This window comes from Leucoraja erinacea, chromosome 27, assembly GCF_028641065.1.
Source record: "Leucoraja erinacea ecotype New England chromosome 27, Leri_hhj_1, whole genome shotgun sequence".
NCBI classification, from domain to species: Eukaryota; Metazoa; Chordata; class Chondrichthyes; order Rajiformes; family Rajidae; genus Leucoraja; species Leucoraja erinaceus.
Window position 1 is genome coordinate 126984 of NC_073403.1, and position 144179 is coordinate 271162.

Here is a 144179-nt window from a genome sequence, read left to right on the forward strand (position 1 = left end):
CGAGTTAGTTAGCTCTTTAAGTTCTAATTCAGATACAAATGGAGGTTAATGTCCACTTCAATTTCACAAACTAGATATAAAATAAACTCTATTATCATTGCTTCATAAAACAAGGGATAATTACATTTTGTTCTGCATGTCCCATAACAGAGCCTTTCATCCACAGTAGGTGGATCAGAGGACAGAGGTTTAAGGTGAGAGGGGAAAGATTCGATAGGAACCTGAGGGGCAACATTTTCACACAGAGGGTGGTTGGTATATGGAATGAGATGCCGTAGGAGGTAGTTGAGGCAGGTACTAAAACAGTATTTAAAAGACTCTTGGTCAGGTACATAGATAGAAAAGACTTGGGAGGAATTGGGACCAAATTGAGCAAATAGAACCAACTTACATGTGGCAACTTGATCAGCATGGACGAGTGGGCCTGTTTCCTTGGTGGATGAAGCTATGACTCAGTGGGCATTTTTCTCTCTGAGATTGAGGGTAGTATAGGAGGTTGCATGGTTCAAATCATAAATTTCAAAAACTTTTCCTGTACTTTATCAAAATGTTTAAATCACACCAGTGGAGATTCTCACCTCTGTAACCACTGTGTGTATTAAAGTCACTGCAGTTCATTAATGAGATTTGATTTAGAAAGTCAGCTGCAGAAATGGGCATTTCTGGAATTGGCTGGGAAATCAAGCCCCAAGATGGCTGAAAGGATGCCCAAAAACTCTGGAAACAATTGATATGGATTAGACAACCCAGCCGTTTGTCACAGAAGCCTGATGCGCAGGATCTAAAATTGAGGCAGGCTTTAATTGTGATGGTATTGATAGAGAGAGACAATTTGCATTGTTCATCTTTGTGCAGAATCTAAAAAATTGTGTGAAGCCTTTTAGGAGAATTTAGGAAACATACATCCAAACAGGTAATGATAGCTTGGAAGTCTCTCCCACAAATAATGTTCATTTTACATTTGGAATTGCTATCTGTTAATGTACATGAAAAGATAGGGTTGGGTCGTGAATCTGCAATCTCCTAAATTTAGGATTTATGGTGACTATTAGTTATGACCTCTAATTTTTGATTTCCTCACCATAGAAACATAGAAAATAGGAGCAGGAGGCCATTCGGTCCTTCGAGCCACCACTGCCACTTATTGTGATGATCATGGCTTATCGTCCCCAATCAATGATCCGTGCCTGCCTTCTCCCCATGTCCCTTGATTCCACTAGCCCCTAGAGCTCTATCTAACTCTCTTTTAAATCCACCCAGTGATTTGGCCTCCACTGCTCTCTGTGACAGGGAATTCCACAAATTCACAACTCTCTGGGTGAAAATGTTTCTCACCTCAGTCTTAAATTGCCTCCCCTTTATTCTAAGACTGTGGCCCCTGGTTCTAGCCTCGCCCAACATTGGGAACATTTTTCTTGCATCTAGCTTGTCCAGTCCTTTTATAATTTTATATGTTTCTATAAGATCCCCCTCATTCTTCTAAACTCCAGTGAATACAAGCATAGTCTTCTCAATCTATCCTCATATGACAGTCCCGCCACCCCAGGGATCAATCTCGTGAACCTACGCTGCACTACCTCAATCACAAGGATATTCTTCCTCAAATTAGGAGACCAAAACTGGACACAATACTCCAGATGTGATCTTACCAGAGCCCTATACAACTGCAGAAGAACCTCTATACTCCTATTCTGAAATCCTCTTCTATTGAAGGCCAATATTCCATTAGCTTTCTTCACTGCCTGCTGTACCTGTAAGCCAACTTTCAGTGACTGATATACAAGGACACCCAGGTCTCGCTGCACCTCCCCCTTACCTAACCTAACCCCATTGAGATAATAATCTGCCCCCTTGCTTTCGCCGCCAAAGTGGATAACCTCACATTTATCTATATTATACTGCACCTGCCACGCATCTGCCCACTCACTCAACCTGTCCCGGCCACCCTGCAACCTCCTAACATCCTCGTCACAGTTCACACTGCCACCCAGCTTTGTGTCATCTGCAAATTTGCTAGTGTTGCTCCTAATTCCCACTTCCAAATCATTAATATATATGGTAAGCAGTTGCAGCCACAACACCGAGTCTTGAGGCACTCCACTTATGCCCAGAAATTATGCCCAGAAATTCCTGCCATTGCTGTTCCACCGTCTTTCCTGCTAGGATCCAGAGGAAACATTTTTTCAAATTTCATCTATAAACCATCAGCTCTACAGAAACCTCCTCTAATAATGTACCCCCTCAATACTGGTATCACATTTCAGGATATTTTTTGCAACCTCTACACCAATTCCGCTTCTAGGGGGGGTCGGCAACCTTGTTCTGCATAGGGGCCGGACACATATCTGTGAGCGGATGGCGAGCCACATCTATCACGTGTACGCATGATCCCGCCGTGGATGGCAGGCATCAAATAAATCCTGCCCCTTCGAGGACGCCACCCGGAGAACTGGCCCCGAGTTGCTAGCAAAGATCATAGTAGCTCCTATGATCTTTGGTTACTAGTTACGGGCGCTCACGATCGTGGCGTACCTACAGCCCATTGCCTTGGCTCTGTCCTGAAGGCGGTTGCTCATATATTCACACTCACTCGTCCCCGGGCTGGTAACAACCCCGATCCCGACAGTGAAGCCCAGACATAAAGGTGCACGGCCGTGCCGGCGGCTTAGTGCAGGATGCGGTACAGCCAGAGCTCGGCGCTACTCGGCAGCTCTGCCCTTGCAGCTGCCAGCACAGGCCTACTTGTGCCACCGCGCCTGGGCGCCACAACCTCAGCCCCGGGAAGTACCGGAGATGACGGAAGTCAGCGAGCCGAATAAATACGTAGAAAAATACACCTGCGGGCTGGATGATTTCGGGTTACGGGCCGCATTCGGCCCAGGGGCCGTATGTTGCCGACCCCTGGCCTAGAGATAGAGTCAAGTCACAGCAAACAACATAAAACATCTAAATCAGTATGTAGAGGAACCAATAACGAAACATCAAATTTACATCTCGTATTGTAGAATGAGAAAGGGTTAATGAGAAATCTGGTAACTAAGGAACCTTGGAGAAGAATAAGATGGAATTTTAGATGTAGATTGGAAGTAAGTGTGAAATCAGGATATTGACTCTAAACAAAGCAAATTATTTAAGTACAAGGTATAAATTGACTATGATCAATAAATGGACATTGTACTAAATGAGTAACGGCCTACATTTAAATAATTAATTCACAACAAATATATATCACGTTAAGGTAGAAATATAGAAAACATTTCTAATTGTCACTGATAAGAACAGTTGAACAGCATGAGATCAGAAGAAAAGGGACAATGATACCAAATGTGGGGGTAAGAAAACAAAATGGAGAAAGGGATGCAGAATAACATAATTGTCTGGTAAAAAAGATTTTACATGATAAAAGCTTCTTTACATTATAAAAAGGGAAAGATTTGCAAAAGGGAAAAATATGCCCTTCATTATTTTGCACATCTCTCTTAGGTTATCCCTCAGCCTTCTCTGCACAATAAAATCTAACTCAGCTTATCAATAGACACAAAATGTTGGAATAACTGCAGCTTATCAAAATCTAGCCCCCCTCTTTCCCAAATGTTCCCTTCCACCTATACCTCTCCCATTTCATTCCTCATCTCTCCTTATCAAATACCCTTTTATCTCAATTTCACTCCCAGCCTTTGTTACTTACTCCACCAAACTGCCAACCAAAGCCCCCTCACCTGTATCCACCTATCACTTGCCTGGCGTTGTCTGTCTCCACCTCTATTTTCCCGCTTTCTCCCCACTACTCCATCAGCATCTGCCCAAAATGTTGCCAGATCATTCCCACTGCAGATGCTGCCAGAGCTGCAGAGTTCCTCCAGCACTTTATGTAGAGCTAAAATGCCAATGCACGAGCCATTGTATCACCTTGTCTGTGTAATTGATGAAATGACACTCATCTATAAATATTGGCTCACACAAGGTTTACCTCACATTCTTGTACTACATACATTCGGCCAAAAAAAGAGAAAGCATAATCACCACCTTGATATTCGCATACCACCATTAGAATTCTCCAAACACAGCCTCCTCACCCCACACTATGTAATTTTATCCTCCACCTATTTATTCCCCGTTATACCTGCTTCCATTTGACGACAGCTCTGTTGAAGGTTTTGAAGCTTTTCACTCTGTTCACCTATCTGTTTATCTAGTGTCTTCAGATCAGCTTCACCAACAACTGTAAATTGTTCCTGGAGGGAATCAGACAACATTCAACCATAAGCAAAGGGTACAATCATCCACTAGACTCTAAGATGCAAAGATGATCATCAGGATGTTGCCTGGTATAGAGCATTTCAATATTGAGGAGAGTGTAATATGGGTTTGACTTCCTTGGAGCAAAGGAGCAGATGGAAGAATAAATTAAGGTAGACTAGATTACGAGGGGTATAGATAGGATAATGACAATCATTTCTCCTTAGGAATGATATCCATAATCAGAGGGCGTAGAATCACAAAGTGATGCAGAACAAAAACTTTGGCCTGACTCACCCATGCGAATCAAGATACACATCTACATCAGTCCCATTTGTCCGTGTTAGGCCAAATTCTGCTCTAACTCTATTTACAAGGTTGCAGATGACACCACGTCATGGGCCAGATCATAAACATTGTTAAGACAACATACCAGAAAAAGATAAAGAGCTTAGTAATATGGTGTATTATAGTAATAGTAATATTGAGCTTAGTAATATTGTGCCAAGACAACAACCTCTCCCTCAATGCTAGCCAAAAGAATAAGCTGCCAGCCTAGTCCCTCCCTTAACCAGGTTTCTGTAACGGTTATATTGTCCTAGTCACACGTACTTATCCGCACCCCGTGTACATCCACCTTAACCATCAGGCCTCTCGCATTGAAATAAATGCAACTTAAACCATCAATACCTCTTCGCACCCTTCCATGCTCCTGTCTATCCTATCTACCGAAGTCGCTTTCATCGCCTTCTGTACAGTCTTCCAGCTTCTCACTTGCCTGCCAATCTAGATTAAACAGCCCCGAGTAGCACTCGCAAACCTACCTGCTAGGATATTGGTTCCCATATGTTCAGGTACAACCTGTCCCTCCTGTACAGGTCACCTCTGCCTCACAAGAGATCTCAATGGTTCAAAACTGAATCTTTGCTCACACCAACTCCTCAGCCACACATAAACCTGTCTTCTCTTCCTACTTTTAGTCTCACTAGCATTTGGTTCCGGGAGCAATCCAGAATTTCTTATCCCACCAAAAACCACCCCCATCCTCCCAATCTCTTCCCTGTGCCCCACCTGGACATGCACTCATTTCTCCCCTTTCCTCGCTATTCCTACCTCTGGCTTCACAATTCACGCTTCTATTCTTTTGCCTTTTCATCTCCGGCCTTTGTCCAACCGTCTGCCTGTCAAAACTCCTCCATCCCTCATCTGTATCCACCTATCACTAGCCAGGATTTGTCCCGACTCTCCTCTCATCCAGCGTTCTCCTCCATCACCACAATCAGTCAGAAGGGTCCCGACCTGAAACATCACATCCATCTCTAGAGATGTTGCCTGACCCTCTGAATTACTCCAACACTTTGTGCCTTTTTTTTGTAAACTAGCATCAGCAGTTTGTTTCTCCACTATCCTTGAAGTTCTGCTTTTAAACCTTTTGTTTAGCTCCCCGTATTCACTCCAAAGGACCTCATCCCATTTCCTACCAATGTCCTTTGTGCCAATGGGCACAACAACTTCCAGCTACACGCACTGCGTCCAGAAGGGTAACACAAGGTCTTGACCCGAAACGTCACCTATTCGTTTTCCCCAGACCTGCTGAGTTACTCCAGCATTTTGTGTCCACCATCCTGGAGTCTCTATTGCTGCCACAGAACCTCCTGTGTGTCCCCTAACTAACGTGTATCCTATCCTATCACCCTTCCTTGCTGGGCCTCAGAGCCAGGCACGATCCCACCGAACTGGCAGCTGTTGCTCTTTCCTCACTGGTCATTCCCCCCCTCCCAATGTCCAAAGGGGCTTGTCTAGGAGCAATTGCAGCAGCACTCTGTCTATTCCCTTTCCTGGTGGTCACCTATCTATTTTCTGTCCTGGAGACATTTTCATACAGTGGGTGGTGGTGTATGAAACATCCCAGATGAAGCAGTTGAGGCAGGCACCATAACCTTTAAAAGACATTTGGATAAGTCTTTCCATATGAAAGGTTTAGGGGATATGGGCCAAGCATGGGTGTGGGATTAGCTTGGATGGGGCATGTTGTTCAGTATAGACATGTTGGCCTGAAGGGCCTGTTTCGATGCTGTATGACTATAACTATCTGTAAATGGCTTTTAAATGTTGTGACAGTACTTGCCTCAACCACCTTTTCTGGCAGCCTGCTCCATATACTTACCACACCTTCTATGAAAAAGCTGCTCCATCAGTTCCTATTAAATCTTCCCCCTCTCACCTTAAACCCAGTTAACAGTTATCTATTTATTGATTCTCCTTCCCTGGGAAAAAGACTATGCATTCACCTTATCCAAGCCCCTCATGCTTTTATATACCTCTCTCAGGTCACCCAACAATTTTCTACTCTCTGCAGAATAAAGACCTTGCTTGCCCAACTGAAGAAGGACACAAAATGCTGGTGTAATTCATCGGGACAGGCAGCATCTATGGAGAGAAGGAATGGGCGAAGTTTTGGACTGAGATCCTCCAGACTAGAGTCAGGGGAAAGGAAAACCAGACATATAAATGGATGTAGAGGGATATAAGAACAAATGAATGAAAGATATGCAAAAAAGTAACAATGATAAAGGAAACAGACCATTGTTAGCCGTTTGCTGGGTGAGAACGAGAAGCTGGTGTGATTAGGGTCCGGGAGGGTTGGAGAGAGGGAAAGCAGGCGTTACTTGAAGTTAGAGAAATCAAATGTCATACCACTGGTTGTAGGCTGCCCAAGCAAAATATGAGATTCTATTCTTCATCTCATGCTGCCCATCTCTCCTTCTAATCCAGGCTCGTTTGGAAATGTTGGTTCCATGTTTCAGATGCTATCTATAGACCTACCCAAATACAGAGTCTGACATACAAATCAAATATAATTTTCTCACCTGATCAGCAAAGTAGATTTTCTGTTTCCCATATACCTTTTCTTTTATTTTCCCATCTTGTGCTAGCTGCTCAAGGGCTTTCACTGCAGCCTGCCACAAAAGATTTGATGAAACTGTTACCATAACAAAACAACAGGGTTGCAACTCCATAAATCATAATAAAAGACACTAATTAAATCAGAATATAACTTTTGCCACTAATGTATTCCTAGAATCCACTCCACAGAACTGTCAGCCAGTGCTTCCTTGCAGCCCCCGGCATTCTGATGTGGTACTCCACCCTCGGACATTTCTCCAAAACATTACTTTTGAAAAATTGAACTGATTAATCCTGTTGCACACTGATCAAACCAAAGAAAAATTATTTGGATGAGAACATACATGGCAAGATTAGCAAGTTTACAGATGATACAAAATTGGGTGGTTTTGCAGGTAGTGAAGATGGTTGTGAAAATTTGCAGCAGAATCCTGATTGATTAGCCAAGTGGCTGAGGAATGGTCGATGGAATTTAATAGAGAAATGTGAGCGGTTTCATTTTGGGAAGTCTAGCATGGGCAGGACCAACACAGTGAATGGTAGGGCTCCGGGGGGAGGTGGGGGGTGGAGTTGCACTTGGGGAGTACTGTGTTCATTTTTGGTCACCCACCTATAGAAACGATACCATTAAGCCTGAAAGAGAGCAGAAAAGATTTACAAGGATGTGGCCTGTGATGAACTGTGTTTCAAGGATAGGTTGGGCAGCCTGGGACTTTATTCTTTGGAGCATGGGAAACTGAGGAATGATCTTATACGGGTACATAAAATCAAACAATCAAGGGACTGCCCCATAGTAACACAAAACAATCTTACCGTTTTCCCAAAATGATGTTCTTGCTGGAGATTCCCAAAAATATCCTGCGCACTGAAGGGCCGATTCCGGTCAGTTAAATACTTTAAAATAATGGCCAAAGCTAAAAATAATGTATCAAAATATTATATAATTTTATTGAAGAGAATTATTTACACCCATCAGGCATCTTATTACTTGTTGTTTAAGAAGGAACAGCAGATGTTGGAAAATCGACGGTACACAAAAAAGCTGGAGAAACTCAGCGGGTGCAGCAGCACCTATGGAGCGAAGGAAATAGGCAACGTTTCGGGAGCGAAGGAAATAATAATAATAATAATACATTTTATTTATGGGTGCCTTTCAAGAGTCTCAAGGACACCTTACAAACATTTAGCAGGTAGAGGAAAAACATGTAAGGGGAATGAAATAAATAGTAGAGACACGACTAGTACACAAAGTAAATACAGAATTCAATACAAAACACAGTATGAGGCAATTAATGCACAGATGAAAAGGGAGGGCACGTGGGGCTAAGGATAGGCAGAGGTGAAGAGATGGGTCTTGAGACGGGACTGGAAGATGGTGAGGGACACGGAATTGCGGATCAGTTGGGGGAGGGAGTTCCAGAGCCTGGGAGCTGCCCTGGAGAAGGCTCTGTCCCCAAAACTGCGGAGGTTGGGCTTGTGGATGGAGAGGAGACCAGCTGATGTGGATCTGAGGGACCGTGAGGGTTGGTAGGGGGAGAGGAGGTCAGTGAGATATGGGGGGGCCAGATGGTGGAGGGCTTTGTAGGTGAGGACCAGGATTTTGTAGGTGATCCGGTGGGAGATGGGAAGCCAGTGAAGTTGTTTGAGGACTGGAGTGATGTGATGGCAGGATTTGGTGCGGGTGATGAGTCGGGCGGCTGCGTTCTGTTGGGTCGGTTGATGTAGGTGGAGTTGATGCCAAGGACAAGTGAGTTGCAATAGTCCAGTTGGGAGGAGATGAAGGCATGGATGAGTCTTTCAGCAGCGGGCGGTGTGAGAGAGGGTCTGAGTTTGGCGATGTTGAGGAGATGAAAGAAGGAGGTTTTAATGACATGGCGGATGTGAGGCTCAAGGGAGAGGGTGGAATCAAAGATCACGCCAAGGTTGCGGGCCTGGGGAGATAGTGATGGTGGGAGTGGGGTTATTGATTTTGCTGAGTGTGGCTTTGGAGCCTATGAGAAGGAATTCTGTCTTATCGCTGTTGAGTTTGAGGAAATTGTGTTGCATCCAGGTTTTTATAGCTGACAAACAGGAGTTGATATGGGGGGGGGATTTGGTGCCAAGCAACGTTTCGGGGCAAAGGAAATAGGCAAAGTTTCGGGGCGAAGGAAATAGGCAAAGTTTCAGGGCGAAGGAAATAGGCAACATTTCGGGGCCAAGGAAATAGGCAACCTCCCGAAAAGTTGCCTATTTCCTTCGCTCCATAGATGCTGCTGCACCCGCTGAGTTTCTCCAGCTTTTTTGTGTACCTTCTTATTACTTGTTGTCTTATTACTCTCTAGGGTTTGAGTACATATGCTCCAAGGTCTCTATGCTCCCCAAAACCTCTGAATATTCATCTATTGTGCATTCTTTTGTACTGTTATACCTCAACAAATGCATTTTTTACTTTTATTAATTAATTTCCAATTGTTATTTTTATACCCATCAAACCTGTTTGTAATACAGTGCGGGTCAGGCAGCATCTCAGAATATGGATAGGTGACGTTTTGGCTTGGGACCCTAGTTCAGTCTGAAGAAACATTGGTTATCCACGTTCTCCTGCTACGTCTCAAACAACAACACTAATTTTGTATAACAATCAAGCCTTCGCATTCAAATACTAATATTGATACACGCTGCCAAGTAATATCAAATCAAGGATACTCAACTTCCTGGCGCATGGACTACAATCAGTGAAGATAGATGACAACTATCCTCCATGATAATTCTCAACACCTGTACCCTGCAAGGATGCATTCTTAGCTTCTTACTATATTCCCAATACACTCACAAATGCATCTGTATTCTGCTGACTCCATTTACAGAATTTGCAGATGACAGCACTGTAGCGAGCCAGATCTTGAACAATGACAAGACATAGTATAGGAAGGAAATATTAGGAGGCCTTAGTAACATGGTGTCAAGATAACCTCTCCCTCAATGTCAGCAAAATAAAGGAGCTAATCATAATCCTACTTTATTAGCCAAGTATGTTTTGCAACATACGATTTGCCATATAGTCATACCAATAAAAAGCAAAACACACAAAATACATTTTAACATAAACATCCACCAGTGACTCCTCCACGTTCCTCACTGTTATGGAAGGCGAAAAAAAGTTAAATCTCTTCCCTTCTTTGTTCCCGCAGTCGGGTGCCTCGAGCCTTCCATTATCTATTGTTGACAGGGTGATCTTGGCCCTGACAACAATAGCCAACATAAAATGCATCGGGGTGATCAAGCTCCCGCATCGGGGGGGGGGGGGGGGATCTCAGCCGTTTGGGGGGGTAGGGGGGAAATTATCTGAAGAAGTTGGTGAGAGTTGTAGGGGACGTGGTAACCTTCCTAAGCCTGCTAAGGAAATAGAGGTGTTGGTGTGCTGCCTTGGTCGTTGCTTCAATATGAGTGGTCCAGGAGAAGTTGTTGGTGATATTGTCTCCCAGGAATTTGACGTTTTCCACCATCTCTACTTCAGCACCGTCAATCCAAACTGGGGTATGGGCTCCGGTTTGCTTCCTGGTCAATCACTATCTCCTTTTCCTTGCTGATATTGATACAGGCCTAACTTGGGCAGGTGGAACTCGTGTAGATAGGGCATGTTGGTTGGCACGGGTAAGGGTTTCCACCCTTTATTATTATGACACTATAACCCAGCAGCACATGGAATCTCATCATAGTATTTTAAACTAACCAATGCCCTTGGATTGAAACAGAAAATAGGTGAAGGAGGAGGCCATTCGGCCCTTCGAGCCAGCACTGCCATTCATTGTGATCATGGCTGAATGTCCCCAATCAATAACCCGTGCCTGCCTTCTCCCATATCCCTTGACTCCACTAGCCACTAGAGCTCTAACTCTCTCTTAAATCCATCCAGTGACTTGGCCTCCACTGCCCTCTGTGGCAGGGAATTCCATAAGTTCACAACTCTGGGTGAAAAAGTTTGTTCTCAGTCTTAAATGACCTCCCCTTTATTCTAAGACTGTGGGCCCTGGTTCTGGACTCACCCAAGATGAGTCTCGACCTGAACCGTCAACCACTCCTTCTCTCCAGAGATGCTGCCTGTCCCACTGAGTTACACCAGCACTCTGTGAAACATCCCTATCCATGTTCTCCAGAGATGCTGAGTTACTCCAGGTTTTTGTCCAGATTTCTGTTGCAGTGCCAACTTAAAATCAAGCTTATCACATTCCCCCAGAATCCACAATATTTAAGATATTTAGTGCAAATAAAAGCAGATTTCTGGAAAAACGAAGCAGATTCAGCATCAAGTGTGAAGGGAACGTCAATATTCCAGATCGGAACACCGATTCTGATTTTGAAGTTTACCATGGGAGATATGGTGAAATACCTTCTTAAAACCAGAATTTACAGAAGACTGTTCAAACTTTGGAGCTCAAAATACAACTGCCAAACCAGCCAAATTTAAAGGTCATAGAATATTATGATGGTGACTATTTGGCCCATCGTCTTTATTGGCCAAACCTACCAATGTTTCACCATGCAACTCTACTCTTGGAGTACAGCCAAGTACGGCTTCATACCATGTCACGAGTCAAGTGTTTTACGGAACAATTAATTTCCTACAGATATTTTAACATAGTATTATAATAAACAGACACATAAATAAACAACAATAGTGTCAAGTTAAAAATAATGCCCCCCCCCCCCCCAAGTCTATATGGCTTGGAGCCAATTTAGAGGTTGTGGTGTTTAACAGCCGGATGGCTGTAAATTGTTTCTGCATTCCCTTTAATCTCTTCCCTGTTTTTTGTGCCGTCCAGAGTTGTGCGTCTCTCCCACTCGCTGCCCCCTCACTCTCAGCCTGACCACCCCCTCACTCTCACCCTGAACACCAACACCGCTCCCCGAACTCTCACTCTGACCCCCTTCCCCTCACCCTGACCACCTCCTCACTCCACCACCACCCCTCCCCTCCCCTCCTTCATTCTCACCCTGACCCCCTCTTCCCCTACGTCTGCCTCATTCACACCCCCCCCCCCTCACCCCCCCCCTTCCCTCACCTCTGACCCCTCCCCACCTCGCCCCTCCCCCCCCTCCCCTCACTCTCACCCTGACCACCTCCACCCTCACCTCACCACCTCCACCCTCACCTCACCACCTCCACCTTTCCTCACAACTCCGGCAACAAGCTGAGCAAACCCATCGTATCCCCACTGTTGTGGAAACCCACCAGCACAATCCTTCTGCTTGCTCATCGCGGCCGTGAGCGGAGAGTCGGATGGTCAGATCTTTGGTCTGACGCGCAGCGGACCGACCGTTTCTCCCAAAGATCATAGAGCGGAGCAAGATACTCCACTCGTGCGAAATGTAACGCGTTGAGGTGAAGTGAGTGACATAGTCGCCTCCAACCCGCCCTGTGACCTTTGGTCCCTTCCCCGTCGCCGCCTTTCCCGCCTTTCGCTCAGCACATGCGCACAAGAACGGCGGGCCTTGCGGCGTCTGAAGCCTCGTCTCCTAGGCAACGGCCCGAGTGGTTTAAACTGAACCATAATTGCTTCCAATCAACCTCTGCAGTTGAAAACAGAAACTTTGCAGACACTGGGAATGCGAATTAAAAGCAGACATGCTGTAGAGGCTCAAAAGGTCGGGCAGCGTCCATGGAGAAAGAAAAGGGCCTGTCCCACTTGGCCGTCATTTGCGCGTCACGCAGATGGCGCGCGTAGATTTTGTACATTACAAAATCCTGCGCGGACGCGCGTCACTGCCTATGTTAGACTGACATAGAAACATAGAAAATAGGTACAGGAGTAGGCCATTCGACCCTTCGAGCCTGCACCGCCATTCAATATGATCATGGCTGATCATCCAACTCAGTATCCCATGTACCTGCCTTCTCTCCATACCCCCTGATCCCTTTAGCCACAAAGGCCACATCTAACCCCCTCTTAAATATAGCCAATGAACTGGCCTCAACTACCTTCTGTGGCAGAGAATTCCACAGATTCACCACTCTATGTGTGAAAAATGTTTTCCTCATCTCGGTCCTAAAAGATTTCCCCCTTATCCTTAAACTGTGACCCCTTGTTCTGGACTTCCCCAACATCGGGAACAATCTTCCTGCATCAACCTGTCCAACCCCTTAAAAATGTTGTAAGTTTCTATAAGATCCCCTCTCAATCTTCTAAATTCTAGCGAGTACAAGCCAAGTCTATCCAGTCTTTCTTCATATGAAAGCCCTGACATCCCAGGAATCAGTCTGGTGAACCTTCTCTGTACTCCCTCTATGGCAAGAATGTCTTTCCTCAGATTAGGAGACCAAAACTGTACGCAATACTCCAGGTGTGGTCTCACCTAGACCCTGTACAACTGCAGTAGAACCTCCCTGCTCCTATACTCAAATCCTTTTGCTATGAATGCTAACATACCATTCGCTTTCTTCACTGCCTGCTGCACCTGCATGCCTACTTTCAATGACTGGTGTACCACGACACCCAGGTCTCGTTGCATCTCCCCCTTTCCTAATTGGCCACCATTCAGATAATAGTCTACTTTCCTGTTTTTGCCACCAAAGTGTTTAACCTCACATTTATCCACATTATACTGCATCTGCCATGCATTTGCCCACTCACCCAGCCTATCCAAGTCACCTTGCAGCCTCCTAGCATCCTCCTCACAGCTAACACTGCCCCCTAGCTTCGTGTCATCTGCAAACTTGGAGATGTTGCATTCAATTCCCTCGTCCAAATCATTAATATATATTGTAAATAGCTGGAGTCCCAGCACTGAGCCTTGTGGTACACCACTAGTCACTGCGTGCCATTGTGAAAAGGACCCGTTTACTCCTACTCTTTGCTTCCTGTCTGCCAGCCAGTTCTCTATCCGCATCAATACTGAACCCTCAATACCGTGTGCCTTAAATTTGTATAGTAATCTCTTATGTGGGTCCTTGTCGAAAGCCTTCTGAAAGTCCAGATATAACACATCCACTGGTTCTCCCTTATCCGCTCTACTTGTTACATCCTCGAAAAATTCTATAAGATTCGTCAGACATGATTTACCTTTCATAAATCCATGCTGACTTTGTCCAATGATTTCACCATTTTCCAAATGTGCTGCTATCCCATCTTTAATAACTGTTTCTAGCAGTATCCCCACTACCGATGTTAGACTAACTGGTCTGTAATTCCCCGTTTTCTCTCTCCCTCCCTTATTAAAAAGTGGGGTTACATTAGCTACCCTCCAATCCTCAGGAACTACTCCAGAATCTAAAGAGTTTTGAAAAATTATCACTAATGCATCCACTATTTCTGGGGCTACTGCCTTAAGTACTCTGGGATGCAGCCTATCTGGCCCTGGGGATTTATCGGCCTTTAATCCATTCAATTTACCTAACACCACTTCCCGGCTAACCTGGATTTCACTCAGTTCCTCCATCTCATTTGACCCCCGGTCCCCTGCTATTTCCGGCAGATTATTTATGTCTTCCTTAGTGAAGACAGAACCAAAGTAATTATTCAATTGGTCTGCCATGTCCTTGTTCCCCATGATCAATTCACCTGTTTCTGTCTGTAAGGGACCTACATTTGTTTTAACTAATCTTTTTCTCTTCACATATCTATAAAAACTTTTGCAGTCAGTTTTTATGTTCCCTGCCAGTATTATCTCCTGCACAGAAGCAGGGAGTTTGAAGATTCCCTCAACACATGCGAAATACTTTCATTTCACGGCTAAAATAGAGCTGCCAGCTCTCTGGAACTTAATTAGCCATCCTCTCTGGGATAGGCAAAGCGCCAAAGGCTGAACTGGCAAGTAGCATTATTAAATGACTTGCAGGTTCGTATTGAAAAAATAAATAAATCAATAAATAAGAAGCAAAAGCTCCAAAAGGGAGCAGTTTGGCGACCCGACTTTGGGGAAGGCCAAGGCCGTAACGGCAAAATATGTCGAAAAGGAAAATTCTGGGCAGGAAGGTACTGCCTTATCATCCATTAAGGATATCGTCTGTCGGCTCTCAAGACTGGAAAACCTGATTGAGAGGTTGATCGAAGGAAATGTGCTCCACACATTGGCGAGCGATACAGGTAGTTCCAGTCAGATCTCTGCGGCAGCAACCTGGTTCAAGGTTGCATTATGATATCTACCGCTCAGAGGAGGGGTGTTTTGAGAAATATTACATGGTAGACTGACTGTGGGGAAGTCAACAGCGAACTCGAATTCCGTCAATAGATGGATGACATGCTTCAAGTCGAAAAAGGAGCTGCCGGCATTTGTAAGTATTATATTTATACTCTTTAACACCTCCACTGGCAGCTTGAACAAATGAAATTAGAATTGTCAAAGACTAACGGGCATAGCTTTAAGCTGAGAGAGCCAAAGTTTAAAGGAGATATGCAAGACAAGTTTGAAAGAGATGTGCGGGGCAACTTTTTTACACACAAGGTGGTGAGTGCCTGGAACATGCTGCCAGGGTTGGTGATTGAGACAGATATGGCAGTGGCTTTCAGAAAAGCAGGGATTGGAGGGATATGGATTATGCACTGGTAGATATGAGATAGTCTTGGCATCATGATGGACACAAACATTGTGGGCCAAAGGGCCTGTTCTTGTGCTGTACGATCCCATGTTCCATAGAAGATTATTTGATCAGATTTATGTGATTTTTTGGCCTCGTTGAACAAGGAGTAGATTGTGAGATATTGCAAATAAACCTTCAAACAAATATAAAGGAGAAATCAACATCAAACGCAATTAATAGGAAGGATTTCTGCCATTTCTCATCATATTTTTCTGAGATTGCTTTCCCCTCTCAGTTAACCCCACAATTAGTTTAGACCATTTTATCATCTAATGTTACCCCGCATTTAACAATTTTGGTTGAGCCTCATCTTTTATTTCTCTGTTATGATAGAAATTAATGTTTCAAATTTATGTTTCAAACTTAGTTCATCCCAAGTTTCACCTTCGAGCTGGGAATTCTGAATTTTCATTAATATAATCTCGCTGTCACAATAAATTCAATCAAATTTTAAATTCAATCACTTGTGCCGAAGAGCACAAACAGCTTCAGACTGAGTTGAACTCATTTTTACCGAACATTTGTGATATGAGTGATGATTGTCCAGTGGGGTTGTTACAGTTGGGTAATCTCATTTAAGGTCTGTGACTCTCTGCTCAATCTTGGCTTGTGGGTTGGAGTCAATCTCTGCCGACCAGCAAATTCTATATTTCATTAAATCAAGATTGGCTACATGAAGACTCAAAATGACAAACGAGGCACAATTAGTTCTGGGCAGAAGAAATGTATGTCGAAATACAAGTGCTACTGCGCATGCATAAATTTACAATTTGACTGACATAATGTGGGAGCTCCAACACGGAGACCACATAAGGTCATAAGTGACAGGAGCAGAATTAGTCCATTTGGCCCATCAAGTCTACTCTGCCATTCAATCATGACTGATCTATCTCTCCCGCCGAACCCCATTCTCCCGCATTCTCTCTGTAACCCCTGACACCCAAGAGATAATCAAGAATCTACCCATCTCTGTCTCAAAAATATCAATAGACGGCCTCCACAGCCTTCTGTGGCAACAAATTCCACAGATTCACCATGTGGGCAGCAGTGGGGTTAAAGAATTGCTTAAGTGTGAGTTTATCTAAATTGGAGAGTGCCTGCATATGCAAGGGGTTGGACAGGCTAGATGCAGGAAGATTGTTCCCGATGTTGGGGAAGTCCAGGACAAGTGGTCACACCTTAAGGATAAGGGGGAAATCCTTTAGAACCGAGATGAGGAGAACTTTTTTCACACAGAGAGTGGTGAATCTCTGGAACTCTCTGCCACAGAGGGTAGTTGAGGCCAGTTCATTGGCTATATTTAAGAGGGAGTTAGATGTGGCCCTTGTGGCCAAGGGGATCAGAGGGTATGGAGAGAAGGCAGGTACGGGATACTGAGTTGGATGATCAGCCATGATCATATTGAATGGCGGTGCAGGCTCGAAGGGCCGAATGGCCTACTCCTGCACCTAATTTCTATGTTTCTATGCAAATTGACAGATTAATCGGCCACTTTAAATTGCAGACTTGATTTTTTAAATCTCAAAATTTTGTAACAATGTCCCTCATCCACTCAAGTGTCCCTCGACATCGGCCAGTGTCCGGTGCTGCCTCAATGACCCTCAGACTGGCAGCTGACCAACTGACCCTCAGTGTCCTTCATTTCCTCAGTGACCAATGGTCCCTCAAAATCTTCCTCGAATGTCCCTCATCTCCCTCCTTTCCCTCAGTGTCCGGCTTGGCGCCAGTGTGTGTGTGTGTGTGTGTGTGTGTGTGTGGGGGGGTCACGCGGGCTCGTGGCCGGAGCGAGCGGACAATCGCTCCGCACGAGCTTCTCTTGGCGCGCTGAAGTTTGGCGGGTTTCGCAGACGGACAGCGGTCTCCGCCAATCGGATGGACTGTCCACCCCATGGCCCAACGACGTGGCCGGAGCGAGGTCCAATGGTCAGCGAGGGGGGCGGGACATGGCGGTGTCTATAAAAGGCGGCGCTGTCCAGGCAGCGTCCACCAAAGACCACACAGCGGCCAGTCCGCGCTAGTATCTTTGGTGTCCACCAGTGGCCGGAGAAGAACCTCGACGCGCGCCCCCACGGCGAGTGGACAGCGGCGCGCTCCCGCCAGGGATTCTTCAAGACACAATCCATCGCTCTGGTCACCCCACTGGTCAGCGAGGCTTCACCGGCCGGACGGATCTGCGTTCCGGACACGACCAAGGGTCAAGACCAAAGACATCGCCCCTCTCCCAATTTAATAAAATATCCCCTCAGGGGTCACTCCTTCCTTCCCACCCGCCCTGTCCAGAGGAGCGAGGGGTGAGTATGAAGGGGGTGAGGGCGGGGAGTCTCTTTCTTGTGTCATTCTGCTCCATTGATGGTGTTCGCGGTTACACAAAACTCACCGGCGCTAAGTCCCCGCAAGTCCAGCTCCGCGCAAACATCTACAGGTCAGGTTGGCTCCGAGTAGATCCAGCGCCTCTGGACCGCTCTGCGAGCAGCCTTGAAGACGATGGCGTGGGAGGGAGACCGCGACAGAGATATGCTTCCAAACCGAGATCTTGTCGGAGATCGGTGAGCTTCAATCTCCTCGATAAGAAGAAACGGAGCTGGAGGAACTCAGGCCAATCGGATGGACTGTCCCGCTTCTAGTGTGAAGATTCGCTCCTGATGTTGCGTAATGAACCAGATTTGATAAGGGACTCAAGGTAAAGGAGCCATTAGGAGGTAGTGACCATAATATGAAAAGTTTTAAACTATAATTTGAGAGGGAGAAGGGAAAATCAGAGGTGTCGGTGTTACAGTTGAACAAATGGGACTATGGAGCCATGAGGGAGGAGCTGGCCAAAGTTGACTGGAAAGGTACCCTAGCAGGGATGACAGTGGAACAATAATGACAGGTATTTCTGGGAATAATACAGAAGATGCAGGAGCAGTTCATTCCAAATAGGAAGAAAGATTCCAAAGGGAGTAAGGGGTGACCGTGGCTGACAAGGGAAGTCAGGGACAATATAAATATAAAAGAGAAGTATAACATATCAAAGATGAGCGGGAAACATAGAAATTAGGTGCAGGAGTAGGCCATTTGGCCCTTCGAGCCTGCACCGCCATTCAATATGATCATGGCTGATCACCCAACTCAGTATCCTGTACCTGCCTTCTCTCCATACCCTCTGATCCCCTTAGCCACAAGGGCCACATCTAACTCCCTCTTAAATATAGCCAATGAACTGGCCTCGACTACCCTCTGTGGCAGAGAGTTCCAGAGATTCACCACTCTGTGCGTGAAAAAGGTTCTTCTCATCTCGGTTTTAAAGGATTTCCCCCTTATCCTTAAGCTGTGACCCCTTGTCCTGGACTTCCCCAACATCGGGAACAATCTTTCTGCATCTAGCCTGTCCAACCCCTTAAGAATTTTGTAAGTTTCTATAAGATCCCCTCTCACTCTCCTAAATTCTAGAGAGTATAAATCAAGTCTATCCAGTGCCAGAGGATTGGGTAACGTTTAAAGAGCAACAGAAGAAAACTAAAAAGGCAATACGGGGAGAAAAGATGATGTACGAAGGTAAGCTAGCCAAGAATATACAGGAGGATAGTAAAAGCTTCTTTAGGTAAGTGAAGAGGAAACAAATAGTTAAGACCAAAGTTGGACACTTGAAGACTGAAAAAGGTGAATTCATTATGGGGAACAAGGAAATGGCAGATGAGTTGAACAGGTATTTTGGATCCGTCTTCACTAAGGAGGACACAAACAATCTTCCTGGTGTATTAGTGGCCAGAGGACCTAGGGTGACTGAGGAACTGAATGAAATCCACATTAGGCAGGAAATGATGTTGGGAAAACTGATGGGGCTGAAGGATGATAAATCTCCAGGGCCTGATGGTCTGCATCTCAGGGTACTTAAGAAAGTGGCTCTAGAAATTGTGGACGCATTGGTGATAATTTTCCAATGTTCTAGATTCAGGATCAGGTCCTGTGGATTGGAGGGTAGCTAATGTTATCCCACTTTTTAAGAAAGACGGGAGAGAGAAAACAGAATTATAGACCAGTTAGCCTGACATGGGTGGTGGGCTTCTTGTACTTCCGGTGGTGCTGGTGCCAGCAGCCTCCACCTACAGCCCAGTATCTTTTTGTTTTTTTGTTTATTTTGTTATGTTAAAAGTGTATTTTTTTTGTGTTTTTGGTGTCTTTATGTGGGGGAAGAGGGCACGGTGCGGGAGATACCGTCCTTCAGCCGCTTCCTGGTGAGGACGCGACTATTATTCGAGTCGCGTCCTCCCCCCCCCCCCCACAGCGGCCTACCTACCTGGATTGGCGCGGCCTTTCCTGCCGGGATCGACCGGAGCTCCAGCAGCGGCGGGACGGCGCTGGAACATCGCGGGGCTGGCGATGCCTTACCGGAGGTCGCCGTCTGGAGCCCGGAGTGCTGGACCTGCTGCCGACATCATGGAGCTGCGGTTTGCAGAGCTCCCAACGCGGGCGGCGCTGATGGACAGCGCGGGGTCCTGCGACTCTGCCCGGCTCGACCTGTGGACTCGGGAGCTGCGGACTCCGGCAGCGGGAGGCGGCTGATCAGGAGGTCCGGGCCGCTGAGGAGGAGGATGCTCACCGTCGGGGTTCGGCGTCGGCGTTCCACCAGCCTGGCGTGAGGGCCTGAACATCGGGCCACCCGGGGCGGCGACTGCGGGTGCTCGGAAGGCCCCGACTACGGATGGACACGGAGGGGAGGCTGGCTGGACTATGGTGCCGTCCTCACCTGGGTGCCATTTATGTTATGTTGTGTTGTGGACTTTTGTGTTTGTGCTTTTGTCAAATTTTTAATTCAACTTCAATTTTATTTTTTAATATGTTTTATTATTTATTTATTATTTATTTTTATTATTTTTCTTGTGATTTTTTTTTTTTTAACGATACTGCTGTACGGGAAATTCATTTCGTTGTCTCAAAGTGAGGCAACGACAATAAAATTTGAATACAAGAATACAATACAAGGAAGATGCTGGTGTCAATTATTAAAGATGAAATAGCGGCACGTTTGGATAGCAGTAACAGGTCCTGTCCCACTTAGCGATTTTTATCAGCGACTGCGAGCGTCAGTGACCGTCAAGTTGTACGACATCCACGCTGACGTATGCTGTCCTGCAGGTGACGCCCGGTTAGGGTTAGGGACCACAGATGGGCAGTAAAATATTCTTCCTTCAATGCATGGATTTTAAACATTAATATATAAAAATTAATACAATAAAATCAATTGTGCAAATGAAAAGATGTCCGAGTCATTCAGTTTTATTTACAGATGTATTGGTCCGCTTTCAGATCCAATCACCGTCTCTAACTTTTCACAGGTTGGATTAAGTGAGTAGACTGCACTCCCGTCTTCCCCCCCATCCCTCCTTCTCCACCTCCCACCCCCCCCCCCCCCCCCCCCCCCCCCCCCCTTACCCTTCTCCTCTATCCCCACCTTCTTCCCTCCCCCTTCCCCACTTTCCCCGATGCCCATTAGTGGACCCAGCCCGTGACCAGCGAATACCCACACACGCCAGGGACAATTTATACTAACCCTAGCCCTAACCATAATACTAACCATAACCCTAGCCCTAACTTGATAGGCTTGGTATAAGTATAAATTGTCCCCGATGTGTGCTGGGGATCGCTGGTCGGTGCGGACTCGGTGGGTCAAAGGGCACTGTATCTCTGAACTACATGTGACACAGGGACCCCAGGGTTTGGACTCGAACTCCCAATGTTCTGCCTGCTCTTGGTAACTAAACTGTTGGCCACGAGTTGTCCAAGAGGGCAGATCTCTCTTCCAATGGTCTCTCCAAACCTCCAGAGGCAGCGGGCTTTTCAACTGGATACAGGCAATGTTCTTAATATACCAGTGCCACCCACCTGCTCCCGGCCATTGGTTCTAAATACCCACCACTCAGACATCTTTTCATTTGCACAATTGATTTTATTGTATTCATTTTAATATATGAATGTTTAAAATCCATGCATTGAAGGAGGAATATTTCATAGCCCATCTGCGGTCCCTAACCCTAACCGGGCGTCACCTGCAGGACAGCATACGTCAGCATGTGACAACATGAGACGCCCAGATGTTGCCCCTGGATTTTGAAGATTCCTTGTGTCATGACCCGACCACGACGCAACAACTGCTTCAGGCTGTCGCCAAAAATGTTGCCCAAGTGGGACTGGCCCTTAACAGGATCGGTCCGAGTCAGCATGGATTTACAAAGGGGAAATCAAGCTTAACTAATCTTCTGGAATTTTTTGAGGATGTAACTAGGAAAATAGACAAGGGAGAGCCAATGGATGTAGTGTACCTGGACTTTCAGAAAGCATTCGATAAGGTATCACATAGGAGATTAGTGGGCAAAATTAGGGCACATGGTATTGGGGGGGTAGAGTGCTGACATGGATAGAAAATTGGTTGGCAGACAGGAAACAAAGAGTCAGGATTAACGGGTCCCTTTCAGAATGGCAGGCAGTGACTAGTGGGGTACCGCAAGGCTCGGTGCTGGGACCGCAGCTATTTAAAATATATATTAATGATTTAGGTGAAGGAATAACAAGTAACATTAGCAAATTTGCAGATGACACAAAGCTGGATGGCAGTGTGAACTGTGAGGAGGATGTTATGAGGATGCAGGGTGACTTGGACATAGATTAGATTAGATAGCCTTTATTGTCATTCAGACCGAAATCTGAACAAAATTGCAGCAGTCATACATATAATACAATAAAAACAACAATAAACACATATTAACATCCACCACAGTGAGTCCACCCAGCATCTCCTCACTGTGATGGAGGCAAAAGTCTTAGGTCTGCAGTCTCTTCCCTCCTATTCTCCCTCTGCGCTGAGGCTGATACCCCCCAATAGTCCTGTAGACGCAGCCGCTGGCCCGCGGCTGAACCCCGGACTCAGGCCACCACCGCCAGAACACCATCCCAGCCACCCTCGCGTGAGTACCGTCCCAGCTCCCATGCTGTTCGGCATCTTCCTCTCTGTCCTTTGTCTTCACGACTGACACAGGAGCGAATCTTCACACTAGAAGCGACAGGAACTTCTTCATTCTAGCAACGCTGAAAGCCAAGACCAAGGTAAGAACTGTTTATAAATGTCCAATGGTTCTTTAATAGTCATATTTACCGAGCTAAAGTGAAATTCATTTCTGTATAAACTTTAATACATGTATCACGAATTTTCGCTAGAATTTAGAAGATTGAGGGGGGATCTTATAGAAACTTACAAAATTCTTAAGGGGTTGGACAGGCTAGATGCAGGAAGATTATTCCCAATGTTGTGGAAGTCCAGAACAAGGGGTCACAGTTTAAGGATAAGGGGGAAATCTTTTAGGACCGAGATGAGGAAAATCATTTTTTACACAGAGAGTGGTGAATCTCTGGAATTCTCTGCCACAGAAGGTAGTTGAGGCCAGTTCATTGGCTATATTTAAGAGGAAGTTAGATGTGGCCCTTGTGGCTAAAGGTATCAGGGGGTATGGAGAGAAGGCAGGTACAGGATACGGAGTTGATGATCAGCCATGATCATATTGAATGGCGGTGCAGGCTCGAAGGGCCGAAATGCCTACTCCTGCACCTATTTTCTATGTTTCTATAATCACTATGACATATTAAATAAGCATCTCGGATACGGTACAAGTGTATAACAGTAAACACAGATTGAACCACAGTGAGTAGACAGAGAGGCCAAAAATTTAGGGCTGCATTTCTCCCTCTGCTCCCTTTGCAAGAGCTGTTTCCCCAGTAGTGTTGGCGGGGTGGGCAGTTGGGGGCGAAGGGGGGGGTGCAAACACTGGATTTAGTGCTGTGTAATGAACCTGGATTTGATAAGGGGACTCGAGGTAAACCCCAGGACTCTGGACATTAGCCGCCAGTGACCATCCCATATGATAAGTTTTAATCTACAATTTGAGAGGGGGGTTCCACCCTCGGGAGAGGGGGGGGGGGGGGGGAGAGGAGGGGTGTGTGGGGGGAGGGGGTGTGGGTGGGGAAGGAGAGGGGGTTGTGGGGGGGGGGGGGGAGGGGGAAGGAGGGGGTGTGTGAGGGGGAGGAGGGGTGCGGGGGGAAGGAGGATGTGCGTGTGGGGTGTATTTCTTGCTGTAGATTAACAAGCCTGTAATTACAACAACACAAAAATGCATTAAGTTACATTTCAGTAAATTTATACTCACGATACTACTGTAAACATGTCTGTAATTCAACCAAAGACTCAGTCCATAGTTCTTCACAGTTCATAGATGTGGTTTGTGTCGGGCAGTGTTCAAGAGCCTGATGGTTGCTGGGAAGAAGCTGTTCCTGAACCTGGAGGTCAGGTTTTTTGGGCTTCTGAACAAAATAATACGTGGTGCAATAACACACAGATAACTAATAAAATAAAAATACAGGAATTTAATAATTGAATGTTAGTGTAAAAAATATCTGTCGGGCAGCAAATGACGCAGTCCATAAAATCTCATCATTGTGGTTCATGTTGTGCAGTGTTCGAGAGGCTTGTAATTGCTGGGAAGAAGCTGCTCTTAAACATGGAGGTCAGTTTCCCTGCTTCTGTTGGCTTTTCACACTGGTAGGGCATTGTGGGTCTTTGATATTAGCTGCCTTTTGCAGGTAGCATCTCCTGTAGATCCCTTTGATGGTGAAGAGATCATCACCTGTGACGGACTGAGCAGTTTCTGCGTAACACACACGTAACACCAACATCGTCACATTGTACAAGAACAAGGGAGTGCACCAACTACAGGGACATCTCACTTCTGAGTGTTACAGGAAAGGCCTTTGCCAGAGTGATCCTGCAAAGACTGCACAGACTCGCTGACCTGAGGCACAATGCGGTTTCCATGGAGGTAGATCCACAATGGACATGATCTTCTCCCTGCGTCAAATACAAGGAAAATGTCAAGAGCAGCAAACCCCATTGTTCATCGCCTTTGTGGTTGTTACGAAAGCTTAGAGGTGGTCATGTTTTGTGTGTGATTGCATTGATGTGCTGGACCCAGGACAGATCTTCAGAGACATGGACAACCAGGAACTTGCAACCTTTACGTTCTCCACCACTGTCCCATGAATGAAGACAAGTTTGTGGATCATCGGCTTTCCCCTCCTGAGGTCATCGACCATCTGTCATGTTTCCTGTGATTGACCAGAGGACAATATCTGACGAGACGGCCATGGACCAGGGCTGGCACGCAGATGCTTCATCACATCTGACCCTGTGGTGTTGTTGAGGAAGATCTGGTGTCACTGGGAATGTGGAGCTGATCCTCTGTAAACTGTCCTCAGTGGAAGACCGTGATGGAGATGTGTTTTTATAGAGCTCGGCTGTCAGCGAATGTGGAGCAGAAAACTGCTGGAGGAACTCAGTTTGTTCAGGCAGCATCTGTGGAGGGAATGGACCAGGATGTTTGGATCAGGAACCTTCAAGACTCCATTCTTGTCTCCATTTACCAGGACGGTTTCTGATGACAGGAAATGGCTAAGTTTGATGATCACCATGGACTTGAATAACAGATCCTTGAAGATCCCGAAGGCCCAATCTTGCTCCACATTCTCTACAACCTTCCACACCTGGAGCAGGAGAACCTGATGCGCTCATGGTGAGTGCCGTGCAGCCGTACTGGAGCTGACCTAGCCGCCGGCACGGAGCCAGTGAAGACTGGATTCTTGTCCTCTGGCCAATCTCAGGAACATGACAGAGGTCGATGATCACAGTGTACCTGAATGGCAGAACATTGAAGTTGCCTAACGCCAATCTTACTCCACGTTCTACGCGACCTTCCACACCTGGCGCTGGAGAAACTGTTGAGGACCAACTTGATGGGACTTCTTGTCAACCCGGATCTCCTCCAGACAGTGTGAAGGGGAAAGCATGAAACATCTGCCGACTGATGTGGTCGCCAGCTGTTTGCAAGGAACTTTCTCTCCGAAGACTTGCAGGAAAATGCCACTGGGGTAGATGATGAATCAGAACTGGACGAGTTTGACAAATTTCTTAAACGGCGTGGATTCTCCTGTGCAACCCCAAGAGGGATTGGATAGCACGCAACAAAAGAGATGTCAGGAACCCGAGTGTTGTTCGTGTAAAACCATCGGATTTGAAGCCACATCGGTGGGGACCGCACCGGAATTTCTCACTCCGTCCAACAAAGGCCCTTTTAAGAGCCACCAGAAAGAGCTACAACCACTTCCCAGCCTCGCAGGGGTCTCGTCTCGTCATTTGGGATTTCATCGTCAACATTTTCCAGTGCAACTGACAGCGATCTGTTGCACGTGAGAATCAACGCCGTTTGAGAAATTTGTCGAACACGTCTGGCTCTGACTCATCATCTGCCCCAGTAGCATTTTCCTGCAAGTCTTTGGGATCTTCAAATGTTCTGCCATTCAAGTCCACAGTGATCATCAACCTCTGCCACGTTCCTGAAATTGACCAGAGGACAAGATCTGAAGAGACGTCCATGGACCAGGGGTGGCAAGCAGAAGCTTCATCACACCTAACCCTACTGTGTTGCTGAAGGAACCTCCCGGTAAGTGCCGCACAGCCGTGCTGGAGCCGCCCGGCAGTTGTTATTGTTTTTTCCCCAAAAAACCCCCCAAAAAAACATTTTAAAAAAAGCAAAAAGAATAATGATAAACATAACAATGGTATTGATACATAGGGATCAGGATTACATTAATAACAGATATAACCTAATATGAGACCAGTGTCAAAATACACAATGAATATAGACCTCCCGGTCTCTATGTAAATATAGTTAAATCTTTAAAAGGAAACTTATAAATGTAAAAAAACCCACAAAGATAAAAAGACAAAAAGAAAAAGAAAAAAAAAAAAAACAAAACCCCCCTAAACTAAAGAAAAATTAAATAAAATAAAAATAAAAATAAATTAAAAAAAAAACAAAAAAAGCAAAGCAAAACCGAATCTGAACTGAGAATTTCAACAATGTAAGTCTGTTTGTCGTCAAGTCCGTTCCACCAATTTCGTTGTCTAATGCATTTCGTTGTCTCACCCTATGACAATTAAAATTGAATCTGAATCTGACCCTATAGAGGTAAAATAATTTTTATAACAGTTAAAGAGGGAGCAATTTATGTTGTGTGAAAGTGTTCAATAAATTTTCCCCAAGTCTTATCAAATTTAACCAAGGGTTCAACAATGTCACTCCTGATTTTTTCTAAATTTAAACATGATATCGTTTCGGAGTAAACATAGAAACATAGAAATTAGGTGCAGGAGTAGGCCATTCGGCCCTTCGAGCCTGCACCGCCATTTAATATGATCATGGCTGATCATCCAACTCAGTATCCCGTACCTGCCTTCTCTCCATACCCTCTGATCCCCTTGGCCACAAGGGCCACATCTAACTCCCTCTTAAATATAGCCAATGAACTGGCCTCAACTACCCTCTGTGGCAGAGAGTTCCATTGGAGTGTGGTCGGAGGGTTGGAGTCTTTCCATTTAAATAAAATAAATCTTCTGTCGATTAATGTGGTAAAAGCAATCAACCGATGGGCGGAGCAGGACAAATGAATAGAATCTAACATTGGTAGCCCAAAAATTGCAGTAATAGGATGAGGTTGTAAATCTATGCCTATGACTACAGAAATAGTATCAAAAATTTATTTCCAATATTTTTCCAAAGAAGGGCAGGACCAAAACATATGGGTCAATGAGGCCACTTCAGAGTTACATCTGTCACAGGTAAGATTTATATGATCATAAAAACGAGCTAACTTATCTTTTGACATATGAGCTCTGAACTACCTTGAATTGTATCAAAGCGAGTCTTACACACATTGAAGAGGTATTAACTAATTGAAGAATCCTCTCCCATTTCTCTATAGATAAAGAAATTTGGAGTTCTCTTTCCCAGTCATTCTTAATTTTATCAAATGTATCTATTTTTAATTTCAAAATCAACTCATAAATATTATTAATCCTTTCTGATAAGGGTTCAACTGTAATTTTCCCCCCATAATTTCGGATTGATGTGTTAGCGGAAAAAGGGGTAGAGTAGCCTTCAAAAAATGTCTAATTTGTAAATATCTAAAAAAGTGTGAATTAGGTAAGTTATATTTATTGGAGAGTTGTTCAAAAGACATAAAACAACCCTCCAAAAACAAATCACGAAAAGCTGCTAATCCCTTCCTCTTCCATAACAAAAAGACTTGATCAGTACTAGATGGTTGGAAGAGAAAGTTGGGTAAAATAGGACTCGATAAGATAAAAGCATTTAGTCCAAAAACGTACAAAACTGAAACCATATTCGGAACGTATGTCTTATTATTGGGTTAGTCGTATATTTATTCAATCTCGTAATTGTAAAAGGTAACGAGGCCCCTAGAATAGAAGTCAATGATAGCCCTAGCATAGAATCACGTTCAAGATGTATCCATCCTGGGCATTGGGTATCTTCCCAATTGTTGTCATGGGTCAGGGCATTCCACTCCCCTCTGAAATCACCATAAACACCATTCCGTTGGAAAATGGCTTAAATTCACCAACCTAGGATCTACGGTGACTGACAGCCACTCTGGATGAGGAAACGAATTCACGTACAGTAAAACCACCTTCCTCTACAGCACCCTCCTTCGGGAGGCTAAGCAAGCGGACATAGAAGAACAGGAAACTCAATGAAACTCATTTACCAAGGTAAATGCGTACGTGTTGAACACGTTACTGTACAGCAGTGAAGCTTGGGCAACTTACCTCCATCAAGATCGGTAAATGAATGGAGAGAGGACCAAGAGAGGACCCGGCAGTGGGCAGCCTAGGACGGGCCCGCGGTGGGTGTCGGAGGTCGGTCGAGGAGTGATGTGGAGAACAAAATGGGACCCGCGTCGGAACCAGGACAGATCTTCAGAGATATGGACATCCAGGAACTTGAGGCAGGATCTTGGAACATAACTTTCTCCGCCACTGTCCCCTCAATGAAGTCAAGTATGTGGATCTGCGGCTTTCTCCTGAGGTCAACAAATAGCTCTGTGGTCCTGCGGACATTGAGAACAACACGTCTGCACTGGCAGCATTCCCTCAGATTATCAATCTCTCTCCTTACAATGATGGATAACTCGTCATTACCCATCATTGTCCAACAACGGTGGTACTGTCGGTGAAATTTAAAGACGGCATTGGAATGGTCTGGCTGTGCAGTCCTGGTCATAGAGCAGCGGACTGAGCACACAGCCTTGAGCTGGTCCTGTGTTGGTTATAGAAGAGGGAGTGTTGTCAGTTTATGCTGAGCTGAAGGCCTTGCTCGAGACTGACTTTGAGCCCCACCGCAGGGCCGTGGACTTATCACCGGAGTCTACAATCCCTTTCCTGGGATCCACACTCCAACCGCGGCCTGCGGATTTCAACATCAAAGAGCTCGCAATCTCGGCTAGAGACTGATGTCGGGAAGGTCCAAAGCCGCAGGAGGTTCAACCAGCCCCAACCTGTGGTCTGATCGCCTGGCGCGGGGGGAGCTGAGATCCCCCCGATGCAGGAGCTTGATCGCCCCGATGCGGAGGGTCAGGACTCTGAACAACTGCAGTGGGACCTCCTTGCTCCTATACTCAAATCCTCTCGCTATGAAAGCCAACATGCCATTTGCTTTCTTCACTGCCTGCTGTATGTACCTGCATGGTTACTTTCAGTATCTGATGTACAAGGACACCCATGTCTCGTTGCACCTCCCTTTTTCCTAATGTTGTGTTACAGTTGTACAAGACACGTGAACCAGCAGGCAGGCATTTAATAGAGTATGGTTGCATACTGTAGGGGTCCCCTGAAGATCAATGAAGCTGCCAAGTCGGCTGCTGGCCGTCCCTTGAGGATGAATGACGGGAGAGAAGGGAGCTAATGTCTTTCCATACTCAGTTGTTCTCAACTTCATTCTTCCATGGAATATTATTTATTTAGTTAATTTAGAACTTTTTTTATTTGCAGCCAACAGCAAGACGCATTCAATACTCAAATTCTAAAATGACTAACATCAACTAGATAGCAATTAGATCATGTAAATACAGAAACATTTGAAAATCAAGCCCTCAGAATTCCATTGACATTTTTAGAAAATCACTTTAATGAATGGTTCAAAAATAAAGTGACTGTTCTACAAAAAGAAATCCAAATTAATCAAGTCAATTAGTCTTTGAAAATGAACGGGTTGAAATACACAAAGTACACAAAGTGCTTTTGAAGATCAAATAACATTGAAAATACAGTGCACACAGATGCTGCATATTCCACATAACAGTTCAATCCATTTTGTATTTACAGATATTTTAATTGCCTGGGCTCAGACAGTTACAGAAGTAAAAGAGCTGTCGGCTTTGCCTCAAATTCTCAAAGCTTAAGCTCACTAACTTTCAAATAAAACTTAATATTTACATAATTTCATACAATTTTCTAGAGGTTTGCAGGATCAACCCCATTCTTTACAGCTTTTAATTTAGGAGCAGTTGGAATCTGCTGATTTTCAGTTCTCCTTCACAATTGCTAACAGCTACCATGGATGAAATTAAAAGTGGCTCTGCCAAAAAAACTACCAGACCCAGTGAATATCACATTAAATAAATCTTGTCTGAAAACAGATGCAGATGAAAACTAATCACACTGCTCTAAGTTTTATATTAATCGCACACAAGGCCAGGACAATAGATTTGCAGGAAAGGTTTTATAAACTGTCATGCACAACCACAATTTCACTCATATACATTACAAAACGTCACTGATCACAATACCTGTGCTGCCAGTTGCTAATCCTCCACAATTAATATTACTATTACGCAATCTTTCAACTTTAAAGTTTAACAAAACATTTAGTGTTGAAAGGTTGAAGCTGAAATATGAACCATGTTGTTGACCTACCAAATATTTACACTTTTATTCAGATAGCCAACACCCACTAGATCTTGAGTTTTATGAAAACGCATCAGGTCAAACTATAATCCAACAACAATAAAGTTCTGTAAGAAGTCAAAATAATGAACATTAAAATATATTAAGCATTTGTCATGCAGAACTTCTGATTCTGGCATTAAATCCCACAAAATCCCTCTGATCAAATAGATGGAAGCCATTTATTTACTGCTGAAAAGCAATGCAATACTATGCTGAGATCACCACAGTTAGGTCTACTTTTTTGCTCAAGGGAAGCTGCCAGATGACTTGTCTACAATAGCATTGTTCTACGACAGACAACAGTGAACCATCCCAACTTCATCTGCCACCATTTTCTGCTACAGCATATGTCTATTACATGAATTTGATGCAATGCGATTGATATATTTATATAATAGACAATTAGATATGCGCTTTTTCGTCAGGAACTAGAGAGCCACTTCAAAGCTATGTTTGGAAATTGACAAGCAGTAAAAAAAGCTGTCTTTGGAAGAAAGTCTCGGGAAAATAAAACTTTCCATACAAGCTCCCAGCAGTAATACTCCATTGCCTCAAGATCACAGGAGTCATTGAAATTAATAAGCAATCGTTTCAACTGACACATGCAACCATACTCTATTAAATGTAATGCCCAGCCTTTTGTATTTTTAGCTTGCAGTAAAAAATAAGCTTACAGCTATTAAAAATACCTTTAATTTTGAAAATCCTGTTGAGGTGATAAATAAAAGTACGAGTCTGCAATTCTCTAGCCCCGAGCCCCTTTTCCCCAATGACACAGTTTTTGTAATATAAGTGTTTTTAGGTACAGAAATATTGTGTTATGTAGAACTACCTGTACCTGTTAGTCTGATTGCCCCTAAACCAGACCAGAGACTTGCTGTCACCTTTGTATTTCAACCAGAATCTTAGGTCTGTGCAAACCTAATTAGACTCACAGTCACACCCATAAACTGCCATAACACAGCCTAGATTATATCAAACTGTCTTCAAACCTGGCCTGGTCATTTGATACCGAGACATCAGCAAAAAAAAAAATCAGCTTCTCAGACCTGAACTTTTGCACCCAAATATACTAGATAGCAATAACTTTTTAAAAATGCTGTTTAGATAGCCACTGCCACAGGAATGAACAGCACAAATTTCAGTAAGATCAACTTATTACTGCTTAAAGATGGGTAGTAAGTGCCAGCATTGTCAGTGGTGTCCATATCCTGCAAACAATTTAATTTTTAAATAATTGAAAGGAGTTTGCAAAATTTGAGGTAATACAATTGAAACAGGATTGACCAATCTATAGCTGCAGAACAAAGTCATGAGCAAAAAGAAACAAGGTACAGATAGATCACAAAGAAATTCTGCAAAACTCTTCAAGGATTAAACATCCCATTAGTTGGAAAGTAACAATTCCTTGCTGGTTTGTGACTTGTTAGTGATGAAGTAGCAATGTTTGTAATGAAAGGTCTTCCCACAGCAGCTCCTCATTTGACTTTGCCTCTCGTACACTGGGCCTCACCGCAAGGTCAGTCTGAACCTGTTATTCTAAACAAACTGCAGCATGCCTACTTGTATTGTTTATGAGTAAACATGCTCCAGTTCGGACCATGTTGCTTCACTCTATAACTTTAATCCAGCTGTTCAACATTAAATGCATTATGATACATTTTCTGGATGTCATGAGATCATAATCTAAACAAATGAAGCCTGACTTTCCTACATCAATTTTTCACATTGCACAAAAGCAGTTTTATTAAATATGCCTTATTTACTGTGGGTACCTCATGGATACTTGCATAAACTCTGTCTCTTAAATACATAACTATACCAAGTTCATTCTACAACACATTAGTAGGGTAATTGTTAATCCAAGTGTCGGGTGGCTTCATTTATCTTTCTGGGAAGTCACTTCAAATCCAAGGAATCAGAAGGAACACTAAAAGTAGCAATGACAAAGAAATAAAACCTACATCTCACTGACCTGTTCAAATGTATTCATTGTGAGAAAATAACTACTGAGCAAGTCAAGATAATAAACTATGCAGATGTCATCACAAGGGGGACTTTGGCAACCCACTCCCCTGCTAAATTACTGGGCCAGTGCGGTGTTATCTGAAAACACCAGCACCCATAAACCTACTGCTTTCGAAGAAAGTTTGATAGGAACCCTGCCTTTAACTGTTGTCGAGTGCCCCGATCATGACTGGCAAGATTCTCATATTGATTCAGTTCCGACTGATCCAACAGTTCAAAATCATCTCCCTCTGCATCAGTGTCCACCTCTATGCTTCCGTGTTCATGCACAGTCTGAAAAGCAATCCTCAAAGGATCATTCATCAATAGGGCCTCATGAGCAGTGTTTGACAATGCTGCTGCCATCATCTTGTTGGCAATCGTTCCTGCTAGAGAAAGGCCCTGGCTGCCTGCAAAACTCAGAGGTGATGGCAGACCACTTTGGGATATATCTTCATCAATATCCTCTTGATCAGAAGACAGGCTGACATTATCGTGAAGCAGAGGCTGGTAGGATGCAGTGGGAATACCCAGGCTGGTGTCATCATCATCATCCAATCCTGTTGCATCAGGGTTTATTGATGGGAATTCTGGTAGATCTCTTGCAAATGACTCCTCAGGGTCACTATGGCGATCAAGATCTAAACAAAATCTTAGGTCAGTGTTATATTTCATAATTTCTTGACAAGCGAGTGTAGGAACCTAGTCTTCGTCAGATATACTACAACCATTGTAACCCAGCCAGAAACTTGCACTATTGATCCATTTTCAAATATATAGGAAAAAGCCAAGATGAATCTCAAAAATACCCTAACCCTTTACCAACTTTCTGCATCCCAAATGGAGCAAGCCAACTCTGACCGAGCATAAAGGATGATTTTATCATGTGTGGCACATCATCGGTGTGCCCACCACATACCTGACTCAATTTAATTCACAGTTCAACTAATGAAAACAATTCTACTGCAAATGTAATTTCTAATAGTTGTATTAGAAAGATGAAGTACTGTCTTCATTAAAACTCCAGAACGTACCTTCAGAACCATCTGTATTTGGGGTCTGTCCCCGAGACAAGTTGAAGGTTCCATTCTCTGTGTACGATACCTCTGCATCGGAATGTTCAACATCAGAAATTTCCAGTTCCTTAGCGAACATAGAATCATCGAGCTTCATTGAGCAAGAAACAAAGTTAAGATTTGCACTATCGTTTAATTTGATACAGTATATACACCAAGAAAATAGTTTCAGTATTTAGAACGCGTTACATTTATAGCCATTAATGATTTAGTTTACACATTCATTGTGCAAACAGCAGAGAGAACAGCATTTATTTTGGATGCATTAACAGAATTACAAGTATCCTCAGCAGAATAATTGAACCTTGACAGCTTCATTTGGGGGCATGAGGAGACATGAATATACAGCAGAAGGATCAGAAAACACTACCTTGGGGCAGAATGCAGCTAGTTCAGCTTCACTGTCACTTCCGTCATCTGCAGCTCGGACAGTAGTTGCTTGGCCACGCACTGAAACAAACCAAAGATAGAAACAAATGTAGCATGTGGTGAGAAGCTGCAGCCTTCAGGCAGTGCCTGGAATTTGTGGAGGTGCACACCTTTCCTTTGAAATATTGTCTGCCCCAAGCTTATGGGTTGAGCCAATTTTGGGTCATCTAGGAAGCTATTAATAATCGGTTCAACGGGCCATTTCCTCAATTAGATTGAAAATTGAGAAGACAAGAATGAAGAATAAATGGGAGGATAGATAAATAAAATACATCAGTAAGAAAGATTGCATTGAGAGAAGTGTAACAATAGGAACTTTTTGAGGATGTTACAAGCAGAATAAATAAGGGAGACACAGTGGATGTGGTGTATCTGGATTTTCAAAAAGCCTTTGTCAAGGGCCTACACAAGAGACTAATGTGCAAAATTAAAGCACATGGTATTGTATTTAGGGTATTGACTGGTTGACCAGCAGGAAGCAAAGAGTAGGAATTAACAGGTTATTTTCAGAATGGCAGGCAGTGACTAGTGGGATGCCACAAGGCTCAGTGCTGGGACCCCAGTTATTTACAATATATATTAGCGATTTAGACAAAGGAATTAAATGTAACATCTCTAAGTTTGCGGATGATACAAAGCTGGGTGGAAGTGTGAGCTGCGAGGATGCTATGCACTAACTTCATGAAGAGGTCTGGTCTTCATGCCTAAGTGTAGGAGAGTCCAGCCAAGGCTCACCAGATTTAGTCCCAATACTGAAGGTTTGGCGATTTCATTAAAATGTACAAATGTCGCATTGGGATTGACAGGATAGATGCAGAGATTATGTTTTTCCTGTGTGGGTGTATAGAACCAGCATAAGTGTCAAAACAAGGAATCAACCATGCAGGTCAGGAGAGGCTGACAGGATAGGCAGGACAGAAATGAACATCAATGTTAAGGAACTCTAGGGGAACTGGGAAGGAGCAGTTTCATGTTAATTTTCAGATTATTACTAAGTTATCTTGTTACTCACTCAGTCGCTCGCGCTGTTTTGTCAATACATATCCCTTCACGCTGAAATCCAGACGCTTAAGCAAGGGCTCAATTCTGGCATAAACCTTTCTCCACAGTTGGTGATAAATGACCAAAGGGCAGAGCAGTAAGCTGATCACTGTGGGAATGGAAAAGATTAGTGAATAAACAAGTGGGAATGCAGAGAAGCCTTGCTCAGAGGTGTCTCAGCTCTACACAATGTAAACATTACAGTATCTGACAAAAAATAAGAAAAATTATGACATATTTTTGTATTTCATGACATTGCAACCTTGCACAGAACCCAGTGTGCAGGATGTGGTCTTCCCCAAATTCATAAAATCAGAGAAAACAATCTAAAGTATATTTGGACCATCATTTTAAATTGAAAAATAAAGGCCCATTGAATCTTATAGCGAGGTACAAGTACAATGAACATAGATGCCACCTTCTTAAGGAAATGCCTCATGGATGCTTTCAATGGAGGGGAGGTATGTGGCCATGATGGACCAGGCAGAGTCCACCATGTTTTGCAGTCTTACATTCCTGTGTGATGAAATTGCCATACCAGGCCAAGATGCAACAGTCAGTACAACTGTACAAGTGTGTTAGTGTAGTTGGAGACATACCGACATCTTTAAATTTCTAAGAAAGTAGAGGCACTGAAGCGTGTCTTTGTGATTATATCGATAGGGTTATCAGGACCTGTGGGGCTTATTTAGTGCACTATTGTATTCCCTTTAAAAACATGCATAAAAGGTGTTCCACTCATCCAGGTGATGCATTATTGCCATTTACATGACCAGATCTTGCCTTGTAGGAGGTGATGGCATGCAAGCCCCTACCACATCTGTCGAGCTTCCATCTCTGACCAGCTTAGGCTGAAATAGTCTCTTTGCACTCTTGATGACCTTCAGGAAGTCACTCATAGACTTCTTGTATGATACTGGATTACCAGTCCCAAATGCCACAACCTAGCCCTCAGAATATTACAATCCGGCTTCTGGTTGGGGAATTCTCAGACCATTTTGTCAGTGCACACTCTTCCACACATTTCTTTATGAAGTCAGTGATGATGGCGGTATATTCACTCCAGTCCACTAACAAATCCTTGAATATGGCACAATCCACAATGTCACAACTCCTATGTTCTGTAAAGACACTCGTATCAAACGCTTTCTTCACCAACCTATCAATCTGCGTTGCCACTTTCAGGGAACTAAGGACATGCACCCCTAGTTCTCTATTCATCAACATTTCTCAGCACCATACCATTTACAGTACATGGCCTATACCAACTCGACTTCCTAAAATGCATCATTTCATTTCTTGGGATTCAATTATATCTGTTAATGCACCTCCCAAATTTCCAACTGATCTATAACCCAGTACAGCCTTGGATATCCTTCTTGCTATCCACAATACCAACAATTTTCATGTTATCCACAAACTTACCGATCAAACCTCCATCATTCACATCCAAGTCGTTAATGTATTACAAACAGCAGAGGTCCTGCAACTGATCCAGCGTTGCACCACTAGTTACAATTTCCAACCAAAAAAACATCCTCTGTGCGCATGCCTTTGTGTGTGTGTCTCTGTGTCTGATTGTGTGTCTGTGTGTGTGTCTCTGATTGTGTCTGAGTGTGTCTGTGTGTGTCTGTGTGCATGTGTATGTGTGTCTGAGTGTGTGTCTGTGTGTGTCTCAGTGTGTGTGTGTGTCTCAGTGTGTGTGTGTGTTACAATTAGTGTGGATGGCCATCTCGAATGGGCATGGAGAGGTAGTGGGCTAAACCAGCAACCACAACACAAGAGGAGGACAAAGGGCTTAATTAGGAAAGGAAAAATAGATTATGAAAGAAAACTGGCAGGGAACATAAAAACTGACTGCAAAAGTTTTTATAGATATGTGAAAAGAAAGATTAGTTAAAACAAATGTAGGTCCCTTGCAGTCAGAAACAGGTGAGTTGATCATGGGGAACAAGGATATGGCGGACCAATTGAATAACTACTTTGGTTCCGTCTTCACTAAGGAAGACATAAATAATTTGCCGGAAATAGCAGGGGACCGCGGGTCAAAGGAGTTGGAGGAATTGAGTGAAATCCAAGTTAGCCGGGAAGTGGTGTTGGGTAAATTGAATGGATTAAAGGCCGATAAATCCCCAGGGCCAGATAGGCTGCATCCCAGAGTACTTCAGGAAGTAGCTCCAGAAATAGTGGATGCATTAGTAATAATCTTTCAAAACTCTTTAGATTCTGGAGTAGTTCCTGAGGATTGGCGGGTAGCAAACGTAACCCCACTTTTTAAGAAGGGAGGGATAGAGAAAACGGGGAATTACAGACCAGTTAGTCTAACATCGGTAGTGGGGAAACTGCTAGAGTCAGTTATTAAAGATGGGATAGCAGCACATTTGGAAAGTGGTGAAATCATTGGACAAAGTCAGCATGGATTTACGAAAGGTAAATCATATCTGACGAATCTTATAGAATTTTTCGAGGATGTAACTAGTACCGTGGATAGGGGAGAACCAGTGGATGTGGTGTATCTGGACTTCCAGAAGGCTTTCGACAAGGTCCCACATAAGAGATTATAATACAAACTTAAAGCACACGGCATTGGGGTTCAGTATTGATGTGGATAGAGAACTGGCTGCCAAACAGGAAGCAAAGAGTAGGAGTAATCGGGTCCTTTTCACAATGGCAGGCAGTGACTAGTGGGGTACCGCAAAGCTCAGTGCTGGGACCCCAGCTATTTACAATATATATTAATGATCTGGATGAGGGAATTGAAGGCAATATCTCCAAGTTTGCAGATGACACTAAGCTGGGGGGCAGTGTTAGCTGTGAGGAGGATGCTAGGAGACTGCAAGGTGAATTGGATAGGCTGGGTGAGTGGGCAAATGTTTGGCAGATGCAGTATAATGTGGATAAATGTGAGGTTATCCATTTTGGTGGCAAAAACGGGGAAAGCAGACTATTATCTAAATGGTGGCCGATTGGGAAAGGGGGGAGATGCAGCGAGACCTGGGTGTCATGGTACACCAGTCATTGAAGGTAGGCATGCAGGTACAGCAGGCAGTAAAGAAAGCGAATGGTATGTTAGCTTTCATTGCAAAAGGATTTGAGTATAGGAGCAGGGAGGTTCTACTGCAGTTGTACAGGGTCTTGGTGAGACCACACCTGGAGTATTGCGTACAGTTTTGGTCTCCAAATCTGAGGAAGGACATTATTGCCATAGAGGGAGTGCAGAGAAGGTTCACCAGACTGATTCCTGGGATGTCAGGACTGTCTTATGAAGAAAGACTGGATAGACTTGGTTTTATACTCTCTAGAATTTAGGAGATTGAGAGGGGATCTTATAGAAACTTACAAAATTCTTAAGGGGTTGGACAGGCTAGATGCAGGAAGATTGTTCCCGATGTTGGGGAAATCCAGGACAAGGGGTCACAGCTTAAGGATAAGGGGGAAGTCCTTTAAAACCGAGATGAGAAGAACTTTTTTCACACAGAGAGTGGTGAATCTCTGGAACTCTCTGCCACAGAGGGTAGTTGAGGCCAGTTCATTGGCTATATTTAAGAGGGAATTAGATGTGGCTAAGGGGATCAGGGGGTATGGAGAGAAGGCAGGTACGGGATACTGAGTTGGATGATCAGCCATGATCATATTGAATGGTGGTGCAGGCTCGAAGGGCCGAATGGCCTACCCCTGCACCTAATTTCTATGTTTCTAAGAGCTCCCAAGCAGCCAAAAGTCTAAAATACCTTCACAACCCAACCGAATCACCACAGATTTGGAGATTTTGTAGAGGTGCATAGATGTTTTGTTTTTGCCCGTGATACCTTACACTTGGATAACATACTCAAGTGTTTAGGCAGGAATATTTATTGGGAGAACCTTTACACCAGTATATTGAAGTCGTGATGCAGAACATGCCAACTATACAATTATGTTCTTAAATCAGTGACCTATTTTCTAGGGGACCTGTAAAAAGGCTGAATTGTGCATGCAGGATGAAGGGTCTGTATAAAGTTGTACAAGATGTTAGCTAGACTACACCTGGTGCATTGTGTGCAGTTCTGGCCACCCTCCTGTAGAATGGATGTGCTCAGCATGAGAAGGTGCAGAAAGGAATCACCAGGATGTCACTGGGGCTGGAGGTTTTGGGTTACATGGAGATTCTACAAGAACTAGGACCGTTTCCTTGGGAAGATACCCCAAATAGTTTATAAAATCATGAAAGACACAGATAAGATGGGTGGTCAGTGTTTTTCCCCCAGAGTATGGGTGTCTAAAACTAGACATTCCCCCTTTAATGCAAGAGGTAAAACGATTTAAAGAGAACCTAGGGAGCAAGTTTTCGCAGTGTTATGGGCATGTGGAACAAGCTGCAAGAGGAGTGTGGGAGGAGGGTACAATTACAATGTCTAAAAGACATTTGGACAGGAACATGGATTGGAAAGCTTTGGGGGGATATGGGTCAAATGCAGGGCTAAGGGGACAGGCTCAGGGAGGCACTTTGGTCGGCATTTAAGCTACGGGCCTATTTCTGCACTATACAACTCAATGATAGTATAATATTAATAGCTAATCAAAAGTCAAGAGTGATTTATGGTCATATGGACCAAAATGGTACAAATTAATTTCTTAATCAGTTCCGATCAGTACTTCCTTGCAAATCTTCACCTGCTGAACAGTGAAAGATGAATTTTAAAGCAGCCAAAAGCATTACTTTATTTCAGACAACTTATCTAGAATAAATCGAGTGAACAAAGGCAGCAGACTTACAGCAGATGTAGCACAGGAGAACACCTGGGATGTAACGCCCAATCACAGCCGGGAATGTGAACACGCCACAAACTAAAAGACAAAACTGAACAAAATAATCCTGGTCAATTCATATCTTACACACTATCTTAGACACTATCTTAGACACTATCTTAGACACTATCTTAGACACTATCTTAGACACTATCTTAGACACTATCTTAGACACTATCTTAGACACTATCTTAGACAGAATTCCTTGTCATTCTTCACTGATTCTTATATAAACTGAAATCTAAAAGCTACTGGAAAATAAAGAATACATTTTAAATGGACACTTAAATTATGGAAAACTTCAGAAAGCTCAAACTATTGAAATCTGAAACAAGTGTAAAAATGTAATAATGTTCTTACCTTACCAGGATTCTGCTTTTTAAATAGATGCAAACTCTTCAGGAATCTCTCTGCACTGACAGAGAGCTCTGCCATTCTGTGACACAGTTCAGGAACACTGACTAGTTTCGGGTGAACAAGGCCCCAGCTACACAGGAATACAGACGAGGGACTGCATTAAAGTCCAATTTAAAACAAATAACCACACTTAGAAAATCTGATGTTGGGAATAGCAAAAATCGCAGAACAGAGTTTAAATTTGGTTTTGAATGTCTGCAATATGACAATTTCAGACTTTTAATTATAACAATTTTTTTCCAAGCGGTAAACTTTCTGTATTCCCACAATGTCCTAGCCCATCAGCTGTAACTGGTCATGGAGTAAGCTCACTACATATTCATGGCACAAACACAGATACATTGCTCTGAGAATTATAGTGGAGCACAGCCACACACACACAGCAAAGATAGGAGACAGAGCACTCAAATATTGCAGGCCTATGAAATAAGAGCTGCAGCAATTAGGTTGTTTAGAATACAGAGGGTTGGATACGTGGATAACTCTGAAAACTAGTAGGAAGGAGATCTCTTCTGCAGTTCGGCTACTTAAAATCCTTATGAATGACTTTGAAGATTGGAATGAGTAACCAAATTGCAAATGACAGAAAGATAGATGAGCTGTGAAATGCAAGGCCAGAGAATGGGATAGGATGTAGATGGAAGTGGTGGAGGGAAAGAAGGGAAAAGGGGTGGCATAGTGCGAGAAATAGGTGTGCATCCAGGTAGGGCACACCCTGCCACTCATCCTCATCATACTGTAACCTCAGACTATCTTCCTCATTATTGACACCACCTATTGCTCTGCCATCAACAAAATTACTATTCATATACATTACATTTTATATTGTTAACTAACACAAGGATCGCAGCACCACTTCCGATGGTATAACACTGGCCACATTTCCAATCACAAATATACAGTTCAAATGTTGGCCTTAAGCTTGGCTAGGATAGGAAGAGATGGTAGTGAAGTAGAGCTCAGAGTTCTGGCAGCACCTCCAGCTATCTAGGCAATCCACATTTGGAAGAATGGAATGGGTTTAGGCAGAGATGCAATCAGATTAATTGCTATGATAATTGAGGCAAAGAGAGTTATATTATGGCAGGCTGTACAAACAAGGATTGTTAAAGATTAAGATGCAATCTGAATGAAATGGAAAAAGATAATTTACTAGTTTAGTTACTCAAATAATTTCCTTTTCTATCAGAACCCAAAACAAACTGGCCAAAACTAAAAATCAATGACAGGGCAGAGGTGGTGGTGGTCAGGGTACAATTCATTCAATGTGCAGTTGGATCTGCAACTCTTAAAAACAGACTGCCAGTTGACTGAAAACGGTAAAGCTTAAAGATCGTTTCGGTGAGGATATCAGATGTGGTAAGAATCACAATTGTTACGGTTGGGAAGGAAGTTTTTTATCCATCAAAAAATAATGGTCAAACTGTACCTGCAGAAAATACCAATATGCCCAACTATGAAGTCAAAACACAACCCAAACAAATAATTATTAATTCAATAGAGATCACTGTTTAAACACCAGATTAAACCTAGAAACATATGTAAGAAAGTGATTTCAATACCTCTCAGCATCATTGTCCTCCATTTGTGCCACTTAAAAAAAAAGAACAGATTATTAATTCACTAATAACCATATAACAATTACAGCACGGAAACAGGCCATCTCGGCCCTACAAGTCCGTGCCGAACAACTTTTTTTTCCCCTTAGTCCCACCTGCCTGCACTCATACCATAACCCTCCATTCCCTTCTCATCCATATGCCTATCCAATTTATTTTTAAATGATACCAACGAACCTGCCTCCACCACTTCCACTGGAAGCTCATTCCACACCGCTACCACTCTCTGAGTAAAGAAGATCCCCCCTCATGTTACCCCTAAACTTCTGTCCCTTAATTCTGAAGTCATGTCCTCTTGTTTGAATCTTCCCTATTCTCAAAGGGAAAAGCTTGTCCACATGAACTCTGTCTATCCCTCTCATCATTTTAAAGACCTCTATCAAGTCCCCCCTTAACCTTCTGCGCTCCAGAGAATAAAGACCTAACTTATTTAACCTATATGCTGAAAATAGCTACCCATTTTCCAACTGAACCAAGCCACATAAACCAGAGCATTCGTGAATTAATTAAGAGATTGGATAAGATGTAAAACAAAGTTGCCCTTGAAAGTAAAGGTTTTCATAAAAACAGCTTGTAGTGTAAGAAAGAGAGAGAGATACCTCTCTCAACATACCTAATATTGTAAACACAAAATGCTGGAATAACAGCGTGACTGGCAGCATCTCCGGAGAGAAGGAATGGGTGACATTTCGGTTCGAGACACTTCCTCAGACTGATCTATATTGTTATATCGTTTATCTATACTGATCTACAATGTCCAATGTTGTTACTGGCCAGCCCATATGTCCATAAACCTGCTGGACATGGGCATCAAATAGAACTTTACCTTCTATAATACACGTTCAAGTTCAAGTGAGTTTATTGTCATGTGTCCATGTATAGGACAATGAAATTCTTGCTTTGCTTAAGCACACAGAAAATAGTAGGTATTTTCTACAAAACAGATAAATGTGTCCATATACCATGATATAAATATATACACACACATGAATAAATAAACTGATAAAGTGACAAACAAATATACTTAAAGATTTCCCATCAGTGTGAAGCTGTGTGAACACAATATGATCCACACAACAATTAAAATCTCCCATCTTATCAGCAACCAGAAAAGGATGACAAGTGTTTAAGAAGGAACTGCAGATGCTGGAAAATCGAAGGTACACAAAAAAGCTGGAGAAACTCAGCGGGTGCAGCAGCATCTATGGAGCGAAGGAAATAGGCAACGTTTCGGGCCGAAACCCTTCTTCAGAAGGATGACGTGATTTAGCTGCATAAAAGTGAAAGTGAACATGGGTAGATAAAGATGTAATATGACAATGGGTGGTTTGGGTACACATTGCATGTACAAGGGGAGGAAAGCAATGGGACAGAAGCCAGAACTTCTGGGATAACAAAGGCGAGGCAGGAAGTAAAGGAAACGGTAGCATAGCATGTCACCAGTGAGAATAAACTGTTTTGTGGTAAGCATTGAGGATAAATTTCCCAAGAAACCCACTCACTGGATCCGTCGCCTGGCCTTGTGGCAGAGGGCATGGATCCTTCAAAGGACTCTTTAGCCACCTCCAAATGAGAATGGGAGTCACTCATCCACTGCTTAGATGCCCTATCCAAGGTACACACTGCTTTTGCAGGTGTATACACGGTTTTGGAATTTACTAGAATGTTGCCTGAGTTTCAACAACTAAGTTACAGAGAAAGGTTGAATAAGTTAGGTCTTTATTCTCTGGAGTGCAGAAGGTTAAGGGGGGACTTGATAGACGTCTTTAAAATGATGAGAGGGATGTGGATCAGCTTTTCCCTTTGATAATAGGGAAGATTCAAACAAGACGACATGACTTCAGAATTAAGGGACAGAAGTTTAGGGGTAACATGAGGGGGAACTTCTTGACTCAGAGAGTGGTAGTGGTGTGGAATGAGCTTCCAGTGGAAGTGGTGGCGGCAGGTTCGTTTGCAGGACTGGAGAGCCAGAGCTATAGGGAGAGGTTGAGTCGGCTGGGTCTCTTACATGGAGCACAAGAGGATGAGGGGTGATCTAATAGAGGTGTATAACATCATGATTTGAATAGATCAGGTTGAGTCTTTTGCCCAGAGTAGGTGAATCGAGGAGCAGAGGACATAAGGTGAAGGGGAAAAGATTTCATAGGAATCTTGAGGGGTATATTTTTCATACAAAGGGTGGTAAGTGTATGGCACAAGCTGCCAAAGCAGGTAGTTGAGGCAGGGACAATCACAACATTTAAGAAACAGATAGGTACGTGAGTAGGACAGGTTTGGAGGGATATGGATCAAACGTGGGCAGGTGGAACTAGTGTAGATGGGACATGCTGGGCCGAAGAGCCTGTTTCCACACTGTAGCACTCTATAACTATATCTTTCCCTCTCAAACTCGTTTTCCTGCCTTCTCCCCATTACCTCTGACCCCCGTATCAATCAAGAATCTATCAATCTACCCCTGAAAAATGTCCATTGACTTGGCCTCCACAGCTGTCTGTGGCAATGAATTCCACATTTCACCACCCTCTGACTTAAGAAATTCCTGCTCATCTCCTTCCTAAAGGAACGTCTTTTAATTCTGAGGCTGTGGCCACTGGTCCTAGATTCTCCTACTAGTGGAAACATCCTCTCCTCATCCATTCCATCCAGGCTTTTACCAGGCTGGGGCAGACTGCAACAGCTTCACACCATGTCCCAAAGCTTGTGTCCTGTCCTGCATCACCCAAGGCAACATAGACGTTATAGGAGAGGGCAAGCACCGTCACAAAGTAGCTCACGATGGTTTGGGTAACATTCAGGAATGTCTATACATGTCACATCATGATTATTACTGAAGAAGGGTCTTGACCCGAAATATAATCTATACCTTTTCTCCAGAGATGCTGCCTGACCCACTGAGTTACTCCAGCACTCTGTGAAATATCACCTATCCATATTCTCCAGAGATGCTGCCTGACCCACTGAGTTACTCCAGCACTCTGTGAAACGTCACCTATCCATGTTCCCCACAGATGCTGCCTGACCCACTGATTTACTCCAGCACTTTTTGTCTATTTTCCCTTCACCCATCTGCCCAAGCCCACCCTCCCCCTCTATGTTCCTTTCCACCCATAAACCTCTCTCTGCCTTTACATTTCACCCCCCTTTCAAATCTGCTCTACTTATCTACATGCATTTTTCTTCTTAACTTTTTAGTCATAGTGATGCAGTGTGGAAACAGGCTCTTCAGCCCAACTTGCCCACACCGACCAACATGTCCCATCTACACTAGTCCCACTCACACGCGTGTGGCCCATATCCATCTAACCCTGTCCTATCCATGTACTTCTCCAAATGTTTCTTAAACATTAGGATAGTCCCAGCCTTAACTACCTCCTCAGGCAGCTCATTCCATGCATCCACCACCCTTTGTGTGGAAAAAGCTACCTCTCAGATTCCCGTTAATTTCTGAAATATTGGTCATATATTTGGTGCAAAATTGCTCCAAAATAAGTCTCAGAATCAGAGAGCATCTAAAACCCCAGAGCTTCCAGGACCCTTTGGCAGGTCCTGGACCCCGGCATCGAGCGACTTCACGCTTTGCGCTCGTGATGTGCGCAGCGCGCACTTTATTTCACATAAAAAATTTTGTGATCCTGTCATGCCACCCTCCTTTTTGAAAAGCTTTGTACAGGCCTGATATCTCTATTTCTGAACATGCTACCATTATCAAACTAGAAACTATTCTGAATCAGGTGATTTATTAATATCTGACTGATTCTTGACAACATTTCCTCATAAAAGTTAGTTTCATTGGACTGAATAGCAGGTTCCTACCTTTGACCTCAGGCCAGATTCTGCTCTTACAAGTGTCCAGACACACAATAATAATCAGACCAAATGCAACAAGGCATACCAGTCTCAGCGACGTCAGTGCCAGAAACCTGCCATGAGACACAAAGCAATAACATTACTAACCAAAAGCTGATTACCAATCCCTTAACATCTCAAAATAACCATCAAGTGGATAGCGTCAAACAGTCTCATCACTGGAACTAATTACACAGGAACTGCCCAGACATTCCAGGAAATGACAGAACCAAATGTGGGAATCGGAGCATCTGTGGAGGATCTGGGAAGTGGGAGAAGGAAGACAGGTGTCCACGCCATAGAGGGAGGCTCCAGGAGGTGGGAACGGAGGGGTGGGGGAATGGATGTGGTCTCAGGTCAGCCAAGGTGCGGGTGAGTGAGGGAGACCATGGGTGTAGACCCTGCCTTTCCTGTCCTATGGAGAGACCCATACCCCAAGGTCTCTGTTCTCATAACTCTCCAATGTTCGGTGTCGTGTATCCTCCAGCCACATCACGGTCGTAGTTTAAAATAAACAGAGCAATATGTGCCCCGATCCCCCACCTCCCCGGGGCCCGATCCCCGGGGCCCGACCCCCCTCCTCCCCGGGGCCCGACCCCCCTCCTCCCCGGGGCCCGACCCCTCTCCTCCCCGGGGCCCGACCCCCTCCTCCCCGGGGCCCGACCCCCTCCTCCCCGGGGCCCGATCCCCCCCACCTCCCCGGGGCCCGACCCCCTCTCCTCCCCGGGGCCCGACCCCCCCCCTCCCCGGGGCCCGACACCCTCCTCCCCCCGGGGCCCGACCCCCACCCTCCCCGGGGCCCGACCCCCCTCCTCCCCGGGGCCCGACACCCTCCTCCCCCCGGGACCCGACCCCCTCCTCCCGGGGCCCGACCCCCTCCTCCCCGGGGCCCGACCCCCCCCTCCCCGGGGCCCGACACCCTCCTCCCCGGGACCCGACCCCCTCCTCCCCCGGGGCCCGACCCCCCCCTCCCCGGGCCCGCCCGACCCCCTCCTCCCCGGGGCCCGACCCCCCTCCTCCCCGGGGCCCGATCCCCCCCTCCTCCCCGGGCCCGATCCCCCCTCCTCCCCGGGGCCCGACCCCCCTCCTCCCCGGGGCCCGACCCCCCTCCTCCCCGGGGCCCGATCCCTCTCCTCCCCGGGGCCCGACCCCCCTCCTCCCCGGGGCCCGATCCCCCTCCTCCCCGGGGCCCGACACCCCCTCCTCCCCGGGGCCCGACCCCCCTCCTCCCCGGGCCCGATCCCCCTCCTCCCCGGGGCCCGATCCCCCTCCTCCCCGGGGCCCGATCCCTCTCCTCCCCGGGCCCCGACCCCCTCCTCCCCGGGGCCCGATCCCTCCTCCTCCCCGGGGCCCGACCCCCTCCTCCCCGGGGCCCGACCCCCCTCCTCCCCGGGGGCAGATCCCCCTCCTCCCCGGGGCCCACTTCCCACCTCCCCGGGGCCCGATCCCCCCCTCCTCCCCGGGGCCCGACCCCCCTCCTCCCCGGGGCCCGATCCCCCTCCTCCCCGGGGCCCGACCCCCTCCTCCCCGCTTGCCACTGACCAGAAGCCGAGGTTGGCGCCCAGGTGCAACAACAGGCTGTGTAGAGGCCGCTCCCACACCAACACGCTCTGGCAGAAGGTGAGCTGCGGCTCGTACTGCCCCAGGGAGCGGAGCAGCCGCTGCAGGCGAGCCCGGTGCTCTGGGCCTAGACCCGGGCCCCAGCCGCCGCCCGCCGCCGCCATCTTAACTCATCAATATTAATGAGGCGCCTCGTCAAGGTCAAGGGTCAAGTGTTAAACCTTATGTCCCGTGTTCTAACTTTCAGCAGCACAACGGGTCCGTAAACACATGAACACATAATAAAGCAATGAGAACAATACTTGTGCAAAGAAAAAAAACGACCTGAGCTAGACCAAAGCCAGTTTATTTCTCAAGAAGTATCCCTGGTTTAACAACTGTGTGTGTCTTAGTGATGTTTAGAGAGAATTGAGTTGGGCATTAAACCCAGCACATCAGCCTTGCACAGCATCAGATCGAGCACATCAGCCTTGCACAGCATGAGACCGAGCACATCAGCCTTGCACAGCATTAGACAGAGCACATCAGCCTTGCACAGCATTAGACCGAGCACATCAGTCCTGACATCCCAGGAATCAGTCTGGTAAACCTTCTCAGTACACCCTCTATGGCAAGAATGTCCTTCCTCAGATTTGGAGACCAAAACTGTACGCAATACTCCAGGTGTGGTCTCACCAAAACCCTGTACAACTGCAGTAGAACCTCCCTGCTCCTATACTCAAATCCCTTTGCTATGAATTAGTACCCCGTTCCTGCCTCCTCCCCATATCCCCTGACTCCGCTATTTTTAAGAGCCCTATCTAGCTCTCTCTTGAAAGCATCCAGAGAACCTGTCTCCACCGCCCTCTGAGGCAGAGAATTCCACAGACTTACCACTCTGTGAGAAAAAGTGTTTCCTCGTCTCCGTTCTAAATGGCTTACTCCTTATTCTTAAACTGTGGCCCCTAGTTCTGGACTCCCCCAACATCGGGAACATGTTTCCTGCCTCTATCGTGCCTTGAGTTACTCCAACATTTCATGTCCATCTTTGGTATAAACCAGCTTCTGTAGTTCCTTCGTTTAAGAAAGAACTGCAGATGCTGGAAAAAATCGAAGGTAGACAAAACTGCTGGAACTCAACGGGTGAGGTAGTATCTATGGAGAGAAGGAATAGGTGACGTTTCGGGTCGAGACCCTTCTGTAGTTCCTGCCGACACCAAAGAAAATGGCAATGAAATAGACATGCTTGTGTTCATTGGCCGAGGCATTAAGTTTACGTATATAAAATTATGAGGGGCCGTAGATTGAGTGATTACACGCATTTTCTTCCCAAGATAAGGCCGAAACCAAGAACAAAAGGGGCAAAGGTTTAAGGTGAGAGGGGAAAGATTTAATATGAATTCAGAGGATGGTGGGTATATGGATTGATCTGTCTGTGGAAGAAGCTGAGGCAGCATTAGGATTAGGAGTAGCAGCAATATAAGGGCACGGACAGGTACATGATAGGGTAGGATAGGATATGCTTGGCGGGCCGAGCTGCCTGGTTCCCCGTATTGTGTTTGTTTTTGAAGATTAGACATCCTGACAACTGGAACTGTCCACGGACAGCGCTGGCTTTGCGCAGGGGTGGTGCACGGGCACGAGCGGCGCGCACCCGCGGTGTTTGGCGGGCACGAGCGGCGCGCACCCGCGGTGTTGGCGGGCACGAGCGGCGTGTACCCGCGGTGTTTGGCGGGCACGAGCGGCGTGTACCCGCGGTGTTTGGCGGGCACGAGCGGCGTGTACCCGCGGTGTTTGGCGGGCACGAGCGGCGTGTACCCGCGGTGTTGGCGGGCACGAGCGGCGTGTACCCGCGGTGTTGGCGGGCACGAGCGGCGTGTACCCGCGGTGTTGGCGGGCAGGAGCGGCGCGCACCCGCGGTGTTGGCGGGCACGAGCGGCGCGCACCCGCGGTGTTGGCGGGCAGGAGCAAAGAGCGGCGGCGAAGATGCCTCGGGAAATCATCACCATGCAGCTCGGCCAGTGCGGCAACCAGAGTAAGTGGCCGCGTCTGTCTCCCACCACGGGGCCTGCGATGTGATGTGACGGTACACGGTGGTCTGGGCCGCCGGGTTGTTGGGCATTAGGCCCCGCGGTGGAAGAGGCCGGGATCGGGGGTGGGGGGGTGAGGGGGCCGGGGGTGAGGGGGAGGGGGCCGGGGGGTGGAGCTGGGGCCGGGTGTGAGGGGCCGGGGGGTGGAGCTGGGGGTGAGGGGGCCGTGGGGTGGAGCTGGGGGTGGAGCTGGGGCTGGGGGTGAGGGGGCCGGGGGGTGGAGCTGGGGCCGGGGCCGGGGGTGAGGGGGCCGGGGGGTGGAGCTGGGGGTGAGGGGGCCGTGGGGTGGAGCTGGGGGTGAGGGGTGGAGCTGGGGGTGTGAGTGGGCCGTGGGGTGGAGCTGGGGGTGAGGGGGCCGTGGGGTGGAGCTGGGGGGAGAGGGGTCGGGGGGGTGGAGCTGGGGGTGGGAGGGTGAGGGTGAGGGGGCCGGGGGGGGGGGCTGGGGCTGGGGATGGGGGGAGGAGGGGGCCGGGGGGGTGGAGCTGGGGGTGAGGGGGCCGTGGGGTGGAGCTGGGGGTGAGGGGTGGAGCTGGGGGTGAGTGGGCCGTGGGGTGGAGCTGGGGGTGAGGGGGTCGGGGGGTGGGAGCTGGGCCGGGGGTGGAGCTGGGGCCGGGGGGGTGAGGGGGCCGGGGGTGGAGCTGGGGCCGGGGGTGGGAGCTGGGGGTGAGGGGGTCGGGGGGGTGGAGCTGGGGGTGAGGGGGCCATAGGATTCGGTTCATAGATAGTGGGAGAGTTTCTACTACAGTACCCGTCGCTTCTCCATCGCGTTTGATAGAAACATGGAAAATAGGTGCAGGAGTAGGCCATTCGGCCCTTCGAGCCTGCACCACTTTGCTCTTACTATATTTATGGAACTTCTTAGGATTCTCCATCACTTTATCTGCCATAGCTATCTTATGACTCACCCCTGCCCTCCTGATTTACAACCTTGGTGCACTATCGTTGTATGTATGTATGTATGTATGTATGTATACATATACATACTGAAAAGGGTCTCGACCCGAAACGTCACCCGTTCCTTCTATCCAGAGATGCTGCATGTTCCGCTGAGTTACTCCAGCATTTTGTGTCTATCTATATTTGCATATACATACACAAACAATAATAATTGTTCTGTCTGGGACATACAAAGTTACACAACAATAAAACTCTCTGGAGAAACTTGGGACTGAAGGCAGATAAATCCCCATCCTGATGGTCTGCATCCCAGAGTACTCAAGGAGGTGGCCCTGGAAATCGTGGATGCTTTGGTGATCATTTTCCAATGTTGTATAGACTCAGGATCAGTCCCCGTGGACTGGCCGAAACCCTTCTTCAGACTGAAACTTCCTCTGAAGAAGGGTTTCAGCCTGAAACGTTGCCTATTCCCTTCGCTCCATAGATGCTGCTGCACCCGCTGAGTTTCTCCAGCTTTTTTGTGTACCTTCAGAATTTTAACTTGTGGGCTTACCCCATTTGTATCTGTAACTATTTAAAAGATAATAGAACAGTGGTTACTGGTTCCAAAGGGCATTGTGGTCACTTGCCTTCCAAATTATTGAAGAGTAGCTTTCTTCTATCCCATGTGGGGATTTAAGCTTTCTTCTATCCCATGTGGGGCCCTCTACATATTGTCTGAGGAAACTTTCCTGAACACATTGAATATAGAGTAGACTTGATGGGCTGAATGGCCTACGTTTTTTTTCTTTTTAAATCTTTTTATTAGTTTTTTTCCCCCCCAAAAAAAAAGATAAACATAACAATGATATTGATACATAGGGATCAGGATTACATTAATAATAGGTATAACCTAAACATGAGTCCAGTGTAGCCTTCAAAAATGTCTAATTTGTAAATATTTAACACTACCTAATGATATCAATAAAAGATTTGCTCAATTTTACAAGAATTTATACACATCGAAAACGCTAATAGACAATAATAAAGTTTCAGAATTTCTGGACAATTGTAACCTTCCAAAACTAGAACTGAAGGAACAAGAGGAACTGGGAGCACAAATTACATCTAAGGAAATAGAAGACACAATAAACACACTTAAGAATGGAAAAACACCAGGACCAGACGGATTCAGTAATGAATTTTATAAATGTTTTTACGACATAGTTACACCACGTCTACAGAAAATGTATACATACGCTTTTAAAGAACAAATCTTACCTGAAACACTAGCAGAATCAACGATCACATTAATACTTAAAAAATATAAAGATATAGAAGAGCCAGGCTCATATAGAGCTATTGCTTTGTTAAATACGGATCAAAAAATATTAGCGAAAACACTAGCTAGAAGACTAAGTCAATATGTTAGTAAATTAATAAATGAGGATCAAACGGGATTTATACCTAAGAGACATTCATTTAATAACCTGAGACGTCTGCTTAACATAATGCACTCTCACAAACCTCAAGAACAAGAGTTATCTATCATTTCATTGGACGCAGAAAAAGCGTTTGATCAAGTAGAATGGGATTATATGATTAAAGTATTGCAAAAATTTCAAATGGGAGAGAACTTCATCGCATGGATAAAATTATTATATAACAAACCCACGGCTAGAATATTAACTAATAATATACTATCTACGAAATTCCAATTATCAAGGGGCAATAGACAAGGATGTTCATTATCACCGCTGTTATTTGCTCTGGTAATTGAACCTTTAGCTGAAAAAATCAGAACACACCCGGATATTTACGGTTATAATACAAAATATTGAAATAACATAATATCTTTATACGCAGATGATGTACTACTGTATATCACAAAACCCCAAATCAGTATACCAAACATATTAAATCTAATTGAGGACTTTGGATCTTTCTCAGGATACAGAATAAACTGGAACAAAAGTGAAATTATGTCGATAAAACCGAAAGACTCAACACATCTCTTGAAATTCCCCTTTAAAATAGCCACAGAAAAATTCAAATATTTGGGAATTGAAATTACTAAAAACTATCACGCTATGTTTAATGCCAATTATAGTCCCTTCCTTAAGAAACTAAATAATCTAATCAAATTCTGGAAAACGCTCCCGATGTCTTTAATAGGTCGAATAAATGCTATAAAAATGATCTTTTTACTACACATCCCCTATATTTATTTCAATCAATACCTATATATCTTCCAAAAAAGTTTTTCAAAAAACTAGACTCGGACATTACAAATTTTATATGGGATTATAAATCCCACAGAATACAAAGAGCACACCTTAGTAAACCAAAAGAGATGGGTGGTCTAGCGCTCCCTAACTTTATGTACTATAATTGGGCAGTAAATATTAAAAATATGATTCACCTGCTGGACAACTCTGCCCAGCAGGTGGACTGGATTGTAATGGAGAGAGAGAACTGCTCTCCGTGTAATACGGGAGCGACTCTCCTCTCACCAATGAATATGAATAACAAAAATTATAATAAAAATCCAATGATACATAGCACAATTAGAACTTGGAAACAAATAAAACAGAACCTAAAATTAAGAAATCTATCTCTTTTAATGCCAATAGTCAATAGCCCGTCGTTTAAACCCTCAATTATAGATACATCATTTACACAATGGGAATCAAAACGCTCAGAGACTTGTATGAATTAGGAAAATTATTATCATTTCAACAATTACAACTAAAATATAATTTGAAAAATAATCAATATTTTAAATATCTTCAAATCCGTGACTATCTGAAAAAATACACAAAAGACTATCATAACATGCCTCCAGACTTACTGGATGAAGCCATGAAGACAAAGGCTGAATCAGCAAATCTAATATCATACTTATACAACATTATTTTAAATATAGAAATACCTACAACCGATGGTATTAGAAGAGACTGGGAACAAGAACTAGCTATAAAAATTTCAAAAGAGAGCTGGGATAAACACTATATGTGCATAAATGCTCGATCAACGTACGACATACTTTAATTCAATTCAAAACATTACATAGACTATATTATTCAAAAACTAAAATAAATAAACTTTTCCCCAATGTCTCACCCATTTGTGATAAATGTCAGTCACAAGAAGCTACCATAGCGCACTCTTGTTTTTCGTATAAAAATGCTGGAACAAAATATTTGAAATCTTCACAAAATTAATTAAAATAAAACTTGTACCAAAAGCAGAATGGATCATTTTTGGAATATCGGAAGGAAACCCCGAACTAAACGTGTTTCAAAAGAACTTACTTAATTACGGGCTAATAATGGGAAAAAAGCTTATACTCAAATTCTGGAAAAACGCTCCAATACCAACAATAAAAATGTGGATTTCAAACTTGTTCGAAACATTACACCTGGAAGAGATGAGACTCCTCCTAGCAGGCAAAGCAGACCACTTCCAAAAGACGTGGTCTGCATTTATGGAACTATTACAAGCATAAGGTGCAATAGTAATTAAAAAAATAAATGGTACCAGGATCTGGTAACGGGGGGTAAAACAAAAACACTAGAAGGTTGGAAGAAAAAATTAGATATGATAGAACTCGATAAGATAAATCATTCAATCCAAACTTACGAAAGTGAAACCATATTCGGAATGTATGTCTTATTATTGGGTTAGTCGTATATTTATTCAATCTCGTAATTGTAAAAGGTAACGAGGCCCCTAGAATAGAAGCCAATGATAGCCCTAGCATAGAATCACGTTCAAGATTTATCCATCCTGGGCATTGGGTATCTTCTAAATAATTTGTCCAAAATGTTAGATAGCGAGCATTACCAGCCCAATAGTAAAATCTAAGGTTCGGGAATGCCAAAGCACCGTCTTTTTTTGATTTCTGTAAGTATATTTTACTTAGTCTGGGATTTTTATTCTGCCATATATATGAAGAAATTTTGGAGTCAATAATATCAAAGAAAGATTTATCAATAAAAATTGGTATTGTCTGAAATAAATACAAAACATTTAGGTAGGATAAACATTTTAATAGCATTAATTTGGCTGATTAAAGATAAGGACATTGGTGACCATTTAGTAAACTGTTGTTTGATATGGCCAATTAGAGGCTTAAAATTGGCTTTAAATAGATCCTTGTGTTTCTTGGTAATCTTAATGCCTAAATAAGTAAAATATTCGGTAGTCAATCTAAATGGAAACTGTCCATAATTCGAAATTAGATTGATTAATGAAAAAAGCTCACTCTTACTAAGATTTAGTTTATAACCAGAAAAATGACTAATTTGATTTAGTGCTACTATTGTCGGAATAGATTTCTCTGGGTTAGAGATGAATAATAACAGATCATCTGCATAAAGAGATAGCTTATGTGTCTTATTCTCATGGACAATACAAAAAATATTAGGGGATTCCCAAATAGCGGTGGCCAAAGGTTCCAAAGCGATATCAAACAGTAAAGGACTTAAAGGATACCTCTGTCTAGTACCTCGAAAGAGCCTGAAAAAACAGGATCTCTGATTATTGGTAAGTATAGAAGCCTGAGGTATATGATATATGATATATCAGCTTGATCCAAGAGATACATTTTGGACCAATCTTAAAATTTTCACATGTATTGAATAAGTATTCCCAGCCTACTCTATCAAATGCCTTCTCAGCATCAAGTGAAATGACACATTCTGGAGTTTTATTTTACGCTATATATACGATATTCATTAATCTCCTAACTTTAAAGTATGAGTAACGATTTTTAATAAAACCTGTCGGATCTTCAGAAATAATTTGCGGTAAAATATTTTCCAATCTCATAGCTAATATTTTTGAAAGAATTTTGGAATCTACATTTAACAGTGATATAGGTCTATGTGATGTCACTTTAGTAGGGTCTTTATCTGTTTTAAGAATTAAAAAATTAGATGCTTCATAAAAGAATTGTGGTAATATATTCATTAAAAAGGCTTCTTTAAGAACCTTGCATTGCCAGGGAGACAATAAACTTGAGAAATACTTTAAAAATTCCACTGTAAACCCATCTAAACCGGGAGCTTTACCAGAATTAATCGAAAGGATTGCTTTCTGTATTTCTTCCTCCGTGATGGGTTCATCTAACAACAGAGACTCATTATGTGGTAAATTTGGCAATTTCAGTTTCTTTAAAAACTCATGCATTATATTGGAATCAGTAGGAAATTCTGATTGGTATAGGGAGGTATAAAATTCCTGAAAGGATTTATTGATTTCATCATGGTCTACTGCCAATGTACCATCCCGTTTACTCACTTTAATAAATCAACATCCCCTTTGCATGATCATCCGCCTTACCCATCAGGTTTCTTGCATTAAAATAAATGCAATTTAATCCAATTGTCATTCTCCGTTCCCTGCCATGCCTCTGCTTGTCCTCTGAACGTTCATCACTCTGTATATTGACTTTTAGCTTTTCACCCGCCTCATTCATGCATTGGATCACCCACTGTCATTCTACATAAACTAACCCTTGTAGATCTAGTAAGCCTGCCTGCAAGGGTATTGGTTCCCCTCCAGTTCTGGTGCAAAAAAAATCTGAGTTGTCCATGTCACCTCTGTACCAGAACAGATACCAATGGTCCATAAATCTGAAACTCTGTCTCATGCACCAACTGCTCAGTCACACATTCATCTGTCCTGTCTTACTGTTCCTATTCTCACTAGCATGTGGCACTAGGAGTAATCTAGAGATCATTACGCTAGAGATGTGGCTCTTTTACCTAATTCCCTATATTCATTTTGCAGGACCTCATCCCTTTTCCTACCCATGTAATTTATGCAAATATGCACAATGACTTCTGACTACTCACCCCCCCCCCCTTGAGAATGTAATGCAACCACTTAGAGATATATCCTGACAAGAAACAGCACACATACTTTTACCTCCTGTCCCCTCTGCTCAACCCTTGCTCAGCCTTCTTGCTGAAGGACTTACTCTCCACACAGCAGTTGAGCCCCTTAAGTCAAGGCCTCACATTTACCCTCCACATCGGCTACTACAATACAGCTTGCGTTTTTATTGTCAACTCAATTTTGATTACTCAGCCAATCCAACGGCTGCATTTTGAAATTTCATTTGTCAAATTATTATTGAAGTATTGTCAAGTACAAAAAAAACGTTTTAATGGGGAAAGAAAGACAACTTTAATCCAAGTGTAAATGTGGAATTTTGACAGTGTCTTTCATTATAATCTTTCTGTCTTCACAGTTGGTTTTGAATTCTGGAAACAGCTTTGTGCAGAACATGGTATCAGCCCTGAAGGAATTGTTGAAGAATTTGCCACCGAGGGAACCGACAGGAAGGATGTTTTCTTCTACCAGGTATGGACAACTGGTCATTTATCTGTTCTTCATACTATAAGCAACAAAGTGTTTTGGAAGTTCCTGCTTTTGTTTACTTGCTGTAGTCATTCACAAATGATGCATTGTTACAGTAATTATATTTATTTTGGAGCTCTATAGTCATACAGCAAGGAAATAGGTTCTTCGGTCCAACTTGCCCATGCTGACTAGATGCCTCATCTACACTAGTCCCAACTGCCTGCTTTTGGCTCATGTCCCTCTAAACCTTTTCTATCAATGTCATGTCCAAATATCTTTAGTACCTGCCTTATCTACCTCCTCTGGCAACTCGTTCCTTATTCCCACAACCTCTGAAAAAGTTGCCCCATAGCTTCTTATTAAATCTTTCCCCACTCACCTTAAAATAAGGGAGGATGGGAATTGTAGGCGTAGGGGACCCTTTGGGAGGAGTAGGTGAGGAAAGAAAGTGGGTGTAAGGCCTCTCACCGCCGTTCACTCACTCCTCACATCATCCTACTGGTTTTCCTTTATGTGGTTACATCTGCATTGTCCTCTACACGTGGCCTTATGTTGACACGTTGCCATGGAATTCCTACAAAAACTGCTCTCGTTTGGAGGCACAGTGCCAGTAGTGTAGTATTTCACATTTGTGATCATCAGGAGGCTAGAATTGGAGGAGTAGATGAAGGTTGGAGCAGGTGAAGTGTCGAAAGAGTCAAGAGTGTTTAATTATCATAAGCACCGCGAATCGAACAATAACATCCTTATTTGCTGCAGCTTTACTTTAATGCAGGCCCATTAAAACAATAACACAACAAATAAATATACAATACTAATTACATGTCAAGTCAAGTCAATTTTATTTCTATAGCACATTTAAAAACAACTTTTGTTGACCAAAGTGCTGTACATCAGTGCAGGTACTAACGTTCTACAAACAGTGGTACATAGATCTAACAATACATACATAAATACATACAGAGCTCCCTCAGAGGACCTCAAGAAATGCTTGTGAGTAGAAATAAGACTTAAAAGAGTTGATGGAGCGGGCAGTTCTGATGAGGAGAGGGATGCTGTTCGACAGTCTAGGTGCTGCAACCGCAAAACGCGGTCACCCCTGAGCTTATGCCTGGACCGCGGGATGGTCAGTAACCCCAAGTCGGCCGACCTGAGGGACCTGGACGTAGTATGGTGGGTTAGCAGATTTTTGATGTAGGTGGGGGCAAGTAAGGAGGAACTTGAAATTGATTCTGAAGCGCACTGGGAGCCAGTGGACAGAGGCCAGAAGCGGGGTGATGTGATCCCTTTTTCGGGTGCTCATCAGAAGTCTCGCTGCGGCGTTTTGGACCAATTGCAGGCGGGATAGGGATGATTGGCAGATGCCAGTGTAAAGGGAGTTGCAGTAATCAAGGCGGGAGGTGATAAATGAATGGATGATCTTTTCAATGTCATCAAATTGGGGGAATGGTTTTATTTTAGATATCATGCATAGCTGGAAGAAGCTAGCTTTTACCACGGCATTGACTTGTTTGTCAAATTTCAACGCGGAGTCAAATATCACGCCATGGTTTTCAACATGAGGTTTGAGTAAGGGGGTAAGGCTTCCAAGGCTGCCTGCTATCGTTTTGATGGAGTCCGAGGGGCTGAGTAGGATGACCTTAGACTTGCTCTCGTTTAGTTGGAAGAAATTCTGGGCCATCCAACACTTTATATCCTCGAGGCAGTGCATGAGGCTAAGTAGATTTGATCGGTTGTTGGGTTTCAGGGGGAGGTAGAGTTGTGTATCGTCTGCATAGCAGTGGAAAGAAATGCCGTGCCTTTGAATGACTTGGCCTAAGGTGAGCATATACAGGGAGAAGAGAATGGGGCCTAGGATGGAGCTTTGTGGAACCCCGCAGCAGAGGCTAGCTGGGGAGGAGAAAGAGTTGCCTATGTTAGTAGAGAAACTACTATCTTTGAGGTAGGAGATGAACCAGCTCAGGGCAGTGCCATGATAAATGATCAGTAACTGGACCATAATAGTGCAAAGCGAAGTATACGGTGCAACCAATACAAAGTCCATCGTTTATGGATTAAATGCCTGTGGTTAATTGAATTCTTCTGTTATGAAATCTTTGCATTTCATTAAAGATTTGACTTTAATGTATATTTATGTAGGCGGATGATGAGCATTATATACCAAGAGCTGTGCTGTTGGATTTGGAGCCTCGCGTGATTCATTCTATCCTGAATTCCCCTTATGCCAATTTGTACAATCCAGAGAACATCTATCTGTCGGAGCATGGTGGAGGTGCAGGTAATAACTGGGCCAGTGGCTACTCACAGGTGAGTATGGCTGACATACATGGGTTATTTGACAATTGAAGTCTGCATTGTGTTTAGTCTTTGTACCTGTTCATGACGGTAGATGAGATCGTGGCACAAATTGAGATGGAAAGCCATGACAGTCCCGTCATCCTGGGAATTAACCTTGTGAACCTACGGTGCAGTCCCTCAATAGCAAGAATGTTCTTCCTCAAATTTGGAGACCAAAACTGCACACAATACTTCAGGTGTGGTCTCACTAGGGCCCTGTACAACTGCAGAAGGACCTCTTTGCTCCTACAGTCAACTTCTCTTCTTATGAAGGCCAACATTAGCTTTCCTCACTGCCTGCTGTACCTGCATGCTTACTTTCAGTGACTGATGAACAAGAACCCCCAGATCTCATTGTCCTTCCCCTTTTCCCAACTTGACACCATTCAGATAATAATCTGCCTTCCTGTTTTTGCTGCCAAAGTGGATAACCTCATATTTATCCATGCTAAACTGCATCTGCCATACATTTGCCCACTCGCCCAAACTGTCTTAAGTCACCCTGCATCCTTATAGCACCCTCCTCATAGTTCACACTGCCACCCAGCAAATTTTGCAAATTTGCTAATGTTACTTTTAATCTCTTCATCAAAATCATTAATGTATGTTGTAAATAGCTGTGGTCCCAGCACTGAGCCTTGCGGTACCCCAGTAGTTGCTGCCTGCCATTCTGAAAGGGACCCGTTAATCCCTATTCTTTGTTTCCTGTCTGCCAACCAATTTTTGATCCGTCAATACCCTTAGAATAGATGCTGTTGCACCCGCTGAGTTTCTCCAGCATTTTTGTATACCTACTGGTAGGAAGAGCATAGATTTCTAAACGATAGCCACGTTTTAAGGAGTTTGAGATGAGCATTGCAATATTTATGGCAGACTTTAATCATCATATAGATGAGGTTCATTACGTTTGAAAAAGTTAGTATAAGAATAAAATTAATGGAGCATTTGGGGAAATTTCCAAGAGCATTGTGTTGTTTCGGCAAGTAAGGGAAACAATTGTTCAGGATCTGATTATGGGTAATAAGGCAGAGCTAAAAATGACCTGAGAGTAAAAGATCTGGTTGGAAATAATAACCACAGCATGGCAGAATGTTCTATCATCTTGAGTGCGTGAAGATGTGGTTGTAAATATGTGTTTAACATAAATAAGGGGAATAACAATGGAAAGGGAATATTTGGCTAAAGGGGATTGAGTAAAATTTAGATTTTGGGTGCAACTCGTTCTCTAAATTGCATGCTTTATTGTCCTTGTGGCAGATCACCAGATAGTTGTTTTATTTGTCACGTTACCTGCCATGAAAAGATGTCCTTTTTTTTAAGAGCTATATGATCAAGTCATTTTTTCTGCATAGGGTGAAAAAATCCACGAGGATATTTTTGATATAATTGATCGGGAGGCTGATGGAAGTGACAGTTTGGAGGTGAGTCCACACTTGAAATGTATTCTTCCAATCATACAGTGCGGATAGGGGCCCTGCTGACCTGTCTGGTGCTATTGCCATTTGCCTGCAATTGGTCCGTTTCTCTCTGCCTTTTCTGTTGCAAATTACTTTCCAAATGACCTTGAATCATTTTGATTAGATCTGCTCCTAATCTGTCAACCATCACCTTCTGTGGAAAAACGTTCTTCTCAGGCTTCCTTTAAATTTTGTACCTTAATCCTGTGCTCACTAGTTCTAGACTCCCCTATCCTGTAAAAATGACTGAGAATCTACCCTATCTATGCCTCTCATAAATTTATATACCTTTGAGCGAACTTTCTTTTTTGCCTTCCATCACAGTGAGGAATGTGGGGGAGTCACTGCGGTGGATGTTTGTGTTAAAATGTATTTCATCTATCTTGTTGTTCTTTATTGGTATGACTGTAAGGCAAATCAAATTCCTTGTATTTTGCAAAACATACTTGTTTGATAAAGTAGGATTATGATTATGATAGCAATATCCTTCTGCGTGCTATGTACTGGTGAGAATAAAGCTAATCTAATCTGACTTCCTGTAACCAGAGACCTAGATTCCAGGCAACATCCTGGTAAATCTCTTCTGCATTTTCTAGTGCTACCACATTCTTCCTATAATGTGACGACCAAAATTATACATAATACTCCAAGCAAGGTCTAACCATTGTTTTGTACAGCTGCAACATAATGCCCAATTCGTACACTCCATGCTTGACCTATAAGGTCAAGCAAGTCAAATACCTTGAGTCTGAAGAAGGGTCTCGACATAAAACGTCACCCATTCCTTCTCTCCAGAGATGCTGCCTGTCCCGTTGAGTTACTCCAGCATTTTGTATCTATCTTAAGTCAAATACCTTTTTCACTACGCTCTCCACCTGCGTTGTCTTTTTCAGACAGCTGTGGAATGCATTCACAAGGTCTCTGTGTACAATAATGCTCTGCCATTTACTCTACATGCGCAACCGGAGTTTGATTTTACAAGGCATTTATTAATTTAACTCTATGCAGTGGTTCAAATAAGTATTGCAGTTCACAGGCAAACACTCAACAGGTCCTCCACAGGTTCAGCAAAGTTCCATTCCTGAGAATTATTTGTAACCCAAATACTTATGTGGAAATGCAGTCATGAATTAAGAAGGTCCCTGCAGCAGCCAGCAAATCAATCCCATTGGTCTCTCAAAAACATTCTGACATTCATAAGATGGGGTGGACCTATACCTGTTAATTGTTGTATCATTTTATTAAAACACACAAATCTTGCTTACAACCCAATGATATGAACATGAATTGTGCAATTTTAGATAACTAGGTGTCCTTGAGACTCTTGAAAGGCGCCCATAAATAAAATGTATTATTATTATTATAACTAACAACCCCACCATTCCCCACACCCCTCTCTCCTCTGTGTCACTTCGCTGGATGCACACACATTTCTTTTGCCCTCGCCTTCTCACTCCGTTCCCATCCACCGATACCCCTTCCTCTGGCTAAACATTTTACGCCACTCCATTCCTTATTTCACAGTCTTTTGTCTAACCTTTGTCCATCTGCCCATCAAACCCACTTCACATATATTCACCTGTCACTTGCCTGGAATAAAACCCATGAGGTTCTGGAGCGGGTCAAGCAGCATCTCTGGAGAACATGGATAGATAGGTGGCCTTTCAGGTCAGGATCTTTCTTCATACTGATTGTGGTGATGGGGAGGAGGAAGAACATAGAACAGCACAACACAAGAACTGGCCCTTCACCCACAATGTCTGTGCTGAACATGATGTCAATAGACAATAGGTGCAGGAGGAGGCCATTCAGCCCTTCGAGCCAGCACTGCCATTCAATGTGATCATGGCTGATCATCCCCAATCAGTACCCCATTCCTGCCTTCTCCCCATATCCTCTGACTCCGCTATCTTTAAGAGCCCTATCTAGCTCTCTCTTGAAAGTATCCAGAGAACCGGCCTCCACCGCCCTCTGAGGCAGAGAATTCCACAGACTCACAACTCTGTGAGGAAAAAGTGTTTCCTCATCTCCGTTCTAAATGGCTTACCCCTTATTCTTAAACTGTGACCCCTGGTTCTTGACTCCCCCAACATCGGGAACATGTTTCCTGCCTTTAGCGTGTCCAAACCCTCAACAATCTTATATGTTTCAATAAGATGCCCTCTCATCCTTCTAAACTCCAGAGTGTACAAGCCCAGCCACTCCATTCTCTCAGCATATGACAGTCACACCATCCCGGGAATTAACCTTGTAAACCTACGCTGCACTCCCTCAATAGCAAGAATGTACTTCCTCAAATTAGGGGACCAAAACTGCACATAATACTCCAGGTGTGGTCTCACTAGGGCTCAGTACAACTGCAGAAGGACCTCTTTGCTCCTATACTCGACTCCTCTTGTTATAAAGGCCAACATGCATTTCGCTTTCTTCACTGCCTGCTGTACCTGCATGCTTACTTTCATAGACTGATGAACAAGGACCCCCAGATCCCATTGTACGTCTCCTTTTCCCAACTTTGCCCATTAATCTCCTATGTGGGACCTTATCAAATGCTTTCTGAGAGTCCAGGTACACTATCCACTGACTCTCCCTTGTCCATTTTCCTAGTTACATCCCCAAAAATTCCAGAAGATTAGTCAAGCATGATTTCCCCTTCGTAAATCCATGCTGACTCGGACCGACCCTGTTACTGCTATCCAAATGTGCGGCAATTTCATCTTTTATAATTGACTCCAGCCACCGATGTCAGGCTAACTGGTCCATAATTTCCTGTTTTCTCTCTCCCGCTTTTCTTAAAAAGTGGGATAACATTAGCTACCCTCCAATCAACAGGAACTGATCCTGGATCTACAGAACATTGGAAAATTATTACCAATGCATCCACAATTTCTAGAGCCACTTCCTTAAGTATCCTGGGATGCAGACCATCAGGCCCTGGGGATTTATCAGCCTTCAGTCCCATCAGTCTACCCAACACCTTTTCCTGCCTAATGTGGAATTCCTTCAGTTCCTCCGTGACCCCAGATCCTCTGGCCACTACTATATCAGGAAGATTATTTGTGTCCTCCTTAGTGAAGACGGATTCAAAGTACCTGTGCAACTCATCTGCCATTTCCTTGTTCCCCATAATGAATTCACCTTTTTCGGTCTTCAAGGGTCCAACTTTGGTCTTAACTAATTTTTTCCTCTTCACATACCTAAAGAAGCTTTTACTATCCTCCTGTATATTCTTACCTCATCTTCTCTCCCCGTATTGTCTTTTTGGTTATCTTCTGTTGCTCTTTAAACATTACCCAATCCTCTTGCTTCCTGCTCATCTTTGCTACATTGTACTTATCTTTTATGTTTATACTGCCCCTGACGTCCCTTGTCAGCCACGGTCGTCCCTTACTCCCCTTGGAATGAACAGATCCTGCTCCTTCTGTATTATTCCTAGAAATACCTGCCATTGTTGTTCCACTGTCATCCCTGCTAGTGTATCTTTCCAGTCAACTTTGGCCAGCTCTTCCCTCATGGCCCCATAGTCCCCTTTATTCAACTGTACCCTCCAATCTACCCTTCTCCCTCTCCAATTGTATATTAAACCTGACCATGTTATGGTCACTGCCTCCTAGTGGCTCATTAACCTCAAGTTCCTTTATCAAATCCAGTTCATTACATAACACTAAATCCAGAATTGCCTTCTCCCTGGTAGGCTCCAATACAAGCAGCTCTAAGAATCCATCACAAAGGCACTCTACAAAGTCCCTTTCTTGGGATCCAGTACCAACCTGATTTTCCCAGTCTACCAGCATGTTGAAATCTCCCATAACAACCACAGCATTACCGTTGCTATGCCATTTTAACTCCTGATTCAACTTGCACCTTAAGTCCAGGCTACTGTTTGGGGGCCTCTAGATAAGTCCCATTAAGGTCTTTTTACCTTTACAATTCCGTAGTTCTATCCATACCGACTCCACATCTCTTGTTTCAATGTCACCCCTTGCAAAGGACTGAATTTCATTCATCACCAACAGAGCTATCCCACCCCCTCTGCCCACCTGTCTGTCTTTTTGATGGGAGGTATACCATTGAATATTCAGTTCCCAGCCCTGGCCCTCTTGCAGCCATGTCTCTGTAATTCCCACAACATCATACTTGCCAATTTCTAACTGAGCTTCAAGCTCGTCCACTTTATTTCTTATACTTTGCGCATTCATATACAACACTCTGACCTCCATATTCACGTCCCCCCTCGCACCGCTCACAATTGGCCCTGACCTTACTTTTTTTATCCCTTCTCGAACTTTCCTTCCCGTTAATTCGAGAATCTTTTGTAATTTTTCCTGTAGCTATTTCCCTTTCAACTCCATCTTTATACTCCCAATTTGTCAATCCCTCCCCCCCACTATTTAGTTTAAACCCACACGTGTAGCCCTAGCAAACCTGCCTGCCAGAATGTCAGTCCCCCTCCAGTTAAGGTGTAACCCGTCCCTTTTGTACAGGTCACCCCTACCCCAGAAGAGATCCCAGTGGTCTATAAATCTAAATCCTTGCTCCCTGCACCAGCCTCCCAGCCACACATTCAGATCCACTATCCCCCTGTTCCTGACCTCACTAGCACGTGGTACTGGAAGCAATCCAGAGATAACCACCCTAGAAGTCCAGCATTTCAGTCTTCTTCCCAACTCTCTGAACTCGTGTTGGAGAACCTCCTTCCTCTTCTTCCCAATGTTGTTTGTACCTACGTGCAGCTGCCGGCTGTTCATCTTCTCTCTCTCTCTCGAATGTTCAGAATTCGGCTTATGACATCCTGAACCCTGGGACCAGGGAGGCAACAGACCATCCTCGCGTCTCGTCTGCTGCCACAGAATTTCCTGTCTGCTCCTCGGACAATGGAGTCACCCACCACTATGGATCGCCGGTCAAGTCCCATCTCTAGGATTGGAGCCACCGATATGTCCGACGCTCGGACTGGAAACATCGTCTCCCCCGACAGTTCCCAAGAGGGCGTACCTGTTTTCATTAGGCACAGCCACCTGGGTCTCCTGCACTCCACAATGACCAACCTTTCTCTCAGTCATCTCTCATTACGTGCACATAATCCATATCCTTCCATTCCCTGCATATTCATGTCTATCCAAAAGTCTTATAAATCCCACTATAGTATCTGCCTCAATCACCAACCTCGGCAGCACGTTCGTAGCGTTTATCAGCCCTTGTGTAGAAAAAGTTGCCCCACATATATTCTTTAAGCTTTATCCCGGTAGGCGGCGCGACTGTCGTCAGCAGCGGCCTCTGCAGACCGTCTGCGTTTTTATTATTTTTTTGTCTATGTTTTTATGTAGTTTTTGTTATTTTTTGTTGGGGTGTGTGTGTGGGGGTGGGGTGGGAGGGAGGGGGTAACCTTTAATCTCTCCCTGCACGGGAGACCCAACCTTTTCTTTGTCGGGTCTCCGTTGTCGTTGGGGCTGCAACGTGGAGCGGCCTCCAACAGGAGAAGACCGGGGGCTCTGGTGCCGACGACTCACCTCACCGTCGCGGAGCTGGCCGAGTCCGGAGCGGTGGTGGAGCGCTGCTGCTGCTGCGGCCCGACCTCCGGAGATTCGGAGGCTGCAGCTGCGGGTCTGGCGGACGGCGGCACCGGGAGCCCGCGGGTCACTGGAGGGAGACCGCTTTTCAGGGCTCCCGCAACGGCGACTTCTCCCGCCCGAGTTGCGGGGTCGAAGAGCTCCTGGTGCGGGGCCTGACATCACCGCCCCGCGCGGCTTGGAATGGCCGCGGGACTCTGCGAGCGCACGCCGGGGGCTCCAACATCAAGAACCCGGTGTGCGACCTTGCACCACCCGGCGTGGCTTTAATGGCCGCGGGACAATCGCCATCGCCAGCCGGGGGCTTTGACTTTGACTCTGACATCGGGGGGGGGGGGGGGGGGAGTGCAGTGGAGAGATAAGTTTTTTTGGCCTTCCATCACAGCGATGTGATGGATGTTTATGTAAATTATGTTGTGTCTTGGGTCTATTTGTTTGTAATGTATGGCTGCAGAAACGGCATTACGTTTGGACCTCAAGGGGTCCAAATGACAAATAAATTGAATCTTGAATCTTGAATCTCTCTCACCTAAAGCTATGCCTTTGAGTATTTGATATTTCCATCCTGGAAAATGGTTCTGACTGTCTACCCTATCTATGCCTCACATAATTTTGTATATTTCTATCAAGTCTCCCTACAGCCTCCAGCGTTCCAGAGGTAACAATCCAAGGCTGTCCAACCTCTCCCTGTAGCTAATACCTCCTAATCCAGGCATCATTCTGGTAAACATCCTCTACCTTTCCAAAGGCTCCACATCCTTCCAGAACTGAATGCAAAACTCCAAATGCGGCCAAACCCAAGTCCTAGAAAGCTGCATCATGACTTCCTGACTCTTGTACTCAATGCCCTGAACTATAAACGTAAACATACCATATGCCTTTTTTACCATTCCATCTACTTGTGTTGCCACTTTCAGGGAGCTAGATTTCAACTTTGAATCAATTCCATGAAGCTACTTATTTAAATGAAGTTTCAATCATTTTTGATCCTGTTTTCATCCACAGGGTTTTGTTCTATGTCATTCAATTGCTGGTGGGACAGGTTCTGGTTTGGGTTCCTACCTCTTGGAGAAGTTAAATGACAGGTGAGTAACATGCACTTACTGTGAATATAAGTGACTGTTGTAGACTGAGATTGGAATTGGAAGGCTTGGAAGCTGTACACAAGTCTTAAGACATTGGTTTATTAAAGTAATGGTCGCCATACGACAGGAAGGATATAACTAAGCTGGATGCAAAATAATTCACAATGTTGTTGCTGGGACTGGAGTGCTTGAGTTATCCAGGCTGGATATGCTGGGACTGTTTCCCTTGTAGAGAAGGATGCTGAGGGGTGTATATATAGTCACGAGGGGCATAGATAAAGTGGGTGGGCACAGTCTAAAACTAGAGCGCATAGGTTTAAAGTGGGCGAGGAAAGATTTAATCAGGTCCTGAGAGGCAACTTTTCGTATAAAGGGTGGTGGTTATATGGAATAAGTTGCTCGAGGATGGCGGAAGCAGGTATAATTATGTTTAAAAAACATTTGAACAGGTTTATTGATCGGAAAGGTTTGGAGGGATATGGGACTAGCTCAGGATGGCACCTTGGACAATAGGATGAATTGGCTTGAAGGGACTGTCTCCATGCTGCTTATCTGCAACATGATTTAACCTCCCTATCAATTACTTTCTCCCCTTTCACCACATTCCTTAATTCTACTCTGAATTGTATACTCAACAAATTATCATCTGCAGTCCTTGGAACAGAGGATTTCACAGCTTTGTTTGAAAAAATCTCTCCTGTCATCATTCCCAAATACTCGACCTCAAGTGTAGACTATGAGCTCTTTTAAAATATCATACATACCAGTTAGATAATCCCTTGTTTTATAATTCCAGAGATTAATCTGCTTTCTGATAGTTTGAATATAGCACACTAATTAAATGCCCTTATGCTGATCGTGACATACACAAAATGTAGCGGCTTTGCAAGCATCATTTCCTTTTCATAAATACATATTAACCAAGCGCAGTTTTGTTGTTATTTTAAATGCCCTTCTACTACTTCATTAATAATAAATTATAGCCTTTTCCATGTTATTGAAGTCAGGTTAACTGGCCCGTAGTTCTCTTTTTTAATTCTCCCTTTTATAAAATATTGAATTTACAGCAGCTGCCTTCCAGTCTGCAGCTTCTATGAAATTTGGAAAGATAACGACTAATACATCCTCTCTCTCCATCGCTGCCGCCATCAAAACGCTGCAATGTAGATCGACGGGTCTCGCACATTTATCACGCTAACCAAATGTGTTTCTCGATAAGACTAATTTTTCACTAATAGTACTTTATTTGAGTATCTCATTCTCTACAAATGTCTAGGGAGGAAAACCAAAGTTTTTATCAGAATTTGAAAGTCTGACTGTTCTAAATTGCAAAACTATTCACATTATATCTCTGAAGGTACCCAAAGAAGTTGGTTCAGACTTACTCTGTGTTCCCTAATCAAGATGAGATGAGTGATGTTGTCGTGCAGCCTTATAATTCGCTGTTAACACTGAAGAGACTAACTCAAAATGCAGACTGTGTGGTGAGTAACTTCAAGTGGAATGTTTCAACTTGTGGCAAGCAACTTGTGGAATGGTTTGCTGTTTTGAACTGAGCTCTGAGCTGCTGTTTTGTGTTTTCAAAGGTTGTTCTTGATAACACAGCACTAAACCGGATTGCAACAGACAGGCTTCATATTCAGAACCCTTCCTTTTCTCAGATCAACCAGTTGGTAAGTAAATAACTAGATCAGAGATCTACAAAGCATTGCTTATTGGACATAGATATGGGAGGTTAATTGAAGAAAAAAGAAGAGGTGGTGCAAAAATAATTTAATCGTGGCAGGATGTTCATTTAAATATCAAAACTGACTATAGGAACTCATTCATGTTATTCCTGCAGACACACGATTCCTTGTGTCATAACAAGTAAACTACATTTGCTGATTTATACCAAAGAAAAACAAAATGCTGCATTAACTCAGTGAGCCAGGTAGCATACTCACACTGCTCTGATTTGTCCCTTTCAATTGCAGCATCAAAAGTCACCAACTCTTTCAATGTAGCACGCCGTGACCCTTGGTGGCACTGCAGCCCTTGCACTATCTGCCACTTCCCCCCAGTCCTGAATAGTCATTATATGTCCCAGATAGAACAATGACATTCTTACTTGCTGCAGCACAACAGAATATATAAACATAGTACACTAAACAATATAATAAACAAGAGAAAAAAAGTCCAGTGTGTGTATACGTACACATGTTCACAAATACATGCACACACACATATATACACACATATAGTGCCCTCCAAAATGTTTGGGACAAAGACCCATCATTTATTTATTTGCCTCTGTACTCCACAATTTGAGATTTGTAATAGAAAAAATCACATATGGTTAAAGTGCACATTGTCAGATTTTATTAAAGGGTATTTTTATACATTTTCAACATGTATAAATTACAGCTTATACAATGTCCCTCCATGACAGGCGATGCTGGCTCGAAGAGCCGAATGAATGGCTTACTCCTGCACCTATTGTCTATTGTCTATTGCTATTGTTACTGCTGCCACCCACCGACTTTCCCAGCTTAACGTTTTGGCTGCTGGCCTTTTGGGTCAGAAGAAAAAGTAATCGGAAGCACAGCTAACACATTAGTTCTTTGGCATTATCATGTGGGAAGCACAGCTCGGGGAAGGGGCTCTCATGGAGGGTAATCTAATGTTGAAATGCAGTTTTATGGGCAGCTGGAATTATCTTGCAGCCTTGATCTGATCAAGCTAATTCTTTTCTTGGGTTTGTACGGATGAATTATGCTTCCATTTATTGCTTCCCAGCACCAAAGCTTTGACCAGCTTCTGTTTAGGTTTACTCACCTAGTGTGTTGATGAGTTTTAATGATAGAGGATATATTGATTTTAGCTGCAGTATGACTTTGTTTTGTGATTTGTTTTCATAGGTGTCCACAATCATGTCTGCAAGTACCACCACACTCCGGTACCCAGGCTATATGAATAATGATCTAATCGGACTGATTGCTTCCCTTATACCCACTCCAAGGCTTCATTTTCTCATGACTGGCTATACTCCGCTTACGACAGATCAATCAGTACGTGGTGATTCGTTTTATATCTTAAATTATGTTTTGATGTAACAACAATTAATTTGTTTGTCATGAAACATTGTAGTGGTTTGTATCTTCGAGGGCCAATGTGCTCCACTATTCTGAGAAGATCAATGGTTTAGAGTCGTAGAATCATACAGTGTGGAAACAAGCCCTTTGGCCCAACTTGCCCACACAAACCAACGTGTCCCATCTACACTAGTCCCACTTGCCTGCGTTTAGCCCACGACCCTCTAAACCTGTCCTGTCTAATTGCATCTTAAACATAGCGTTAATCCCTGTCTCAACTACCTCCTCCAGAAGCTTGTTCCATACACCTACCTTTTGTGTGAAAAGGTGACCCCTCAGATTCCTATAAAATCTTTCCCCCTTCATCTTAAACCGATGAGAACATGCAAACTCCACACAGACAGCACCTGAGGTTAGGATCGACCTTGAATCACTAGTGCTGCGAGGCATCTGTTTTACCAGCTGTGCCACTGAGCTGGACTATTTCTGTGCTCATCCTACTTCTGATTAAAATGGTGGTCTGAGGGGCTTGTGCATGCATTTATATAGGTTATGTTCAAGCAATCCTGATAGCAAATGGTAACCGTGTAAGTTATGACAATATCAGACTAGTGAATGGTCCTCCCATAAGGTAGGGTGCAGTACTGATCTTCCAACCTATCTCATTGTGGACCTTGGAAATTTCATTGTAATAACACCTTAATGCATGTACTCTGGTATTTGTGTTGCCTGTTGTCCTTGTTTATGTCTTGCTAGTACTAATATGACTTGATCAGATAGTGCGCAAACATAGCATTCCACTGTATCTCAATATACAGTGTCCTCCATAATACATAGATAATAATAATAATAATAATCTTTATTTATATAGCACTTTTCAACAAAACCAGTATTTGAACCAAAGTGCTTTACAGAGATTGATTAAATTAATTGAACAGATCAAATGTCAATATATCCATACAAAACAAAAAAGAGAAAAAAGAAAAAAGACACAGAACAGTACACTATAGAAATCAACATGAAACGTCCCCCCACAGCAGAATTCACTGTGAGGGAAGGCACTAAAAATATCCAGTTCTCCCCCTCATAGTCCACCCGAGATACATAGAAAATAGGTGCAGGAGTAGGCCATTCGGCCCTTCGAGCCTGCACCGCCATTCAATATGATCATGGCTGATCATCCAACTCAGTATCCCATACCTGCCTTCTCTCCATACCTCCTGATCCCTTTAGCCACAAGGGCCACAGCTAACTCCCTCTTAAATATAGCCAATGAACTGGCCTCAACATAGAAACATAGAAATTAAGTACAGGAGTAGGCCATTCGGCCCTTCGAGCCTGCACCGCCATTCAATATGATCATGGCTGATCATCCAACTCAGTATCCCGTACCTGCCTTCTCTCCATACCCCCTGATCCCCTTAGCCACAAGGGCCACATCTAACTCCCTCTTAAATATAGCCAATTAACTGGCCTCAACTACCCTCTGTGGCAGAGAGTTCCAGAGATTCACCACTCTCTGTGTGAAAAAATAAAGTTTGAAGGGGGCACCCGGATTTGAACCGGGGACCTCTTGATCTGCAGTCAAATGCTCTACCACTGAGCTATACCCCCCAGATAAAATATTGATGGCCTCAACTACCCTCTGTGGCAGAGAGTTCCAGAGATTCGCCACTCTCTGTGTGAAAAATGTTTTTCTCATCTCGGTCTTAAAGGATTTCCCCCTTATCCTTAAACTGTGACCCCTTGTTCTGGACTTCCCCAACATCGGGAACAATCTTCCTGCATCTAGCCTGTCCAACCCCTTAAGAATTTTGTAAGTTTCTATAAGATCCCCCCTCAATCTCCTAAATTCTAACGAGTATAAACCGAGTCTATCCAGTCTTTCTTCATATGAAAGTCCTGACATCCCAGGAATCGGTCTGGTGAACCTTTGCACTCCCTCTATGGCAATAATGTCCTTCCTCAGATTTGGAGACCAAAACTGTACGCAATACTCCAGGTGTGGTCTCACCAAGACCCTGTACAACTGCAGTAGAACCTCCCTGCTCCTATACTCAAATCCTTTTGCTATGAATGCTAACATACCATTCGCTTTCTTCACTGCCTGCTGCACCTGCATGCCTACTTTCAATGACTGGTGTACCATGACACCCAGGTCTCGTTGCATCTCCCCTTTTCCTAATAATGTTTGGGATAAAGACCCATCATTTATTTATTTGCCCCTATACTCCACAATTTGAGATTTGTAATTGAAAATATCACATGTGGTTTAAGTGCACATTGTCAGATTTTAATAAAGGCCATTTTTATACATTTTGGTTTCACCATATAGAAATTACAGCAGTGTTTATACATAGTCCCCCCATTTCAGGGCACCATAATGTTTGGGACACAGCAATGGCATGTAAATGAAAGTAGTCATGTTTAGTATTTTGTTGCATATCCTTTGCATGCAATGACTGCTTGAAGTCTGCGATACATGGACATCACCAGTTGCTGGGTGTCTTCTCTGGTGATGCTCTGCCAGGCCTGTATTGCAGACATCTTTAGCTTATGCTTGTTTTGGGGGCTAGTACCCTTCAGTTTTCTCTTCAGCATATAAAAGGCATGCTCAATTGGGTTCAGATCGGGTGATTGACGGCCACTCAAGAATTGACCATTTTTTAGCTTTGAAAAATTCCTTTGATACTTTAACAGTATGTTTGGGATCATTGTCTTGCTGTAGAATGAACCGCCGCCCAATGAGTTTTGAGGCATTTGTTTGAACATGAGCAGATAGGATGTGTCTATACACTTCAGAATTCATTATGCTACTACCATCAGCAGTTGTATCATCAATGAAGATAAGTGAGCCAGTACCTTCAGCAGCCAGTTTTCCCAGGCCATAACACCCCCACCACCGTGTTTCACAGATGAGGTGTTATGCTTTGGATCTTGGGCAGTTCCTTCTCTCCTCCATACTTCATTCTTGCCATCTCTCTGATAAGTTAATCTTCGTCTCATCTGTCCACAAGACCTTTTTCCAGAACTGTAGTTGCTCTTTTAAGTACTTCTTGGCAAACTGTAACCTGGCCACCCTATTTTTTCGGCTAACCAGTGGTTTCATCTTGCAGTGTAACCTCTATTTCTGTTCACGAAGTCTTCTGCGGACAGTGGTCATTGATAAATCCACACGTGACTCCTGAAGAGTGGTTCTGATCTGTCGGACAGGTGTTTAGGGATTTTTCTTAATTATATAGAGAATTAATCTGTCATTAGCTGTGGAGGTCTTCCTTGGCCTGCCAGTCCCTTTGCGATTAGTGAGCTCACCAGTGCTCTCTTTCTTCTTAATGATGTTTCAAACAGTTGATTTTGGTAAGCCTAAGGTTTGCTTGATGTCTCTAACAGTTGTATTCTTGTTTCTCAGTCTTATAATGGGTTATTTGACTTTCAGTGGTACAACTTTGGTCCTCATGTTGATAAACAGTAATAAAAGTTTCCAAATGTGATGGAAAGACTGAAGGAAAGACTCGGTGCTGAGAGCTCTCTACCTGCTTTAAGGAGGCATTTAAACACACCTGGGCAATTACAAACACCTGTGAAGCCTTGTGTCCCAAACATTATGGTGCCCTGAAATGGGGGGACTATGTATAAACTCAGCTGTAATTTCTACATGGTGAAACCAAAATGTATAAAAATGGTCTTTTAATAAAATCTGACAATATGCATTTTAACCATGTGATTTTTTTACTATTACAAATCTCAAATTGTGGCGCACAGAGGCAAATAAATAAATGATGGGTCTTTGTCCCAAACATTATGGAGGGCACTGTACATGACAATGATAAACCATCAAAAACCAATACCAGATACGTTTGCCTTATTTAATGAGAATCTAGTTAGTTTTGGCTCTAATTCTGTTCACTGATTCTATGCTACTTTTGTTCAAAGGGAGGGATAGATAATTACAACTCTCTAATTTTTAAAACTAACGCATCTTTTGTCCTCAGGTTTACAACTCTCTAATTTTTAAAACTGGCAAGTATACGTAAAACTACAGTCCTGGATGTGATGCGAAGACTGTTGCAACCAAAGAATGTGATGGTGTCCACTGGCAGAGACAGGCAAACTAACCACTGTTACATTGCCATCCTCAACATTATCCAAGGAGAAGTGGACCCTACTCAGGTAAGAATATAGATTTAGGTTAGAACCACATTAAGGAAAGGATGAGTATGGATACTCTCCACATCCATAAAGGCAACACTCAACCTCCTCTTGGCAAATGACTGAAATATCAGTGGGGGTACACTTTGAGAGCTGTGACCATAATTCTATTAATTTAAAAATAGTTGTGGAAAGAGGGTGCACTAATATATTAAATCTAAATTGGTGAAAGGCTGATTTTGATGGTATTAGACAGGAACTTGATTGATTGAGAAAGGCTGTTACCAGGTAAATGAAAGTAGGATCAGTTACTGAAATGTGCAAAGAAATGGCAGATACAGTTTACTCCAAGCAAGGTCTGATGAAGGGTCTCAATTTGAAACATCACCTATTCCTTTTCTCCAGAGACGCAGCCTAACTGCCAGCATTTTGTGTGTATCATCATTTTTTGCAAGCAAGTTGGTTGAATGTAAAAGAAAAGAATACAGATAATGGCAACACCTTTAATAACATTGACGTGCAGGGATCTCTGGACCCAAATTTGTAACCCCCGCATCAAAAGTGGCACCATGAGAGGCTAGAGTGGTAAAGAAGGCATTGGTATGCTTGCCTTCATCGGTTAACAGATGACATGAAGACTGGTAGAGTTATTGAAGGTGTGAAAGCTAGTTGTGAGATATTGATGGCGATGACATGGGCTGAAAATGGCAGATAGTGTTTAATACAAATTAATATGGTTATGCAATTTGGGAGCACTAATGAGGTTAGGACACATACCATTAATAGATCTTGTGGGTACTGAGGAACACGGAGACCTGAGAGTGGCAATGCAGGTGAGCGATGTCAATAGGAATGCATATGGGATACTGCCCTTCATCAGTCAGGGCATTATATATGTCAGGAGGTGATGCTCTGATTTTACATCCAGTACTCCAGCTGAGATCTGATTAGTTCTGATCACCACACTATAGGAGGGTGCAGAGGAGATTCACCGGGATGTTACCTGGGGTAGTCGATCAGGGTGGAGGTCAGTGCACCTTTTAGTGCTGACCGATTGCTGGGCTGTCAGAGTGGCGATACTGGTTCACAATTAGGAACAGTTTCAAGGTCGGGGGGGTGCTGCAAGCCGGCAGCCCTGCCAGCAACGTGTTGGTTTTTTCAACGTTTTTTATTTTTTAGTGTGTCCTAATGTGTGTTTTTGGTGTCTCTCTGTGTGTCTTGTGTGGGGGGGGGTAAGGGGGAAACCATTTCCATGTCGCCTCCCCCGTGGCCTAACATCGAGGATCAGTGCGGCCTTTCCCGGAGACATGCCCGTGGCTTCAGCGTCGAGGAGCGGGACTCTCGTCGAGGAGTGGGCGAGCCCTCACCGGGGCTTGCCAGAGGGGAGCGCTCCGTTTACTGGCCCGTGGCAGCCTGAAGCCGTGGTCTGCGGAGCTCCAGCTGGCGGGCCGTCCGCAGCCTGGGATCCCTCGTTGGGGACCCGGGAGGAGAAGAAGCTCCGACCGCCGGCCCGCGGCCAACTTCTACCGCGAGCGCGGCGGGGACTTACCATCAGCAGCGGGGTCCCTCGCCGGGGATCCCTGGAGAGGAGCTCTGACCACCGGCCATGCGGTCTGCGGTGCTTCTGGCTGCGGCACGGCGGGGACTTTAAATCTTCGACCGCTAGCCTGCGGCCTACACCAACCTGAAGCCGCTGTCTCCGGTGGGGAAGCACCGATTCAGGCCTTACCTGGACTTTACCTGGACTTTAACTTGTCTAAACCTCTGGACGCCCGCAGCGGCGGCTGCGGAGGGTTGAGGTCGCGACTACGGGGGGAAATGGAGGAGGACTGGACACATTTGATGCCTTCCACCACAGTGATGAATGCTGTGGTGGATGTTTGTGTTAAATGTTTTATTGTGTTTTTGTGTGTTTTTTTTTATTGTACTGCTGTTGGCAAATTCATTTCACTTGCACTTTATGTGCAAGTGACGAATACAACTGATATTGATATTGAGGTAGTGGTGATCAATTAGTTTCCTTATATGTAGAGGTAAAAACATCTGTAGAAAAGAGTAGGAATTTTTTCTGATGCCTAGGCAATAATCATCAACTAACAGCAACAAGATGTTTCTCATCGTCTCGTGTCTGGTATTTACTGCCCTGTAATTGCTTGTCACTAAGTAAGAGCAATCCAAAGAAAAGGGCGTAAGAAAGAACTGCAGATACTGGTTTAAATTGAAGGAGGACACAAAATGCTCAGCGGGTGAGCCAGCATCTCTGGAGAGAAGGAATGGGCGAAGATTTGAGTCGAGACCCTTCTTCAACAGATGCAAAAGGATGACACGAAGCTAGGGGGCAGTGTTAGCTGTGAGGAGGATGCTAGGAGGCTGCAAGGTGACTTGGATAGGCTGGGTGAGTGGACAAATGCATGGCAGATGCAGTATAATGTGGATAAATGTGAGGTTATCCACCGGTGGCAAAAACAGGAAAGTAGATTATTATCTGAATGGTGGCCGATTAGGAAAAGGGGAGATGCAACGAGACGTGGGTGTCATGGTACACCAGTCATTGAAAGTAGGCATGCAGGTTCAGCAGGCAGTGAAGAAAGCAAATGGTATGTTAACATTCATAGCAAAAGGATTTGAGTATAAGAGCAGGGAGGTTCTACTGCAGTTGTACAGGGTCTTGGTGAGACCACACCTGGCGTATCGCGTGCAGTTTTGGTCTCCTAATCTGAGGAAAGACATTGATTGGATTCAATTTATTGTCATTGCACTTTTCAGTGCAACAAAATGGTTTAGCCTGCAGTCATAACATAGCATAAATTACAAACACACAACACAGTTTAAAGTCCCAAAGTCATTGTCTCTTCCCTCCTTGCTCTCCCTCTGCGCTGAGGCAATCCAAGCCTCCGATGTTGTGACCCATTCTTGCCATAGAGGGAGTACAGAGAAGGTTCACCAGACTGATTCCTGGGATGGCAAGACTTTCATATGAAGAAAGACTGGATAGACTCGGCTTGTACACACTAGAATTTAGAAGATTGAGGAGGGATCTTATAGAAACGTACAAAATTCATAAGGGGTTGGACAGGCTAGATGCAGGAAGATTATTCCCGATGTTGGGGAAGTCCAGAACTAGGGGTCACAGTTTAAGGATAAGGGGGAAGTCTTTTAGGACCGAGATGAGAAAATAATTTTTTACAGAGAGTGGTGAATCTGTGGAATTCTCTGCCACAGAAGGTAGTTGAGGCCAGTTCATTGGCTATATTTAAGAGGGAGTTAGATGTGGCCCTTGTGGCTAAAGGGATCAGGGGATATGGAGAGAAGGCAGGGATGGAATACTGAGTTGGATGATCAGCCATGATCATATTGAATGGCGGTGCAGGCTCGAAGGGCCGAATGACCTACTCCTGCACCTATTTTCTATGTTTCTATGTTTTCACTCTAAGCCACGTTCTTTATATAGGTCCATAAAAGTCTGCAAAGAATACGAGAGCGTAAATTGGCCAACTTCATACCGTGGGGCCCAGCCAGTATTCAGGTGGCATTGTCACGGAAGTCTCCATACCTGCCATCAGCTCACCGTGTCAGTGGGCTTATGATGGCCAATCATACCAGCATCTCCTCAGTAAGTATCAATATCTTTGTGGTTGACACGTGACAGTTCTAATAGTTTGACTCTTATTGTCTGGCAATGAGTGTTTATATTTATGTGATTAAATTGTTGATGTGCAGTGAAAAGTGAAATAAATGATTGAGTGTAAAGAACACTTTATAAACAAATTCTGTTCAACAAGATTGTAGCTGTTGCACCCACTGGTGCATTGGCTGAACTCACTGGTCACTTGCTGTTGGCAGAGCACCATTCCTTGCAGTGTGATGCCAACAAATCAGCCATTCTGGCTTGCTTGACTCGGAATGGCCTTGAAACCTTTGAGGCCCCATCCCCATCATGTATGTATACATTCAAAACAATGTTGACAAGAGTTCTAATCCTGCTGCCTCGAATGAGGGATTTGGTCGTGTTGCTCTTTTCTGGGTATGTCTGTTTCAAGAGACCATGAATGGATTGGATGTACATTCCAGCCAACAAGATTAGAACTGTTGACAAAAGTTTTGGTTGAATGTTATAAAGCACCATATGAAACCTGCCCTGTATAAAATATTCAGTGTGAAAACACTGATTCATAGTAAACCGGTCAAAGAATATTGAACATCCGAGAATTTAAAAAAGGAGTTTGACATTAAAGGGTTCCATACTAAAAAAAAGTGAAACCATTCTGCACTGTGTAACATGTAACATGTGTTTGATTTTATGGGATTATTAAGGGTTTTTTTTCTCTTCATCCCACAGTTGTTTGAAAGAACCAGCAGACAGTATGATAAACTGAGAAAAAGAGAAGCATTCTTAGAACAATTTCGCAAAGAGGACATATTTAAGGAGAGTTTTGATGAACTGGATAATTCCCGGGAGATTGTTCAGCAGTTAATTGATGAATATCACGCAGCAACTCGCCCCGACTACATTTCCTGGGGTACACAGCAGCAGTGACCCAGACTGCTGCTTGCTGAGGGTTTACCGCTGCACATTACATCATTATATGCTGATAAGTCGACTCTATTAACATTTCTGTTTATCCTTTGTGAAGTGACTAACTGGAATATGGTGAATATGCAAGATAGCCAGGCTTAGACCTGCAGGCTCCTGTGCGAAATGAACATCTTTGCTGAATATCTCCGCCCTGTTCCTTCCCTAGACATGTTTTAAGGAAGATTCCAGGTGACAACTAGTGATGGAAACATTGATCAGAAGGTTTAGTTGTATGACTGTTCGTTCAGGTCAGTGATTCACCAACATAACTGCACATTTGATTGTCATGTTGGTGTGAGCCTGGAGTCGCCCCAGTGAGTTAGTATACAGTGTGCAGTCAAACCCTTGTGGTAACAGGTCATTGACTATTCCCACAGTTCGGGAAATACTTCCACTCACAACTGTTTATTGTAAAATGAAGCATTTTTGGTAAAAGTCTTTCCCCTTAGACTTTTAATCCACAATTGGATAGTTTAATTTGTAAATGTACCATTTATTTTAATATGGGATTAGTTTTATAAATGTTGTGCAGTAGTAGTATCTGGTCTTGTACTGGTGGGTGAGCAAGGCATCCATTGACTGCTATTGTAACTATTTGCCTGCTTGATCACTCGATCAGTAGATGTTGCTTCTCCTGCCATGTCCAACACCTGTCTGCTCACTTAACCAAGCACTCAGATTAGTAAATTCTTCAGGAAATTACAATTCTGCTCATTTAGGCTAACATTGGCTAGTGTTTTACTTTGGTCACCATTTTTTGGGTTTCCGGGTAGTGCTAAAATGTCTTCATCACGACACCTACTAATGAAGGCAATTTTAAAGATGATTGGAAAAAAGTTTCAGAAATGTTTAGCTTGTGCTTTCAGTATTGTGTAGTAGCTGGGGACGTGATCTGAAGGTTGTAGAATGCACCATTAACAGACCTGTTTAACAGTTGCTAATAAAATAGTTTTTTTATTGAACGGTAGTTTTTGCATATCCTATAAAATGCACATTATTGTTGTGAATTTCAGTTAGTATCTCACAATTTGTTAATGCTTATTTGATTTCATCTTTGTCCAGCAGCAATAAATGAAAGTTTACTTAAAGGACAGTTAATGTAACTGATTAATGTTTAGTAATGTCTTAGCACCATAGTGTACAGTGAGTTAGCACCATAGTGTACCAGTGAGTTAGCACCATAGTGTACAGTGAGTTAGCATCATAGTGTACAGTGAGTTAGCACCATAGTGTACAGTGAGTTAGCACCATAGTGTACAGTGAGTTAGCATCATAGTGTACAGTGAGTTAGCAGTGACCAGTGAGTTAGCACCATAGTGTACCAGTGAGTTAGCACCATAGTGTACCAGTGAGTTAGCACCATAGTGTACAGTGAGTTAGCACCATAGTGTACCAGTGAGTTAGCATCATAGTGTACAGTGAGTTAGCATCATAGTGTACAGTGAGTTAGCACCATAGTGTACCAGTGAGTTAGCACCATAGTGTACAGTGAGTTAGCATCATAGTGTACCAGTGAGTTAGCACCATAGTGTACAGTGAGTTAGCACCATAGTGTACAGTGAGTTAGCATCATAGTGTACCAGTGAGTTAGCATCATAGTGTACAGTGAGTTAGCATCATAGTGTACAGTGAGTTAGCATCATAGTGTACAGTGAGTTAGCATCATAGTGTACCAGTGAGTTAGCATCATAGTGTACAGTGAGTTAGTTAGTGGGCAATTAGCAGGTGAGTTATACATGAGGGCAAATTGCTGAATCTGGGAGGCAGCTCCACAATTGTCGGCGCGTACCAGCTTTCCAGTCTTGAGGGTGGATACAGCAGGAGTGCAGGCCGCATGCTCTGCTCTCTGACATCCTATACACACCAGCTATCTCCAGCCTCATCCAGACCACCTGACTCAGCACTTTGCAGGGATAGATGAGACTTGGAAAGTGATCTGGTTCTGTACAAACAGAAATAGTGAATAGTGTGTAGAAGGGTTTTCGGCCAGAAACGTTGCCTATTTCCTTCGCTCCATAGATGCTGCTGCACCCGCTGAGTTTCTCCAGCAGTTTTGTATACCTAGTGGATTGGACTGTTCCTCTGTAAATTGCCCAACATGATATTGGGGAATTGCTGTGTACCTTTGATTTTCCAGAATCTGCAGTTCCTTCTTGAACAACATGATATTGGGGAATTGCTGTCCTACCTGAGTGGGCTTGTTGCCATAATCTAGATTTCTTCTATGACTCTAAATCATCTGACTTGAACACTGCTTCATATCCCTGGGTTGTTAGTTGCCCAAGCGAAACAAGAATGATCCCACTTCTGTATGCTATATGCTAGGGACAATTTACAGTAGGCAGATAACCTACAAACCTTTATCACTTAGGAATGTGGGAAGAAACCAATGCACCCAGATAAAACCTACACGATCACAGAATGTGCAAACTCCACACAGACAGCACTGATCAAATCTGATCTCTGGAACTATGAGGCAGCAGCTCTACTACTGCACCTGTGTTTCTCAGGTAAAGCAACCTTACCCTTACATCACCTTGTAGAAACTTACAAAATTCTTAAGGGATTGGACAGGCTAGATGCAGGAAGATTGTTCCCGATGTTGGGGAAGTCCAGGACAAGGGGTCACAGTTTAAAGATAAGGGGGAAATCTTTTAGGACCGGGATGAGAAAAACATTTTTCACACAGAGAGTGGTGAATCTGTAGAATTCTCTGCCACAGAAGGTAGTTGATGCTTCAGTAGTAGTTCATTGGCTATATTTAAGAGGGAGTTAGATGTGGCTAAAGTGAAAGTGATCACGGGGTATGGAGAGAAGGCAGGTACAGGAAACAGTATGATGATCAGCCATGATTGTATTGAATGGCGGTGCAGGCTCGAAGGGCCGAATGGCCTACTCCTGCACCTATTTTCGATGTTTCTATCATATTTTCTAGGGACTGTGCATTGAGCAGGAGGATAGCTGTGAGGGAGGGTGGGGTTGTATGATGCTTGATGACCACTCACCTGCCCTTGCCATGGCTTACTGCATCTATATTCTGGGGTTATTAAAAACTTATCAGGTCCATCACACGAGTAGGAGTGGTTGACAAATAGATTAGTGATTTGTGACCGTCCCAACTGTCTTGCCTCTGACCTTCCAAACTTTTCCACCATTAAATCGGCATGTCAGAATATGGGCAAGTAGTGGAACTCCACCAGTCAGCGCTGTGGGTGCATCTTCAACAGAATGACAGATAGCTCAATATTCTTCAGGAATAAGAATTGAATTCTAGCCTTGCCACAGATGTACACATTTCAAAAATAAATTTAATAATAATTAGATTCTGAATTTAAAAAGTTGCAAAAAATGAATGTAAATAATATGTCAATACTTGCACATCCACCTTATCTGAGGTGAGATTGAACCTGAATTAAAAATATCACCAAGCATCTGCATATCTGCAGTATTTTGATCAATAAATCAGTGTTAATGATGAAAGTGCTTGACCCTGCTCAGCCCTGGTTCCTGAAGATGAACAAATGTATGCATGTACATTGGACTTGTCAATTGAATAATATTGTGGGGTCGTTTGTATCCAGTGTGTCCATACGTTGGATGTTTGTAACCCTGGAAGAGGCTGTTGATATGTCCACCCCCATAAATGTAATGCAACTCATTTTCTGGTAAAACAGTAAGTTGTTTTAATCTTGAAAGCCGTTACATAGTGCAATGGGACCGTGTACATGAAAGAGAAATGAAATGTAGAGAACTACATTTAAAGAAGCTATTCTATTATAAAGCAAGTTTACAGTTAGATGATGAGGTTGTCCCTGTAAAAGGAAAGCTGCCAGCAGCTTGGGCTGAGAACTCCACACCTGAAGCTGTTCAGGTTTAGGCAAATTGGTGCAATATGTGACCGACTGCTCCTCCTTGTTTTACGTTGATTATTCAGCTTGTGCCACATCCAACAAGAAACAAGTTCCTGACTGATTCAGCTCCCTGACACCACTGATGCTTGAACTGCTTGCTTGTTGTTAATGTTGCACTGGGTTACAATGCCTCCGCTCGGAAGAGGAAGAAATATTCCCAGTCCTTTCCTTATCTCTGGCAGGGCACTAGTGACAATCTAGCCTCAGCCAAATTTATTATGAATGGCAACACATCACCTTGTCCAAAATTGACCGTCAGAGAAAGTAATTCCTTTGTAAACAATAAAACAAAAGTGCTGGAGGAACTCAGTGGGTCAGGCAGTCTCCCTACCCAAAATGTCTCCATTCTGTCCACAGATGCAGCCTGACACACTGAGTTCCTCCAGCACTTTTCTCTTTACTCACGATTGCAGCATCTGCGATTTCTTGCGTCACTAATTCCTTTATAATCTCTTAACTACTTTGCAGAGGTTTGGAGCTGGTAACTGGTGTTTACAAGTTTTGTTCTGCTGATGAGATATCAGACACACATGGTGACCAATGTGGGTGAGGGAATTTCTACTGCATCTTCCCATCCGGACTGGTTTGTGTATTGAACCATGATTCCCCTTCCCCAAGGCTTCTAGTTCAGTTCATGGTCGTCCAATAGTTGAGGGGCATTAGTTGGACACCTGAGAATTAGTGCTTTCGAGAGTTGAACAACATTTAAAAAGTTGTGCTGAATGTCAGATCTTGTGACATGTCTGAATCTTCGAGCATCTGTTTACTGTGATCCAGAGAGATTTGAATGTTTGCACGTTGCATTGCAGAACATGGAGACTCCGAGGTCACCCTGAGTGAGCCCTGGACATTTGCAGTGGATATCCCTGAACGGGGCAACCCCCTGCAGCGACCCACACAGAAGCTGTGGGTATATATAATGGTTGGTAATAAGGCACTCTGAGGCAAGGCTTGCTGCATAGATATGGAGGCCTACTGATGCAGTAGTAATCAGAATTGACAAAAATCTTGCCAAAAATCTCTCTCTTGTACTTTTGGTTTTCTGTGCCTGCTAAGGACCAGCCTGCTCTGTGTTGAAGCCCTTGTCAGGTGTGTAGTGGGGCCGGATCAGCCAGCTCACCGGCGAGGTGCGTTTTATCTGATAACCTCCGGTTCGGGTCCGTGTTCGGGTTCTGACCTGGTTGGCACTGTAGATCTTCATTACTTCAGCAATCTCTTGGACCTAAAGATTAAAAAACAGAGAGCATAGCAATAATTCACAGACTGCTGGGAGAGGCTGGAGACGGGTCTGTGGCCAAAGGAATTTGCAGATGACTCACAGGTTGGTGGTGTTGATGGTGAGGAGTTTTTATTCGGCAGGGCATAGAATAGATGAGCTGGGAGGCTGGGTGACCTTTATAAAACACTGTGTAGGAAGGAATTGATTTAAACCAAAGATAGACACAAAAGCTGAAATAGCTCAGCGGGTCAGACAGCATCTCTGGAGTAAAGGAACAGGTAATGAAGGGTCTTGACCTGAAACGTCTGTCACCTGTTTTTTCTCCAGGAATGCTGTCTGACCCCCTGAGTTACTCCAGCTTTTTGTGTCTACCTTCTCTGTGTTGGGAAGCACTGTGGCCAGTTCAGGTCAGTCGGCAGTGAAAGGGTTCCTGTGTCCCTTCCAGAACGAGTCACCGTTCTCCACGTGAGTGAACCAGTGTTTTATAAAGGTTACCTACCCTTCCTCCCTCCCAATGTGATTGGACAGATACAGAGGAATTTCTTTAGTCAGAGGGTGGTGAATCTGGAATTCATTGCCATAAAGGCTATGGAGGCTGACAATGGATATTTTTATGGTAGTGATAGATAGATTCTGGATGAGTATGGGTGTCAGGGGTTATGGGGAGAAGACAGAAGAATTGGAGTCTAGGGAAATATAGATCAGCCGTGACTGAATGACCGAGTAGACTTGATGAGCCGAATAGCCTAATTCTTCTCCTATCACATGAACTTATTACATTTATTCAAGACTCAGTTAGAGATTTGGATTAGGGTCGAGTCAAGGATTCACAGGTGTGAAGTGGATCCTGCAGACTAAGGGTGGTGACTTGCCATGTGTGTTTCAGTGAAATCTGTCAGAATAGTTGCATTTGTAAATAGCAATTGGGCATAATACCTTACAAGATTCAAGCAAAAGCTGCCTTTTACAGAGAGTAATTTTGAATGTGTTCGTATCCATTGCTTCAAACGCTGACATCTGCTGGTAATCAAAACTCTCCACGGACTCAGTCTCTCCCTGTTTATACAGACACACACCCTTTGTTCCGATCGCTAGCCACCGAGGCTCTGGGCACCCAGCACAACTCTGCAAGCAGTTGGAGCAGAATATCACAATCTGTTCTGTTTCGTGAGCGTATTGCTGCACCAACCCCATCCAGTAGAACATTAACAGCAGACCAAGGCCAACATTCTCATGGGGAATTCCTGCAAGTGCTATTCAAGCAGGTCTGGCTTGGAATCCAATTAAGGTCATAGTCATAATAATAATAATAATACATTTTATTTATGGGCGCCTTTCAAGAGTCTCGAGGACACCTTATAAAAATTTAGCAAGTTGAGGAAAAACATGTAAGGGGAATGAAATAAATAGTAGAGACATGACTAGTACACAAAGTAAAGACAGAATTCAATTCAAAACACAATATGAGGCAATTCAAGCACAGATGAAAAGGGAGGGGGACGTGGGGCTAAGGATAGGCAGAGGTGAAGAGATGGGTCTTGAGGCGGGACTGGAAGATGGTGAGGGACACGGAATTGCGGATCAGTTGGGGGAGGGAGTTCCAGAGCCTGGGAGCTGCCCTGGAGAAGGCTCTGTCCCCAAAACTGCGGAGGTTGGACTTGTGGATGGAGAGGAGACCGGCTGATGTGGATCTGAGGGACCGTGAGGGTTGGTAGGGGGAGAGGAGGTCAGTGAGATATGGGGGGGCCAGATGGTGGAGGGCTTTGTAGGTGAGGACCAGGATTTTGTAGGTGATCCGGTGGGAGATGGGAAGCCAGTGAAGTTGTTTGAGGACTGGAGTGATGTGATGCCAGGATTTGGTGTGGGTGATGGGTCGGGCCAATATAGCCAATGACTTCAATGCTATAGTCATAGATTAATACAGCCTCAACGACCTCCTAGAAACAGAAAATATGTGCAGGAGTAGGCTATTCAGCCCTTCGAGCCTGCACCGCCATTCAATATGATCACGGCTGATCATCCAACTCAGTATCCTGTACCTGCCTTCTCTCCATACCCCCTGATCCCTTTAGCCACAAGGGCCTCATCTAACTCCCTCTTAAATATAGCCAATTACCTCAACTACCTTCTGTGGCAGAGAATTCCACAGATTCACCACTCTCTGTGAAAAATGTTTTTCTCATCTCGGTCCTAAAAGATTTCCCCCTTATCCTTAAACTGTGACCCCTTGTTCTGGACTTCCCCAACATCGGGAACAATCTTCCTGCATCTAGCCTGTCCAACCCCTTAAGAATTTTGTAAGTTTCTATAAGATCCCCCCCTCAATCTTCTAAATTCTAACGAGTACAAGCCGAGTCTATCCAGCCTTTCTTCATATGAAAGTCCTGACATCCCAGGAATCAGCCTGGTGAACCTTCTCTGTACTCCCTCTATGGCAAGCTTGTTCCATACACCCACCACCCTCTGTGTGCGGGGATGTAAGTGGATGGTCAATGAGGAGAAAAAAACCAAGCAGGAAACACGTTAGAAAATTACTAAATAAATTAGCAAAGGTAAGGAGTACAGGAAATTGTTAAAAGGACAAAATTAAAGATATATATTGACATCACATTCACAACACAGTAGAAAAATGAGTGGTGCTATGAATGCATCTGACAGTATGGTGGTGAGGTAGAGAGACACAATATTAGGAAATAGTCTCGGGTTGTACTGGGGACTTGGGCTTTTGTTCAGTATCAAATTGTACTGAAAAAATCTGTCAGTGGCTACAAGGAAAAATTAAAGATATCGAAGATAGACCAGTTTAACGATGTCATGTTGGGCACAAACATGGGCCACTGGACGCTATCACCACCTACCTGGGCATTGTGGGGCGAACATGACATTGTTAAACTGATCTCAACTGTCTGCACATGATCCATATCCCTCTATTCTGTGCACTTCCATGTACCGATCTAAAAGCTTCTCAAACACCACTGAAATATCTGCTTCCACCACCCCCGGCAGCACATTCTAGGCCCCCTCCCACCCTGTAAAAAAACTTGCCCCTCTCATCTTATACATTAGCTATGACCTCTAATGGTGAACATTTCCACCCTGGGAAAAATGGTTCTGTCTATCTCCCCTATCTGTGCCTCTGTGCCTATATGTACGCCAGGAATTGATGCTGGACGTGTCTGCCTGTAGCTCAGGCCCTCGAATCTCGGTAATGTTAACGTTAACTCTGCAGTGTAGACATTAGTGAAGCCGAGGTATGAGGGGGTGAACTCACCGTGGTCGCTCTCACTTGGAAGATCGAGGCTCCGCAGCTTCCCCACTGGCGCACGATGCCCAGGTAGGTGGTGATGGCGTCCTTGCGGTTCATGCCTCTCAGCCGCTGCCAGCGCTCGGCAATGCTGGCCAGAGCCGATGCCGCCTCCTCTTCTCGTTGCCGCTGCAGTTTGTGGCCTGGCCCCGATCCCTGGGCTCTTGGCCATCGGGACCCCAGTCCCCGGGGCCACAGTGTAGGCAGCAGGCGGCTCCACTCTGGGCTCTGGGCTTCCGGCCGCAGTGCTGCGGGCAGTGTGCTGACCGGGAACATCTGGTGTAGTGCGGGCAGTGGTTGGAGGCTGAAGCTGCCAGCTGTGGCCTGGAGCCTCAGGGTGGCCAGTGTGAGCAGTGTGTCAGTGGACGCAGGGAGGCAGCCACGAACAACCATCCGGTGGGCCTGAAGAGACAGAGTAAGAGTCCGGGTCAGTGGTCCGAGAGTCCGGGTCAGCGGTCTGGGAGTCCAGCTAGTCCGGGTCAGCGGTCTGGGAGTCCGGGTCAGCGGTCTGGGAGTCTGGGTCAGCGGTCTGGGAGTCCGGGTCAGCGGTCTGGGAGTCCGGGTCAGCGGTCTGGGAGTCCGGGTCAGCGGTCTGGGAGTCCGGGTCAGTGGTCCGAGAGTCCGTGTCAGCGGTCTGGGAGTCCAGCTAGTCTGGATCAGCCGTCTGTTGCCAGTGCATGGACCGCCGGGCTAAAGTGTAGCCATGCCCAGGCATCTGTCACCGGGACCTGATCAAGAGCACCCTTGGGTGGGCAGTACTGGGGGGGAGAGGGGTGGCCTGGGTGCAGGCAGAGGGGGGAGGGGCGGGATGAATGATGTGTGGGTCACTCTTCTGTGTGAACAATCTGCCCCTCAGATCTCCCTCATCATCTTAAACTCATGCCCTCGAGTTCTAGACTTCGCTGCCCAAGCAAGAAGAATTTGATGATCTATCCTAGAATTTTATAAACTATAAAATCACTCCTTGGCATCTTACACTCCAGTGAGAATAACCCCAGCCTATCCGGTCTCTCTTTAGAACTACAGCACTCCATTCCAGAAATCTTCCCAGGGAATCTCATCTGCAGACTCCCTACATTACCTGGATTCCATTCCATCTGCCACCACCTTGCCCAACGCTGATCCATGTCTCCTGCATCAAGGATCCTACCTCTAGTCCACCAGTAGGTACAGATTTCCAGTCAGAAGACAAACATCTGCCACTTCCCTCTGCCTCCAAATATCAAACCAAATCTGTTTCCAACCCGCCTTGTATCCCAGGTAGACAAATGCTGGAGTAACTCAGCGGGACAGGCAGCATCTCTGGAGAGAAGGAATGGGTAACGTTTCAGGTCGAGGCCCTTCCTCAGATCTTGTATCCCATGTACTTTACCCTTCTGGAGCAGCCTATCAAGAGGGACCTTGTCTCATAACCCTGATTGAATTTTTTGAGGAGGTAACCAAGGAGATTGAGGAAGTGAGGACGGTAGATATTGTATATACAGACTGTAGTAAGGCTGTTGACAAGGTCCTGACAAGGTAGATTGGTCCTTGGATAGATGGTCAGAGCTTTTTACACATGAAAAGGACCTGAAACCAGAGGGCGAGATGGGTTTACCACAGTGGTGAATATTTGGATGGAGGTGGGAAGTGGGAGAGGTTTTGTGTCGGATGGGACTGCAGATGCTGGTTTACATTGAAGATAGACACAAACTCCGCCTGCTTGACTGGACAGGCGACATCTGTGGAGAACATGGATAGGTGACGTTTCACAGAGTGCTGGAGTAACTCCGTGGGCCAGGCAGCATCTGTGGAGAACATGGATAGGTGATGTTTCACAGAGTGCTGGAGTAACTCAGTGGGTCAGGCAGCATCTGTGGAGAACATGGATAGGTGACGTTTCACAGAGTGCTGGAGTAACTCAGCGGGTCAGGCAGCATCTGTGGAGAACATGGATAGGTGACGTTTCACAGAGTGCTGGAGTAACTCAGCGGGTCAGGCAGCATCTGTGGAGAACATGGATAGGTGACGTTTCACAGAGTGCTGGAGTAACTCAGCGGGCAGGCAGCATCTCTGAAAGTTTTTTATAGGTTCATGGACAGGAAATGTTGAGCAGATTGTGGGACAATGCAGGCAAATGGGATTAGCAGTGACGGGTTGGGCTGAAGGGCCTTCTATGTGGTCTATACCTCCGTGACGTTCTATGACTGTAATGGCAATGCTCTTGCCCGTTGTTATTGGCCGTTGCCAGGACCTTCCATGGCACAGGGATTATTTGCCAAGCACAAGCCCATGCCTGAGTGTTACAGTAACAATCACTAGCATATTAAAGCTTCTGCTTCTGTTGTTCAGGCAAGGCCACTCTTGTTCATCTGCATTTAATGTCATGTCCGTCTGGACTTGTGTCACGTACACTATGGACATAGGAATACCATTTGACCTGTTGATATTCTGTTGTAAGGAATGAGTTTGGAGAATCAGGGAGTTGGGAACAGACTCTGGTCAGTTAACTCGTGGTGGGATGGGCAGAGGGATGGGATGACCAACCTGCTCAAAGACAAGGCTGAGCTCGATGTTGCTCTGGGGAGCGTCGGGATCCAGGATACAGAGGATTCTGAAACAAAGTCTCCACTGAGAGTCTGATTCACCCACAGACACAGAGAATCTGGAAAACAAACAAACGTCACTTGAAACTCAGCCATGTCTCCCTGCACTGGAAGCTCCTCCAGCACGTCACACATTGTGGTGAAGAACATTACATTTACACTTCTCTGTTTTTGACATTTTTGTTGACATTCCTGGCTACAGCCAATCACACAATGCCTCATCTTCCCTTCCCTCCCCAGCACACCCCCTCCCTGCCCCTCTCTCTCAGCCCTCCCTCCCCCTCCCCACTTCCTGCCCCCCCCCCCCCCCCCCCTTGCTACTAATGTAGACATAATTACTTTGGGATTCTCCTTAATTCTACTTGCCTGGGTAATTTCTTGGCCGCTTATTGCTCTGCTAATTTATTTCTTATGTTCTCATAGTTATGGAATCATAGAGTGCTACAGCCAGAAAACAGGCCCTTCAGCCCAGCATGTCCATGCTAGCTGCTTAACAGCTAATCCCACCTTCCAGTGCAAACTTTGTCTATCACATAATACTCCAAAGTTTCTTTGAAATACATAATTGTACCTCCTTGTGTCACTTCCTCTGGCAACTGCGTGAGGTCCCTTTATAAACCGTTTCTTCTCAATTTAACCTGTGCCCTCTAGTTTTAGACTCCCCCACTCTGGGGAAAAGAGTGTGGTTATTCACCTTATCTACACCCCATGATTTTATAAGTCACTGCAAGATCAAGCCCATTCCCAGCCTAAGCTCCAGGGAAAAAAAGATTTATCCTACCAGCGTAATTATAACTCAAATCCTCCAGATCCTGGAACAGTTTCTGCACCCTTTCTACCTTAATGATGTCTTCCCATAGCCAGGTAATCAGAACTGTTCACAATATTCCAACTGTGGTTTTACCAATGTCTCAAATGGATGTAACATATCCTCCCAACTCCTGTCCTCTACCTCTTGACCGACGACTCTCTACCCATCACCACTTTCATGGAACTGTCTACCTGCCTCCCCTAATGATCCCCTACAGACCCCCCAGGGCCCAACTGCGTAGGTCCTTCCCACCTTGTGTTACCAACATGCAACACAATACATTTATCTGAATGAAACTCCATCTGCCATTCCTTGGCCCAGTTGATCAAGATCCCATTATAATTGTAGATAACCTCCTCTATGTCTCTCTCTATCCCCTATAAATATTGTGACTCGATCAATACCTTGTTCCTACGCCTGACATACACTTCCATCTTTTCCCTGATCAAATCTTCAATATCTATGAACAAACTGCTGGCAGAACTCAACAGGTCAAACAGCATCTGTGGAGCAAGAGAGAGCTAGATAGGGCTCTTAAAGATGGCAGAGTCAGGGGATATGGGGAGAAGGGGGGGAATTACAGACCAGTTAGTCTAACATTGGTAGCGGGGAAACTGCTAGAGTCAGTTATTAAAGATGGGATAGCAGCACATTTGGAAAGTGGTGAAATCATTGGACAAAGTCAGCATGGATTTACGAAAGGTAAATCATGTCTGACGAACCTTATAGAATTTTTCGAGGATGTAACTAGTAGCGTGGATAGGGGAGAACCAGTGGATGTGGGTGTATCTGGACTTCCAGAAGGCTTTCGACAAGGTCCCACATAAGAGATTAGTATACAAACTTAAAGCAAATGGCATTGGGGGTTCAGTATTGATGTGGATAGAGAACTGGCTGGCAAACAGGAAGCAAAGAGTAGGAGTAAACGGGTCCTTTTCACAATGGCAGGCAGTGACTAGTGGGGTACCGCAAGGCTCAGTACTGGGACCCCAGCTATTTACAATATATATTAATGATCTGGATGAGGGAATTGAAGGCAATATCTCCAAGTTTGCAGATGACACTAAGCTGGGGGGCAGTGTTAGGTGTGAGGAGGATGCTAGGAGACTGCAAGGTGACTTGGATAGGCTGGGTGAGTGGGCAAATGTTTGGCAGATGCAGTATAATGTGGATAAATGTGAGGTTATCCATTTTGGTGGCAAAAACGGGAAAGTAGATTATTATCTAAATGGTGGCCGATTGGGAAAGGGGGAGATGCAGCGAGACCTGGGTGTCATGGTACACCAGTCATTGAAGGTAGGCATGCAGGTGCAGCAGGCAGTAAAGAAAGCGAATGGTATGTTGGCTTTCATAGCAAGAGGATTTGAGTATAGGAGCAGGGAGGTTCTACTGCAGTTGTACAGGGTCTTGGTGAGACCACACCTGGAGTATTGCGTGCAGTTTTGGTCTCCAAATCTGAGGAAGGACATTATTGCCATAGAGGGAGTGCAGAGAAGGTTCACCAGACTGATTCCTGGGATGTCAGGACTGTCTTATGAAGAAAGACTGGATAGACTTGGTTTATACTCTCTAGAATTTAGGAGATTGAGAGGGGATCTTATAGAAACTTACAAAATTCTTAAGGGTTTGGACAGGCTAGATGCAGGAAGATTGTTCCCAATGTTGGGGAAGTCCAGAACAAGGGGTCACACAGTTTAAGGATAAGGGGGAAATCTTTTAAAACCGAGATGAGGAGAACTTTTTTTTCACACAGAGAGTGGCGAATCTCTGGAACTCTCTGCCACAGAGGGTAGTTGAGGCCAGTTCATTGGCTATATTTAAGAGGGAGTTAGATGTGGCCCTTGTGGCTAAGGGGATCAGGGGGTATGGAGAGAAGGCAGGTACGGGATACTGAGTTGGATGATCAGCCATGATCATATTGAATGGCTGTGCTGGCTCGAAGGGCCGAATGGCCTACTCCTGCACCTATTGTCTATTGGCAGAAGAATGATTTGATGGAAAACACCGGCAAACCCTCATGGATTCTGCAGCTCGTGTTGTGGACCATCAAAATTCGCTTCCCTCCAGTTTAAGGCCTGGACTGGAGGAACAATCTTCAGGTTTACCGAATGATGCTCCCTGTTGCCAAAGTATTCCTGCACAGACTCCTCTATTACATCGACTCTTCATTCCCAAAGAGAAACATAGAAACATAGACAATAGGTGCAGGAGTAGGCCATTCAGCCCTTCGAGCCTGCACCGCCATTCAATATGATCATGGCTGATCATCCAACTCAGTATCCTGTACCTGCCTTCTCTCCATACTCCCTGATCCCTTTAACCACAAGGGCCACTTCCAACTCCCTTAAATATAGCCAATGAACTGGCCTCAACTACCTTCTGTGGCAGAGAATTCCACAGATTCACCACTCTCTGTGTGAAAAATGTTTTCCTCATCTCGGTCCTAAAAGATTTCCCCTTTATCCTTAAACTGTGACACCTTGTTCTGGACTTCCCCAACATCGGGAACAATCTTCCTGCATCTAGCCTGTCCAACCCCTTAAGAATTTTGTAAGCTTCTATAAGATCCCCCCTCAATCTTCTAAATTCTAGCGAGTACAAGCCGAGTCTATCCTGTCTTTCTTCATATGAAAGTCCTGACATCCCAGGAATCAGTCTGGTGAACCTTCTCTGTACTCCCTCTATGGCAAGAATGGCTTTCCTCAGATTGGGAGACCAAAACTGTACGCAATACTCCAGGTGTGGTCTCACCAAGACCCTGTACAACTGCAGTAGAACCTCCCTGCTCCTATACTCAAATCCTTTTGCTATGAATGCTAACATACCATTCGCTTTCTTCACTGCCTGCTGCACCTGCATGCCTACTTTCAATGACTGGTGTACCACGACACCCAGGTCTCGCTGCATCTCCCCTTTTCCTAGTCGGCCACCACTCAGGTAATAGCCTATTTTCCTGTTTTTGCCACCAAAGTGGATAACCACATATTTATCCACATTATACTGCATCTGCCATGCATTTGCCCACTCACCCAGCCTATCCAAGTCGTCTTGCAGCCTCCTAGCATCTTCCTCACAGCTAACACTGCCCCCCAGCTTCGTGTCATCTGCAAACTTGGAGATGTTGCATTCAATTCCCTCGTCCAAATAGTAATATATTAATATATATTGTAAATAGCTGGGGTCCCAGCACTGAGCCTTGCGGTACTCCACTAGTCACTGCCTGCCATTCTGAAAAGGACCCGTTTACTCCTACTCTTTGCTTCCTGTCTGCCAGCCAGTTCTCTATCCACATCAATACTGAACCCCCAATACCGTGTGCTTTAAGTTTGTATACTAATCTCTTATGTGGTACTATGACAATCCCAGTCTTTGGTGGGAATCTCTTCCAACTGTACAATCCTAGTGATTTCATCCATCTGCCAGCAAACCTGTTGTAATTCCCACTGCTCATGGGAGGTTCACATCTAACCTGCTGACTCGGCAGTGACCACCTCCCTGACCAATGGGAGTAAACCATTGCTCCTCCAGATCCAGACCCTGAGCTTTGTCCAGTAGTTATATTTTACCTCTTCTGTCCTCAATGACCCGCAACACCTTTACCAATGTTCCAGACTAAACCCGTCATCCCTGGAATCATTGTGATAAATCTGTGTTTACACTCCAGACTCTATCTGAGCCTCCTGGGATCAGCTGATGCAAAGACAAAGATTCCAGACCTGGCTATCATGTCAGCGACGACCATATCTTCTCCCAGCAGCCAGTCCTCGCCCCCACTCTCTGCAAAGAGAGCAAAGCGGTTCCGACTTTTCTGTAGGTCGAGTCTCACGAGTAAACTCCTTATAACCTGTGGAGCAGGAAGAGTTGATGGGTGTACTGGTGAAGAGCAACAAAGCTTCATTTCAACAACAAACAACAACAATGGCTGATCTGTTTTTAAAGCACTTCTGTCGCTGGGTTTGGTTATTGTGAGGTCCCAGCCTGATCAGGGAGATGGAAACCTCTGGGTATCTGAACAGGCAAATGTTGAAAGCAGAGAAACATCTGCCGTAGCAACCCTCTTCCAGGCCGAATGTAACGTTTATCCTCACCTGGCCTCACCTGCCCACACCTGGCCACACCTGCCCACACCTGGCCTCACCTACCCGCACCTGCCCGCACCTGGCCTCACCTGCCCACACCTGGCCTCACCTGCCCGCACCTGGCCAATATCCTGCCAAAATATTCCTACCTACCTACATACCTGTCCAAATTACACCTGCCTCGACCACTTCCTCTAGCAACCTATTCCACCTACCACCACCATCTGCCCTCACTTTAAATCTATGCTTACCACGGGAAAAAGACTCAGATTATCTACCCCTGCTTTTTCTTTTCATTGTTTTATAAACCCCTTTTGACTGCTGAGCCCAGAATGCCAACTTGGTTAGCATGGACAAGGTGGGCCGAAGGGCCTGTTTCCATGCTCTACAGCTCCATGACTATGATCCTCAGCCTCCTGTACTCCAGTGGGAACAATCCAACCTCTCCCTGTAACTAAAGCCTCCCTTTATTTACCAGTGCTCTCTGTCTGTTGCGACCACATGCCCCGTGAGCAGAACAGTGCGGTTGTCCATGCGGGCTGGCCAATGCCTTGTACAACTGCAACTTGACGTGTCTGAAGAGCTGTGACCATGGGCATGACCTTGCATTAAGGAGGGAGAGCTCTTGAGAGCTACTTGAGAGCAGGAGGCTATTTGGCCCATCGTATCCATGCCAGCTCTGTCCCATCGTGTTCATTGATTGGTCGATCCTGTTGCCACGGCACAGGTTATACCTGGTGACCTCTTACCTCTCCGGCCGTGGTGTGGGAGCTGACGGTCATCTTGACCCTGGAGCCGGCGTAGTGGATGACACAGGGCATCTGTTGCCGCTGCATCAGGAGCCCGATCTCCTGGGAGGACGGCACGAATAACCTGCCCCTGGCTTTGCCCAGTGACCCCGCGATGAACTCTGCGTATCTTTCGGTTTCGGTCCCTGGGAACTTCAGCTGGGACCTGTCAGAGAAACATCAACACAAGGGAATGTAATCACCAGCTCAGGGGAACAAGACTCCATTACGCCCACCTCACCACAGACAGCAATCCACCCAGTCCATCTCACAAGGACAAAACCCTATCTATCACACCTGACCACGGACAGGACCATGCAGCCCACATCAGCCCAGCCCAGCCCAGCCCAGCACAGCCCAGGACCATCCAACCCACATCAGCCCAGCACAGCCCACATCAGCCCAGCCCAGCCCAGCACAGCCCAGGACCATCCAACCCACATCAGCCCAGCCCAGCCCAGCACAGCCCAGGACCATCCAGCCCACATCAGCCCACATCAGCCCAGCCCAAGACTATCCAGCCCACATCAGCCCAGCCCAGGACCATCCAACCCACTCAGCCCACCCAGCCCACATCAGGACCACCCAGCCCACATCAGCCCAGCCCAGCCCAGCCCAGGACCATCCCCACATCAGCCCACAGCCCAGCCCAGGACCATCCAACCCACATCAGCCCAGCCCAGCCCAGCCCAGCCCAGGACCACCCAACCCACCTCAGCCCAGCCCAGGACCACCCAACCCACACCAGCCCACACCAGCCCAGCCCAGGACCATCCAGCCCACATCAGCCCACATCAGCCCAGCCCAGGATAGGGACCATCCAGCCCATGGCAGTTAGGACCAGACCCCATCCAGCCCATGGCACTGGGGACAGGACCATCTATCCCACCACAGGTGAGGAGGAGGTTCTCTCCGAGACACTGCTACACATTCCTCAACCTGTTCTTGCCACGGAAACACATGGTAAATCAGTCAGTGTGGGACATCTTTTCCAGGTCGGACCGGCATTGTCTACACAACCAGAATGCCGAGGCTGCTGAATCCAACACGGCCCCTTGGATGGAAGCAGCCAGTGGGTGGGGGGTGAGTACAGGTGGAGCTCTGGGCTGGGGCAACTCTGCAGGGTCCCAGCATTGGACTGTGATGGGGACATGCAATGAGCTGTCAGAGAGATGGCTTCACGCAGGTAAAATAGCCGGTTAATTGGTCAGGTACATGGAGGTGAGAGGTTTAGAGGTAATGTGTTATTGGTTGGCAAGGACATGTTGGGCTGAAGGGCTTGTTTGGGTACTGGGTTACTTTATGACTAAGACTCTCTACACTAAATGCAGAGGAAAGTTCTGATTTCAGAAGCCGCTCATCTTCTCCGCATATTTACAACCACTCTTGTAAACCACAGACAGAATGATTTAAATTCCCCATTCCTTCATCTCCCAGGGATCTCTCTTGCCTCATTTCTGCCCCTTCCCCATTCTCCACCCTTGTGGAAGGGGAGCTCCAGCTGAGAGCGACATTGCTGTTCCCATTCTCACCGCTGGACGTGGAACCTCAGGTAGGGGAGGATGGTGGTGCTTGGGGAGAAGGTAATGACCATACAGGTGAGGAGCTGCCAGTTCCGCAGGTCGCCTGCATTCGCTGGGTGCGGTGGGCTGTTTGTCTGTTTGATCAGCTGGCAGAACATCTCATCGCGGAGAGGCTGCAGATCCAGGCCAGTCTGCAGGATGCCCTGCATTAGTGCGACTGCATCTCGTCCCGTCTCAAGCTGCTGCAATGCATTGAAGATCTTGAGGGCTTCGTCCTGAAGAGTCGTGTAACCTCTCATACTCTTGACTGGAAAAAAGAACTCGATGTAAGCAAGAGACAGTCGGTACATGTGGCAATAATAATCTAAACTACACAATCACTCTGGGATCCACAGAGCCCGAACCCACAACCGCATGTGCCCACTTCACGATGAACACAAGACCTGTGTATGTCCCAAACGGGTCACAGTTTCACTGAACATGCACTTGGTCCACCAAGGCCTGCTGGATCTCCCAGTTGTTAACCATTTATAGACAGTCTGAAGAAGGGTCCTGACCCAAAACGTCACCTATCCATGTTCTCCACAGATGCTGCCTGACCCGCTGAGTTACTCCGGCACTCTGTGAAACGTCACCTATCCATGTTCTCCACAGATGCTGCCTGACCCGCTGAGTTACTCCGGCACTCTGTGAAATGTCACCTATCCATGTTCTCCACAGATGCTGCCTGACCCGCTGAGTTACTCCAGCATTCTGTGTCTATCTTCTATCTATTCCTCGGCTGTTTTGTAATCATACAACTGCTTTTAAATCTGCAAAATACCCATTGATTGTCGATCAGCAGAGCAATCACACACCATCTCATTCCCTTCCATCGCCCATCCTCCCATCACCCACCCTCCCTAATCTATAGCCGGCCCTGCCATCAGCAGAGCGGGGTGGGTCAGGCCTGTACCGGGCATGACTCACGGCAGTGGCAGGCAGCATCGTAGGGGAAGGGCAGGAGTGGAGCGTAGAGTGGCTTCTGGCTGTGCCGTAGAATGCCATTCCGGTTGTAAATCTGTTCCACCAGCTCCGCATTGGAGACATTCTCCTGGAATCAATGAAGGAAAACACACTTTAGATTGAGAAACCAGAAGCAAATTCCGAGCCCATCAAATAGAGGAGGCTGCATTATAAATAATGATAATCCCCTAGAAACCACTCCAGTGATGGGACACTCCGGCTCTGGGCTGGAGACGGGACAATTCCTGCAGGAAACTTGGAGATGTTGCATTCAATTCCCTCATCCAGATCATTAATATATATTGTAAATAGCTGGGGTCCCAGCACTGAGACTTGCAATACCCCACTAGTCACTGCCTGCCATTGTGAAAAGGACCCGTTTACTCCTACTCTTTGCATCCTGTTTGCCAGCCAGTTCTCTATCCACATCAATACTGAACCCCCAATGCCATGTGCTTTAAGTTTGTATACTAATCTCTTAAGTGGGACCTTGTCGAAAGCCTTCTGGAAGTCCAGATACACCACATACACTGGTTCTCCCTTATCCACTCTACTGGTTACATCCTCGAAAAATTCTATAAGATTCGTCAGACATGATTTACCTTTCGTAAATCCATGCTGACTTTGTCCAATGATTTCACCACTTTCCAAATGTGCTGCTATCCCATCTTTAATAACTGACTCTAGCAGTTTCCCCAGTCACCATGTACCTGTAAAAGCAGTCACCAGCGCCTCCTGACTAAATAAAACACAGGCTACCAGAGGAACTCAATGGGTCAGACGGCATCTGTGGATCAAATGGACAGGTGACGATTGCAGCAAATGTCCTTCAGGGGAAGAATCTGCAGCCGAACCAAGCACATATGTGATTCCAACATGGTTGAGGTGAGGAGTGGGGGAGGAGGAAGAGAGGAGAGGAGAGAGAAGAGGGAGGGTGAAGAGGAGGGGGAGGGATGTTGGGGATGAGGGCAAATGAACCACACGTGTACAGTTGGGGGCTACGGGTGAGTGGTGGAATATAGCGTTGGGGGACAGGTTGCATTGGGGAACAGGTGAGTGGTGGAATATAGCGTTGAGGAACAGGTTGAGTGGTGGAATATAGCGTTGAGGAACAGGTTGCATTGGGGAACAGGTGAGTGGTGGAATATAGCGTTGAGGAACAGGTTGCATTGGGGAACAGGTGAGTGGTGGAATATAGCGTTGAGGAACAGGTTGCGTTGGGGGAACAGGGCCCAACAGGTCCCTCTTGGTCTAGTGATCCTATAAACCTTTCCCAACCATGCACCTGTAAAAGTGTCTTTTAGCACCTGTTAATGTACCTGCACTGTTAATGTACCTCCTCTGTCAGCTCATCCATTCTGTACTATTCCCAGTTTGACAACATCAACATAAGCTTACATAACATCCCGACTTCTATACTTAATACCCTAATGAAGGCCAATGTACTGAAAGCCTTCTTGACCCCCTTATCCACTGGTGACCCCATCTTCAAGGAACCATACACCTGTTCTCCTAGACCCCTCTACTCTACAACACTCCCCAGGGCCCTGCCCTTCATTTTGTAAATGTCTGTTTCAAGGTGAAGGGGTGGTGGATGTTGCCAGCTTTGAGCTTCTGGAACATTCTTGGAGCAACACTGACCCAGACAGTGGAGAAAGTGTCACATCCTGACCTGGTGATGCCAGGGGAAATTGTTCTGTTTTTAAACCATTATATCAATGAGAGAAGAAGCATCACCTGAATGTCTCTGATCAGCACCAATGTTGGGGTCTCAGTGGGAGCTTTACAGTCAATGGCGGCCTGGATGGCTTGGGTCCATCGCATGGAATCACTCAGTCTGTCTGTGAACAGCTGGTAGTGATGTCTTCTCCCATACACTGTCAGCTTCCAATATCCTGAGGAGCAGAGGCACACTCAGAGTAAGAGTGGGAGTGGCAGTCACGGAGAGATGGGGGTGGGGGGGGGGGGGGAGGGGTGAGGGTGAGGGGGAGGGGGGGAGGGAGAAGGGGGGGGGGGGGTGAGGGGGGGGGGGGGGTGGTGGGGGGGGAGGGGGGGGGGGGGGTGAGGGGTGGGGTGGGGGGGGGGGGGGGGGGGGGGGGGGGGTGGGTGTGAGGCAATGGGGGTGAGGGAGGGGGGGGGGGGGGGTGAGGGTGAGGGGGGGGAGGGTGGGGGTGAGGGGGTGAGGGAGGGGGTGGGGGTGAGGGAGGGAGGGGTGGGGGTGAGGCAATGGGGGTGAGGAAGTACATCAGACACAGCAGTGAGTTGTGTCCCAGGAGATGGGGCGTGAGGGAGTCCCTCAGACATGGGAAGTGAGGGACATGTATAGGAGAGGGAGGGCAGGTTGTACAGGGAGTGTTAACAGGGCTGTTTTTCAGGTTGAGATGTGGGAGAGAGCATTATTTAGTTGGGTTTGCGACCCGTTCTGGGCAAGGGGTGACTGGGAGAAGGGGATTCTACCTGTTCCGGTGAACCAGCTGCCGTCTGCAGTTCGTACGGAGCACAGACTGGTCAGCACCATGGAGCCGAGCGGCCTAGTGTCCAGCACGTTGTTGCGGTAATAATCCAGCGAGTCGGCCGTCAGCACAAACCAGCGTTTGCAGACTCTCCTCCACGGCCATCTATGATGACGGGGCAGCTCCAGGTACAGCCAACCTGTCCAACACACAGACACATTGGTCAGTCCCCATAACGCACGAACCAACCTCCATATCCACCCTGTCCTTGCCAGAGTTCTATGTTTCCTGACATTCTATGTCCGCTACTTTTTCCAGAAAATTATATGCTATATATCGATATTAGAGACACTGGAATATTGTAGTTACAGAATCATCGAGTCGTACAACGTGGAAACAGGCCCTTTGGGCTAACCTGCCAACCAAAATGCCCCGTCTACATTCGTCACACATCCACTCAACCTGTCCAAATGTTTCTTAAACGTTGTGATAGCATCTGCCTCATCTACCTCCTCCAGCAGCTCGCCCAATTCATTTGCGATCTAATCCTGCCCTTCCAAATCTGGAGAAACAATTAACACGTCAGGACTACAACATGATAGCGTCTCTTCATCGAATGAAAGGCCTGGATAGAGTGGATGTGGAGATGATGTTTGCAGTAGTGGGGGAGAACACAGGAGAATGGGGTTGAGAGGGAAAGATACCTCAACCATGATCAAATGGCAGAGCGGACTCGATGGGCTGAATGGCCTAATTCTGCACCTATGTCTTATGTTTTTATACTTTACATGTATGTGTGTTCACATTACACACCATGGATAAAACTAGAGGACACATGTTATGGGGAATGGGGAAGAGGTTTAGAGAGGAACTGAGTAGCTCCCTCACCCAATGGAACTATGAACACCTGGAATACCTGCATTCTAGTGTCTAGAACCTGCATTCTTGGATCGAGATGAGAAGAACTTTTTTTCACACAGAGCGTGGTGAATCTCTGGAACTCTCTGCCGCAGAGGGTAGTCGATGCCAGTTCATTGGCTATATTTAAGAGGGAGTTAGATGTGGCCCTTGTGGCTAAAGGGATCAGAGTGTATGGAGAGAAGGCAGGTACGGGATACTGAGTTGGATGATCAGCCATGATCATATTGAATGGCGGTGCAGGCTCGAAGGGCCGAATGGCCTCTACTCCTGCACCTAATTTCAATGTTTCTATGTTTCTATCTAGGAACTGCATTTTCCAGGGGTCTATTGCCACAAACCTATCTTCTCTTCTCTTCTCTTCTCTTCTCGTCTGGATTCTATTCTGAGTTCATACGTTGATCCTTTCTGACCATTGGATTCACCCCATTCCCTCGGGATCTGCATATCTCCCTATCTTGCTGCTCACTTGTCTTACACCCAATGCCTGATGCGATTTGTCCCACAACCATCTCCCAATTGATCAGAAACCTTGGATGATGACGTTTTCTTCCACAACTGGTCTTTCTCTTTTCATTTTTTGGCTAATCAGATTTCTCCTTTCCTCTGGAGCTTGTGGCCTAAAAAACAAAAGATTCAAACGTTACTCATTAAGGAGCAAAGAGGCACAGATTTCCCCAGCAGTGGGGCAGTCTAAACACTGGACAACAAACACGCTGAGAGACATCGCCTACCTGCCTTGCTCCTCAGCGATCTCCACGCCCATCACACTCTGCTCTGAGGAAGCCTGCAATAGGAACACAGATTCATCATCACACAGGAGCAGCAGAGACACTGCACCCAAGTCAAGGGAGGGGAAACGAGAAGTGGGTCCAGAGATGGGAACATTCTGGAAAGTGGGGGAAGGATCCAGATTTGTGGGCACAGGAGCTGGGAATGTGTGGGAAGAGTAGGGAACGTCGGGAACACGAGGGAGTGGTTGGGGAATGTGATGGTACCATGACTGGTACCTTTGCTGAGTCACAGCTCCAGTCACTCCTGTTCAATCCAGGTGAGCTCAGGTGTTGTCAGACACTGTGGGTTCCCCCCAAAATGCCAACAATATACAGGCTGGAGGTTAGCTGGTTTACCTAGAATCTGCCCCCAGTGTGTGTGAGTTGTGGAATCTGGGGACAGGGGGTAGGGAGGTAGAAAGAACCATATTCTGTATCTTCCCTTTGATCTACCTATTGTAGGTGAGTGTGACAACAGTAGTTCTGTACAATATTATCTGGTCTGATGCAACAAACCCTTCACTACATCCTGGTACACACAACTACAATAATCCTAACCTTAAAGTAAAAATGTAACGTTTTGGTTGATATCCACACGGACAGAGATGATGATATTTCTCCAAACTCGGTCATAAATGGCAGACCTTTTATTGTCACTGTGGGCCCCTGATCTAGTTTTAGTTCTTGGATGTCTGTAACCAGTGCAGTTAGAACATAGATCAATGCAACACAAGGACATGATGCGGTGACCATCCAGGTCCATCCATTCCCACATATTCATGTGTCTAAACAAAAGCTTCAACACCACTATCATTGATGCCTCAACCACTACATGCGGTGCTGGCTCGAAGGGCCGAATGGCCTAGTCCTGCACTGATTCTCTATAGTCTACCCCTAGCTGTACAGGCCAGGCAGACTCCACCCTCTGGATAAAAATGTTGCCCTTAAACATTGCACCTCTCACCTCTCGTATATGATTATTCTACCTTGAGAAAGAGGTTCTGACTGTCTACCATATCTATGCCTCTCATAATTTAATATACTTCGATCAGGTCTTTCCACAACCTCCAGCATTCACGGGAAAACAATCCAAGTCTGTCCAACCTCTCCCTGTAGCTAATCTCTATATTACTAAAAGTCTGTTTCTGACCGGTTGTGGCCATCTGTGCTGCGATCTCCGAGAGAACGCCGCATGTGTGATTTCCGAGAGAACGCCGCCACCTACAGCCGTCATTTTTGGCCACCTCGCTCAGAGCCCCCCTCCGCCGCATGTGTGCCGAGGAATTTTCCAGTCGATGAAAAATGACAGAGATATTAATGATTTTACAAAATTCCCCATTCTCGCTGCTGCCCCCGCTGGCGGCAGGGGGGATGGACTATAAAACCAGGAAGTGGTGTGCCTCAATTAGTCTGCAAGCTGGAGGAAGGCAGAGGGTCACGTTTCTCTGAGCTGTGAATAACACTGAACACATGTCCACACAACTGTGAGTAAGTTCCCTTAATGTGGTTTGAAAATGAAAATATGGTTAAAGTAAAAAAGCACTGCCTGCAAATGGTTGTTTGGGGGGTTTGGGTTGAAATAAAAAGGCACTCTCTCCCCCCCCCCCCCTTCTCCTCTTCCTCTTCCCCCCCTCTCCTCTTCCCCCCCCTGTCCTCAACCCCCATCTCCTCCTCCCCCCCCCTCTCCTCTTCCCCTCTCCTCTCCTCCTCTCCCCCTCTTTTTCTCCCCCTCCTCCCCTCCCCCCACCGTCCCTCCCCTAAACCCCCCCCCCTTCCCTCCACACACCCCTACCCCCTCCCCTCCACCCTCCCTGCTCCTCACCTCTCCCCCTCCCCTCCCTCTCACCTCTCCCCTCTCCCCCCTCACTCTCACCCTCTCTCTCTCCTCCCCTCCACCCCCACCTTTCCCCTCTCACCCACCCTCCCTCTTGCCCCTCTCTCTCTGTGTCTCTGCCCCTTCTCTCTCTGCTGCCCCCCCCCCCCCCCCCAGATGTGACTGCAAGTTGGGGGCTATGCGTCAGTAGATAGGGTGGTTATGGGGTAAAAGGAGCAAATTAATAATATTAATATATCAAGGGGGGTAATTAGCTCATGAGTGCGGGGGGGGGGGGATAGTTAGTGTGTGTGTGACGCTGCATGCTGCCCTCCCACACACAACTGCACGTTGGGGGTACAGACCCAACGGGTCTGCACTTGGTCTAGTACCTTCTAAACCAGGCATAATTGTGCTGGTAAACCACCTCTTCACCGTCTACAAAGCTTCCACATCCTTGTGGTAATGTGGCAACCACAACTGCATGCACTGTAATATTCCAAATGCAGCCTAACCAAAGCCCTATAAAGGTGCATCACGACTTTCTTTCTGTAATACACATTCCCTGATCTATGAATGCAAGCATATCACATGCCTTATTTACCACTTCATCTATCTATGTTGCCATCTTCAGGGAGTTATGGACTTTGACTCCAAGATCCCTCTGTAGAGGCAACGCCATTAATTGTACATTTGGCCTCCCAAATTGCGACACCTCACACATAGTTTGAATTCAAGTTCACCTGTCATTTCTCCACCTATTTCTGTAGCTGACCTATATCCCATTGACATCTTGGTGTCATCTGCAAACTTACTAATCAACCCGTCTATGTATACATCCAAGTAATTTTTATATATCATAAACAGCAGAGGTCCCAGCACAGATCCCTGTGGAACACCACAAGTCACCGACCTCCAGCCTGAATATTGTCTTCCATCAGGAAGCCAAGTCTGTATCCATCTGGCCAAGTCACTGCCAATCCCATACACATACAGTGGATTCAGAAAATATTCAGACCCCTTCAACTTTTCCACATTTTGGTACAGCCTTGGTACAGCCTTATTCTAAAATTATTTTTCATCATCCATCTACACACAATATCCCACAATAAAAAAGTGAAAACAGGTGATTAGAAATTTTTGCAAAGATTAAAAATAAATAACTGAATTATCACATTTACGTAAGTATTCAGACCCTTCACTCAGTACTTTGTTGAGGCACCTTTGGCAGCGATTACAGCCTCAAGTCTTCTTGGGTACGATGCTACAAGCTTGGCACACCATTATTTGGGTAATTTCTCCCATTCTTCTCTGCAGATCCTCTCAAGCTCTGTCAGGTTGGATGGGGAGTGTCGATGCACAGCTATTTTCAGGTCCCACCAGAGATGTTCTATCGGGTTCAAGTCCGGGCTCTGGCTGGGCCACTCAAGGACATTCACAGACTTGACATGAAGCCACTCCTGTGTTGTATTGGCTATGTTCTTAGGGGCATTGTCCTGTTGGAAGGAGAAACTCTGCCCCAGTCTGAGGTCCTGAATGCTCAGGAGCAGGTTTTTATCAAGGATCTCTCTGTACTTTGCTCTGTTCATCTTTCCCTCGATCGTGACTAGTCTCCCAGTTCCTGCCGCTGAAAAACATCCCCACAGCATGATGCTGCCACCACCATGCTTCACCGTAGGTACGGTTTTGGCCAGGTGATGAGCGGTGCCTGGTTTCCTCCAGACGTGGCACTTGGTCTTGGTTTCATCTGACCAGAGAATCTTGTTTCTCATGGTATGAGAGTACTTTAGGTGCCTTTTGGCAAACTCCAAGCGGGCGGTCATGTGCCTTTTACTGAGGAGTGGCTTCCGTCCGGCCACTCTACCATAAGCCTGACCAAGGCCCTACTCCCCCGATTGCTCAGTTTGGCCGGGCGGCCGGCTCTATGAAGTAGTTTCAAAGTTCTTCCATTTAAGAATGACTGAGGCCACTGTGCTCTTCGGGACCTGCAATGCTGCAGACATTGTTTTATACCCTTCCCCAGATCTGTGTCTCGACACAATCCTGTCTCGGACGTCTCCGGCCAATTCCTTCCTCTTCACCGCTTGGTTTTTGTTCTGACATGCGCTGTCAACTGTGGGACCTTATATAGACAGGTGTGTGCCTTTCCAAATCATGTCCAATCAATTTAATTTACCACTTGTGGACTCCAATCCACTTGTAGAAACATCTCAAGGATAAACAATGGAAACAGGATGAACCCAAGTTCGATTCTGAGTGTCACAGCAAAGGGTCTGAATACTTATGTAAATGTGATATTTCAGTTATTTATTTTTAATTACTTTGCAAATATTTCGTAAACACCTGTTTTCACTTCTCCATTCTGGGGTATTGTGTGTAGACTGATGATAAAAAAAATGAATTTAATCCATTTTAAAATAAGGCTGTAACGTAACAAAATGTGGAGAAAGTGAAGGGGTCTGAATACTTTCTGAATGCACTGTAAACTTCTGGATCAGTCTGCCATGGGCAAATTTATTAAATGCCTTAATAAAATCCATGTCGACACATCCACCACGCAAAAGTGTGGTCTCACAGACATCTTTTATGACTATAACATATCCTCACAATCTCTATACTCAATACCCTAACTGATGAAGGCCAATCTATCTAATGCCTCCAGGCCCACCTTAGCTACACCTTAGACACCTGTGACACCTGCACTCCTCAATTCCTCTGCTCTGATTTGGATGAAGGGATTCAAAGTAACATTAGCAAATTTGCAGATGACACAAAGCTAGGTGGCAGTGTGAACTGTGAGGATGATGCTATGAGAATGCAGGACAGGTTGGGGGAGTGGGCGGATGCATGGCAGATGATGTTTAATGTGGAGAAATGTGAGGTTATCCACTTTGGTAGCAAAAACAGGAAGGCAGATTACTATCTAAATGGCATCAAGTTGGGAAAAGGGGAAGTACAACGGGATCTGGGGGTCCTTGATCATCAGTCTATGAAGGTAAGCATGCAGGTACAGCAGGCAGTGAAGAAAACGTATGGCATGTTGGCAAAGAGGTCCTTTTTTATATATTATACAATATATGTGAATGATTTGGACGAGGGAATTGAATGCAACATCTCCAAGTTTGCAGATGACACGAAGCTGGGGGGCAGTGTTAGCTGTGAGGATGATGCTAGGAGGCTGCAAGGTGACTTGGATAGGTTGGGTGAGCGGGCAAATGCATGGCAGATGCAGTATAATGTGGATAATGTGAGGTGGATAATTTGGTGGCAAGAACAGGAAAGTAGACTATTATCTGAATGGTGGCCGATTAGGAAAGGGGAGATGCAACGAGACCTGGGTGTCATGGTACACCAGTCATTGAAAGTAGGCATGCAGGTGCAGCAGGCAGTGAAGAAAGCAAATGGTATGTTAGCATTCATAGCAAAAGGATTTGAGTATAGGAGCAGGGAGGTTCTACTGCAGTTGTACAGGGTCTTGCTGAGACCACACCTGGAGTATTGCATACAGTTTTGTTCTCCTAATCTGAGGAATGACATTCTTGCCATAGAGGGAGTACAGAGAAGGTTCACCAGACTGATTCCTGGGATGGCAGGACTTTCATATGAAGAAAGACTGGATAGACTCGGCTTGTACTCGCTAGAATTTAGAAGATTGATGGGGGATCTTATAGAAACTTACAAAATTCTTAAGGAGTTGGACAGGCTAGATGCAGGAAGATTGTTCCCGATGTTGGGGAAGTTCAGAACAAGGGGTCACAGCTTAAGGATAAGAGGAAATCTTTTAGGACCAAGATGAGAAAAAAGAATTTCACTCAAAGAGTGGTGAATCTGTGGAATTCTCTGCCACAGAAGGCAGTTGAGGCCAGTTCATTGACTATATTTAAGAGGGAGTTCGATGTGGCCCTTGTGGCTAAAGGGATCAGGGGGTATGGAGAGAAGGCAGGTACAGGATACTGAGTTGTATGATCAGCCATGATCATATTGAATGGCGGGCTCGAAGGGCCGAATGGCCTACTCCTGTACCTATTTTCTATGTTTCTGCAGTTGTACAGAACCCTAGTGAGACCACACCTGGAGTATTGTGTGCAGTTTTGGTTCCCTAATTTGAGCAAGGGTTTACAAGGTTAATTCCCGGGATGGCAGGACTGTCATATGCTGAGAGAATGAAACAGCTGGGCTTGTATACTCTGGAGTTTAGAAGAATGAGAGGGAATCTTATTGAAACATAAGATTGTTAAGGGCTTGGACACGCTGGAGGCAGGAAAAATGTTCCCGATGTTGGGGGAGTCCAGAACCAGGGACCACGGTTATTGAAGAATAAGCGGTAAGCCATTTAGAACGGAGACCAGGAAACACTTTTTCTCACAGAGAGTGGTGAGTCTGTGGAATTCTCTGCCTCCAAGTGTGATATATCCATGTTCTCCACAGTTGGAGGCAGGTTCTCTGGATGCTTTCAGGAGCGAGCTAGATAGGGCTCTTAAAGATAATAGAGTCGGCGATAAGGGGAAAAGGCAGGAACGGGGTACTGATTGGGGATGATCACCCATGATCACATTGAATGGCGGTGCTGGCTCGAATGGCCTACTGCACCTATTGTCTATTGAAGTATCTGTGGAGAACATGGATATATCACACTTGGAGGAGGTCCCTTTGTCCACTAACAAGCCACTGAATCAGTCTGGAAAAGGGTCTTGACCTGAAACGTCACCTATCTATGTTCTTCAGAGATTCTACCTGCCAGTTGAGTTACTCCAGCACTTTGTGTCTTGTTGTATAAACCTGCACTTGCAGTTCCCTCGGAAACCCTGCCGGGGTCTGGGAAGGAGCGGGGTCAGTAACGGCGGCAGGAGAAACGGGGTGGCGGCGATGTGGGGGTGTGAAGGGTTAATGTACCCCCCCCCCCCCCCACCTCACCTCACCCTCACCCTCCACCCCACCTCCACCTGCCACGTTCCCAACCCCCCCCTCCCCTCCCCCACCACTCACCGCCCTGACTTCCAGCAACTCCTCGCCTTTATCAGCGTCACCGTCGTCCCGGCCCAGCAGACGGAAGCCCCGCCGGCAGCACAAGAGGCAGCACATCGCGGGCAGAGACATCGGGGCCCGGCCTCGCCAAATCCGCACCTCCCGCTCCCGCCGCAAAATATCCTCAGTGGCCGTGGGCGCAGCGGCCTTTTGTGGTGCCCGGTCCTTGTTACTGCGCTTCCTGTGGCGGGAGGGAGGGGAGGGAGGGGGAGGAGGGAGAGAGGGAGGGAGGGAAGAGGGAGGAGGGAGAGAGAGGGGGAGGGGGGGGGAGGAGGGGGGAGGGAGGGGAGGGGAGGGAGAGAGAGGGAGAGAGGAGGAGGGAGAGAGGGAGAGAGAGAGAGAGGGAGAGAGAGAGAGAGAGAGAGAGAGAAAGAGAGAGAGAGAGAGAGAGAGAGAGGGGGGAGAGCGAGAGAGATGGGGGAGTTAGAGGGGGAGAGAGAGAAAGTGGAGAGAGAGATAGTGGGCCGAGGGGGGGAGGAGAAAGGAGAGGAGACTATTCCCCCCAGGCACCCACTGCGTCACAGGGCCGGCCCAGAGCACAGGGAACCGCCCGGCTGCTGGCATCATGTGGCCACTGGCTCTGGGCCAGTGGGGAGGAGCACTGGGCCAGAGGGATTGGGCTGGCTGGGCCGGAGGGGGTTCCACTGGGCCAGTTGAGGAGGTGGCACTGGCGCTTGGCCAGTGGTGACAGATGGACACTGAGCGCTGGAGTAACTCAGCGGGTCCGGCAACATCTGTGGAGAGAAGGAATGGGTCGCGACCTTGTTCCACGCGGTTTGTGTTGGCGCTCGGGAGAAGGCAGGAACGGGGAACTAATTGTCAATCATGATCACGGTGAATGGCGGTGCTGGTCCGAAGGGCCGAATGGCCTCCTCCTGCACCTGTTGTCTATTGGTCCAGGAAGAAGCGAAGGCCCCTCATAGGTCGATGGAAATATACAGCACGGAAAAGGCCCTTCGGCCCACCCAGTTCATGCTGACCATGTATTTAATCTGCCCACATTCATATTATGTTCCCCACAGATTCTCCCACTCGCCAACATATTTGCAGCAACTTTCTGTGACCAGTTAAACGCTCAACCCACGCACAGTTGGCGAAATAGTTACAGACCCGCAGGGGGCAGAGGTTAATGGCTCCAAGTTTAGATGGCAGACGAAACAAAGTGATCATCAGTTTAGTTTATGGTCACCTGCAGCGAGGTAGAGTGAAAAGCATTTGTTCCTGCACCAGGTTCGTGATGTAGAAACAGCGGCCGGACTCACACACTCGACATCCATCACATCTTTATGTTCAAATATAACAAACAGGTGTGTTGAGACTTACATGACATTGTCATTGAGGAGAGGGTGGGGGCCGTCCGAGGAGAGGTGGGGAAGGGGGGGGGGGCAAGGGGAGAAGGGTGGGGGGCAGGGGAGAGGGTGGGGGCAAGGGGAGAGGGTGGGGGGGCAAGGGGAGAGGGTGGGGGGCAAGAGGGGTGGGGGGCAAGGGGGAGAGGGTGGGGGGCAAGGGGAGAGGGTGGGGTCAGTTGGTGACCCCAAGGGGGGGGGCAGAGGGAGAGGGTGGGGGCAGGGAGGGTGGGGTCAGTGGTGACCCAAGGGGGGGCCAAGGTGAGAGGAGGGGGGGGGGGGGGGGTGGGGGGTGGGGGGCAAGGGTGCGAGAGGGTGGGGGGCAAGGGGGGGGGGTGGGGGGGGGGGAGGGGGGTGGGGGGAGGGGGAGGGGGCAAGGGGGGGGGGGCAAAGGGGAGAGGGTGTGGGGGGCAACGGGGAGAGGGGGTGGGGGGGCAAGGGGTGGGGGTGTGGGGGTGGGCAAGGGGGGGCAAGAGGTGGGGGGGAAAGGGGAGGAGGGGGGGGGGCAAGGCAAGGGGGGTGGTTGGGGGGCAAGGGAGAGGGTGGGGGTCAGTTGGTGAAAAAAGGGGGGGCCGGGAGGGGGGCAAAGGGGAGAGGGTGGGGGGCAAGGGGGAGAGGGTGGGGGGGCAAGGGGGAGGGTGGGGGGCAAGGGGATCGAGGGTGGGGGGGCCAAGGGTAGAGGGTGAGGTCAGTTGTGACCCCGAGGGGTGAAGTGGGGGGGGGAGGGTGGGCGTAACAAGAGGATCTCCGAACATTGAAGGGGGTCGCGGGTTCAGACTAAGGACCTGCCGGTCTGGACTGAGACCAGAGAAACCTCCTCATGTTTGTTTTCTGAGGAACAAGGTGCAGATTTTCTTCAGCTGATCTCACTGTCCGTCTCACCTTTGACCAGCAGAGGGAGCAGCTCGGTCTCATTCCCATCAACCCGAGAGAGGACAGAAGCGTCGATGCATCTTTCTCCACTTGGACGCTAATGCCCGACACTGGCACTGGGCACGGGCCCTGGCACTGACACTGGGCCCTGGGCACCGCGGGCACCGGCACTGGGCACTGGGGCACTGGGCACTGGGCACTGGGCACTGGCACTGGGCACTGGGCACTGTCACTGACACTGGCACCGACACTGGGCACGGCATGGGCACTGGCACTGGGCACTGGGCACTGCACGACACGGGGCACGGCACTGGCACCGACACTGGCACACGATACTGGGCCTGCACACTGGGCAATGGGCACCGCCCCCCACTGGGCACACCGTCACTGCACTGGGCCCTGGCACTGGCAAACCACTGGGCACCGGCACGACTGGGCACTGGGCCGGACAATGGGCACTGGCACTGGGCACCGACACTGGGCAACTGGCACTGGCACTGGCACTGCACCGAAAGCTGGGCCCTGCACTGACACTGGGCCACCCTGCCCACCGGCACTGGGCAACGAGGACTGGGGAGACTGCACTGGGCACCGTCAACTGGGCACTTGTCACCGACACCTGAGACCCTGACATCTGGCACTGGCAAGGGTGGCACAAGGGCACCGACACTGGGCACTGGCACTGGGCACCGTCACTGGCACTGGGCACTGGCAAGGACACTGAGGCACCGGCACTGGCACCGACTACTGGGCTGGGCACTGGCACTGGGCACCGACACTGGGCACTAGTAACACTGTACACCGACACTTGACCACTGCACCGAACACAGGGGCACTGGTACTGGGCACTAGAGCACCGACACTTGACCACTGGGCACCACACTGGGCACTGGCACTGGGCACCGACACACTGGGCACCGGGCACTCACTGACACCAACACTGGGGCACCGACACTGGGCACCGAACACTGGGCACCTTGGGCACCCGTCTGGGCACCTGCAGGGCAAGGCTCACGCTGTCTCTGCAGACCAATGAGACCGTTGATAAAGTTGTGCATGGCAGACTGCGGGATCCAGGGGGAGTTGCCACTGGATAGAGAACTGGCTTCATGGAAGGAAATAGTAGGTGATGGTGGGAGGTTGTATTTCAGATTGGAGGCCCGTGACTAGCTACATGCCTCAGGTATTTCACATGTTTTCAAGGGGTAGGAGTGAGATGAAGAAAAACTTCTTCACCCAGAGAGTTGTGAATCTGTGTAATTCGCTGCCACACAAGGCAGTGGAGGCCAATTCACTGGGTGTTTTCAAGAGAGAGTTAGATTTAGCTCTTAGGGCGAACAGGAAATCAAGGGATATGGGGGAAAGCAGGAACGGGGTACTGATTGTGGATGATCAGCCATGATGGCGGTGCAGACCCGAAGGGCCGAATGGTCAACTCCTGCAATTATTTTTCTATGTATTGGTGCTGAGTCTATTGTTGTTTGTGGTTTATATCTGGATAAGGATGTACAAGATATAATTAGCATGAAAGCAACGTGGTGGTGCTACAGGATCTTGATCAGTTGGGCTAAGGGTTGGTTGATGGAGGAAGGTGAGGTGTTGCAGGTGATGAGAGAGCTGACGTGATGCCTGGACGTACTGGGGAACAGGAGAGACATGTCAACAGGTCTCAGCCCCCCCCCCAGGCCACTCGGCCCTACGGCTCCAGATCGTAATCTCCGCATCACGTGGCTGACAAGCGGCTGAATTCTCTAATGGTCAGTAACTTCTACACACACTACCCTACCCCTCCCTCCCCACCCCCTCCCCTCCCCCCCTCACCCTCCCTCTCCCATCCCCTCCCCCCACCCTCCCCCACCCCTCACCCATCCCCACTCCCACCCCCCACCCCACCCCCCCCCTCCCTCTCCCCCACTCCCCCTCCCCCCCCACCCACCCCCCCCCCCCCCCCCCCCCACCCCCCCACCCCCCCCCTCCCCCCCCCCCCCCCCCCCCCCCCTCCCCCCCCACCCTCCCCCTCCCCCCCCACCCCCACCCCCAACCCCCCCCCCCCCCTCCCCCCCCCCCTCACCCCTCCCCCTTCCCCGCCTCTCTCCGGCTCCCTCCGTAGTTCCCCACACTGTCTGTCTCAGCCCCGTCCCCCGGCCACGTCTCACAATCTCTCCCCTGCTTCATTCCCCTCCCATCCCCCCCTCCCTCCCCTCTCCCCTCCCCTCCCCAGTTTAAATCACACGAACATCGGCAAACCTCCCGGTGGAGATGTAAGTGTAAGTATCGGCGCAGACACGTGCAGGTGAGGGTGAGGGTGAGGGTGAGGGGTGGGTGAGGGTGAGGGTGAGGGTGCGGGAGGCTGATGCAACGCTGAACTTTATTACCAAAACGTTAAAATACAGGAACATTTTTTGTAACAATTGCCACGATTTCGAGCTGCCACACCTGGAGCCGAGGATGGGGCAGGCCACACCTGGAGCAGTGGTCGTGGGGCAGACCGCACGTGGAGCAGTGTGTATGGGTCAGGCTACACCTGGAGCAGTGGTCATGGGTCAGGCCACACCTGGAGCAGTGGTCATGGGTCAGGCCACACCTGGAGCAGTGGTCATGGGTCAGGCCACACCTGGAGCAGTGTGTATGGGTCAGGCTACACCTGGAGCAGTGTGTATGGGTCAGGCTACACCTGGAGCAGTGTGTATGGGTCAGGCTACACCTGGAGCAGTGTGAATGGGTCAGGCTACACCTGGAGCCGTGTATGGGTCAGGCCACACCTGGAGCCGTGTATGGGTCAGGCTACACCTGGAGCCGTGTATGGGTCAGGCTACACCTGGAGCCGTGTATGGGTCAGGCTACACCTGGAGCCGTGTATGGGTCAGGCTACACCTGGAGCAGTGCACGGATTCATGACCAGGTGCTGGTTTAAACAGAAGATAGACACAAAGCTGGAGCAACTCAGTGGGACAAGCAATCTGAGAAAGGATCTCGACCTGAATCGTCACCCATTCCTTCTCTCCAGAGGTGCTGCCCGTCCCGCTGAGTTACTCCAGCTTTTTATGTCAGGGCGATTATAGACACATGGCTGGGAGAGGGATGGGACTGGCAGCGAGGGGGAGGGAGGGGAGGGGGCACACAAGCTTTGGGAGAACGTTACGGAGTTTCACCGGGACAGGCCGACCGGATCTCCCCCCCCCCGGAGCCGCGGGAGGGTCTACCGGGTCCCGGTGCTGCTGATATCGGTGTTGAGGTTGAAGGCGCGGCTGGAACTCAGGCTGTTCGGCCCCGCTCTCCGGCGCCAGCGACCCAGGCACCGGAGCAAGTTGCGGCGGAACTTGACGCCCACGAAGGCGTAGACTAGCGGGTTGAGACAACAGCGAGTGTAGGCTAGACTGCTGGTCACCTGCAGCGCCAGGAATCGCCGCTTCACCTGCTCACACTCCAACCCCGCGTTGCCTCGCACCGTGTCCAGCAGTAACATTATGTTGTAGGGTGTCTGACACAAGACGAATACCAGCACGACCAGTAGAACCATACGGACTGTCCGGTGTTTCTCCAAACCGCGCACCTGTAGCAAGGTGCGGACAATCACCGAGTAGCAGAAGGTCATGACCAGAAGGGGTAGCAGGAAACCCAGCAACACCTGGACGGCCGGAGTGGCCACACGCAGCCAACTATTGAGGCCGGCTGTGTACGAGAGGAGGCAGTGGCGGGCGGAGTACTGCTCCACCCGGCTGTAGAGGAGGTGAGGGATACTGAGCAGCAACGAACTGACCCAGACAGCCAGACAGATGTGACGACAGAGGCTCAGCTGGCGAGAGCGCAGTCTCCGCGCCGCCCGGGCCCACACAATGGAGAAGTAACGGTCGATGCTGATACACATGAGTAGCAGGAAACCGCTGTACAGGTTCACCTTGTACACAGTGTGTACTAGCGAGCACAACACCGGCCCAAAGACCCAGCCGTGCTGCGAGGCGGCGGCTTGGAAAGGCAACGTGAACAGAAACAGCAGGTCGGCCACGGCCAGATTGAACAGGTAGATGTCAGTAACTAATAACCGCTGGTGTTGCGCGTATGTCGCCAACACTAACCCGTTCCCCAGCACCCCCAGAGTGAAGACCAATGAGTAGACACATGGCTGCAGTAATCCCACCAGCCGCAGCACCTCATCCATCTCACACAGCAGCGGATATTCCGAATAGTCGCCTGTGTTGGTGCTGTACTCCACCTGCGGCACATCTGTCCACGACATCTGGAAAATCACAACCAACCAACATCAGCTGCAGCTCAGCGGACCCGGCACTGCCCCACAGAGACCAGCAGAGACAGTACTGTCCCACAGAGACCAGCAGAGACAACACTGCCCCACAGAGACCAGCAGAGACCAGCAGAGACAACACTGCCCCACAGAGACCAGCAGAGACAACACTGTCCCACAGAGACCAGCAGAGACAGCACTGCCCCACAGAGACCAGCAGAGACAGCACTCCCCCACAGAGACCAGCAGAGACAACACTGCCCCACAGAGACCAGCAGAGACAACACTGCCCCACAGAGACCAGCAGAGACCAGCAGAGACAACACTGCCCCAGAGACCAGCACACTGCCCCACAGAGACCAGCAGAGACAGCACTGCCCCACAGAGACCAGCAGAGACAACACTGCCTCACAGAGACCAGCAGAGACAGCACTGCCCCACAGAGACCAGCAGAGACAACACTGCCCCACAGAGACCAGCAGAGACAGCACTGCCCCACAGAGACCAGCAGAGACAGCACTGCCCCACAGAGACCAGCAGAGACAGCACTGCCCCACAGAGACCAGCAGAGACAACACTGCCCCACAGAGACCAGCAGAGACAGCCCTGCCCCACAGAGACCAGCAGAGACAACACTGCCCCACAGAGACCAGCAGAGACAGCACTGTCCCACAGAGACCAGCAGAGACAGCACTGCCCCACAGAGACCAGCAGAGACCAGCACTGCCCCACAGAGACCAGCAGAGACAGCACTGCCCCACAGAGACCAGCAGAGACAACACTGCCCCACAGAGACCAGCAAGAGACAACACTGCCCCACAGAGACCAGCAGAGACAGCACTGCCCCACAGAGACCAGCAGAGACAGCACTGCCTCACAGAGACAGCAGAGACAACTGCCCCACATAGACCCAGCAGAGACAACACTGCCCCACAGAGACCAGCAGAGACAACACTGCCCCACAGAGACAGCACTGCAGAGACAGCAGAGACAACACCCCCACAGAGACCAGCAGAGACAGCACTGCCCCACAGAGACCAGCACTGTCCCACAGAGACCAGCAGAGACAGCACTGCCCCACAGAGACCAGCAGAGACAGCACTGCCCCACAGAGACAGCACTGCCCCACAGAGACAGCACTGCCCCACAGACAGCACTGCCCCACAGAGACCAGCAGAGACAGCACTGCCCACAGAGACCCACAGAGACAGCACTGCCCCACAGAGCCCAGCAGAGACAACACTGCCCCACAGAGACCAGCAGAGACAACACTGCCCCACAGAGACCAGCAGAAACAACACTGCCCCACAGAGACCAGCAGAGACAACACTGCCCCACAGAGACCAGCAGAGACAACACTGCCCCACAGAGACCAGCAGAGACAGCACTGCCCCACAGAGACAGCACTGCCCCACAGAGACCACCAGAGACCACACTGCCCCACAGAGACCAGCAGAGACAACACTGCCCCACAGAGACCAGCAGAGACAGCACTGCCCCACAGAGACCAGCAGAGACAACACTGCCCCACAGAGACCAGCACTACAAACATAGAAAGATGGAAAATAGGTGCAGGAGGAGGCCGTTCGGCCCTTCGAGCCAGCACCGCCATTCATTGTGATGATGGCTGATCCCCTATCAATAACCTGTGCCTGCCTTCTCCCCATATCCCTTGACTCCACTAGCCCCTACAGCTCTATCTAACTCTCCAAATCCTTCCAGTGACTTGGCCTCCACTGTCCTCTGTGGCAGAGAATTCCATAAATTCACAACTCTCTGGGTGAAAACGCTTTTTCTCGCCTCAGTCTTAAATGACCTCCCCTTTATTCTAAGACTGTGGCCCCTGGTTCTGGACACGCCCAACATTGGGAACATTTTTCCTGCATGTAGCTTGTCCAGTCCTTTTATAATTTTATATGTTTCTACAAGAGTCCCCCTCATCCTTCTAAACTCCAGTGAATACAAGCCTAGTCTTTTCAATCTTTCCTCATATGACAGTCCCGCCATCCCAGGGATCAATCTCGTGAACCTACGCTGCACTGCCTCAATCACAAGGATGTACACAATGCTCCAGATGTGGTCTCACCCGAGCCCTATACAGCCGCAGAAGAACCTCTTTACTCCTATACTGAAATCCTCTTGTTATGAAGGTCCACATTCCATTAGCTTTCTTCACTGCCTGCTGTACCTGCACGCCAACTTTCAGTGACTGATATACAAGGACACCCAGGTCTCACTGCACCTCCGCCTTACCCAACCTAACCCCATTGAGATAATAATCTGCCCCCTTGTTTTTGCCTCGCATGGATAACCTCACATTTATCTATATTATACTGCATCTGCCACGCATCTGCCCACTCACTCAACCTGTCCAGGTCACACTGCAACCTCCTAACATCATCTTCACAGTTCATACTGCCACCCAGCTTTGTGTCATCCGCAACCTTGCTAATGTTGCTCCTAAATCCCTCTTCCAAATCATTAATATATATGGTAAATAGTTACGGCCCCAACACCGAGCCTTGCGGCACTCCACTCGCCACTGCCTACCATTCTAAAAGGACCCGTTCACTCCTACTCTTTGCTTCCGGTCTGCCAACCAATTTTCTATCCATGTCAACACCCTACCCCCAATACCATGTGCTCTAATTTTAGTCACCAGTCTCCCATGCAGGACCTTATCAAAGGCTTTCTGAAAGTCTAGATACACTACATCCACTGGCTCCCCTTCATCCATGTCACATCCTCAAAAAATTCCAGAAGATTAGTCAAGCATGATTTCCCTTTCATAAATCCATGCTGACTTGGACTAATCCTTTTACTGCTATCCAAATGCCCCATTATTACCTCTTTAATAATTGACTCCAGCATCTTTCCCACCACCGAAGTCAGGCTAACTGGTCTGTAATTCCCCGTTTTCTCTCTCGCTCCTTTCTTGAAAAGTGGGATAACATTAGCTATCCTCCAATCCACAGGAACTGATTCTGAATCTATTGAACATTGGAAAATGATCACCAATGCATCCACTATTTCTAGAGCCACCTCCCTGAGGACCCTGGGATGCAGACCATCAGGCCCAGGGGATTTATCAGCCTTCAGTCCCATTAGCCTACCCAATACTATTTCTACTAAAATTGTAAAATTATACTGCCCCACAGAGACCAGACGGGAACATCACAGACATATACGCACCATCAGCGGCCAGCAGAAACCAGCAGAGATCAGCAGAGGCCAACAGGGACGGGCACTGCTGCATAGAAACCAGCAGAGATCAGAGATCACCACTAACACGCAGAGACCAACAGAGTGATTGAGGGGAATTAATAGTGACGGGTTGGAACAGATTCACATTACTAAGGTCAGGAAAAGGAGTGGTGCATATTATATCTTCATCATCTTAAGGTGGACGTTCCTTGGCTGCTGCTCCCTCGGACAATAAGAGGTCCCGACAGAAATATTTGCATTGTCACTTGTCACAGTGGTGTTGAAGGCGAGGAGCATTTAAAGGTATTTTACCCAGAGTGGCGCCGACACCAACCCGTTCCCCAGTTCCCCCAGAGTGCTAAACATTAAGACATGATTATATAGAGGTGTATAAACCAATGAGGGGAATAGATCGGGGGGATGCGCAGTGTCTTTTACCCAGAGTTGGGGAATCAAGAACCCGAGGACATGGGTTTAAGGTGAGAGGGGAAAGATTTAATAGGAACTCGAAGAGTAATGTTTTCACGATGATGATGGTGGTGGATGTATGGAACAAGCTGCCAGAGGAGGTCGTCGTTCTATAACAACCATATAATATAACCATACATGAGGCCAAACTGGGGGAACGGGATTAGTTTAGATGGGGCATTTGGGTCAGTATGGACACAATGGGCAGAATGGCCTGTATCCGTGCTGTATATCGCTATGACGGACATTCTCTTCACTACCTCCCTCTCCCCCACTTCTCTCCCTCTCTCCCTCCCTCTCTCTCCATCTCTCCTCTCCCCACCCCCTCTGCCCACCCCATCTCCCTCTCTCCCACACCCACCCCGCACCGCCCTGAGTCGGTGGCAAACACCGGTTACTGACCCAGTTGTCGCTCCCGCCCGCACCGGCTCCGTCTCCGTCTCCGTCTCCCATCCGCACAACTGCCGGTGTCCACTCGCTCTCCCCCCGGTTACTGATCCGTAGACAGAGCGTGTTCACATTCCGCAAAGTGCAGGTTCTGCTGAACGGCGCCTGAACTGCCCCCTCCGGCGGCTAGACACACCCACCGCCGCGCTCACTGACACACTCCCCCTGCACACTCACACTCCCCTGCACACTCCCCTTGCACACTCACACTGCACACTCATACTGCACACTCACACTGCACACTCCCCTTGCACACTCACACTGTATACTCATACTCTCCCCGCACAATCACCCCTGCACACTCACCCCTTGCCGCGCTCACTGACACACTCCCCTTGCCCCACTCACACTCCCCTGCACACTCCCCTTGCACACTCACACTGCACACTCATACTGCACACTCACACTGCACACGCCCCTTGCACACTCACACTGCACACTCACACTGCACACTGCACACTCATACTCCCCTTGCACACTCCCCTTGCACACTCATACTGCACACGCCCCTTGCACACTCACACTGTATACTCACACTCCCCCTGCACACCCACCCCTTGCACGCTCACACTGCACACGCCCTTTGCACACTCATACTGTATACTCACACCCCACTCGCACACTCACACCGCACACTCACACTGCACACTCACACTGTATACTCACACTCCCCCTGCACACTCACCCACCGCCGCGCTCACTGACACACTCACACTGCACACACTCCCCCTTGCACACTCACACTCACACTGCACACTCACACTGCACACTCACACTGCACACTCACACTGCACACTCACACTGCACACTCATACTGCATACTCACACTCCACCCCCCTGCACACTCACCCACCGCCACACTCACTGACACACTCACACTGCACACGCCCCTTGCACACTCACACTGCACACTCATACTGCATACTCACACCCCCCCTGCACATCCACCCCCTGCACACTCACCCACCGCCGCGCTCACTGACACACTCCCCTGCACACGCCCCTTGCACACTCACACTGCACACGCCCCTTGCACATACATACTGTATACTCACACTCCCCCTGCACACTCACCCACCGCCGTGCTCACAGACACACTTCCCCTGCACACTCCCCTTGCACACGCCCCTTGCACACTCACACTGCACACTCACACTCACACTCCCCCTGCACACTCACCATTCCACACTAGGACTGATGTGAATCCAACTGTGGGAGGGACCGGGCAGCATGATTGGCAGTGACCCGCAGGACCCGGTGCTGACGCCTCCAGTATCGCCACCGCGTGTGTCATGGCTTGCTCATACATGACGTGGAGTCAGTGGGGCAACACCCGGTGCAGGGGGACCAGGGCTGATTCTAACTGCCATCTGAATCTGAGTGTAGAAGTGAGCGGGAAATGCAGCGGTGTCTCCTGGTAACCTGCTTATGGAGACAGCAGCCGACATCAATCATCATTGAGTGATACAGTGTGGAAAAAGGCCCTTCTGTCCAACTTGCCCACACCGGCCAACATGTCCCAGCTACACTGGTCCCACCTGCCTGCATTTGGTCTATATACCTCCAAACCTGTCCTATCCATGTCCCGCATGGGAGACTGGTGACGGAAATTAGAGCACAAGGTATTGGGAGTAGGGTGTTGACATGGATAGAAAATTGGTTGGCAGACCGGAAGCAAAGAGTAGGAGTGAATGGGTCCTTTTCAGAATGGCAGGCAGTGGCGAGTGGAGTGCCGCAAGGCTCGGTGTTGGGGCCGCAACTGTTTACCGTATATATTAATGATTTGGAAGAGGGAATTAGGAGCAACACTAGCAAGTTTGCGGATGACACAAAGCTGGGTGGCAGTGTGAACTGTGAAGAGAATGTTAGGAGGTTGCAGGGTGACCTGGACAGGTTGAGTGAGTGGGCAGATGCGTGGCAGATGCAGTATAATATAGATAAATGTGAGGTTATCCACTTTGGCGGCAAAAACAAGGGGGCAGATTATTATCTCACTGGGATTAGGTTAGGTAAGGGGGAGGTGCAGTGAGACCTGGGTGTCCTTGTACACCGGTCACTGAAAGTTTGCGTGCAGGTACAACAGGCAGTGAAGAAAGCTAATGGAATGTTGGCCTTCATAACAAAAGGATTTCAGTATAGGAGTAGAGAGGTTCTTCTGCAGTTGTATAGGGCTCTGGTGAGACCACATCTAGAGTATTGTGTACAGTTTTGGTCTCCTAATTTGAGGAAGGACATCCTTGTGATTGAGGCAGTGCAGCTTAGGTTCACGAGATTGATCTCTGGGATGGCGGGACTGTCATATGAGGAAAGATTGAAAAGACTAGGCTTGTATTTATTGGAGTTTAGAAGGATGAGGGGTTATCTTACAGAAACATATAAAATTATAAAAGGACTGGACAAACTAGATGCAGGAAAAATGTTCCCAATGTTGGGCGAGTCCAGAACCAGGGGCCACAGTCTTAGAATAAAGGGGAGGCCATTTAAGACTGAGGTGAGAAAAAACTTTTTCACCCAGAGAGTTGTGAATTTGTGGAATTCCCTGCCACAGAGGGCAGTGGAGGCCAAATCACTGGATGGATTTCAGAGAGAGTTAGATAGAGCTCTAGGGGCTAGTGGATATGGGGAGAAGGCAGGCATGGGTTATTGATTGGGGACGATCAGCCATGATCACAATGAACGGCGGTGCTGGCTCAAAGGGCCGAATGGCCTCCTCCTGCACCTATTTCTTCTATGTTTCTAAAAGAACAAATCAAATCCAGCAAAGATGATGAAGGAAAGGTGGAGCCCACAATGGTCCATTGTTGGCTGTGGAGAAGGTGGTCGGCGTGCTGGCTGATGGGAGCTCAGTTTTCTTTAACCCTCTCCGTTCAGCAGCAGCAGCAGCAATGTGTGGTTTGTGTGTTGAGAATCTGTATCTTCTTGTGTCTAGAGAACAGGTGCTTTCTCAGACATATCTGACCTCAGTACACATCTTGTACAAACTCTGACAGATGGAGGTGATAACCTTTACTGCTCTGCACAAACAAAGTTGATAACAATCAGTCTGCAGAGAGTTTGCCGATGTCTCACACGCAACAACAGCAGCCAGTCCACAATGGTTTAATCACCCAGCCACTACAAACCGGCAAAGGCTGAGAGGGAGGTAAAGGTGTAACTCAGTAACATGCATGGGTGGGAGAACAGGTTCCAGCCAAGTCATAGAGTGATACAGTGTGGAAACAGGCCCTTCACCCCAGCTCGCCCACACCAGCCAACATGTCCCAGCTACACCAGTGATACAGTGTGGAAACAAGCCCTTTGGCCCAGCTTGCCCACACCAGCCAACATGTCCCAGCTACACTAGACCCACCTGCCTGTGCCTGGTCTGTATCCCTCCAAACCTGTTCTATCCTTGTACCTATCCAACTGTTTCTTAAACGTTGGGATAGTCCCAGCCTCAACTACCTCCTCTGGCAGCTTGTTCCATACACCCACCACCCTTTGTGTGAAAAAGTTACCCCTCAGATTCATATGAAATATTTTCCCCTTCACCTTGAACCTTTGTCCTCTGGTCCTCGATTCCCTTACTCGGGGCAAGCGCCTCTGTGCATCTACCCGATCTATTCCTCTCATGATTTTATCCACCTCTATAAGATCTCCCCTCACCCTCCTGCGCTCCATGGAATAGAGACCCAGCCGGCTCAACCTCTCCTTATAGCTCACACCCTCTAGTCCTGGCAGTTAGGGGAGGGGAAAGGTGGGGGGGGACAGGTATGGGAGGGGGCAGGCAGGGGAGGGGGGAAGGTGGGGGGGGGGGGGGAAGGTGGGGGGGGGGGAGGTGGGGGAGGGGGGAAGGGGGGGGGGGGGGGCAGGTAAGGGAGGGGGAAGGTGGGGGAGGGGGGAAGGTGGGGGAGGGGGGGAGGTGGTGGGGGGGGGAGAGGGGGAGGGGGGGGGGGGGGGGCAGGTGGTGGGAGGGTGGGGTAGGGTGGAGGTGGGGGAGTGGGGCAGGTAAGGGAGGGGGCAGGGATGGAGGAGGGGGAGGGATCAGAGAGGGGAGGTTGGGGCAGTGCACTGCAGGGAGAAGGACATGGAATGTGGGGAACAACGGTGCTGTCCATGTTGACAATATGTGGGTGTCCTGAAGGTGATAACAGGGGCTAAATCCTCAGGGTGTGTGACAGGGAGTGTGTGGATCGTTGTAGGGAGTAAGGTAGGAAATTGCTGAAGTCTTGGCAGCCATTTCTGTAACTTTGTTAGCCATGGTGAGGTACGAGGAGCCTGAAGAGTGGTTAATATTCAGCCTTAATTCTAGACGAGCAACAACGATGGGCTGGTCTACAGGCAGGGTTTGTCCGAGACAAAGTCGGCAGCTTTTGCAAAGGCACGGACTGATTGATGACAGTTGCACGTGTGTGTATGTAGGAAATCAACTCTCAGAACTTGCTCGGGTTGTTTGAGGAGATGACTGAACGCTGACAGGGCAGGGTGGTGCATGTCAACAAGGCCTTTGACAAAGTCCCACATGATAGGTTGGTCCAGAATGTCAGAAAGCACGGGATCTGCATTGGTGGAGGGAGTGAAGTTAGTGGCAGAGGATTGTGTTCAGATTGGAGAGTGTGATGGTCGTGTACCACAGGGATTGCTGTAGTTCATCATCTGGATTCATTATTCAATGAGACTGTACTGTAAGTGGTGGGTGGTGGACAGTGAGATCGGTTATCTAATGTACTCAATAATCAATAACATTGATCAGCAACCTGTAACCTGTCTGTCGAATTCTCTGCCTCAGAGAGCGGTGGAGGCCGATTCTCTGGATACTTTCAAGAGAGAGCTAGATAGGACACTTAAAAATAGCGGAGTCAGGGGATATGGGGAGAAGGCAGGAACGGGGTACTGATTGGCGATGATCAGCCATGATCACATTGAATAGAGGTGCTGGCTCGAAGGGCTGAATGGCCTCCTGCACCTATTGTCTATTGTCTATTGTAACAGCGAGCAAGAATTAGTGATGGCTGTGATCACTAGTATGCAATACTGACCATCCACTGGGTCACTTTATTAGACAGCAGAGACACAGAACCTTTGGCCCAACTGCAGTGGCTTCCTGAGCCTGTACTTGGCCCCATCCATCCAAACATATCCTTGGGAAAAACCCGTGCCAATGACATTTAAATGTTGTTCTGGCTCCTGCGTCACCGACCTCCTCTGGCAGTTTGTTCTATTTCCCACCACCCTCTGTGTGAAACATATTGTTCCACATACCCACCACACTCTGTGGGAAAGTTGCATCTCAATGGACAATAGACAATAGGAGCAGGAGTAGGCCATTCGGCCCTTTGAGCCAGCACCTCAGGTTCCCTTTACAATGTTCTTAAAGCAATGATGAGTAGCAGTGGAAGGCAGGCAGCGGCAGGAGGGGCCCCAACAGCCCACACAATGTGTCCTCCACTTCCACAAGGCAGAGTCTCAATGGGGAAATATCTTGGCTTCTGGCTTTGGAACCAGGAGAAAGACTGTGACCAATTTTAATTTTGTAAACCATTATCTCATCTCCACTTAGCCTCTTTCACTCCAGGGAAAATCAATCTCTTTTGGAACATCGAACAGTACAGCACAAGAACAGGCCCTTCGGCTCACAACGTATGTGCTGAACATGATGTATAGACCATCACATCTGCCTGCATATCCCTCCATTCCCTGCATATCATGTGTCTATCTAAAAGTCTCTCGCACCACTATCTGTCACATTTCAACCACCACTCCAGCAGGGCCAGATTTATGTATAAACTAGACATGTTTAAGCTCAGGGCCTTGAGATCTAGGGGGGGCTACTCACCTCCCTGCCTCACCTACATACAGTAGGATCTAAAAGTGACACACTCACTGTTGGGTATTCATGGTCCTCTAGTCGAGGGGGGGGGGGCCTCACAAGTGAAATAGCTTTGGGCATCTCTTCATCTAAATCCGGCCCTGCGTGCGTTCCAGGCACTCACCGACTTCTGTGTAAAAAACACTTGCCCGGTCCTCCTCTCACCCAGTATTTGGCTTTTCTATCCTGGGGAGAAGGTTGTGACTAACTACAAGATCTATGCATTTTATAAGTAAATATATTTCTATCAAATCTCCCAGCCACTTCTGGCTTTCCAAGGAAAACAATCCAAATCTGTCCAACCGCTCCCTGTTACTAATGCCCCGTAATCCAAAGATCATTCTGGTAAACATGTTCTACATCCTTTCCAACGCCTCCACATCCTTCCTGTAATGGGGCGACCAGAACTGCACACAATACTCCAGAATGTGGCTTAACCAAAGCCCTCTGAAGATGCATCGTGACTTCCTGACTTGTACTCAATGCCCCGACCAATGAAAGCAAGCCTACCGAACACCTTTATTACTTCTTCTGTACATCAATGTTGTTGAGGGTCATGCCATTTATTGTATCCTTTCCCCGTACATTTGACCTCCCGATGTGCAACACCTCAAACTTGCTTGGATTAGACATCATCTGCCTCTTCTTTGCCCATTTCTGTAGCTGAGCTGTATTCCACTCTGACAGCCAGCAACCCCAGGAACATTTGTGTCATTTGCAAACTTACTAACCAATCTGCCCAAGTCATTCATAAACATCACAAACAGCAGAGATCCCTATGAAACTCAACTGGTCACAGATGTTGTCAATAGACAATAGACAATAGATGCAGGAGGAGACCATTCGGCCCTTCAAGCCAGCACCGCCATTCAATGTGATCATGGCTTGATCATCCCCACTCAGTACCCCGTTCCTGCCTTCTCCCCATATCCCATGACTCCGCTATCTTTAAGAGCCCTATCTAACTCAATGGTCCTTCCACCATCTTCTATCAGTGGCCAGTTCTGAATCCATGCGGCCAAGTCACAGCCTTGTGGCAGCGGCTCGACTGCAGTCCTGCCGTCTTTTCTTTCTTTTTGTCCCGTTAGGTGTATTTTTGGTTTTAGTTTTTAGCCGTGTATATGTGGGGGGGCGGGGAACTTTTTAAACTTTTAAATCTCCCCTGTACGGGGACGCGACCTTTTCCCTGTCGGGTCCCCGTTGTCGTTGGGGCCTAACATCGTGGAGCAGCCTCCAACCGGAATCGACCTGGGGCTCCAGTCACGGAGCCTGCGGATTCACCATCGCGGAGCTGGCTGGCTTCAGAGCGTGGAGAGCTGTGGTGGCGCAAGGCTCCAGCCGCAGGCCCTGTGGACGGTGACATCAGGAGCTCGCGGGTCCCTGGTGGGAGACCGCTTTTCGGAGCTCCGGCAACAGCAACTTCTCCCGCCTGAATCACGGGGTTAAAAATGACCCGGAGCAGGGCCTTACATCGCCCGGCACGGCCTTAACGGCAGCAGGACTTGCCATTACCCGCCGGCAGCTTTAACATCGGGAGAAGAATAAAGTACAGGGGAGAGATAAGACTTTACCTTGCATCACAGTGAGGAGGTGTTTGGAGATTCACTGTGATGGATGTCTGTGTAAATTGTGTTAATTGTGTGTCTTGGTTTTATTCTTGTTCGTATGTGCGTTCGTAGGTAGATGGGACTGGGTGAGAGTAAGTGTTTGGCCTAGATGGTCTGTTTCCGTGCTGTAAATGTTATATTGTTATATGGTTATGACTGCAGAAATGAAATTTTGTTTGAATTTAAGTTCAAATGACAATAAACAGTATTCTGATTCTGATTCTAACCCCGTGCATCTTAATCTCGTGGATCAGCCTACCATGGGGGACTTTCTCAAATGCCATGTAGACAACATCCATCACCTTCATCACCACCTCAAAAAAACTCAATCACTTCCAATTTCTGACCTACTACTCTGGTTCCCACCCCCTGCCTCTCTTGTTTAAACCCTTCCATGTAGCATCAGCAAACCTCCCTGTCAGGAAGTTGGAGCCCCTCTAGTTCAGATGCAACCCGTCCCTCTTGTACAGGTCACCTCTGACCCAAACCAACCCAATGGTCAGAAAATCAGAAACACAGCCCCCCCGCACCAACTCCTCAACCACACATTCATCTGTCCTGACTAGCACATGGCACCAGGAGTCATCCAGAGATCACTACCCTTGGGGTTCTGCTTTTGCCTAACTCCCTATGTTCAATGCACCATGACATCCAGCTGCTACTTCCTCCCCCTTGAGGATGCCATGCAGCTGCTCTGAGATGTCCTGGGCTCTGGCACCAGGGAGGCAGCACGCCATCCTGAAGAAGGCTCATGACCCGTAACCTCACCTATCCATGTTCCCCAGAGATGCTGTTTGACCCGCTGAGTTACTCCAGCGTTTTGGAATATCCTGGAGACTCGTTTAGAAACATAGAAACATAGAAAATAGGTGCAGGAGGAGGCCATTCGGCCCTTCGAGCCCAGCACCGCCATTCATTGTGATCATGGCTGCTCATCCCCTATCAATAAACCGTGCCTGCCTTCTCCCCATATCCCTTGACTCCACTAGCCCCTAGAGCTCTATCTAACTCTCTCTTAAATCCATCCAGTGATTTGGCCTCCACTGCCCTCTGTGGCAGGGAATTCCACAAATTCACAACTCTCTGGGTGAAAAAGTTTTTTCTCACCTCAGTCTTAAATGACCTCCCCTTTATTCTAAGACTGTGGCCCCTGGTTCTGGACTCATCCAACATTGGGAACATTTTTCCTGCATCTAGCTTGACCAGTCCTTTTATAATTTTGTATGTTTCTATAAGATTCCCCCTCATCCTTCTAAACTCCAGTGAATACAAGCCTAGTCTTTTCAATCTTTCCTCATATGACAGTCCTACCATCCCAGGGATCAATCTCGTGAACCTAAGCTGCACTGCCTCAATCACAAGGATGTCCTTCCTCAAATTAGGAGACCAAAACTGTACACAATACTCCAGATGTGGTCGCACCAGAGCCCTATACAACTGCAGAAGAACCTCTCTACTATGCTGAAATCCTCTTGTTATGAAGGCCAACATTCCATTAGCTTTCTTCACTGCCTGCTGTACCTGCACGCCAACTTTCAGTGTACAAGGACCCTCAGGTCTCGCTGCACCTCCCCCCTTACCTAACCTAACCCCATTGAGATAATAATCTGCCCCCTTGTTTTTGCCGCCAAAGTGGATATCCTCACATTTATCTATCCATGTGGCTTGCTGCCACAAGATCTCTTGTCTGTGCCTCTAACTAACAAATACTGATCTAACTAACACAATGGATCTGTCTGACTTCTCCCTTCCCCACAGTGATAGAGCCAGGCCCTGCACCACAGACTGAGCTTCTAACTCCTTGTAACTCAAACCCTGTGATCCAGACAACATCCTTGTGATTTTTCTCTGCACCATCTCTGGCTTCACCGCATCTTTCCTTTGGTCGTGGTGACCAGTGTTGCTCCAAGCTCTGCCCAACCAATGCTTTATACAACTGCAGCCTGTACTCAATGCCTCTATAGGCCTTATGAATGCCTTCTTCACCGCTTGGACTCACTATATGGTCACTTCAGGAATCCACGTACTTTCCCCCCAAATCTCGCAGTTTAACAACGTGTCTGCTCCGGCCTCATTGAACTCCCTAAAACGCATCACTTCTCACTAGTCTGAACATAGCATATAGAACGGTACAGCACAAGAACAGGCCCTTCGGCTCAATTTTTGTCTGTGCTAAACATGATGCCATCTTTTATCCACCTGCACATGATCCATATTCCTCCAATCCCAGCGTTCCCATGTACCAGATCCCGGCATTCCCATGTACCAGATCCCGGCAGTCCCATGTACCGATCCAAAAGTCTCAAACATCACTATCAGATCAGCCTCCACACCACCCATGGCAGTGAGTTCCAGACACTCACCATCCCTTGTGTAAAAAAACTTGCCATCTCCTTTATAATTTGCCCCAGTGCTGTCTAGTATTTCATATTAGTTCCTGGGGAAATGTTCCATCTGTCTACCCGATCTATGCCTCATAATGTTATGTACCTATCAAGTTCCATGAAAAAATAATCCAAGCCGGTCCAATCTATAGAAACATATACAATTCTTAAGGGGTTGGACAGGGTAGATGCAGGAAAAATGTTCCCCATGTTGGGGGAGCCCAGAACCAGAGGTCACAGTTTAAGAATAAGGAGTTGGCCACTTAAGACTGAGATGAGGAAAAAACCTTTTCACCCAAGAGTTGTGAATCTGTGGATTCTCTGCCACAGAAACAGGCCAATTCAATTGGATTTTTCAAGAGGGTTTAGGAAGGGAATGGGATCAATATTGAGATGGATCGGTGCTGGCTCGAAGGGTCGAATGGCCTACTGCTGCACCTATTTTCTATGTGTCTATGTTTCTAACCGCTGACTGTAGCTAATAGCCTCTAACCATATAACAATTAGAAACAGGCCATCTCGGCCCTACAAGTCCGTGCCAAACAATTATTTTCCCTTAGTCCCACTTGCCTGCACTCATACCATAACCCTCCATTCCCTTCTCATCTATATGCCTATCCAATTTATTTTTAAATGATACCAACGAACCTGCCTCCACCACTTCCACTGGAAGCTCATTCCACACCGCTACCACTCTCTGAGTAAATATCCAGGCAACATTTTGGGAAACCTCCTCTGAACCCTTTCCAAAGCTCCCATATTCTTCCTGTAATGGGGTGATTAGAACTGCAGGCAATAAAACAGCATCATGGCTCCCTGTGTCTCATGCTCAATGCCCTGACCGATGAAGGCAGGCATATCATATGCATTCTTTGCTGCTTTATATACGTGTAGTTTAGCGATACAGCGGGGAGACAGGCCCTTCAGCCCATCGAGCCCGCATCGACCAGTGATCGCCCCAAACACTAGCACTATCCTACACACATTAGCCATGATCTTACATTTATACTAAGCCGATAAACCTACACACCTCTACGTGGAGCTCAGAGCTCCCGTGGATTTTGAAGCAACAGCAACAAAGAGAAGCAGGAGAAAGCACTGATTGGCTCTAGACCGAGTGGGAGGAGAGTTAGAAATGAGTCAGAGTGGAAAACAGTTTAAAACTGAAGAATTTGGTTGGTAAATTGGTAAATTAGGCAATTTATCTGTCAATATGAAGCAGGACGGCTCTGAGGGAGCGGCCTAGTGAGAAAAGTGTGAGTCTTTGGCGAGGAGGCTGAGGAGAGGAGACCACACAAAACGCTGGAGAGGGAGAGACGAAAGAAGGAGATGTCAGGCAAGCTGATTCAGTGCGATGCTTGCAGTATGTGGGAGGTCAAGGACACCGCTGGTGCCTCTGGCTGCTATAAATGTGAGAAGTGCATCCAGGTAGAGCTCCTGAAGGGCCGTGTTGGGGAACTGGAGAAGCAAGTGGATGACCTCAGGTTCGTCCGAGAAACTGAGTCGTTCCTCGACAAGTCCTACAGTAAGATTATTACACCTAAGGTACTGGTAGAGAGAAGGTGGGAGACGGTGAGAAAGGGAGGGAAGCATGGAATGCACAGGTCCCCGGGTGTTGTACCTCTTGTGAACAGGTTCACCCACTTAGAAGCTGCCGGGACAGAAGACGTTATCACACTGAGCAGCGGACTGGCTTGCGAAGCAAAAGGGGCTGTTGAGCCAAAACCAAAGAGGCGAATGTCAGGCAACGCCATTGTAGGACTCTACTCCCTCTTCACCCATGACTGCATCCCTAAGAATGGCTCCAACGCCATCATTAAATTTGCCGACGACACCACGGTGGTAGGGCTGATCAGCGACAACGACGAGTCAGCCTACAGGGATGAGATCCAGCACCTGACAGCCTGGTGTGCCAACAATAACCTCGTCCTCAACTCCAAGAAGACGAAGGAAATTATTGTTGACTTCAGGAAGAACAGAGGGGGCAGACATACCCCCATCCATATAAACGGGACTGAGGTGGAGCGCGTCTCCAACTACAAATTCCTCGGGGTACACATCTCGGAGAATATGTCCTGGTCCCTCAACACCTCCAAGCTGATCAAAAAGGCACAGCAGCGCCTTTACTTCCTGAGGAGGCTCAAGAAAGCTCACCTGTCCCCCCAGATCCTGACCAACTTTTACCGCTGTACCATAGAGAGTATCCTAACCACCTGCTTCACGGTATGGTACAGCAGTTGCACCGTAGCGGACACGAAGGCACTCCAACGGGTGGTGAAAACCGCTCAGTACATCATCGGTGTCCCGCTCCCTGCCATGGATGCCCTCCATCGAAAACGGTGTCTGAGACGGGCCGGGAAGATCATCAAAGACCCCTCCCACCCCAACCATGGACTGTTTGCCCTCCTCCCATCAGGGAGGTGGTACAGGAGCCTCAGGTCACGTACTAGTAGGATGAGGAACAGCTTCTACAACAACACTATCACATTACAGAACTGTATTTTTATTTCTATATTGCACTATTACTACGGACTGACGCTAAACTGTATTTCGTTGTACCCATACTTGTATCTGTGCAATGACAATAAAGTTGAATTGAATTGAGGCTCAGTTAGAGGTTGGTAGATATGACATTGTGGGGATTACTGAGACGTGGCTGCAGGAGGATCGGGCCTGGGAACTTAATATTCAGGGTTATACATCCTATAGAAAGGACAGGCAGGTGGGCAGAGGAGGGGGGGGGGGGGGGGGTAGCTCTGCTGGTGAGGGATGGAATTCAGTCCCTTGCGAGGGAAGACATAGGGACTGACGAGGTAGAGTCACTGTGGATTGAGTTGAGGAATTGTAAAGGCAAGAAGACACTAATTGGTGTTATCTACAGACCCCCAAATAGTAGCCCGGATGTTGGGTGTAAGTTGCAGCAGGAGTTAAAACTGGCATGTAACAAAGGTAATGCCACTGTGGTGATGGGGGATTTCAATATGCAGGTAGACTGGGAAAATCAGGTTGGTTCAGGACCCCAAGAAAGAGAGTTTGTAGAATGCCTCCGAGATGGATTCTTAGAGCAGCTTGTAATGGAGCCGACCAGAGAAAAGGCAATTCTGGATTTAGTGTTGTCCAATGAACCAGATATGATATGAGAACTCGAGGTAAAGGAACCGCTTGGAGGTAGTGATCATAATATGATTAGTTTTAATCTGCAATTTGAGAAGGAGAACGTTAAATCGGAAGTGTCAGTGATGCAGCTGAACAAAGGGGACTATGAAGGCATGAGAGGGGAGCTGGCCAAGGTAGACTGGAAAGGGATCCTAGCAGGAATGATGGTGGAACAGCAATGGCAGGAATTTATCGGCATAATCCGGAAGATGCAGGATCATTTCATTCCAAAAGGGAAGAAAGATTCTAAGGGGAGTAGGAGGCAACCGTGGCTGACAAGAGAAGTTAGCGATAGAATAAAACTAAAAGAAAAGATGTATAACACAGCAAAGAGTAGCCGGATGCCAGAGGATTGGGAAACTTTCATAGGACAACAGAAGGAAACAAAACGGGCAATACGGGCTGAAAAGATGAAGTAGGAGGGAAGCTGGCCAGGAATATAAAGAAGGACAGTAAAAGCTTCTTTAGATATGTTAAAGGAAAAAGAGTAGCAAAGTCAAATGTGGGTCCCTTGAAGGCAGACACGGGTGAAATTATTATGGGCAACAAGGAAATGGCAGAAGAGTTGAACAGGTACTTCGGATCTGTCTTCACTAAGGAAGACACAAACAATCTCCCAGATGTACTGGAGGACAGAGGATCTAAGGGGGTAGAGGAACTGAAATAAATTTTCATTAGGTGAGAAATAGTATTGGGTAGGCTAATGGGACTGAAGGATGATAAATCGAGGAATTACAGACCAGTTAGCCTGACTTCGGTGGTGGGAAAGATGCTGGAGTCAATTATTAAAGAGGTAATAATGGGGCATTTGGATAGCAGTAAAAGGATTAGTCCAAGTCAACATGGATTTATGAAAGGGAAATTATGCTTGACTAATCTTCTGGAATTTTTTGAGGATGTGACAAGTAAAATGGATGAAGGGGAGCCAGTGGATGTAGTGTATCTAGACTTTCAGAAAGCCTTTGATAAGGTCCCGCACGGGAGACTGGTGACTAAAATGAGAGCACATGGTATTGGGGGTAGGGTGTTGACATGGATAGAAAATTGGTTGGCAGACCGGAAGCAAAGAGTAGGAGTGAACGGGTCCTTTTCAGAATGGCAGGCAGTGGCGAGTGGAGTGCCGCAAGGCTCGGTGTTGGGGCCGCAACTGTTTACCATATATATTAATGATTTGGAAGAGGGAATTAGGAGCAACACTAGCAAGTTTGCAGGTGACACAAAGCTGGGTGGCAGTGTGAACTGTGAAGAGGATGTTAGGAGGTTGCAGGGTGACCGGGACAGGTTGAGTGAGTGGGCAGATGCGTGGCAGATGCAGTATAATATAGATAAATGTGAGGTTATCCACTTTGGCAGGCAAAAACAAGGGGGCAGATTATTATCTCAATGGGGTTAGGTTAGGTAAGGGGGAGGTGCAGCGAGACCTGCGTGTCCTTGTACACCGGTCACTGAAAGTTGGTGTGCAGGTACAGCAGGCAGTGAAGAAAGCTAATGGAATGTTGGCCTTGTAACAAGAGGATTTCAGTATTGGAGTAAAGAGGTTCTTCTGCAGTTGTATAGGGCTCTGGTGAGACCACATCTGTAGTATTGTGTCCAGTTTTGGTCTCCTAATTTGAGGAAGGACATCCTCGTGATTGAGGCAGTGCAGTGTAGGTTCATGAGATTGATCTCTGGGATGGCGGGACTGTCATATGAGGAAAGATTGAAAAGACTAGGCTTGTATTCACTGGAGTTTAGAAGGATGAGGGGTATCTTATAGAAACATATAAAATTATAAAAGGACTGGACAAGCTAGATGCAGGAAACATGTTCCCAATGTTGGGCGAGTCCAGAACCAGGGGCCACAGTCTTAGAATAAAGAAGAGGTCATTTAAGACTGAGGTGAGAAAAAACGTTTTCACCCAGAGCGTTGTGGAATTCCCTGCCACAGAGGGCAGTGGAGGCCAAGTCACTGGATGGATTTAAGAGAGAGTTAGATAGAGCTCTAGGGGCTAGTGGAGTCAAGGGATATCGGGAGAAGGCAGGCACGGGTTATTGATAGGGGACGATCAGCCATGATCACAATGAATGGTGGTGTTGGCTCGAAGGGCCGAACGGCCTCCTCCTGCATCTATGTTTCTATGTTTCTATGTTACGTCTTTGGAGCATGGGTGGAAACCAGAGATCCGGAGAAACCCCACGCAGGTCACGGGGAGAGCGTATAAACTCCATACAGACAGCACCCGTAGACAGGATCGAACCGGGGTCTCTGGCGCTGCGAGGCAGCAACTCTACCGCTGTGTCACCGTGCCGACCACATGTGCTGCCACTCAGGTTAATTCTATCTGCCGTTCTTTTGTCCAGTTTCCCAGTTGATGTCGCTCAGACAACATTGCCACTATCCACTAAACCGCCAATCTGCAAACCTACAAATCATGTCACCTGCATTCTCTTCCAAATCATTAATAAATGAGACCCAGCACTGATCGCTGCTGCCAACTGCTGGTCACGGGGCTCCTGTTTGAGAGACAACCCTCCACTGCCATCTTCTGACTCTTACCACCCAGAAAAACATAATGATTCAGGTGTGGTGGACAAAACTGTAGAAAGCAAGAGGCATGATATGTAGGACAGATAAACTCAGGGCAAAGATAGGTAAAAGGACACAAAGTGCTGGAGTAACTCAACTGGTCAAGTTGCATCTCTGGAGAACATGGATAGGTAACGTTTGTGGTTGGGACACTTAGACAGGCACATGGAATCGCGATAATAGTATAATGAAGACAGAAACATGGCTGGGAGGTACAGGACCTGCTGGATGTTCCGTGATACAGATTCATTTTACAATTGTACAAGTCATTGGTGAGACCACAATTGGAGTAGTGTGTGCAGTTCGAGTTGCCCAGTCATAGGAAGGATGTCATTAAGTGTGATTATTCAGCTGGAAAACGGGCAGATGGAGCGTTTGCAGAAGTATATTTTAGATGTACAATCCTTGTTACCAAAGGTAAAGATGGGAGATATATACAGGCCTCCAAATAGTAGCCAGGATTGGGGTGCAAATTACATCAAGAGCAAGAAAGACATGACAGAGGTCCCGGGACATTTCAATATGCAGGTAGACTGGGAAATCAGGTTGGTACTGGATCCGAAGATAAATCATTTGTAGACTGCCTATAAGATGGGTTGTAACCCACTAAGGAAAAGACAATTCCTGCTTTGGTGTTGTGTAATGAACCACACTTAATGAGGGAGCTTAAGGAGGATAGAATTCAACCTGCAGTTTGTGAGGGAGAAGCTGAAATCGGATGTCAGTATTACTGTAGATAGACACAAACAACATGAGTAACTCAGTAGGGCAGGCAGCATCTCTAGAGAGAAGGTGACGTTTGAATACAGGTCCACAACCATTCATTGCTCATCGAACATTAACTCAATAATTCCTGAGATCGTTCTTGTAAACCTCCTTTGAACCCTTTCCAATGCCAGTACATCCCCTCCTCTGAAGAAGTATCTCGCCCGAAACAATCATTCACAATCAGTTCCCCGTTCCTGCCTTCTCCCGAGCCCCAACACCAACCGTGTGGAACACGGTCGCGACCTATTCCTTCTCTCCAGAGATGCTGCCTGACCCGCTGAGTTACTCAGGCATTTTGTGTCTATCATTCCTCCTCAGATATGGGGCAGAAGCAATCGCTATTACTATGGGCAAGGTGCTTGGGAAGCTGGAGGTATGAAGTGGATGTCACCTGGACCAAGTGGACTATACCCCACGGTTCTGAAAGAGGGAGGTGTGGACATTGTGCGGATATTAGTAATCATTCGAGGCTGGAAAATCACAAATGTAACTCTACTGTTTAACAGAGCGATGGAAATGAAACAATTAAACCAACTTCAGTGTTTTTAGTCCATTATTAAATGAAGAGTTTCGGGTTATTTGGGAGCACAGCATGGTTTGTTAATGGGAGATTTTGCCTGGCAAACCTGTTGGATATGTTTGAGGAAGTAACGAGCGGGATATGTAGAAACAAAGATTCTGGTTCATACAAAAGGACACAGAGTGCTGGAGTAACTCAGCGGGTCAGGCAGCATCTGTGGAGAACATGGATAGGTGACGTTTCACAGAGTGCTGGAGTAACTCAGCGGGTCAGGCAGCATCTGTGGAGTACATGGATACGTGACGTTTCACAGAGTGTTGGAGTAACTCAGTGGGTCAGGCAGCATCTGTGGAGAACATGGATAGGTGACGTTTAGGGTGGGGACCCTTCTTTAGTAGATGTTGTTTGTTTGGATTTTCTGAAGGCCTTTGATGAGGTGCCACTGCTATTATTACAGAGCTGATCACTATGAGAGCTGATCACTGCTGCAAGGCGCTGCCCACCGTTATATCGGCGATTGGTTTTTTAGATCATTGATCAACAACAGCCCGCGGATCAATGTTACAGTTTGCGGATCAGGGTTGCAGATTGCGGGTCGCTATGGCAGGTGATTGTTTAACATGAGAGGACGCGCCCGCCTGCCCGCCTGCTTGTGTTGCGGACGCGGTGCCGACGTGTTGGGCGGAGTTTCCGAAGACTCAGCCCCTGGGTGTGGAGACTTCACGTCACCGACTGCGGCATCCCTTCCCGGGCGGAGCAAGGACTGCGGCAGCGCTGCAGAAGCGTGAGCCGAGGCGGAGCTGCCACCGCGACCGCGCCGAGACCGAGGAGCCGGAGTTGGAGCCGGAGTTGGAGCCATGTCTCCGGGCAGCCCCGCCGCGCTGTGTCTCCTCTTTACCGTCATCTCCCGCGCAGCCGGTAAGTGACGGGGCGCGAGCCGGCGGGGCAAGGACAGACACAGGACACCGGGCTCTGGACACCGGGCTCTGGACACCGGGCTCTGGACACTGGGCACTTGCGCTGTCCCATTCTCGCTGCAGCGACCGGTTCGGTGGCCGGTTCCCGGTGCTGAACCAGGGGGGCGGTGCCGGTAACTGCGCCGACAATCTGCGGCAGTCGCTGCCCTCATGCGGGGTCTCGGGAAGGGCCGGGTGGGTGGCCGGAAGCTGCTCAGAGGCTGCAGATCCTTGCAGGTGACCCTGCGGCTGATGCCCGCACCGCCTCGCTGCGGATATTCGGCCCTGCCCTTCCATCCCATCCATGCAGCTCATTCGGGCGGTGGGAAGCTCTGCCCCAATTCTCCCCTCCCCGACCCACGGGCCCTGAGTGAGGGGGCTCTTCCTCACGCCCCCGGTTATTGGTCCCATCTCTGCCACTCATATATAAGACGTTGGCGAGGCCGCATTTAGAGTGTTGTGTTCACCATGTTGTAGGGAAGATGCTGTCAAACTGGAAAGGGAGTAGAGGAGATGTTGCCGGGACTAGATGGGCTGAGTTACAGGGAAAGGTTGAGTGGGCTGGGTCCCTATTCCTTTGGGCGCAGGAGGATGACGGGTGATCTTATAGAAGTGGATAAAATCATGAGGAATAAATATGTAGATGCATAGAGTCTCTTGCCCAGAGTGGGGGAGGGGCGAGAACCAGAGGTCACAGGTTTAAGGTGAAGGAGGGGGAAAGATCTTACAGGAATTTGAGGGGTAACATTTTCACATAAATGATAATAGACAATAGACAATAGGTGCAGGAGGAGGCCATTCGGCCCTTCGAGCCATGATCATGGCTGATCATCCACAATCAGTACCCGTTCCTGCCTTCTCCCCATATCTCCTGACTCCGCTGTTTTTAAGAGCCCTATCTAGCTCTCTCTTGAAAGTATCCAGAGAACCGGCCTCCACCGCCCTCTGAGGCAGAGAATTCCACAGACTCACAACTCTCTGTGTGGAAAAGTGTTTCCTCGTCTCCGTTCTAAATGGCTAATGATGATGGGTGATATGGAAAGAAATGCCGGAGGTAGATGAGGCAACTTGAGAGAGACAATGGGACCTCCCAGGAATCAAAGTAGACAACTCTGTGTGGTCTAACGGGGTACTGTACTGATTGGGGATGATCACCCATGGTCACATTCAATGGCGGTGCTGGCTCGAAGGGCCGAATGGCCTACTCCTGCACCTATTGTTTATTGGAGCCACAGGAGGTCCTCAGTAAACATTTCTCCTCTGTATTTCGAAGAGGCATTGAATACACTGTCGTGTATGTAGGTAAACAAATCTCCAGGGCCTGGTCAGGTATAAACAAGGACATTGTGGGAAACTAGAGAGGACATTGCGGGTGTCCTTATTGAAATGTATGAGCCTTTAAATACAGGAGAGGTGCCGGAAGACTGGAGGGTGGCAAATGTTGTGCCTCTATTCAAGAAGGGCTGCAGGGAAAATGCTGGGAACTATAGGTCACTGAGCTTAGCATCTGTAGTTGGAAAGTTACTAGAGAGTATTCTGAGGGATAGTATATACAGACATTAGTCGAACAAGGGCTGAATTAGGGATAGTTAGCATGGTTTTGTACGTGGGCACTCGTGTCTCCGAGTTTTTTGAAGACGTGACCAAAAAGGTTGACGAAGGCAGAGCTGTAAGATGTTGTTTTTTGGACTTCAGCAAAGCATTCAACATGGTTCTGCATGGTGGGCTGCTCTGGAAGGTTAGGTCACATGGGATCCAGGGAGAAATAGCTGAATGGTTAGAAAATTGGCTTCATGGAAGGAAGCAGAGGTGATGGTGGAAGGTTGCTTCTTGGACTGGAGGCCTGTGACTGGTGGTATGCCTCGGGGTTCGGTGAATGGTAGAGCTCTGGGGAGCAGAGGGATCTTGGAGTGCAGGTGCATGGTCCCTTGATGGTGGAGTTGCAGGTATATTGGGTGGTCAAAAAGATGTTTGGCATAGAAGTATAGAAGTTTGGAGGTCATGTTGCAATTGTACAAGACATTGGTGAGACTGCATTCATAGTATTGTGTTCAGTTCTGCGCACCATGTTAGAGGAAATGTGTTGTCGTGCTGGAAAGGAGAGTATGAGGATATTAGAAACGTAGAAAATAGGTGCAGGTGTAGGCCATGCGGCCCTTCCAGCCACATCAATGTGATCATGGCTGATCATCCTAAATCAGTACCCCGTTCCTGCTTTTTCCCCACATCCCTTGATTCCGTTAGCCTGAAGGGTTAAATCTAACTCTCTCTTGAAAACCTCCAGTGAATTGGCCTCCACTGCCGTCTGTGGCAGAGAATTCCACAGATTCACAACTCTCTGGGTGAAAAGGTTTGTCCTCGGTCCTAAATGGCTTACCCCTTATTCTTAAACTGACCCCTGGTTCAGGACTCCCCAACATCGAGAACATATTTCCTGCATTCTTGCCTGTCCAATCCTGTAAGAATGTTATATGTTTCTATAAGATCTACTCTCATCCTTCTAAATCCCAGTGAATACAAGCCCAGTCCACCCATTCTTTCCTCGTTTATCAGACCCGCCATCCCGGGAATTAACCTGGTGAATCAACGCTGACCTCCCTCAAATGCAAGAATGTCCTTCCTCAAATTAGCAGACCAAAACCGCACACAATTCTCCAGGTGTGGTCTCACCAGGACCCTGTACAACTGCAGTCCTTGCTCCTCTACTCAAATCGTCTTGCAATGAAGGCCAACATACCATCAGCTTTCTTCACTGCCTGCTCTACCTACATGCTTACTTTCACTGACTGATGTACAAGGACGCCCACTTCTCGCTGAACTTCCCCATTTCCTAATCTGACAACATTCATATTTTCTGGTCTCGACCCGAAATGTCACCCATTCCTTCTCTCCAGAAATGCTGCCTGTCCCGCTGAGTTACTCCAGCATTTTGTGTCTGCCAACCGTTCAGATAATAATCTGCCTTCCTGTTTTTGCCACCAAAGCGGATAACCTTTTTATCCACATTATACTGCATCTGCCACGCATCTGCCCACTCACCCAAGCAATCCAAGTCACCTTGCAGCCTCCTAACATCCTCCTCGCAGCTCACTCTGCCACCCAGCTTTGTGTCATCCGCAAACTTGGAGATGTTACATTTAATTCCCTCGTCTAAATCGTTAATAAATATTGTAAATAATTGCGGCCCCGTATTGCCAGGATTAGATGGTCTCTGTGATAGGGAGAAGTTGAGTCGGCTCGGACCGTTCATTGTAGTACAGAAGAATGATGCGTCGACAACTCTGCCATTGCTGTGGTCTTGGGTGGAGCTGGTCTCAAACCAGGATGTGATGTTTCCACATAAGATGCTTTCTGCGGAACATCTGATAAAACCAGTGAGGGTTGATGGAGACATGCTGACATTCCTAAGCATTAGGGTTAGGGTTTGGTGTGTTAATGGAGGCAATGATCAGTAGTGTACCTGCATGGCGATACAACTCAGCGGATTGGCCTGGACTATGTGGGCAGGCGTGGTCACGGGCCGTGTGTGGTCAGGGGCCGTGTGTGGTCACGGGCCGTGTGTGGTCAGGGGCCGTGTGTGGTCACGGGGCCGTGTGTGGTCAGTGTGGCCGTGTGTGGCCAGGGGCCGTGCGTGGTCACGGGCCGTGTGTGGTCACGGGCCGTGTGTGGTCACGGGCCGGGTGTGGTCACGGGCCGTGTGTGGTCACGGGCCGTGTGTGGTCACGGGCCGTGTGTGGTCAGTGTGGTCACGGGCCGTGTGTGGTCACGGGCCGTGTGTGGTCAGGGGCCGTGTGTGGTCACGGGGCCGTGTGTGGTCACGGGCCGTGTGTGGTCACGGGCCGTGTGTGGTCAGGGGGCCGTGTGTGGTCACGGGCCGTGTGTGGTCAGGGGGCGTGTGTGGTCACGGGCCGTGTGTGGCCAGGGGCCGTGTGTGGTCAGGGGCCGTGTGTGGTAACGGGCCGTGTGTGGTCACGGGCCGTGTGTGGTCAGGGGCCGTGTGTGGTCACGGGGCCGTGTGTGGTCACGGGGCCGTGTGTGGTCAGGGGCCGTGTGTGGTAACGGGCCGTGTGTGGTCACGGGCCGTGTGTGGTCACGGGCCGTGTGTGGTCAGTGTGGTCACGGGGCCGTGTGTGGTCAGAGGTCGTGTGTGGTCACGGGCCGTGTGTGGTCACGGGCCGTGTGTGGTCAGGGGCCGTGTGTGGTCACGGGGCCGTGTGTGGTCACGGGCCGTGTGTGGTCAGGGGCCGTGTGTGGTCACGGGCCGTGTGTGGTCACGGGCCGTGTTGGAAAGTGGGACTGACAGGAGTTTCGGGGATAGATTGGATACTTGAGCATTTGTTTGTGCGCGATCAACAATTGGGTTTTGATAATTCCAGGGAAGGGATGTTGGTTTCCCGGATGGTCTGGGCTGTGTCCACAACTTCCTGTAACGTCTTGTGGTTTTGGATGGTCGTGTTGGGGTCGTGCTGAACTTCCTAAACCTGTGGATCCACCTGCCCGTTCCCATTGTCCAGTGTTACTCATGTTCTGAGCCTTAACTTCCAGACCATCCTTATTCCTTTCCCCAATTACATTGAGAGATAGCGAGTCAGGGGATGGAAGTTAGAGGAGTGGCTATTACTAAGGAGAAGGTGCTTGTGAAGCTGAAAGGTCTGAAGGTGGAAGTCACCCGGACCGGATGGACTGCACCCACATGGTTCTGAAAGAGGTGGCTTTAGAGATTGTGGGGACATTCATTGTGATCTTTCAAGAATCATTACACAGGGGCGGTTCCGGGCGATTGGAAAGTTGCAAATATTACTCTCCTGTTCAAGAAGGGATTGAAGCAGAAATGCCCGGTTAGCCTGACTTTCGTAGTTGGTAAGTTTCCGTTACAAACGATGAGGGTTTTGAGTACTTAGACGCACACAATAAAATAGGCTGTAGTCGGCATGGGTTTGTGAAATGGAGATCTTGCCTCACAAACCTCTTGGAATTGTCTGTGGAAGTAAATAGCAGGACAGATAAAGGAGTCAGTGGATGTTCTTTACCCAGATTTTCAGAAAGACTTTGACATGGTGCTGCATGTGAGGCTGCTAAAGAAGATGAGAGCCCACAGAGGGAAATACGAACATGGACAGCAGGGTTGGCTGTAACTATAAATGGGGCTTTTTCTGGTTGGCTGCCAGTAACCAGCGGAGTTCCGCAGGGGTCGGTGCTGTGGCCGCTACTCGTCACGTTGTATATAAATGATTTGGATGAGGGAATTGAAGGTTGTGTGGCCAAGTTTGCAGATGATATGAAGATAGGTGGAGGAGCAGGTAGTGTAACATATAAATTAGAAATTAGGTGCAGGAGTAGGCCATTCGGCCCTTCGAGCCAGTAGGGGGACTTGGACAGGTTTGGAGAGTGGGCTGAGAAATGGCAGGTGGAATATAGCGCAGTTAAGTGTGGAGTCATGCATTTTGGTCGTAGGAATAAAGGCCGAGATGGGGTGAGAATCTGGAAATACAAAGTGACTTGGGAGCTGGTGCAGGATTCCCAAAAAGTTAATCTGCAAGTCGAATCGGTAGTGAGGAAGGTAAATGCAATGCCATCTTTTATTTCGAGAAGGCTAGGATACAAAAACAGGGATGTTATGTTGAGGCCTCTATAAGGCGCTGGTCAGGTCGCATTTGGAATATTGGGTTTAAGAAGGAACTGCAGATGCTGGAAAATGAAAGGTAGACAAAAATGCTGGAGAAACTCAGCGGGTGCAGCAGCATCTATGGGGCGAAGGAAATAGGCAACGTTTCTGTTCGAAATTCTATCTCCTGCACACGCCTACTGACACTGACGGGTGGGGGTGCGTGGGGTGGGTGGGGGTGTGGAAGGCACAGACAGTGGGGGAGGTGGGGGGTGGGTGAGCCGTCCTACAGGAACCTGTAACTAGAGTCCAGGGTGGTGGGGCGTCGGTGGTAGTGTGGGTCACTAACGTGTGGGTGGGGGTGGGGATGGGTGACGGTGAGGGGTGATGTGGGGGTGGTGACGATCACTTGTGACACTGTCTGGGTGGGGGGTGGGTGGGGGTGGCGGTGGGGGAGATGAAATGTGGGGGTGGAACGGTCACTGACGGGCCTGTCCACACGGGAGTCTGTACCGAGGGAGTCTGTACCCAGGGAGTCTGCACCCGGAGAGTCTGTTCCCGGGGAGTTTGACCGCCTCCAGGTGTAACCAGAGTCTGGCCACGCCGCAGTATTCCAGCGCCTTCACCGCCTCCTCGTACTATTCCGCTTTCTACTGGCCTGGATATGGCCGTCTACACGGTGAGAGCCCGCATGGGAGAGGGGGTTTCAAGGGGGAATATGGGGGGGGTTCAAGGGGGAATAAATGGGGGGGGGGGGTCAGGGGGAATATGGGGGAATATGCGGGGAGGGGGTCAGGGGGGAATATGGGGGGGGGTCAGGGGGAATATGGGGGGGGGGGGAATATGGGGGGGGGGGGGTTAGAGGGGGAATATGGGGGGGGGGTTAGCCGGGCAGGGGAGATGGGGGTTGGGGAGATGGGGAGGATGGGGAGGGGGGGAGGGGAGGGGTGAGGCTGGGTCCAGAGCACTGACCCTTCCTGTGTTTCAGGGGGAGGGGGTGTTGTCTCCCCAGAAGTCCGACCGCCTCCCCTGGCTGCAGGTTG

The 144179-nt window shown here is 47.1% G+C and overlaps 6 protein-coding genes and 1 non-coding gene across 8 annotated transcripts in view; 2 read left to right on the top strand and 5 right to left on the bottom strand.

Moving 5' to 3' along the window:
- Positions 1-12543, bottom strand: part of psmc3ip (PSMC3 interacting protein) — a 23305-nt gene extending 10762 nt beyond the window's left edge. The window contains 5 exon segments of the mRNA XM_055656742.1: positions 1-23; positions 4124-4235; positions 7110-7199; positions 7960-8060; positions 12359-12543. The exon segment at positions 1-23 is cut by the window's left edge and continues 123 nt beyond it. Of these exon segments, the coding sequence (XP_055512717.1) occupies positions 1-23; positions 4124-4235; positions 7110-7199; positions 7960-8060; positions 12359-12383 (351 nt within the window). The 5' untranslated portion in view covers positions 12384-12543.
- Positions 12544-29745: 17202 nt separating this feature from the next.
- Positions 29746-47567, bottom strand: retreg3 (reticulophagy regulator family member 3). Of its 2 annotated transcripts, none has more exons than XM_055656738.1 (9): positions 47356-47567; positions 45781-45887; positions 41911-41941; positions 40297-40418; positions 39899-39970; positions 35115-35252; positions 34044-34123; positions 33632-33764; positions 29746-33238 (listed from the first exon to the last, which is right to left on the bottom strand). In XM_055656738.1, the coding sequence occupies exons 1-9, from the start codon at positions 47535-47537 to the stop codon at positions 32721-32723; spliced, it is 1383 nt and encodes a 460-aa protein (XP_055512713.1). In that variant the 5' UTR covers positions 47538-47567; the 3' UTR covers positions 29746-32720. The 2 variants fall into 2 exon arrangements, with proteins under 2 accessions (XP_055512713.1, XP_055512712.1); XM_055656737.1 differs by having other exon boundaries at positions 39899-39983; positions 40292-40418; positions 47356-47566.
- Positions 47568-49230: 1663 nt separating this feature from the next.
- On the top strand, positions 49231-79903 carry tubg1 (tubulin, gamma 1). Its single transcript, XM_055656739.1, has 11 exons — positions 49231-49387; positions 56578-56690; positions 58830-58997; positions 60380-60448; positions 67060-67139; positions 68497-68623; positions 68726-68812; positions 70040-70190; positions 74232-74383; positions 77814-77975; positions 78702-79903. The coding sequence occupies exons 1-11, from the start codon at positions 49339-49341 to the stop codon at positions 78897-78899; spliced, it is 1356 nt and encodes a 451-aa protein (XP_055512714.1). The 5' UTR covers positions 49231-49338; the 3' UTR covers positions 78900-79903.
- trnac-gca (transfer RNA cysteine (anticodon GCA)) lies at positions 71756-71827 on the bottom strand. Its single transcript has one exon. It is a non-coding gene; the product is annotated as a tRNA-Cys (tRNA).
- A 2693-nt stretch (positions 79904-82596) lies between the features above and the next one.
- Positions 82597-109339, bottom strand: plekhh3 (pleckstrin homology, MyTH4 and FERM domain containing H3). The gene is made up of 13 exons (XM_055656735.1): positions 109107-109339; positions 102269-102321; positions 102066-102154; positions 100621-100815; positions 99901-100058; positions 98128-98251; positions 97168-97465; positions 95597-95801; positions 94485-94612; positions 89899-90016; positions 87340-87774; positions 85005-85193; positions 82597-84071 (listed from the first exon to the last, which is right to left on the bottom strand). Exons 1-13 carry the CDS (start codon positions 109215-109217, stop codon positions 83901-83903), a joined length of 2274 nt encoding a protein of 757 aa, XP_055512710.1. The 5' UTR covers positions 109218-109339; the 3' UTR covers positions 82597-83900.
- A 5145-nt stretch (positions 109340-114484) lies between these two features.
- LOC129710057 (C-C chemokine receptor type 7-like) lies at positions 114485-120114 on the bottom strand. Its single transcript, XM_055656743.1, has 2 exons — positions 119682-120114; positions 114485-115601 (listed from the first exon to the last, which is right to left on the bottom strand). Exons 1-2 carry the CDS (start codon positions 119730-119732, stop codon positions 114564-114566), a joined length of 1089 nt encoding a protein of 362 aa, XP_055512718.1. The 5' UTR covers positions 119733-120114; the 3' UTR covers positions 114485-114563.
- Positions 120115-139125: 19011 nt separating this feature from the next.
- cntnap1 (contactin associated protein 1) overlaps positions 139126-144179 on the top strand; it is a 15023-nt gene continuing 9969 nt past the window's right edge. Inside the window, 4 exon segments of the mRNA XM_055656697.1 lie at positions 139126-139200; positions 141908-141957; positions 143643-143892; positions 144125-144179. The exon segment at positions 144125-144179 is cut by the window's right edge and continues 63 nt beyond it. Of these exon segments, the coding sequence (XP_055512672.1) occupies positions 139126-139200; positions 141908-141957; positions 143643-143892; positions 144125-144179 (430 nt within the window).

Coding starts and splice junctions, on each gene's coding strand:
- LOC129710057 (XM_055656743.1), bottom strand. CDS start 119,732: ATGGGAGACGGAGACGGAGACGGAGCCGGTGCGGGCGGGAGCGACAAC. Junction 115,602..119,681: donor CGGGCGGGAGCGACAACTGG/GTCAGTAACCGG, acceptor GTGATTTTCCAG/ATGTCGTGGACAGATGTGCC.
- retreg3 (XM_055656737.1), bottom strand. CDS start 47,537: ATGGCGGCGGCGGGCGGCGGCTGGGGCCCGGGTCTAGGCCCAGAGCAC. Junction 40,419..41,910: donor GAGGACAATGATGCTGAGAG/GTATTGAAATCA, acceptor ATTCCTGTGTAG/CTGGGGCCTTGTTCACCCGA. Junction 33,239..33,631: donor AAATACAGATGGTTCTGAAG/GTACGTTCTGGA, acceptor GATTTTGTTTAG/ATCTTGATCGCCATAGTGAC.
- plekhh3 (XM_055656735.1), bottom strand. CDS start 109,217: ATGTCTCTGCCCGCGATGTGCTGCCTCTTGTGCTGCCGGCGGGGCTTC. Junction 102,322..109,106: donor AGTTGCTGGAAGTCAGGGCG/GTGAGTGGTGGG, acceptor TTCCTATTGCAG/GCTTCCTCAGAGCAGAGTGT. Junction 100,059..100,620: donor CAGCTGGTTCACCGGAACAG/GTAGAATCCCCT, acceptor TCTGCTCCTCAG/GATATTGGAAGCTGACAGTG.
- tubg1 (XM_055656739.1), top strand. CDS start 49,339: ATGCCTCGGGAAATCATCACCATGCAGCTCGGCCAGTGCGGCAACCAG. Junction 68,813..70,039: donor TTTCTCAGATCAACCAGTTG/GTAAGTAAATAA, acceptor TTGTTTTCATAG/GTGTCCACAATCATGTCTGC. Junction 77,976..78,701: donor ATCATACCAGCATCTCCTCA/GTAAGTATCAAT, acceptor TTCATCCCACAG/TTGTTTGAAAGAACCAGCAG.